Source organism: Neopelma chrysocephalum, unplaced genomic scaffold (genome assembly GCF_003984885.1).
Source record: "Neopelma chrysocephalum unplaced genomic scaffold, ASM398488v2 Primary Assembly neopelma1_24, whole genome shotgun sequence".
Classification (NCBI taxonomy): domain Eukaryota; kingdom Metazoa; phylum Chordata; class Aves; order Passeriformes; family Pipridae; genus Neopelma; species Neopelma chrysocephalum.
Genome location: NW_020897693.1, coordinates 18,456,778 through 18,586,690, shown reverse-complemented (window position 1 = coordinate 18,586,690; position 129,913 = coordinate 18,456,778). Strand labels below are relative to the sequence as shown.

General features: G+C 39.3%; 5 protein-coding genes and 1 long non-coding RNA gene across 13 annotated transcripts; 2 read left to right on the top strand and 4 right to left on the bottom strand.

The window, feature by feature from the left end:
* Positions 1-19,534: 19,534 nt before the first annotated feature.
* RTF1 (RTF1 homolog, Paf1/RNA polymerase II complex component) lies at positions 19,535-49,404 on the bottom strand. Its single transcript, XM_027706502.1, is given in 19 exon segments — positions 19,535-22,325; positions 24,042-24,153; positions 24,450-24,545; positions 25,628-25,705; positions 26,281-26,338; positions 26,725-26,846; positions 28,064-28,141; positions 28,719-28,826; positions 28,913-29,000; positions 29,338-29,420; positions 30,332-30,509; positions 31,107-31,242; positions 32,031-32,142; positions 33,825-33,939; positions 36,027-36,231; positions 37,709-37,856; positions 46,608-46,718; positions 49,209-49,382; positions 49,384-49,404. Coding segments are annotated over 19 exon segments (2,130 nt in total). The 3' UTR covers positions 19,535-22,218.
* A 207-nt stretch (positions 49,405-49,611) lies between these two features.
* Positions 49,612-58,087, top strand: NDUFAF1 (NADH:ubiquinone oxidoreductase complex assembly factor 1). Of its 2 annotated transcripts, XM_027706433.1 has the most exons (5): positions 49,612-49,701; positions 51,106-51,719; positions 53,574-53,759; positions 54,989-55,063; positions 57,648-58,087. In XM_027706433.1, the coding sequence occupies exons 2-5, from the start codon at positions 51,222-51,224 to the stop codon at positions 57,786-57,788; spliced, it is 900 nt and encodes a 299-aa protein (XP_027562234.1). In that variant the 5' UTR covers positions 49,612-49,701; positions 51,106-51,221; the 3' UTR covers positions 57,789-58,087. The 2 variants fall into 2 exon arrangements, with proteins under 2 accessions (XP_027562234.1, XP_027562244.1); XM_027706443.1 differs by lacking the exon at positions 54,989-55,063.
* NUSAP1 (nucleolar and spindle associated protein 1) lies at positions 57,693-73,125 on the bottom strand. 2 transcript variants are annotated; one of them, XM_027706409.1, is made up of 11 exons: positions 72,990-73,125; positions 71,672-71,731; positions 70,452-70,643; positions 69,258-69,432; positions 67,415-67,504; positions 66,603-66,715; positions 64,595-64,779; positions 62,387-62,574; positions 61,296-61,406; positions 60,613-60,724; positions 57,693-60,138 (listed from the first exon to the last, which is right to left on the bottom strand). In XM_027706409.1, the coding sequence occupies exons 1-11, from the start codon at positions 73,080-73,082 to the stop codon at positions 60,051-60,053; spliced, it is 1,407 nt and encodes a 468-aa protein (XP_027562210.1). In that variant the 5' UTR covers positions 73,083-73,125; the 3' UTR covers positions 57,693-60,050. The 2 variants fall into 2 exon arrangements, with proteins under 2 accessions (XP_027562210.1, XP_027562219.1); XM_027706418.1 differs by having other exon boundaries at positions 62,399-62,574.
* A 100-nt stretch (positions 73,126-73,225) lies between these two features.
* On the top strand, positions 73,226-77,261 carry OIP5 (Opa interacting protein 5). The gene is given in 6 exon segments (XM_027706456.1): positions 73,226-73,721; positions 73,877-73,943; positions 74,987-75,109; positions 75,643-75,724; positions 77,023-77,109; positions 77,111-77,261. Coding segments are annotated over 6 exon segments (762 nt in total). The 5' UTR covers positions 73,226-73,432; the 3' UTR covers positions 77,225-77,261.
* A 2,275-nt stretch (positions 77,262-79,536) lies between these two features.
* On the bottom strand, positions 79,537-95,250 carry LOC113979037. Of its 6 annotated transcripts, none has more exons than XR_003537698.1 (5): positions 95,149-95,250; positions 92,177-92,260; positions 90,130-90,165; positions 89,350-89,580; positions 79,537-88,533 (listed from the first exon to the last, which is right to left on the bottom strand). It is a non-coding gene; the product is annotated as an uncharacterized LOC113979037 (long non-coding RNA). The 6 variants fall into 6 exon arrangements; XR_003537699.1 differs by lacking the exon at positions 95,149-95,250 and adding an exon at positions 94,373-94,611; XR_003537697.1 differs by lacking the exon at positions 92,177-92,260 and having other exon boundaries at positions 95,149-95,240.
* A 1,335-nt stretch (positions 95,251-96,585) lies between these two features.
* CHP1 (calcineurin like EF-hand protein 1) lies at positions 96,586-118,017 on the bottom strand. Its single transcript, XM_027706468.1, has 7 exons — positions 117,785-118,017; positions 111,740-111,812; positions 103,685-103,765; positions 102,368-102,495; positions 101,451-101,512; positions 100,383-100,505; positions 96,586-99,076 (listed from the first exon to the last, which is right to left on the bottom strand). Exons 1-7 carry the CDS (start codon positions 117,849-117,851, stop codon positions 99,023-99,025), a joined length of 588 nt encoding a protein of 195 aa, XP_027562269.1. The 5' UTR covers positions 117,852-118,017; the 3' UTR covers positions 96,586-99,022.
* Positions 118,018-129,913: the final 11,896 nt, after the last annotated feature.

The following is a 129,913-nucleotide window of genomic DNA, read 5'->3' as shown; positions in this document are numbered from 1 at the left end:
ATATTCTTAATGCCATTGCATTAGAGGAATGTTTCTGAGTTTAAGTTATGTATCCAAAACCTCATTCCTGAAAGAAGACATACATTTTAGAGTAGTCAACAAACAGGTAGAGCAAGAAACAGTGCCACACATGTAGCAGAAAGTATCAGGTAAGCTCACTCTTACATTACAGTTTGTTTCAGAGAAAAGACAAAGAATTACGAGTTTCAAGAAGCTCTTGATTAAATCTTTATAGGCTAAGCCAACTTTGTCAAATCCATATTTTATATATTTTTCTATAAAGATAAGAACGGTAAGCCTCCACATTGGGTTATTCAGTAAAACCTTTGTTTTATATTGTAACTTTGTTTTAAGGATTACGAATTTTCCATGTCTACTTGCAATTAGGGAGAAAGAAATTTGCCCCTATACATTTTCTGTTAATTTTTAACTACATGTACATATTTATGAGTATGTATGTGTTCTCCAATTGTTTTTCATACAGTTCAGTTATACTTCGACATTTCTAAATGAAATAATGCACCTAATTTTTATTTCTTTCTCTTGCAGACATGGCACTAGGAATGTCCTACTAATTAAAGAAAGACTTTCTGCAGAGACATCTTTACTGTTTTTATTCTACTGTCTAAATTCTGAGATTTAGTAGTCAGTAATTTCAAATTGAAAAAATAAGCTAAATAAAACATGAGAAACTGGAGATACAATTATCTCAGAAAACTAGCAACACAATACAGAAATGTTTCCCTATGGGCTCTCAGTTCAAAGAGCACTCAGGGCAATTAATGAGATCCTGTATTATTTTCATAATCAAGAGTCTTCTGACTGCTGACTCCTAAGTTAAGTAGGAGCACACAGATTACTTATTAAATTCCACCAAAATCCACCAATGTATGCAGAGACCATTTAAACTTTGTCAGAGTAGTCTTGCAATAATTTAATACTTTACCTTTGTTCAAAACGTAGTATAGTTGAAATGTAGCTTAGTTGAAAAGTAAGGCATATTTCACATTAATGTATTTCACTCTGTGGATTCTTTTATCATGTTTCTCAAGACTATTCATTGAAGCAGTGAAAGAACACACAATGGTCTATGATTCCCATATGGGGTTGGTCATCTTTGGCACAAATATTTTTCTGTTTCTTTCACAGATCTTTCTGGTATACATGAAAGACATTCACATCCACATGGAGCTCTATTAGTTTCCCTTGATTACGGGTGCCATGTTGCATGCCCAGGAAAAGTCACTGTTCATATTACTCAGTAATTGCTGGACATTTCTACTAAGAGAATGATGAAGCAAGAAAGTTTGATTAAATTTCAGAGTTGGTCAATCTAAAAAGCAGTTTTTTCCTCAGGTTTTTTTTTTTTCTGGATGAGTTCAGTCTGTGGGCCTTCCTTCTGGAAATATGCTGTACACTGAGTCTAATACATAGAAATTTTATGATACTTTCTCTGGAATAGTAAGACCACTTCTTGCTCTGCAATGTTAACTTTGATATTGGGGAATGTTGGATGTTATAGTTCTGGTTTTTTCTAGACTCAATTTCCTCTGTCTAGATGGGCTGAGGGAGCCACATTCAGCTGCAGAGTAGTTTCGTTTGGCAACTGCAACACAAACCAGTCAGCACTGAGAGGAGATTGTAGTGTTACATTATTAGGATATACACTGAAGGGTTTGCATTATAATAATGAGAACCTGATATCATACTCCTGGACTGCAAGGTTTGGAGTAACAAGTTGCTTATCCTTGTTGGGGCTGAAAATTGAGAAAAGTTCTGAAAAAAGAATCTTAAGCTATTTTCCAAAGAAAAATAAAGGCAGGATTTGCTGAGATTCTCCTATGTTTAGTTCAATTTTGGACACAGTGCTTCAGGAAAGACACTATCAAACCTAATAGGGTCAAGAGAGAGGTGAAAATGATTAGACATTCAAAGACTCTGACCTTTGATAATGAAATGCAAAAGCTGAAGTTATTAGGCTTAAAGAAGAGAACACTGATATGAAACATAACAGTCTTCAAATAAGTAAAAGGCACTTTTGCAAAGAAAAGGAAATAATCTTTTGTCTTTGGAAGGAATGAGAAATAATGTGTCTGTACTACAGTGAGGAACTTCAGTTAGATATTAGAAATAAAATTATAGTGATAATGTTGGTAAACTCCAGCAATAGCCTGTCCAAGCAGACTGCAGCTTCTCTGCCATCTGGGGTTTTCATGGCTGATCCGCATGTTTCCCTTCCCTACTTTTCTGTGACTTTCACAATATGCTTTTCTTGGCTTTCAATGCTTCCCCTAACTAGGATCAGAATTAATGAGATGCAACCCTCCGCATCAGAGGGCAGCTCTGCTTTTCTCTTTCTTGAGGGAGAAAGAGGTCTCTTTTTGCTGTTCTGAGCCCCAGCCCACACAGCCACGTAGCTGCAGTATAGCAGCTGCCTCTGGAGAACCATCATTACCTCCCCTCACAAAGAAGATTTGTTCTGTTATGATAACCTAAAACAGGGACCAAAATTCTGTTCTACTGTGGAAAGTCCATGCACATGCATATACACACTAGGGCTGCTGCTTTTTCATGCTTGACGGTGAACACCACATAGTGTGCACATCAGTGGCCAGGGACAGACAAGAACAAGGACTTCCTGATGTAAACAACTGCTAGAAGAGTGCTTCCAAAAGCCTAAAACATACATATTAAGTTCTCAGAAACAAGAAATCTTCAGTTTTTTCCAGTTTTATGAGCATTTCTCAATCAAGTCCAGTGTCATGATTTTGTCAAAGATTGTCCGTTTGCACACTAAGATGACTATCTTGTTACATACTTCTACAGATGCAGATATACTGCCAGGTGTGTATTATGCAATAGGTGAAGAAAATGTGTTTATCAACTGGATAGAAGATTTGGGACATGAAAGTTATAAATGCACAGGAAAAAAAGGACAGATATTCTGTAACTGCCTTGCATCCACCTCCTCAAACTCCACAGAATGCTTAGTCTGAGTCCATTGTGATGAAGTTACAATAATGAATAACGTAGTTTCTCTAGTTCAAAGAGATCAGACCACTCTGAAACTTTCTGCCCTCCAAAGCAAAGGGAGAGTTCTTAAAGAAAGGTATGGATGCAGTTCAATTCTTAAAGTTCAATCACCTGTGGCTCAACTGCAATAATTAAAATAATGCTGGCACCAGTCAGTATAATAATTTTAGAAAGCTTCTGACAGTGCTCTACTAGCTGTGACAGAAATCAAGAATGGGGTTGTCAGAAGTTAGTGCAATCTTTTGTTCTCTCCTTTCACTTATTTAGTACTGATAAAATGTGGGTGAGCAGCCCTCGGATCCCAGCCTTCAGATCATAATTTTTTATCTACCCACAAAATTGGTTCCTTCTTTTTAAAAAGAAGTTTCCTCATTACCTCAACTGCATCCAATTTTTCTTTTTTTTTTTTTTCCCCTAAACAGAGGCCAAAGTTTCCTGATAGTCTGTATGCTTTACTTGGAATATTTACCTGCAATATTCTTTGTTTCGAAAACTTCATTCTCAGCTCAAATGCTGTCTTTGTGCTGATAGGTAATAAGCCAGACTACATAATTAAAAAAAAATTAAAAAGCATGAAGAGATGGCCAGAAGGGTCCTCTGAAAGTCACCTGGTCCAACCCACGACTCAAAGTGGAACAAATCATTACCAAATCATATCACCCAGAGACTTGTCAAGTCTTAAAAAACTGAAGCACAGTAAGTTAGAAGATACCATAGGAGGGTACTACTACAGCTTGTACAGTGTTTGTGTTCATTCACTGGGAATGTTTCATTGAGATGTAGTAATGGTAAGAAAACAAAAGCCCTTGGACACTGTTCTGAACACATGTATTTCTACTCTCTAGTCTGAAAAACAACATAAGGGTGTTTGAAGACAGCTGAGGAAAATAATCATTTGTTTATCTTTTGCAATACAGAATGAATGACCATTTCCACCAGTTGTATGTTTATGATTGCTTTGACAAAATCCCAGAGCAATGTGGATCATTTAACACAAATCTGACGTGAACAACAAGGTGTATTAAGATGAGCAGTATTAAACAATAGCTATTTTCTTCTCTGTTTCATAATAAAGTTTTCACTCAAACAATTGCTCCAAATTAAGAGCTAAAGCTTCATGAAGAGTCACAGGTGATGTTTCACTGCCAGAAGTGCTAGCTGTGGAAATAAGATAGTGGGGTTGGAAGTTAAACCAAAGAGAAGGCTGTCACTTAAAGGGTTTCGAAACTGCTAACAGGAAGTTTTTGCTGGCACTCAGAATAAGCCACCCCATTGAGAAGGGATCAGTGCATACTCACTAGACTCGGGAAAGTTCAGGAAGGAATTGTGCCCAATGAATTGTAGAATAGTTTGAGTTGGAAGGGATCTTTAAAGGTCATCAAGTCCAATCCTCCTGCCATGAGCAAGGATATCTTCAACTAAGTCAGGTTGCCTAGAACCTGACCTAATGAAGTCTTTCTGACAACCCTAATACACTAGGAAAGTAGTGCATCTGTACCATCTCTGATAACAGACATACAGGCCTTTACTCCTGACCATCTCCACCTGTCCCCATATAAGAGGACAGGTATTTCTCTAGAGATATCTTCTAAGAAAGCCCTTGTAGTTTTCTTAACATCAGTGCAGTCATAATGTCCATTTCAGAGGCAAGAGAATATTTGTATATCTGACTCTCTTGGGACCCTTTCCATAAACTCCTGCTGTACAGCTGAGAACAAACTGATGGGTTAAATAAATTTGTATTTCCACTGTGCAGTGCCAGCACTTACAGCCAGCTATGTTGATGGGTTTTCATACAGTGTGTCGTGATTCCTTTCCTCTACTTTGTAGTAAGAGTAAATTTACAGCCAGATTTCTAATGTTTTCTCAGTAAGTCATATACAGTATAGCCATTGTGCCACCTATTCTCAGATTCCACTATACATTTACAACTTGGATTTTTGATAACTTGAAAAGAGATTTGTATGAAGTTATTTGTCTTAACTACATTCTGTCAAAAGTGATATGGTTTTATAATGTTAAACAGTGCTTCAACAGCACTGAAAATGTACACTAACAGTTCAGGCCTGTCAGCACTTACCATACAAGCAAACCCTTTCTGCTGGCTTGTGCTAAGCAGCCCAGGTCATCCTTAGTGACAGCCTGATGCAACAGTGAGCCTATCCCTTAGGAGTGTTCTTGACTACTCTGCAGCTGAAGTTTGTGGTTAAGGTGGCCCTTCCTCATCAGTCCTTTGCCTGATTCTGGGAAGAATGAGCCACTGTGTCATGGCATGGCCACCTAAGTCAGCTACAGTCTAATAGAGAGACTGCTTTGGACCATACACTGCACCTCCAAGGACTGGATTACCAGGAGGCTAATTAAGACGACTTACAGGGAGTTTGGTTTTGCCATATACACTGCCACATCCCCATTGGAGATAGAGAGAGCGACTCCTGTGTGTGGGAAGAAAGTAGGTATTTCTTGAAGCACTATGCCAGCTGTCCACAGCCAGTGCTCCCCATAGAAGCTGGCAATGGTGTGAAGAGGGAGCTTTCTGAGGAGAAATGGAGAAATTCACCAGTTAGACTAATACAGTCTAATTTTAAACTCTGGTTTTCCTAATTTATTTTCTGTATAAAACATGGCACTCTTTAATCTATCACACCAAAACTTCTGAACTCTGAATCAAAAACTCTTAAGAAGGGTGTATTTTTAGCAGAGTTAAAAGACTGGGGGGGGGAAGGGGAGCTTAGCAAAGAATGAAAAATTGACAGAAATCTGGTACATTTCGCATTGCCTCACACCAATAGCTGATCTGGGTTGATCATGCCAGTTTCAAAAAGGAACAATTGTCTTTATAACCCCCTCTTCCATAAGGAAAAAGATTACACAAGGTATTTTCAAATGTCATTTCATGACTTTCCAAAACAGCTCCTAGTATTTGCTCACTCCTGTCCCTAAAAGATGTCAGATTTTTTTCCCCTTCCCCCTTTTGTGTAAGAATTCAAATATTCACTGTTGCTTTTATATAACTAATCATGTTTAATAACAATTTTGTAGGAACCTGATGAAAATTTAGAAAAGTCTCCAGTATTTTCCAACTTGTTTGCCACTGTCTCGAGTCTGCCTTTTTTCTAGAACATTTTCAGTTTTATTTTTGCTTGTGCAAATAACAGATTACAATATTCACATTTTTTATACTACTCATTACACTGTAAAGAAGTCCAGTTTTCAGCTTTTTATTGAAAACTACCTAGTTTCAAATATTTTCAGCTATGCCAATTGAGAGTTTTGGTTTAACTCTCTAGTGTTAAAATGTCTGTACTTTTTTTTTCCATGGGAATATTGGATTGTGGATAGTCTACACTCAATAGAAAATGGGTATATTAATATTCTTTTTTCAAAAATTTGAACTTAGAGTAATCAAATTGGGTACTATTTATAAGTAATTATCACATTTAGCGTGGCATCACAAACATACCAGATACTATTGATAGCTCTTTTTAAAATGTCATTATGTATTTAGTACTTGAATAGTACTGTTTCTGTTAATTGAGAAAATAATCCAAACTGCTAGAAAATTTCAAGCACATGCAAGCAAATATTTTCAACTATAGATCTAAAGTTTCAGCAGTTAGCATTGCCAAATTTTCCTGGGTATTTCTGATATTTTTTTCCCATTTCTCATTCTTCAATATATTTCTAAATCTACATTCATTTGAGACTAACAGTATCTCATTTTAGCAATTTTTATGTTGCATTAGTCCCTGAAGCTAAACCTATGCAAACATTTACACCTTCATTTTTCATCATTACTACAGAATTAAGCCATTTAATAGACTTCTTTTTTTTGCTGTTCTATTTATCAAATTCCCCTCTACATTTTTGCTGGAGTACTAAAGAAAAATTTGTAGGTTTGTTGTGGTTTTTTGGCAGTACAGTTACATCTTGTATTACAGCAATTTCCTTCTCATATCTTTTAAAATATTTCTAAATGGACCATTGTGTCTGTGAATATACATCTACATAATGTACACATTCTCCTAACAAAGCCTGTCACATCTACAAGCATGGGATAAATATTTTCTTTTCTAAAACAATTGTAGGCTATTTATTTCCAAGATTTTATTTTATCTTTATAGCTAGATTACTTATGCCTGGGAAATTATTTCTGTGCAGTATATTTTGAGTCATGTTTAACAAGAATTCATTTTTCTTAATGCATATTAACTTAATACCTCACTGCCTGATAAATATGTTTTAAGACTTCAGCCAATAAGTAGATGTTCCAGTCTCTTCACACAGCTCTCCCTTTAATGTTTTCAAAATAATTATTTTGCGTTGTATAAAATACATTTACTAAGTTTCTTGGTAAGCATTTTCAGTCCTTGTGTTTGGGCTTTGTGAAATAGTTTTACTCACGACAATTGTACTGTTTCTAGAAATGCTGGGAATCACTTCAGCCTCTGTTACTTCCTTGTGCAGCCCCACATATTGCTCCCTGTTAGTGCATGCAGACTGCCTTGTGAAGACTCCTCCTTGGATCTTTCAACCTTCATTCTCCTGTTTTCATTGTCGTTGTTTTGGGTGTTTATTTAATATCATCCAGGACAGCATAGGCTTTTTCCCTTCCAACACTTGGAGAGTTATTGGTTTTATTTTGCATCCTGGTGCTGTTTGGTTGTTGTTTACTAAGCATAAATTGGGTAATTCTAACAATATTTTTGCCAGTTGGGAATATCAACATCTTGTTATAAGATGGCCTTGGATCAGGATAGCCTCTCCCCAACATCTTTTTACACCTTTTTTATATAAGAACTTTACCTGTATTTATTTCTTTTTGGTAATTCTGTGTTCTTAGGTACCCGATTGATTTTTCTTAACTTACCTTGTATTTTTTACAGATATCCAGCCTCTGAAACTTTTTTTTAACAGTTGCTTTACTTTCCTTTCACATGGCACTAAGGGTTAAACAGAACTTGCACATAAGCACCTTCAATTTGCCTGCCACACTCCTGTAGAGTTTCAGACACTCTGGGGTTTTGGTTTCCTCTCCTTGTACACAAGCTTTTGTGCATCTTCTTGACACACTGTTTCCTACCCTGCTCCTGGCACAATTGCCTGTGTTTGGCTGCTAGTGAAGATTATGCTCCTGGTACCAGGTTCCTTTTCTGTGGTAGCTAGAATAAAGTCAGAGTTGGTGGCTTAGAATGCAGAGGAGCCCTTAATAAAGCCCCATCAGCTCCCCGCTGGGCACCCGCAGGCCTTTCTGTCTCTTTCCCTGAGGTTTCCTCCCGGCAGGGCAGGCAGGAGGGCCCGGCAGTGGGGCGATGAAGCAACCATGTGAGCACAGTTTGCTCACATAGAATAGACACTTTCCCCTGTAGAGTTGCAAGATGAGAACTGTTCACCAGCACCATGTTTGTCCAGAGCAAGCAGAGGCTAAGCTATTGCACATCATAACATTAACAAATCAAGTTGTCATAGTATCATAATGTTGAGATTTCAGCTGCTCCTGAGTGAAATTTAAATCTTTCTGTAGTACCATTTTCCTTCTTTCTGCACCAAATGCACTAGTTTAAATCTATTATCATGAGCCTGGACCACAGACTTTTTTGAATCTGAAAGGATAGATTTCTGTAGAGGACAGTCATAGTTTTCTTCTTTCCTCAGTTTTCTATGAAAGTCACATTCTGTGTGCCAGAAATATTCAGTCCTAAGCCTAATGCACTTCATGTCTTCACTTAGGCCGTGAAGTGAAGCTGAAAGTGTGTTCAGGCTTGGAGAGAGAGAGAGAGAGAGAGAGAGAGAGAGAGAGGGAAAGATATGATGAAATAGCCATTGTAGTATACCATTGTTTGACTTGAGAACTGTATGACCTTTGAGTTTACTGAGAAATACAAATAAACACGTGAACATAGTGAACCATTTCTCTTCTCTGAAAGCTTATTGTGTCATTTAGGTTTTTGGGAGAAACTTTTGTAGCATTTGTTTTTGTCAAAGATAAAAGACAATTCCTCTGAGCTACCTTTACTCAGCCCCAGTGCACACATTGTGTAGTTTTTACCATAGAGCAGGAAAAGAAACGGCAACTCCTGTGAGCATAAATATTTGAGGACAGATTAGAATTTTCTGTCCCTATCGCATATTCTTAAAATAAGGCTGGTTTGTTTTGTTTATATTTTCCCAGGAGGCACAAGCAATTCTGCAGAACTAACCTAAAATGGAGCAGAAATTTATGTGAATTACAACAGGGAAAGATGAGAGTTACCAATAGCCCTCTGAGGGCATGATGGACATGTTTACAACCAAAGGCCCCAGGATAATGTGAATGAAAGGGAACACAAAATCAGCAAAATGCAGTTAAGCAAGGTCACCTTAATTGCTTGCAAGCAATTGCATGTAAGCAAGGAGTGCCACAGGGAAAACCCACCAGCACCACAGTGTGCCCCTATGACGTGCCTGCACACACATGGATGCAGCATGGGGAATAAACATGAAGAGTTTGAGACCTGCCTACTGTCACAAGACTATGATCTTTTTGGGATCACAAAGACAGGGTGGAATGGCTATCATGGCTGATGTGCTCCAATAGAGGGATGCAAGCTCTTAGGAAGGACAGGCTCGGAAGATGAGGAGGAGTTGCCCTATTTGACTGAACAGCTTGAGTGCACAGAGCTTTGCCTGGGGATGGATGATGAGCCAACTGAGAGCCTATGGGCAAGGACTGTAGAACTGACCAGTATGGATGACATTGTAATGAGTGTCTGTGACAGGCCACCTGATCAGGAAGAACAAGTGGATGAGGACTTCTGCGAACAAATCTATGTAACTTGACATTCCCAGCCCCTTGTCCTCTTGGGGGAATTCAAACACCCTGATAAATGCTGGAGGAACATCATAGCAGGGCACAACCAATCCAGGAGATTTCTGTTCTTGGAGAACATCGATGACAAATTACTGACCAAACTGACAGTGGAACCAACAAAAACAGGTGTTCCAGTAGACTTCATACTCACAAACAATCATCAATCATTGGGAACGTAAACATCAAAGGCAGACTTGGCTATAGTGACAGTGAGATGAAGGACCTTAGGATCCTGAGTGGAAGGAATGGAGCAAAAAGCAAAAAGTCCTGAAATTCATGAAAGTAGAATTTGGCATCTTCAGGGATCTGCTTTAATGAGTCCTATGGAATAAGGCCCTGGAAGGAGAAGTCCAAGAAAGCTGATTGATATTCAAGGATCATCTTTGCTAAGCTCAAGAGAACTCCATTCCAAAGAGCAGGAAGTCTGTGCCAGGAGGCCAGCATGGATAAAGAAGCAGATCGTGGCAAAAAGTGGCAAAGGAAAGAATAAGGAAAATGTGGGCTTGCTGCTGAATGGGGTTCTGGTGACACAGGACATGAAAAAGGCTGAGGTACTGAATGCTTTTTTCACCCTTTTCTGGGAAGACTAGTGTCTGAAATCCCAAGCCCCAGAGGGCAGGGGGAAAGTCTGGAGAAACACCCTTGGTGAAAGAGGATTGGGTTAGAGAATACTTAAGGAAACTGAAACTTACAGGATGTACCCTGTGAACATCAGAAAATACTGTTTTACTGAGCACTGGAAGAGGTAGCAAAAGAGAGGTTGTGGTGTCTCCATCCCTGTAGATATTCAAAAGGCACCTGAACATTGTCTTGGGCAACAAGTGACACCACTTGAGCAGGGGGTTTGGACATCCCTTCCACCCTCAACCATTCTATGACTTTGTGATTATACAAGAACTCTAACAGTTGACTGAAGACTAGTGCTGACTGGCTAATCCAAGGGAGTCTTGGCTTTGGTGTAATAAAACAGTTTAAAAAATTAGTAAATTCCAAATTCTGTTGGTATGAGTCCTTCCAAACTGCCACCCTGTAAAGTCTGGAGATACAATGGGCAATTAACTGCTTTTCTTCATAATAGGAGCAATCTCTGAGCTCTAATCATAACAACTTAATTATTTCATAATGTTAATGGACATGTTAAAGCACTACTTTAACAAAAACTTGAAAAAAAAACACCTGGAATTTGAATGGACAGCACTGTCTTCCAAGGCCACAGAATGCCACAAGTAAGTTTCATTATTGCATTGGACAATGCCCTCTCTCCGCACAAAGATGCCTATTCAGGATGCTGGAAGTGGGCACAAACACGAAAGAGGAAATGTTTTGAGACAAAAGTTTTCATTCAAGTCCTATGATTAATGCAAGGAAGTACTGGAATTGTAAGAACAATCAAATAACTCATATTGGAGTCACATAAAATACATTCACATAAGACACTTCTTCATCATTCAGATGATAAATACCTCAATAAAAATTCTCAAGTATTGAACAGAGTAAAGGGATCAAGTCATTGTGCCCTTCCTGTGACACTGATCTGACAATTTTTACAAAAGTTGTTCTATGGACTTGTTTGTGCTGGTAGAATGTTAGATATGTTGGAAATATTTGTTTGCTCCAAACTGGATTGACACTAGCAGACAAGAGATCAGTATCTTCGAAATTAACCTGTATGTTCGTTACCTATTTGAGTGGTATTTGAAAAAGGAACTCATCTGGTCTACACTATCAGTTCCTATGGCAGTAAGATCTAGAGATTATACTTTCTTGTACCCCCTTTAAAAACATTCTGAGATTTTGGAAAAAGAACATTTTAATCAGTTCTCAAGACAGGTCTGTGCTTTATTTGCTCTGTGTTACCTTCTCTTCTGCAACTAATCTCTTCTCCTGACCTTATCTTTAGAGAGAAGACCAAAGCAAAGGACAAGAAAGCTGTACCAGGTCTTAACAAACTGAAGTGGCAGCTCAGCAGCAATGTTTGCCAACTGGCAGGATGAAAAACTAAACGGCAGCAAGTCTGTACCTCTGTCCCAGACTGGAACATGATTTCACTTTTAACAGCCTATTGGAAAATCTTGACTTGCAGCCCAAAATAAGACTGCAGGATCCAGTGCTGCACTGGCACCTACCACTAAATGTGACCTTAATAACATAATGGAAAAAAAAAATCTCTGCTGCTCTCTCCTTCTGGATGGCCATGGTGCACTGCCCAGGACTGAGCTGGGGGAGAAGGTTGAGCCTGACAGTCTGGGATGTGAACAGAATTGGAAGGATGCGTGGTCGGAGGTGGCAGAGTGGGCAACTGGGGCTCTGTAGAAGAAACAGATGAATGAAGACCCTTGAGAGTGTTTACATAAAGTACCTCCAAAACTTGAGAAGCAGCATGGTAGAAAGCATGAAGGAGCTTGTCTGAAAGATGTTTTAAGTCAGCCATAGAGATTAGAGGCAGGAGTCAGCATCTTATCAACAATTAAAGATAATTAGTAGGGTGGGGATAAACAGCAGAGAGCCATAAAAATGAAGGCATATAGTCAATATTTGCTGTAATTAGAAAAGTATATCCCAGAAAAGGGATTAGAAGCAAGAGAGAGGATCATATGTTGTCCTAAAGTCTTTTTCGGTTGACAAGTCCCAAACAGCATTATCTTGTCATTGAATTAGGAAAGATGGCAAAGTCATGGGTACAGCACCTGACAGACATTATAGCAGTTTCTCCCAACCTTTTCTCAGGACAGCACAGTTCAGCCAGCTGAATCCTGGTAGCAGAGGAGATTGAGAACATGGCTATCTGCCAAAGGAATGATGCTTTTTGCTCCACACCAGCAAAAACCCTGTATTGGTTCTGCTTGCACATCAGCAAGGAGCACATGCCAGCAGCCAGCCAGCTTAGAGGGGTGATGGTTGGGCAGGTGCCCTGCTCCCACCAACTTCTCATATTGCAGTTTGTCTTGATCCAATAAAAAGTGAAGGCTTTGAAAAGTATCTGCTCACCACAAACGTACTGTTTCCTCCAGTACCACTCTTAGCTCCTCTTCACCTATTCATTGCTTGGAAAAATAAAAAAATCAAGGTCTTTAGCAACAAGTCAGCTACTTCAAAGTGTACAATCACACCCACTGCACAATTCCTCTGCAAATTTTGGATGTGTTGAAGATCATCACAGTTTCTCCTTGACCCTTGTTCCTCCTCCAATGATCTCTTGACCAGTGAATCTCAGAGACTCCTCTCCATGTCTCTCAGCTTCTACTGGTTGTAAAAAACGCAGTGTTTTCTGCCACTTCAACCTTCTCTTGGTTCCAAAAGAGTTTGTGAACAAACAGAAAGGTGCTAGATCTGCTAGGTGGTTACTGAACATAATAATAATTTCAAAACAGCCTCTGGCTCAGGATGTCCCTGAACTGTGGATGTTAAGATACTATCAAAGGGAAAGTGTCCTATGCCTTATGCCGCTGTCCTAATCATCCCACACTTGCTGTAGTTTGAGACAGGATAATGGCCCAAAGAGATATCTGATTAGACTCAGACTGGCAGCTCCAACTGAAGCCCTCTCCCACCTACAAGAAGAATGCTGCTTTTCCCTCTAAAGAAGCAACAGAGTATTCCCTGGCAAAACTTCTGACAGCCTAACTGCTTTCTTGTGGAAGTCGTTCCCTACCCAGGATCTTTGTTTCTTCACTGGACAGGTTTACAGGATTTATAAGTCTGTCCTGTTGGGAAGCTGTTAAAAAACCCAATACATTTCTCCCTCACCACACAATTTTATTGTTAAACTTTCTGTCCCTTGACAGAAAAGAGATAAATCAATCTTTTACAGTCTGGTCAGATAAGTAATAAAGTAAAGCTTATTATAGCTTATTATGTCTGTCCCACTAGGAAATTTTTACTTTTCCAGAGAGATCCTTGCAAGTTTTCTTCTGTTTTAAATGAATCCCAAGTCAATTTCAAGACCAAAAAGAGACTATTCTACAAAACCCTTGTCTCTCCAGCCTGATTACCAGCTTCAAGAGTGTCTGTGTTTAATTCCTGGAACTAAATTCAGTGCTCCCATCTCATTTAAGTTAGCTTTGTAGCCTCATGGTTTGCTATTACCCAGAACAAGAAATTTCACCTTAAGTGTTCTACCATTACAAGTAAGTGCTCCTTCTCTTTTTCTTGATAATGCAAGTACTACCTATTTGAGCAAATCACATTTTGTCTTAGCTTTGTTCCTGTCTGAACATAAAGTCTGGGATCAATGAGACAAAAAAGAACATGTAAACATTTTATCAGGTGTAAGCTGGAGCACCATCTCAGCCCATTCAGACCGTGAGTCAGTAGCTCCTTCCACAACCAGGCAAGCAAATCAAACAGTTTCGCTTGCATCCAAAGACTGCAGACTTAGTCCTCCCACACCAAGAGAAATGCCTCAGGAAACTCAGCTTTTGCCATCCTTGTTCAATGTTAGAGCTAAAAAAGTACTCAGAATTGTAACAACAGCCTGATCGCTAATTCATTAAAAGGAGATTGATCAAATTCTGCGGCTCAGTCTACTTGCAAAAAGTAGCATGTTTTGATGTGCTTGCTCAAGTGGATGGTTACCATAGCTCCCTGTCATGGCTGAACAGCGCTTTGCCTCTCTGAACTTGACAAAACAGTTCTTTTTCATGCTGAATGACTTTCTACAACACCATGTTGTTTTTTCCACAGGATTAATTTTCAGTCAAGGTAATAAATTAAGAATAGAAATATATATGTATATTGTTTTATAAAGAAACTTCGGCACATTTTTTTCCAGAACTTAATCAAATACAGCTGTGTTATTACAAGCTTGTGTCAAAGAGCCAGTGAAGGCATTTGGAGAAGGGTGCTTATGAGACACTGCTGAGCTGTGGGAGTTATTCAGCATGCTTAGCAGCAACATTGCCTCCTTGCTCTCCTGAGCTCAGGGGATTGAAAAGGCAAGTCAAGAAGCAGAAGCACAGTTCCCAGGTTTGAATGGGCCAGCCTTTGAGGCACTGCCTTTCATTCTCTTTGCTCCCCAGGCACCACAGTCCCAGCAACATTAGAAGCCCTCACATTGTTCCAGCACCCTAGACCTTTTCTCTGAGCCCCACACTCAGGAAGGTTGTTCAAGCAACAATATTGCTATGTCTCCTTCCTGGTTTCTGTTGTTGCCACTTCCTCAGCACAGTGTGTTATGAGAAAGCCCATATTTAGACCAAGACTTAGAAATACTTTCCTGCAGCCTGGACCATTTGCTCTGTGACAGCCCACTCAGTCAGCTCCTCTTTTCAAAGCTGGGTTCAGATCACATTTGTTGTATTTCTGTCAAACTCCCACTTCAATTCAGCCCTATTTTAACATTTGAAAAAACATCTATTGTTTTGCTGTGGCCATCTGCTATCGTCCTCAAGAAGTCAGGTCAAAAATACCCAAGGACTTTGAAGAACAGTGTTAGCTGAGACATACCATATGTAAAGGCAGCCCAACAAACGGGTTATCATAAAATCTTTTAGGAATGAATGCAGCTTAGTTTCTACCTCCAAGGTAGAATCACTAGAATCACAAGTTAGCATCACTATTCCCTTTGAAAAGAGACGGCAGCAAAGGGAATTAATATGCCATATAAATATGCAAGGTGTGGTAAAATGAAGAATTTGTTCAAGGTGGAAGTTCATGAGCAGAAACAGAGGCAATAAGCAGCCTTCAGAATTTAAATGCTCTCTAATTTTATACTAATAACTAATGGTTATTACTATTAACCAGGCATCAACAAATGTGTCGTAGGTGATGACTCACCTCATGATAGATTACGGTGGATCCCATTATGCATCACTTCCCGAAGACCACAAGACCAGAGGAACTACCCAGGCTGTGTCTGCCAAGCAGTCAAAACTTTAGTGTATGGCAGTCTACAAAGACTTCCACATCAGCTTTCAGTAAGTAACACAAAACAATCCACAAAACAAACCACAGAACAGTCTTGCCCTGTGACTTTGCAATTCAGGTCATCTGGGAGTAAAAATATTCCTCATGAGGACTCTATCCAGTTTCACTGCCTCCCACAGCGTCTTCCCATCCAGTGTAACACTGGCTAAATAGGCCATAATATAATATTTGGGATTGTATGTTTTCAAGCTTCTGAGCATTCAACCCTAAAATGTTTCAAGATACAATTTATAAACATATTTTTTTTCTCTGTACTCTTATCTGCCTCTGGAAGAGTACTAGCTGCTGTGAGCAGATTGTGCAAGCTGAAACAGGCAAGGAACAGTGACAGGAAACCCAGGAGTACATTCTGTAACATTAACACTGTAAAATTAAAAACTCTTCATTGCTAAGCAGCAAAGGGATTTTAGCTTAAAGTGAAAGTTTTTGTTAAAGATCTTATAACCCCTGCTGTTACAACAGTTCATTCCCACTTCCAGACTTTGGTTGCTAAGCTAAATTGCCAAATTCTTTGTAGCAGATCCTTTACCAGGAGCAGAGCTAGAAGGGAATTTTACAAAATGCTACTCAGCTTACATTTAAATTCAGTTTTTGCCATCATACTTTGCTATCTTCAACTTCCTGTCTTTGACCATATGGGAAAATATTGTGGAAGTCTGGAAAGGAAATAAAAATCAATAATCAAGTTAATAATCAACTAATCCTGGTTCAAAATTGAAAATTACTGCTTTGCATTTGAAATTCACCTAGTTCTTTTCAGATGACAATGCCATTTATTCAAATGTTCAAGCTTACGAGTGGAAAACAAGTTTGCCTCCTTAGTCCATTATAATACTTGCAAGGGGAGAGCTTCATTATACAAAGAATCACTCCTCTCAGTTTTTTACGACTGGTAAGTCTTCAACAGCAAAGCATGAAACAAAAGTTTGTCTTTTTCTTTTAAGTGTTTATGTTGTATATGATCTGCTTTTTCCAGTCAGGTAGATCAGGTTTTTTACCCAAATCAAGGAAGCCTATAATATTAAACCATCTGTTTAGCTTGTGTTTGTGCTAACTGCAGCCAGAAAAAACACTGCATTAGTGCCATTCTTGGGAAAAGCTGTAATTTTTCATAGTAATCTTCTAAAGCATATTTGGGATATGAGAAACAATTTTTTTCTAATTGCCATACCATTAATCAGCTGAAAAAGTCAGTTGTTCCTTGAATAAGATGAGAAATACCTGGTACAGGTAAGCAGCAAAGGCTTCACTAGAACTGCCACCTCAGAAAACAGCCATGCATCATCAGCTGCCAAGTCACTGGTGTTCAGACTGCTTCCTTGCATCAGCCTCTAGTCCTCTACCACGGCTTCCAGTAAAGGGCCTAAAAACTGAATGCCACATATATAGTTTTAGAAATTGAGCTTTTGAGCAGCCATTTAACCTCGAAAAATAACAGAAGCAAGTTACCAGTTGGCAGACAAACCACCAGGAAGAATTACAGAAGGGACGAAGTAGACACCATTTACACTGTTGCACTCAAGGCAAGCACTTTTGAGCACCAGGTGGGGTATCTGGCAATTGCACATTTGTCCACAGTCATGAAGGAGAGCAAACAAATGATTGAAAATGGTGCTTTCATAAAGCTCAAAGTCATAACCATGACAAATTTCAGATAAAATTTTATCTGTTTAATTTAGTGCCATATTTTACAGCCGTTGAGATTTCTCCCTCCCCGCTCTCAAGTGGAGATATTTTGAATTTCTTTCCTGAAGCAGGTGCAGTGAAACAAGGCATAGTGATCTTGTTCATGCCATTTACAAAGGCAGATCACTCTTAGCCTCTAATCTTCTACTCTACTGCCCCTTCCTCCAACCCACTGAGACATAAATCCAAACTTCCCAAAGATTTGATGTATTTTGGTCATTGTACATATATACTCTTGCCAGAAAATAACCTGTATTCTTTGCTTCCATTCCAATGCTCATTTAGTATTAAGCTATATTTATGAATCTTGTCTAAAATAGTCTTTAACAAGTTGACAAAGTTACTCATCTGCAGCGTGATTTATTACCCTATCCAACCTTGTATTTTCCGTAGAACAAACTGACAGAGGTTTAATAACAAACAAAAACCCACCCCAGGAAGACTGAGAAAATGTAAAATTTTTACTTGAGAATTAATGTGAGATTTAGGAAATCGACATGAGACTTCCATCAAGTGTTTTTTTCCAGTGGCTTTCTTCCCTTTCTCCTTTGCTGTAACCATGGGTTTCTGCACTGACCTACTATAATTTCTCTAGAACAGTACTCAAAAAACATAGTCCTCATATAGCAAAATTATATACATTTACTAAAACCAAACAAATTTGTGCAGAATCCACAGTAATTTATGCACATGCAATTAAGTCAGGGATGTTGCCTGCAAGCATTTGTGTGAGTAACCACTAATTTCCCAATTGACCTACCCGATCTAATCACACTCAGATAAATTATTTGCTCTACAAAAAAATTTACTTTATAACCCACAGACTACTGGAATGCAGGATGCAGAATTTAGGAAGAACCAGTTGAGAAATTCCAGGTTTTTACCAAGGAGAGTCACTGTCCACATCAGCAGTGGGCTATGGTAGCAGAACTGCTCTTAACATTTTCAATTCAATTAAAAGATAAAAATTAAGAAACTTATGCATGGACTGTATAGGGAAACCAAACCATAACTAAATCAATAGCCTATAATCCTCATTTGTAAATAGCCAAGTCCTGTTTGGCAACTTGGGTAACTCCCATCATTTTTCTTAAAACAGCTCTTCACTCTACTTTGTAAAAGGCTCAGTCTTCCAGCCTGCTCAGTGGTTAATCTATAGGGACAATTTTGTTTCACAGACAACCCTCACAGGAATTCTATAGGTGTCTACAACCAGGGAGTCTCAGAAAGGATGTGTGTGTTGAGAAATGCCCATCATAAGCCACTATGTCTGTGAGACAAATTCTATGTGCTACATGTAGTCTGCATGTCAGAAAAGGGATGGGGAGAGGGCAGTACTTGCAGGGAAGACAGACAAAAACTGGAGAAAGCAATATGAAATTACTTATAGAATCATAGGATAATTCAGGTCAGAGAGGAGCTCAGGGAGGTCTGCGGTCCACCCTCCTGCTCAAAGCTGGGTAAGCTACACGGTTGGATCACGTTACTCATGGCTTAATCTAACATTCTCTTGAAAACCTCAAAATGAAGACAGAAAACTCTCTCTGGGAAACCTAGAGCACTGTCTAACTGTCCTAAGGGTGATTTTTTTCCTTATATCTTGGAAGAACTTATCCTGTTTCAAGGTATGCTTGTTGTGTCTCATCCTCCCACCAAGCAACCCCTGAGAATAAATAGTCTTGTTTCACCTCATTCAGTAGCTTAAGTTCAGCTATATGCTTTACCATCTTTGATTACAAAAGTAGTCTGGATTTCTACAAGACAAGCAAAGTCTGTGTTTTAAGTAAGATGCAGCAGAGGTGCAAGTGAACTGACCTTCCAAGAGACTCCATTTGATTCTAGTGATAAGGACCAACTCTAGGTGCTAGAGAGTGATCAGGAGTTAACAGCTCCTCTTGTAAAAGACGGGGCTTTCTTTTTTACAGTATTGGTATTAAATATAATCATCCAGACTGAGAAGTAAAGCATCAGTTTCTAAAAAAAAAATTCCAGACAGGAAACCCTTAGCACCTCAGATCAAGGGATAAACAATCAACCTTATTAAACCAACAAACCAATTTTATTTATAGAAGTCTGTACAATTGTGATGAACTATGCTAGGACACCAACAAAACAAAGTAAACAAATCTCTCCCTCTCTAACAAGTGGGAGGTGTAGTCACTCACCTTTACATGCACTTAAAGGAAAAAGGATTACAGCTTTCATACAATTCTGTAACTATTCAAGAGTACTTTCTTCATGTATTATTCTCAATATAAGAGGTTTTCATGATAATTTACTGTTACCTCTCTTAAAAAACAGCATTTCAGTAAAATCCAGAGACTTTGAGAGGGTAAGTGGCAGTTTCATAGTTGCAGATAACTAGGATGTAGTCCATCATTAAGATTGGCATCCTAAACTCACTGCATCTCCTCTGTTTCGGTTATCTCTACTAAAAGTTACTTGCAACACTGTATGGGGTCTCATCCACATTTTGACTGTAGTACAGATTATTCTTGTGTTACCAAATGTAGAAGTTAACTAAAACCAATACATGAAGGCCAAATACATTAAAATATTGTTTTCAGTTAACTTTACCTTTAGAGACTTCTCACTGCATCTCAGAACTCTGAGGCATTTCTGTGGAAAAATCAACTCCTGAATTGCTCTATTCAGCAATTATTTCTGCAAAGCATTTGAGAGTGATTATTTTGAAAACCGGCTATTGCAAAGTAAGTTTAGATTTTTTTTATTACAAATCTGTAACATCACTGAAGCTGTTGAAAAAACCAAAATCATATCAAATGCATATCTACACAGTGAATCACGTTTCCTATGAAGTTCTGACCGTAGATTCCATAAATTCAGTCTTAAAAAGTTAAAAGTACATATATGTAAGAGCCTACTACAACTCCAGAGAAGCTGTTAAAATAGGCCATCAAATAAAGCAGTCTATGATTACATATTTACAGAATAATCCACGTGTCCTAGAACTATGGATTATTCAGTAAATAAGTACTGAAATATTCCTAATTATTTGTTTACATGGTAGGCAAGAGCTGCTTTGTAGGGGTTTTTTTAATACAGTTTGTAGAATCAATCTGCACACAATTACATGATGTTTCTTTAAAGCTACTGTTAAAAAAGGAAGAGAAAGTTAAATAAGAACTAGATTAAAGTTTCATTAAGAATCCAACAAGAAAGTATCAAACACAGGTTTATACGTAACCAGTGGATGATTTCTGAAAAACTGTAATGCTCTGACACAAGAAGAGCATCAGCATTTTCCCTCTTCAGGGTCCCCCAGAAACATTCCTATCCAGTTCAGTGCTGAAGTTATTATATATGTACTGTCCTGAGCAGGAACAAACACGTGCTTGCACGCTTACCTGAACGAGGGCCTCTAACAGACTTCTAATTCTCTTTTAATTTAGTTCTTAGTTTCATATATTCAGTTGTATCTTGTCTGGAAAAGTTCTTTGTTAAATTTTGCTTATATTTACACTTGATTTTTTTAAATTTTTTTTTTTTTTTACACCTGAGTGATAATTTAGCTGTCAACTTGTGTCCAGTCAAATATTCCATAAAGCCATACAATTCTTGTGCACTCCACTTGTACCAGTTTATATATGAAGAATGTGCATCAGCTACCTCTCATACATTACCCACTGACCTTTCTATTATGTCCTTCCCCTTCCACACAATGTGATTTTTTAATTTTATTTTTTTTAATTTTTGTTTGTTTATAGAAGCCCCATTTAAATGGTTCATAAAGCAAGAAACAAAGTGAACTGGAGCCCAGTGAAGACATGATGACTTAACAAATATGTAATACTGAAGGCCTGGAGAAGAAATTAAAGCCCAACCGATGAGCACTGCAGCGTCATCCCACAAAAAGGTACCTCACCCAGTTACAGCTGGAGACTCCGGATGTGCTATGGATGACAAGTCCCACATTAAGAGCTGTGTGTACCTCTTTCTCATCAGTTAAGTGTAATTAAAAAAGGGAACATGAAGTTAAACAGCTATATCAGCCAAGCCGTTTTAGTAAGAAGAATCACATTTAATGAGTTTCTTTCTTGCAATTTCAGATGCTCAAGTACAGCTGGTAGAAATTCAAAACAGCCGTAAAGAACTGTGACAGACGGATACAAATAGTACTGCAGCTTAAAAATGATAAAAAACACCTGAAAAAAAGTCACACAACCCTCCCAAAAAATTTACACTTTGAACCTAGGCCAGTTTTTGAAGATTCCCTTCTCCAAAGCCAGGATGAAGGAGGAAGAAGAAGAGGAAGAAAGTGCAGATGACCTTCCAGCCACAAAGATCTTGCGCCAATGTTTATTCACTGTGTCTGTGGTGGTATGTAAGGGGAGATCACCAAGTGCTGATTCTGTGACTGCGAAGAGATTCCTATGGAAATCCAGACCTCAGGCTAATACTGAACACAGAGTGGACCAACGAGCTGCATCAACAAAATAAAAACAAAACTCAAACTAAAAGAAATGGGAAAACCCCAAATAGCACAGATCCACATTTGTGAGGGGAGCAGGAGGAAAGGGCAAGAAGGGAGGTCTATACAGTAAATAGTTGAATGGTTTATGTTACAGATGACTGGCAGTTTTAAAGAGTCTCTTCCCAGCTCCATTGCTGCTCCAACCCAGAAGGAAGAACTGAAAAGGGAGGAAGAAAAGGTAGACATCATCATGGAGCATGCAGGATCAGAAGCAGCAGAGTGGGCATGCTCAAATAAGCCCCCGTCTCTTTTTGTAGTCCTCCAAGTTCAATGATCGCCGCGGTGCACCATCTTTTGCTGGAGGAGCCTTGGAGGTGATGGCCAGTGCCTTAGATTCTGTTGGGGATAAGAAAAGAGTGAGGACCAAAATACACGAAAACTACAAATTTTTACTTGCTGCTTTTGTTGATAACTTCAGCACAAAATCATGTTTGACTTCTCTAGTATAAATCAGGTTAGAACTTCAGTTAATAATACAGGGAGCTTATCTTCAGAGATACAGCTCATGCAATTTTGATTCTGTTTGTTAATCCAACTTTCTGTTGATAAGGATACTTTCATTTCTTAAGAAAACTATAGCACTCTAAAGTCACAGTATCAACAGCTTTCAGGCTCAGTTCTGGAATCTTTGGTAAATCATTATCCCATAATTACAAGCACAAAGATACAGGAAGTAAGCAGGCAAAGTCAAATTTCCTATCCATGTCTACAATACACATTTTAACAAATCTCCGCATTTCTCCGTTAAGAAAGAAGATTGCACAAAGTAAGATGGTGTTTTGTCTAAGGAAAACTGTGTGTCTCATCCTCCTCTTTTCAATGTCCTTCAATGCCTAACCCTCACCTGCTTGCTAACTCTCACTATCTGCTTCAGGGAGTCTCCTATTCTTGGCATCCTACCTCAATCTGTAGTCTTATGTTCAGAGTTTCAATCTTGACCTAGTGTGGAAAGACAACTACTCCTACTCTCCCCTCTTGACAAGGTTTTAAGTCTTTATGCATTCTTACAGTAATTCGTAAATTATTTTCCTCTAAAAAACTTCAGATGTAATCTTTCAAGTAATGAAATAAATAATAAACCCTGTGTGTCAAATTGCATGGTATACTCCCATGCTTTCCCTCCACTGTAAAACAACTTCATAGGACACAAGGAAATGGCCTTAAAGTTGCACTAAGGTAGGTTTAGATTGGATTGTTAGGAAAATTACTTCACCAAGAAGGTTGTCAAGCATTGGAACAGGCTGCTCAAGGAAGTGGTTGAGTGCCTTGGAGGCATTCAAAAGACATGTAGATGTGGTACATGGGGACATGGTTTAGAGGTGGACTTGGCAGTGTTGGGCTAACAGTTGGACTCCATGATCTTAAGGGTCTTTTCTAATCAAAATGATTCTATGACACTAAACCGTTCTTGCCATACGGGCTGTCAAAGTCAAGATCACAAAGAGGAAGAGTCAGCAAGTTTCTGTCTGTATCTTCACTCCCTGGCCAGTATTTCATTTCCCTAAAATTTAGCTTCGAATACCATCTGCAATACCTAAGTTAGGGAACAGCAACTTGGTAAAGCAGCAGGTTCAAAATCAAGTAAAAATACTTTATCCCTACAGCACACACAACTATGGAACAGAACATCACAGACACCCAAAGCTTATCCATCCTCCAAAGTGATTAGACAAATCAACTAAGTATCAAGATAGCTGTCAAGACTTATTAAATACAACACCCATCTGTTCCCAGAGATTATGTAAGTCATAGATAATGTAAACTGGAAGAATATATCAGAAAACAGTCATTATCTCCTTAGGCTTTTGAAGCAAGGATATGGGGATACAGAAGTTTTTAGTCTAACACAATACAGTTGTTCTTGTTTTCTCAATGGATGTCATTATCACACATCCCTGCCTCAGTTCAAGATACTTGCCAAGATGACAAACAGAATTCTTGCTCCCATTCTCAAAAGCCCACTGATAATTTCAAAAGAATTATTCTGGAAGAAGTGAGCTCTACTGTAATGAGATGGACAATCACATCCCCGAACTCAGCTGGAACACCTACCTGAACTAGGAACCTGAAGATCAATCTTTACATCAAAGTCATGCACTTTGAAAAGATCTTCTGAGAGGTCACTGGCTGATTTAGAGTTCACATCTTTATCTTTTCCTTGACCCTGAAATAGAAAGTACAGGTAAGTCTCCAACCCTGGCCTGTCCAGATAAACAAAGATAAAAATGTTGTTTTCCCTCTTCTGTCACAAACATACTTAGTTTAGCTTTCATACTGCTAGAGGAATTTACATTTCTTTTCCCAAGAAAGAAAAAGAAAAAGTTGTTGCTTTTCTATGATAATAGTCTTCAGGATACCCATTTCTAGAACTGAAGCATGCACACTTGCTATTAGTCGTAAGCTTCACAGAGTAAAAGGATGACTGTGAGGAACATAATATAGACGGAAATGGAAACTTGCCTTATTCATGTCTTTTGGAGCATCTGGTAATACACCAGATCCATATTTTGCATTTAGCTGGGCAAGGATGGCAGCTTGGACAGCAGGATCTCTGGACTGCAAAGGTGAAATATTAGGGAAAATATAAAAATAAAAAACCACTGCATTTAAATTGGCAAAAACTAGAACTACATTTTGTTAAAACAGTGCTCATATCCATGAATCTAAAACCATACAAGACGGTATATTAGTTCACCCAGCCTTCAGGATCTCAGAGACAAATGAAATAATCTCAATACCTGTGTAATGCATCTGATAGTAGCAAACTGAAAATCATCCTTAAGAAAGTTCTTTGAAAAAATGAGAAGTACATTTCCTATTGGTATAGTTTATTTCTGTGACGACTCTTAATGCTATTGTTAGATGTATTTGCTTACAGTTCTGGCTGAAACACTCTACTAGAGAGAAGAAATCTTTAGAAGACTGTTTTCTATACATAATATTTCTCCACCATAATAAAGCTACTCAGTTATGATACTTTTCAATTTCAGAAAAAATTGTTTAATTCAAGCCCTGCAATAGAATTTCTTTTCTATTCCCTTGTTGGTTTGTGGAGACTGATAAGAGCCAAGCTCACCAGTTTTTTTTAAGTACCAAAGTACTATTCGAGAAGTACTATTCCAGAACAGGCCTCAGCAAAGACAGATTACTTAAGGGTTGATCAATTTGCTGTTCATCAGTCATATATCTAGGGACTGCAGTAACAGGTTTTGCCACAGTATCACATGGGAAGTTGGTGTTGAATTACTTTATCTATCACAGCCCAAAATGTCTACTCTCCTCTCTCCTTTCACCAGTCTTTCAGGAAAGTTTCAGCTAATCAGAAGTGAAATTCACACCTAAAGCAAACTGTCTTCCAAGTGCTAACTAAATCTGAGTAATTCTGCACAGAAGAACTCACTAAAGAAGCCTAAATCATGGTTGCTTCTGCAGTACATACCCACATCACTTACATCCTTCACACTTCGCATCAATAAAAAAATTGAGACCAGGATCTCACTCAACTATATATCACATTGGTATCCAGAGCATTAATAGCATATGGCACAGCTGGGAATTTTCCCTCTTACTCTCTGCATTATACACTGGTTTCTAGTTTTCTGCAAATGGCCTCAATTGAACTTAAGTATTACACTCACATTAGACACTATTGTGGGCTTACACTGCCGCCTAGTAAAGGGGTCCATTTGTTGATTTTTCATGCTGTGACTTTCAGCCTGAAGAAGAAAAAGCATATGGTTTTGTAGAGTTAGCTATTTGCTCCCTGGTAAATCCTCTCACAGCACCCCATCCATGCAAGCACTCACCATCTAAATACAATGCCAAGATCAGAAAAAAATTAGCAACAGCATTACAGTTTAGAAAGATTTTAACCCACTCACCATTCTATGCTTCACAGGGCAAAACTGTCCTTATCGAATTCAACACAGAAAATAGGCACACAACTCTCAGGATAGTTAATACTTAATCATTTGTTAACAAGCTTAACCTCTCCTTAATAAAAGTGTCACTGAGGAGAATTTAATATCTCCTTCCCTGTTTCATTCTATGAAGTATCTTTTCCGAGTTCTTTCCCGTACAAAATGCACCAACTCACTATGACAGTCAGTAATCTGCTGATAATTGATGTGAGCAAAAGGATAAAGCAATGTGCTTCAAAACCATGTCATTTGCCTATATGAAAAATTTTACAGAACATTAGAAAAAAAATTAGTAACTTCACCATGCAATTATCCCTGTTCGCATCATTTTACCTCTACTTGTACAAAAGTATTACTTCAGCGCTATTTACCACAAGAGCCTTCTCAGACTCAACGATATTCCACTCCCTGTTTCTCTGGTTGATGTAACTGCAGAAAGGAAAAAAAGGAGGGTGAGGGAAAGAAAAAGAAAGTGACTGTCATTTATCAATGCCTACACAACAAAGCACAACAATGCAACGAAAGCATTCTTACAGCTTCATCCTGATCACGAATTATTCTTATTGCAATACAATCGCTACTGGGGCCATGCTGAAGAGTTTAGATTTTCAACAGTTTTAACTGAATAACAGCTACAAGAAAGTGAAGATAGACAAGCACTAACAAAGCTATCACAATACACATTTCATTAATACATTGTACAGGAAAGAAGTGACAAAATCCTGCAGTTAATTTGCTTCTGCATTAGTTTCTCTTTTCTAAATATTTTGATTAATACTATTTAAGAAAGAAAATTTCCAGTATCTGCTTCTTACCTGATTGCAGAAATATTTTTTGTTCGTTGACGATCCAGGGCCTCTGCTCTCTCTTCAAGTTCATTAAGCTGATCTTGAATCTGCTTGGCCTTATCTTGGTCTCCCAAGTCCTCAGCCATAGCCTTCAACCAAACAGTGACTTGTTAAGCACTACTCTACCACAGAATTAGTCAGAGTAACAAGGGATGTACCCGTGAATCAGATACCTAACCCTATGCAGTTGCAAATGTTCTTCTCTGCATGGTACAAATACAACAAAGAGCTACACTCTCCTTACATCTCAAGGCAAAACTGGACTTCTTATTCTGAAGAACTCTGAAAACCTCTGAAATCCCTTTAACTAAGGGAGATGTAGGACCACCAGTCCCAGAATGAGGAGGGAAAGCCAGTTAGATTATTTAAGTTACAGGTTTCATTAAAATTTAACATCACTATTTACCAGCTCAAGAAAAGAATTCTTTTCAGCAACTGTCAGTTGCCACTTATTTCAGGGAGCTGGAGAGTGCCCTAACACGACACGAGCTTATTATGCCACCTGGTGACAAAAAAAAGCAATTGCACCTTCCCGCAACGGGAAACCAATTATTTTCATATTTGTGCATAGTAAAATGGTGATCAAATAATACAATTAAGCCAAGGAATGTAGATTTATACGAACTCTTTGTTTTTCCTGTATACGAAGCATGATTATCTTGAAAAAGGACTGCATGAATAAAAACAAAACGTCTATCTTTATCTTCCAAGATATTTAAGACTGCTTGGTTTCTTCACTTCTTGGTTTTGCCATTTTAGCACTGTTAGGTGTATTTGTTCCAGGAGGACTACATGCAAAACAGTTCAGTGGCAAGTACATCTTTCAGCCACTTTTTTTTTTTAATATAAATTACTGGCCATAAAGTGACAATCCAGTTACCCCTGGAAAAAAAATTAGCAACACAACCTTATTTTCCTATTTTAAAATAGCACAGGAAATCAATGTTATTATGGGGTACTCTAAAAAAAACCAACAACCAAAAGACAAAAAAAAAACAACAAACAAACCCAAAAAAAAACAACAAAGGAAAAAAGGAAAAGTTTCTGAGGAAGAAGAGCTTAAGACCTTGTTTAAAGGACACAAAAAGAGACAGCTGTAATTGTTAGCAATTACTCTTAAAAATAGAATGCAATAGCTCTAACTGGGTTCTGAGTGTTCTGAACCCAGCAATAAACCTTGAGATCCACCTTTCAGCTGCATAGTTAAAGTCAAGCTTACTGTTGACTACCACCAAAATCCAAATGAGCTCCAGTTCTTCAAAATCAAAGAGTGCATTAAGCTTGCAGGCATCATCTCATTTCTCACCTTCTCCTTTAATAGCTGAGTTTTCTTCATGGCATAATTTGGAGGTGCTTTTCTGAACCTTTCCTTCTCTTTCACAATCTGTAAGATGCAGAGGAAACAGCACAAATATGCAAATATGAAATCTTTATTTCAATACTTAGACACTAGAAGGAACAGATCGATCGATATCACCTAAGAAATGTACTTACTGCCACAGAATTTTACTTATGCTCTTTCTCTGATGCTTTATTTTTTTTTAATTTGTGTCTTTGCTAATGAGTTACAGCTCTATTCTTCTCACTTATGACCTACAAAAATCTGATGCTAATCACCTGTGGTCAGTATTAAGCAAGTACTAAACTGCAGAAGCTGTTATAAATGCAAATATCACGACGCTGTTAGCTTTTCAGAACTTGAGAACTAAATTGCCATACTAGGGCTAGGAGTTCAGAGCTTCACAACAAACGTTCAAGAGGAAGTAAAGGGGCACAAAGGATGAAAAAAAACAGGAGTGTGCACCAAACAACAGTGGGATCATCGAGCTACTCTATCCAGTTATTAAACTTCATTTTGAGCCTTTTATTTCCTTATTAGAAAGTAAATACCATGATCCTTTTGCTTTGTACCAGCTAGTGCTCTACTCCATGAGCTTCTGTCACTCCAATGCACTGTTTACCTCTTCAATGTCCTGATCATTAAACTTGTAGTTGAGGGCTTCTTTGATGGACACTTCCTTCTTGTTTATTTCATCTAGTGTGGGTAGCTGCATCCCAGCAGAGAACATCTAAACACAAGAGACCAAGTTACTTTCCACTTAAAGTATGCTTGGCACAAGGCTGTTAAAAAGAAACTAAAGTCTGGCAAACTTACTGCTTCCTTCCACTTCATAAATTCACTTTCAGTAAATTCCTGATTTGAGACAAACTCCAAACGAAACACACGTGAATCACTGCCGTGCCTGCAATAAGAAAGTGTGAAAACATCCCTTTCTGATAGTGGAAAGCGGTGATCTCAGATCTATAGATGTAAACTGATTAAAGAAGCCCAAAACCAGAAAACCAGATGTCAATACACTCATAACTCCCTGCATGAGACCTTTTTCTTTTTTATAATTTCCATTGTGCACAAGGAGAAAAAAAGCCACAAATAAACCCAACCTCAACATTCCAGCAGTAAGTAGCATGATAGGGTCCAGTCTGCTTCTTAGTTCTCATCTCCAAACCACACACAGAACATTATTTGCTATGAAAAGGACACTGATTCACGAACTAGAGAGGATTACTTTAGTATCTTACCGCAACTGTAGTCCTTTGTTTGTCCGTGTGCCACCAAGCTGGTAAACCTTTGCAGTCTCTACCACACCAGTTATTTCAGCAACCTATATCACACAGTAAAATACACAAGAGGAAGGATGCAAGAGGGGTTTTTTTTGTGTTCCTGGAATATATCTGGCATATTCAAGCCTTTTTATTAGAGATAAAAACCTTAATCTAACAATTCTAACCAGATCAAGGAAAGCAAGACTCTTCAGTGTGCGTTATCAGGTACTGAATTAGTTGCTTCATACATCATCTTTGAGTTAAAAAATTATACTATCTGAATGCCTGATGCAGTTTTTCTTCTCAGCTTTACCTTCCTGATCAAACAGTGTACACTCTCCTGCTTTTCTTATTTCCTTTTCAACTAAGATTGGTTTAGGTTAATGTGTGTCCCAAATGAAATACGTCAATGCTGCTCACATACTAAACACAGCCCTTCCGGGGGCCTTTTTAATGCAATTTTAGAGAATATTATTGCATCCTATGCTTATAGCAATGAAACAGAAAAACAAAACTGTGTTCTCAATCACCTTCTCTCCTGAAGGCAAACTGACGTACTAGAAACACTTTGTAAAAAAAAATTAATCAAGCCCACACAATAACTGGGGAACGGTCCCAGAAATGAGGAGTGAATGTTACTCATCCTTACTTGGTTGGAGCAGAGTTCGGAACTCTAGTTTGCAATACAAATGATGAGACAAGACAACATGAATGAAAGCCGGGAGAACAGGCTTGGTCAGTGCTCCCTTTTCCTCTCACCAAATGTATCTCTTCCCCTAGCTGGTCCCATCGATCTATTTATTCTTAAACCAGTCTCCTCCACTTCTTTGGCAGCAATTACATTTTCTAGTTCTAAGCAATCTTCTTATATCAGTCAATCAAACAGTCACAGGTACTTGAGAACTGATAAGCTGCAGGTATTATATTACAGCACTAAAAAAAGAACTAAATGCCTCAGAGCTAAACTCACCCGATAAACAGGTTTACTGTTGTGATTGCCAATGCCAATACGGACAAAGCAGCCAGTGACTGTCTTGGCAAAGAAGGGCATATGACACCAGCGTTCCAGCTTGTGTCGCGATAACCGTACTCGGTTCAGTTCTTCAGGCAAGGACACCGGCTGGGACTTAGGAGGAATTTCTTCTTTCCTGATTTGGGAAAGGTGAGAGGGAATAAAGAAAAAAGTAGAGACATAATCACCAAAGAAGGGGTTATGAGTAAGGTGCAGCATAAGTGCTATTTAAATTACTAGTAAAAGGAATGATTCATCATCACTAGTTGACTGTGAGGGTGTGAATTTAGCATTCACGATAAAGGCTTAATGTGAAATCCCAGACTTGTTACCTACTGCCCCTGCTACCACAAAGCAGAAAGGTACACACCAAGGCAGTTTACAGACTAATGCTTTAAGATAAGCCAGCACATATCTCTGCCCTGATACATGCCAGGGTTCCGCAGCTGCTAAACTATACAACTAAACAAATCTGTAAACAACAGGGTAATCTGGGCTAAAGGTAATAGAAGGGAACTGAAGTTGCAAACTCATCTAAGGTAAATGAGTCCCATGAAACACGATATAGTGACAAGGACTCAAATCTGCGCAATGCAATTGTGCCTAGAGGCAAAAACACTAGAGACACTGAACTGCCCCAAACAATCCTCTAACACAGCATGTGTCTACCTAAAGTGGGTCTCCGTTTTTGACCACACAACTAATCTTAGTCCAGCACTAGTTTACTACTTACTCTTCCTCTTCATCAGAAGATGACGATCTGGATGAACGATCACTTTTCTCACTAGACTTATCATCCTCCTCCTCTTCTTCATCATCAGAGTATACTTCACTAGTTTTTAATGGCTGTTTTTTTGCAAGCAATTCAGCTGGGGGAAGGACAGAGAAAAGAAAAGCAAGCTGTAAATATTTTATGAAAGCTTCCTTTAAGAGATGAAAGATGGTTAAAAAAAATCCAAGAGGCAGACAGCTATTAATCTTGTGCTGGATACAAGTGGCACAGGTTCAAATCCACTGGTAAACTAAGCATTGATTTCTTTCTTTGAATATATACAAAGTATTTAAAAGTATCTTAAATCTCAGTTATACTTATCCTCAGTCTCCCAATTTGACTGCACATTCAAAATGGGTGTAACAACTGGATATACAAGATAAAAATACTATCAGACAACTCACTGTTATTTTGTAAGGAAAAAGAAAAAAATGTTTGGAAAAGATCACAATAAAACTCAGCAGAGTAACAAAAAGAGCTGCATCAAAAGTCAGTGGCAAGATGGACAAGATGATGTTCCAGTGAAGAAACAAACAAATGTAGACAAGGTAGCACAAGCACAATAAATACAGTTTGGATGTTTCAGAGATTAAATAACTGAATCTAAGTGGTCAATTCAAATACGTTAACTGAACATTACTAAGAGCCATTCAGTGGACTGTGATGAAAGTTTGCTTTGTTTTTAGACCATTCCAGGGAGGGGCTGGGATGAGGAATACAGCATCAGTGGTGCCAAACAACACCCTACGTGGTCATGTTGGTCAAGTGACCAAGGAAAACATAGACACAGAATTCACTCACTCCAAGATGTGGGACTGTTGCATTAATTTGAAACTGTAAGTAGCACTTTCAGAAAACTGTAGCAACAGTAACATGCTTTCATACCTGTTCTGTTCTTCCTTTTCTCTCTTTCTGCTTTTAGCTCCTCCATTGCCTGAGATTTCTTGTCTAGCTTCTCATCCCGCTTTGATCGCCGCTCTTTGTTATGTGACATGACCTAAAAACATGCACAGAAAGTGCCTCAATACCATAAATCCATAAACTGAAAAGCATTAAAACAAAGATTATTTGCACACTTCGAAAATTTTTCAAATAGAAATTACTAACAACCCCTTTTTTTAAATATTTTTCAGTCAATTTTTTACAGAGGCTGGAGATAGGGAAATCAATCTGAAGCGTATTTATTTATTCTGCTTCATATCAAAAATAATGAACATATTTATACTTCAACATTTCTATCAGCAAGTTTCAGTCTCAAAACTCCGCCTTTAAAGTTAAAAAAGGACTAAAGAAATAAAATAGAAATAATTCTGCAAATAACATGTAATGAGGAAAAACTGGATGAATATTCTTCTCATTTGCTTCTCCTTCTGCAAGGCCAAATCAAAGCACTTGTTCTCATGCAGCAGCAAAGAAAAAAACCTATGTTAAAAAATACTTAGAGCAGAAACAAAGTTGTTTGTAAAGTCTGCAATATGAATTCAAATCTTAAATCTTTTAAGTCTTCTAGTATTTTCCATTTTATCCAGATGTATCTGGAATACCAGGTAGCACAGAAAGTAGCCTCTATAATAAGCATAAAAGACAGTCATTTGAGCTAAGGTGAAGTAATTTCTGCAAGGCACTGTAAAAGAAGTCTAAATAACATCCTTTTACACATGCATATATGTATATGCATCTACACTGTATTATAGATGGACTACTTAAGATTACAGATGGCCTATACAGATGGACTATTTAAGTGCACACACACATGTACATATATGGAGTTGGGGGAGTAGGGAGATGAGACTCACTCCACTCAATATGTGCCTATGGGAATATTCATCTCACCTAATTTGATTTAGATGTTAAACATCTGTTTCACTAGAAAGTAAGATGTCAGCTGAAGATGCCCTCCTCCGCTGCACAAAGTTAGCCATGATGACAAGTGCAAACAATCAACTATTTCTTCAATGGCTCAAGTTAGGGAAGACGTATCCCATCCCACTCTGGGAGCCTGTCTGCCCCGACTTTTATTAATGACAAGATCTTCACCATTTGCAACTACGGCCACTTCAGCCATTTGAAACTACAATTCAGTTACAGAGGCCTTGCTCCAAAAACTGCAGTTATCCTCTTTCTACTGGTGGTGGAAAAACTGTAGAACTACTTCTGCTCCTCCTGGCATTCAAGCTTTTCCTTAAGATCCCTACTAGTAGAAACTAAGCATTTATAACACTCTATTATTTTAACACGCTATTATTTTGCGCATGCAAAATAATTAAGAGAACAGTTGAGCAGTTTCTGGTCTGCCTCTCAAACTTTCATTTGTAAGAAAGGGCGTGTATGTAATGTTTCATCTGAATGACAGAAGTTTGGCTAAAGTAAATGTAAAAGGTTGCTTTCCTGTCCTCATGTGGGAGGACTATCACAGCGACACTAGATATAGCTGCAACTTTGCATTTTTCATTAAAAGGAGTTATCACTGCACCCCTCAGCAGGCCAAAGATGTTAATTTCTTTAAATGAACTGGAAATACTAAACATAGTTTGAGCATATAAACTCTGATATAAGTTCTGACCTGCTTACTACACTTTTTGACATTAAGAGAAAACATCAGGGCCAGAGAGAGGCAGCATCCTACCTCCTATCGCCATGGGAGAACAATTTGTCACTAAGAACAGTTTCATTTCCTACCTGGGATTCCTGGATCTGTGTGAGTTTTTTCTTCTCCTGCTCTTCCTCTTGTTTTTTCTTTTTCTCTTTCTTTTCTTTCTTTTTTGCTGTTTTTAGTTTTTTCTTGATTTCAAATCTAGTAGCAGATATTGAAACAGAAAGAATGTATGAAAGAATGCTCTCCCTGAGAGAGCAGAGGACTGCTCAGATGCTGTCACAGTTGTTAGTAGGCTGCAAGGAAAACTTCAACTGCTTGCTCCTTTAATGCTATCCTGTCCTCTATTCCCACCCCTTCCCTTTCCTTCCCTAAGAAAATAAGGTGAAGAAAAGCTGAGCATAGAAAAGCGCAGACTTACAGAGAACTAACCTAAAGGGCAGATGAGACCACATAGTAATGACTATTCCACAGAAATCTGTCCTTACTCCATCTTCCTCTTTGCTAGTGTAGTGATCATTGCATGCTGCCTCCAACTCTAAAATCAACTGGCTATTTCACATCATTTGAACTTAAACAGCTAAAAACTTTTTTGTTTAAAGCCACTATCATGCTAACTTTTTCATGCTTAAACTTCATGTTTCTACTGGCACTGGTCTGTATAAGACTGACCGCAAAGAAGTCTCAGTGAGTCCTCTTTCAGCATCAGAAGATTCTCATCAGACTCTGTCAGTTTCTGCAGAAGAATTTAGGCACTTCCATGCCTAAATGTCTACTTTCATGAAATATATCACCCTGATACCATCTTTTCAGCCACTGTAATCAAAAGAGTAGTCATTTCGATGGAACAGTCCCATGACAGATTCCACTGCACTGTGGATTGGTCATTTCTTTAGTGAAGTGTGCATATGTACAAACACAAAAAAATGACAACTTCCAATAACTGAAATTCAAAATGTGTTATCCACATGTACATTACACAGTCCACTCTTCTTCTGGATTTTGCAAACAACAAACTGAAGTGCCAGATGAGCTCATTGCCCTTTATGCTATTAACATGAAGCATAACACACAGGGCATAGGCATTGTATCCCATGCAATGCCTGCTGTAGTTCCAAAGAACTCACAGCATAATGTGCATACAAACAGCTTTTGAAAGATTGAACTTACCATGAAGTCAAATGACTACCCCGCCACTCCCTTAGTTCTACCTGCCAAACCTTTACACACAACAGCACAAATTCATTTAAGATTAAATCAGTAACTCAAGTTTAGATTGCTTAGCTTGTTTGTATCAACTATTCCACAGCATTCATTCTAAAAGACAGACAGTTACTATGGAATATTGAATAAAATTTAAAAATATGATGTCCTTCTACGTGATCTAAATGCAAACTTTCAATCATTCTGATCCCTTTGAGGAGAGCAGAAGACCACACAGGATCCTGAACACAGTATTAAACCATAGTCAGCAGGCAGTGCTCTACTAAACGGACAGTCTGGCAGTCACTTGTATCAACATGATTTACTTAACAGATGTCAGTCCTCTAAGGAAATTTCTCAGCAACTAAGAAAAGAGAAGGCACTAAAGAGGAAAGAAACAAGAGAAAACTTGCCCCGTACGTGCCAAATCTTTTCAACTAGACAAATGGGAAGAAAAATACCTTTACTACAAAGAAGCTGCCTGACTGGGTAGCGTAACAGTAACAGACAAAACCAAACCACAATACCTAAGGTAAGAAATCCACAAAAATCCCATGAAAATGACATATCCAATGCCAGTCCTCATTATTTCAATCTCTCTCTCTCTTCCATTAGGAGTCAAACCAGTTTCACATTCATACACAGGCAACCCTAACACTGCTCTGTTCTTCACCATTGTTTTCTGAAAAATTCCAGAAACTCATGTACACCTTACACTTTGTTTGCCTTTTTCCGAAGTATCAGCATATGACTGCTAATACAAAAGAAGACAGAAGAGAAATCAGGCTTTCTGACTGTCTGTCATCTAATATGTGAAGCAGTAACATAGCTACAAGGGCAGCTGACAGAACCACGTGTATTCAACAGCTGGGGAACTTTCAGAAAACTTTTACAGGAACATGCAGAATTCCTGCTGTGTGCTTCTCAACCAGCTACAAGGACAGTTTATGCAAAAAACATACAGCGAAGCTTAATTCACTTTATAGAGCTGAACCCTTGGACCTTAAACATGAGAGCACAGTGAGCATACTTTCCATATAGTCTGTAAGAATTTGTTATCAAATATCAACAAATATCAAATTCACCTTCTCTTTAGCACTTCTCTCTTCTCTATCCGGTTAAACAGTTCCTGCTCTCTCTCCTTTTCTGTCATTTGTTCCAGTCGAGCCCGGTCTTCTTCATCTCCCATCAGGTCTTCTCCATAGCCATCATGGAACTCCTCGTCTTCAGATGAAGAATCTGAATCGGAGCTAGATGACGAGCTGTTGCTTTCTGAGTCAGAGACTTCTCCTAATTCAAAAATATAAGGTAGTGAGATTCAGCTGGGCCAAAGCTCAACCACTTCATTATAGCATATTAGCAAAGGATAGCAAGATTGAATTTTACACACATCTTCCACTATACTAAAAGCATACATATAATGAAAATTAAACTCAAGTGGAAATTACCATAAAATATGCATGCTAAAAAATGACAAAATGACTGGTACTACATTTGAAGACAAATTGGATTATAAGTAAAAATTCTTAGCAGAACAAGCAAATTTTAGGAGGTCTTTTGGTTAATGTGTTAGGGTCTTAAAGCATATGCCTATATGTTTATGCTCCTGAGAAGTTGCTTACACAGCCATAACTTTGTGTGTGTGCACCTCAAACACCATTGTTAGCTACTACCAGCATAGCAAGATGATGGACCAAAATTCATCATTTGAGGACTGCAACACCATGAATTACTACATCAGGAGATAAAGTTGAAACACAATACCTCAAGGCTGGCAAGGCCCTGACTCTAGCTCCCTTACTCGTAACAAGCCCTCCCAGTTACACATGGGCTTAGGGATTAGATGACTCTCCAGTAGTATTAGGTAACACAACCTTTAAACTTGATCCAAGTCCAAGTGCTTTGATTAACTCACCTAATAAACTCAATTACACTAAATTGTGAAAGCAGACATTAGGATTTGTTCTTTCACTTTCATGCTGGTATTAGTATTTCTGGAAACTTCCAGCTTTGCAAGCTCACACCGTGAAAAACCTTGATTTGTAAGCATTGATATATACAGGCTCAGTCACTTTATGCTTTTGTCCGTCTGTGCGGTGCTTGATATACTTAAAACTGTAGGCTCCTTTATACTCTTCCTTAACTTTCTTTTTTTAGTATGAACTGAAATCGCAACTAAGCACCTGCAAACCTTCATGGGCATGATGAAAACAGAAAAGACGGGAAGTTTGCCCAGTGTTGAAATTCATTATATTCATATAAAAAATTTTTGACAAAGTTATAGAATGATTTGCCTTCTTCCATGGCAGTATAAACATGCAAGAATTCCTATTCAGAGCAAGCACATGCAAGATAAGCTCCTATTTGCATCACAAATACTATACACATCTGCCTTTGCTCTCACAAGATGTTTGGGAAGGGAAAATATGTCAAAGGGAATAAAAAATGCTACCCACACTGAAGATGGGACATGCTAGAGGGAAGCAAAGAATTTTCCAACAGAAAGTCAAGTAATGAAATATGTTATACATTCTTCAGTTGAAACAGCACTTAGTGTTGCAGTTGTAATGAAGTGCTCACAGCAATGCTATACTGAATTACATGCACTTCAAGCCATGGCAAGTTTAAGTTATCTTTACTACCAGTAACAGTGAAAAGTCTTTCAAGACAGTCTTTAACATCGCTATTTAACATTACTCTTCAGTGTGCACAAAGGGTAACTTCCCTTGGAATCACACAGTAAGTACATGCACACATGTTATCTTACCCTCTTCAGGTGCTGAGCTCTCAGCCGAGCTGTCTTTATCTGAGCTGCCTGAAGAGGCAGCTTTGTTCATCTGCTTCTTCATGGCTCCTTTCTTCTCTGCCTTACCCGCTTTTCCCTTTTTTTTGTTTTTAGAACCTCCAACAGTCCACTGCAAGGAAAGAACCAAAAAAGGGATCATGAGACACAAACATCACTCTCTTCTCCCTTCTCCAAAACACTGGAGTAAACACGGCTGAGAAACAGTCCAATACCTGTCAGCAAAAAATTATAGAAGAGGAAAGAGGGAAAAAAAAAAAGAAGCCAATAGGAAACTTATCAAAGGAAAGCCTTTTACAAGGTTTTTTGGGGGTGGGGTGTTGTGTGGTTGATTTGGGATTTTTCTATTAAAAAAAAATCAGTTATCAATGCAAATCAACAGTGAGTAGGACACTCCTTTTAAAAAAATAATGAAGACTTTAAAGTCTGCAATATATACCAAAAGAGGAGGTACTGAAAACATTTTCCTAGGAAAATAATTTTAAATGACATGTCCAACTGCATTTGTAAAGATTAGCTTCAGTTTACTATTAAACGGAAGCAACAGATGTGTTTCCAGAACTAGTTTAACCAAGAGCAGATTTTACATTTCATGTAGCACATGACAGCCTTTCCAAAATCTCAGTTTTATCAAAATTACATACTGTCTGTATTTCTATGTAAGAAGCCAAGAGTGCACTCACTCACAGATGCAGGTGGTGGCACTACTATCTATGTACACAAAGTGGAATCAAATCAGAATCAGAGAAGTCAGAGGAAAAAAAAAGTCAAGTCCTAATTTTAATTTTTTTCTTAATATCATATCTTGATTTAACTTAGACTGCAGTTTCCAAGTACAGGACTTGTATCACCACACATACACAAATAGCCATTTTAAATCCCAGAAAAACTCATATTTACCTTACAGTGTGATTTCTTAAAAGAATTTTCACATTGTTCCAACTACCTGGGCAAAGCCAGAAGGCAATAAAACCAATAAGGACTGCCTGTGTATTACTTTAAGGCTTTACAATATTTTGCATTTCAATGCCTCCCCTAGAAACTCTGCACTCATGAGACTTTCAGGGATATAACAGGTCTTTTCCTAAATATATATATATTTAGACCATAATCCTCTTCATACCTGTATATTACTCTCATCTTTCATGCACATCACCATCTGTTCAAGCATGCAGTCTATTAAAAAATATTCTTAATTCAAGTGAGCAAATACGCTTTTGCATAACTGAGATCTTGCACTCAAAACTGCTCTTAAGTGGAAAAAAAGCCACTTCAGGTTTGACTTCAGGTGCACAACAAGCTTTAGACTTCTCACCCATCCACCCTGCCCCTGGAGATGAATCAAGTCCATTTCTGCAGGCAGTAATCATTCCATCAAACTTGATGAATTGTTCTGCCTGATTAGGCACCACCTTCAGAGAACCCTGGTGTTCAATTACTCTAGATGAAACTCAACCAAGTAGTTATAAGCTACTACTTGATCTGCTAATACCTTTAGAGTTTCCCAGGTTTGGATTGCTCTCACACTGAGTCTTATACCTTCAATATTACCAACTGCGTCATCATTTTCTTTAAGCATCATCAGTATATCCAAAAGTATCTGTCAAAGACCATGCAGAATTTGGTTTTTTATTTCCCTGAGGTAAAAACACAGTGGCAAGCCTTGCAATTCATACCCTATGCAGGTACCCCAGTCTGTTATGGTCCATTGGATTGCTGAGAAACTGCAGAGAAACCATCTGATTTTATACCACCCTGAGCTTGTAGCGAAGTCTTTACTGGCTTCCACATTAAATTTTTATTTGTTCAGTGTTAACAATATTGCTGTCTAACAATATTTCTGATTAACTATGCCCACGAAAATCAATTAAGAACAAGTTGATACTCTTGCTTTAATCTGCTCAAACCTCAGCATTAAGGAATCAACTCCCAGGTGTATAGAAAAGTGCATTTTTGCTATTTGCTCAAGAGCTCACCTGCTTCAATCATATCAGTGAAAACACAACAGCGAGAAAGTGAAACTAAGCATTTAGCAGTGATGCAGAGGTGCCTCCTTCCTAGAGCTCTGCCACTTCTATTCAGTGTTCTAACACTGAATTATAACTCATGTCAGCATGCTGCACAGCAAGGAAGCAGCAGACAGAAAGCCACAGTATACAACACAGTTATATCAAGACCTTGAGAGGTTGTGCTGAGACGAAAGAAGATCAGATAAAAAACAGCAGGACTTAAGTTAATAAAATGTTTAATAGCTGTATGTACATGGGTTACAAATCACTGTTCTCAGCCTTTAACTCCCAAGTAGAATCATGGAGAGAACCTGGGACCAGGAAGATAGGACTGAAAAGAAACCTGTGTGACAACCTCTTGAACAGAACAAAACAAACAAAACCCCCCCAAACCAAAACAAAAAATAAACCAAAACAACAACAACAAAAGTAATAAAAAATCTGCCCTCATCTTGGAAGTGTGTTTTGGTTTCTATTTCACCCTGGAGATTACACTTCATCTCACTTTTGTTTATGCAAGTGACCTCTATGTCCACCTCCCAGTTTAAGTAGTGTCACTTAAAAAAGTCTTCCTCATCCAACTCAGGTGCTTCAGGGCTTATTCAGTTACCCCAATCTCTCATGAATGCCTACCAGACAAAACAAGAGTTAGAGCAAATCTTAAGGACAAATAAGTCATCACAACCAAGACATAGTAGGTGCAAGACTCTTTTAGGCTCACAAATTGCTCTGCATACTCAGGAACCACTAGCTGTCATTTGGACACTGAATGACCTCCCTGCATTGTTCAGAGAGAGGAGCCAACACGAAGTTTCTTCTTGCAGCAGAGGAAGACACAACAGATTAGCAGGTCTGGGAGGAAGTAACAATACTGGAAAGCCATGGGCTGCATCGCAACCTCGAGTCCAAATCAAAGTCTTGAGCCTCCTCCTCATGCTCCAGCACACAGGCAGAAATCAAAAAGGCAACAACATGTTCACATGCAACATCAGGTAAAAATGCACACACAGTTATAGTCAGAAACATTTCTTTGCACTGTTTCCCTTAACTCCAAACAACAAACAACCACCACTTTCAAAAATCTGTCCTCTACTGAAGCTTCTCCACATTCCCTCTTCCATGTTCCAGTCAGGCAGTACCAGTCAACATTTCTCGCATGCTTCCCATGACTATAATGCCTCCTCTAAACAGCCCCTCTATTCACCGCTGCCTCCTTGGCCACCATCTGGAACCTGCCATGGTTCCAGACACAGCAAGTTAATAAATCCATGCAGAAGTGTACTGCAGTATGGCTTTTTGGTTATTGTTTAGTACTACTGAACAGCAGAGCTTTATGGTTCATTCAAAAGAAGTAACCAGAAGAGCATTTCAAATTTTCCTCTAGCTGCCAAGGTTCACAGTGCTAATAACTTGCATATTTCTTTCAAGAAACAGTTGGACATGATGTTCTTAAAGGTCCTTGTCAATCTTAATAATTCTATCATTATAAAAAATCCAAGATAAGCCACAGTACCTAGAATGGACTTGGGAAAAAAAAAACAACCCACCACATCAGAAATTACCTAGATCTATAAGTCAGCCTCTACAAAAGCAACTACACAGAGTGATTGAAGAAAATAATTTATAGCTCAGCTATAACTCCACTAAGGAGATGAAACGAGATTGTGGAGAAAAAAAAAGTAAAAAGAAAAAAAACACACACCTGCAGTGAGCTCAGAGTGCAGAACTGTTTTATCGCCGCTGCTCAGATAGTTGCTGTTTTCTTCTATTCACACGGTACCTAAACGCATTAGCCACTGAGATTTTAAGTTGCAAATAGGTGTTCTCCCAGCTTCCCCCCCCCCAATCAAAACAGACAGAGGTGTACAAGCAAGGTTGTCAGCCTATCCTTGCCATATCCTTCCCTTCTGGATATGGCTTTTATAAGCAAAAGACAAATTACAAGCCATAGCAAAGCAAAACAGGCCAAGGAACCAAGGTGTTCCTTTCCTAGACCAAATAAACTTACACATCATGACAACACGACAGCTTAAGTGCACCAAGGTACATAGTATTAGCCTAGCTTACAAACTTTCATCCATTCATACACGAAGAACAAAAGGCAGTCCTCCAGCCAAGTCATCAAACTACAGTTTCAGTCTGTCTGAAGACGAGCAGAAAGCACAGATATGAAGACAAGGAAGTATTTACTGTCTTCAGGGTTTCTCAAAGCCAGGAACACTCTACAGACAGCACTCTAGGAGCTGCAAGGAGGACAATGCTCCTTACCTCTACTTTTAAAACCAAATAGTAAATAAAAAGCCCTTGTTACTTTCCTTGCCTTTCAGGACCGACACCTGTCAAGTGAACACCTCAAACACTTCCATGATGACAACAGCCCAATGATTAGAAAACTTTCTAGACCATTTTAGACACAGAGAAGAGACTCTAGGTGTCATCACCAAAATGGAAAGGAAATAAGCAAATAAAGAAAACATTTTCTGAAGCCACAAAAGAGGCCTTGCGCCAGGAACTGGCTGAAAGAAGGCTTCATGGGCCAAAATATCACCAGACCCCTGATCTACCCTTGTTGTCCAAGTAGTGCTCCAAGGAGCTCACTGAAAGGCAACTGCAGACAATTATGAACTAGTAGGTTCAAATTCAGTTTAAGCTTCAAGTTAACATCTGCTCTAGAAGTATTTTGAGGGGGTCCACATATTGAAAAGTGGCAAGAACTTCTGAGTGACAACATCAAGATGGTAGATACCTCATGCCAATAAAGAAGCACTCTCCATCACTAAAACACACTCTGGGATGCTACTGGATGTGAAAACCTGCAATGTTTTATTTAGGAAGCCTGGACCAACAGGTGGAGATGGCAACAGCCATAAAACACTTGGTAAACAAGTGCCTTGCACAGCTTTAGCATCACCAGCCAGTCAACATCATTCAGACTAACAAAGGCTTAATGACTTCTCTAGATATTAGACAGTGTCTTATGACCTAGATTGTTCTCAGCAAAAACTGCTCCATGAGTACAAAGAAAAAGTTCATTCAGCAAAAAAAAAATAATAAAAAAATCACATATTCAATTCCAATATGTCCACGAGTCCAATACCTCCTCCTGCTGTTCTTCAGAGGTCCTACTGGCTCTCCACATAAATCAAGTCCCAAGAAGTTATCCCCATGCTAGTTTGCAATTTAAAGGAGCTACCTGAAGACTAAATTTTATACCCACTTTTGTCCACAGCTTGTTCACATTACTTCTTTGGACATGCTAACCTTCATACAATTAGCCTCTGCTATTTAGATTTGCACTTGCACTTTATTTGGGGTAGGGGAAGTAACAGCACCTCTCTTCCTTGAAAAAAGATTTACCATTGCACCCATTAACAGCTCAAGGAAACTGACTCCAAGAAAAGACAAACTTACAAAGCACACAGCCTATAAGCTGTGTATAAGAAGATTAAAGCACAGCCTGTTTCAAATTTTCTAAGCTTGAAAAAAGTATGGCAAAGGCCTCACAGGACTGGAGAACCTACTCATTCTTGAAGGTTTAACTAAGCAATATTATGAAACAAAAGCACACAGGAAAAGACAACATTAATCACTGTAATTTCTACAAACCCACAAAGGACCCCCCCAAAACAGAAGGGACACATGCAGTTTTCTGCTAATCTGTGCTTTGCTGGAGTGCTAGAACTTGAAATGCAGTAAGTAAACCCAAACTTTCAAGTCCTTTCCTCAAAATAGGTGCATAAATCCCTCTAGGCCAACTGGTACTTGAGATCGACTTCCTCACTAGCTGCACCACTACTGCTCACCTCCTCTCCTCTGTCCCATAGCTCTTGACAAGATCTTCAGCTACAATCTGCACATTTGTAAACAAAGGCATAAACAGATATTTCTCACTTAACTCCAGACTAGTAACAAGCATTCATGAAATAACTTTTCTGATCCTGGAAGTATCTTCTGCCATCACCCTGGAGGTGTTAAAAGACAACCAAACCTTTCATGACATTAGAGTGAGTGTAGAAAGGTGTAAGGTCTTACACCACCACTGGTAACAACAAACCTTTCTAAAGAAACAAAGAGGAGCTCCTACAACATTGTGGCTTTCTGTCTAATCAAAACTAATGTCAGTGAAGTTGTTGCAGAAGTCATCTAGGCTTCACCACACAACAGAAATAATTAACTTACTGCAAGCAACAATGCCAAGATAAAAGAAAGTGCAAGAGCCCAGAATTAAGCTACTGCAACTGAGGAACATCATCCACACAATGCCTTTAATTGGTAACAACAATACACTTGGACACACACACACCTCTAGCACAGTAACCCCAGTAGTAACTTGCCTAACACCAAACTGGTTACATGCAGAAAGCTACCAGTTTGAGATGGTGAGCTCCTGAGTAGACATGGCCACACATTAATCCACAGATAAAGGAACTATCTGCTTCCACATCTGTGTCCAGCTTAGTATATCTCTCTGCAAAGGTAGCACTTCTTATTGCAAAGCCCTGCAGTCATTGCTATTTATCAGTTCTCTGAACAACAGTTTATTGTCAGTCATGCATTTTCCACAGAACCAACAGAAGACAGTTCAGAGCATTTTTCCTATTTTATTGCCTGCAACTCACCTTCCGTCCCTTGGCTAGGAAATCTGATTCAGAGGTCTTTTAAGTGTTACAGAAACCAGCATCTGGGTGAGAAGTGCATTCTCACTGAGACACATAAACATAACATTAAAGTTCTAATGAAATCCCTTGGGTACTATTGTATAGATGTGGTATGATTTGTACATGCTGTTATTCAGTAATTCCAAAATGCTTTTCTCTCCTCTATGCCCCACAAACTTTCCCCCCTTTTAAAAAATGCAGCATGCTGCATTATCCTCTGAAGTAGGGATTTAGGCTCCTTTCCTGTACATGCAACATATTGTTGGAACATTTAGCACTTTTTAGGAACCATAAAGGACATGCACACTGCAAAACCTATGTAGAAGCACATGGGTATGATTTAGCACATTTGCCCAGGGCAACAATTTTCATGCTTTTGCCTCAAGGTCCTTATCTTGCAGGAAGTCCAGTAATACAATTTCAACTTTTAGATCCTCTCTCCCAACCCTCAAGGTTGAACAAACTTCAAACCAACACCAAGAACACTTATTAAAACCAAAGTCGTTTAGCAGTACTAGTGTAGTCAAGCCTAGGGACGCGCACAACTGAACGACTGGCAGAAGCAGAAGTGTTATAACCCAGCCTCTCACCCTGCTGTGACAAGCAGTAGTTCAGAATGCATATTTCAGGCACAGGAATAGAAGCAAGTGTCCTAATTACCTCTTCTCTAAATCTTTTCCTCTTGCTGCATGGAGGTCAGAAAGAACAGAGTATCAATTAGAAATGATACAGAGATTAGAAAGAGTATCAAATGCACCCGGTGCAACAGCGACACTACTGCATCTACAAGGTATTTGCAAATTCCTGAAGAGATACATTATCATATTCTACATATAGTGGAAAGGTAGACCTTATTACACAAGCTAAAATCCTATCAGTTTTCAGAGGTAAACACAGAATGGAAAACTTTATCATTCATATGCTCTTCACACTCAAGTCCACCTTCCCAAGCAAGCTGATCTCCACACAGCTTAGAACAAATACACTGTGCCAGCAGAGCTGAACACAGAGACACACTGTTACCCAATAACAAATCTAATATATCTGGCCCACTCAGAGTTTTCTCTCTCTTTATGCCTTAAACATAGATACAAGAATCTCTTTTTTTTAAGAAAAGGATCGATTGAAATAGACTTCCAAACATATTTATTTCAAAAATGCTTCAGAAGGAAAATTAATTCACACATACTTCACACTTATTGGAAGAACTCTGCTATACTGCCAAATGCTTAATAGTTTATCATTGGCCTATCCAATTGGTCTTCAAGTTGCCACAATAGATAACCCTTCCTGTACTTTCAGAAAACAAAAAAAAAAAACAAAAACCCACACCAAACTCCTCCCTGTTAAATTTTTAAGAATAGATGGAATAAATGACCTCACTATGCATTGCCGAAAGCTTGCAAAAGACATCTGTATGCCTTCAAGAAAGTGTTTTTATTCAAATACCCATATGACATGTTTGTCAGTTTCTGTTTTAATAAGTCTATTTCAATTTTCCTTTCTAGATGAAAGCAGAGACTTTTAACCAGCTTTTAACCGGAATGTAGTACCAAGAACAAATACTGAAACCAGATCCAGCAGGTAAGCACTGCCATACAAGAAATTGACAACACCTAGAACAAAGTAATGCTAAACTTTTTCCCGTCCCTTTCTTCAAAAATGTCAGTCAAAACATACCCTCTTGCATGTCCAAATGGCCAGACAGCTAATTCACACAGTTCTTGGAGAATCTAGGTAGTTAAATAAGACAGTTTTACTACCTGCAAAATAGTACCACCTGCCCTGACTGTTCTAAAGCTGAGAACCTCTCTCCCTGAATTCAGAGTCCAGCTTTAGCATCTTCACTGCTACTTCAACTGCAAGCATGACACAGGAAAAACACTAGTTTTAAGCAGGCAGCTCATCAGATCACTCAGACCATATGAATGTGGGATTAAACCAGCAGTCATCTTTACTGTAGACAAACTATTTTGTATACAGTTAGAATTCAAAGCATATTAATTTAAAAAAAAAAAAAGAAAAAAGAAAAAAACCCCATCCTCTGGCCTTAATGGGTCTCCATCTGACTGATGGCCAGTCCCACTTCCTGAAGTCAGCAGGCTAAATATACTGTATGATAAATGCATTTTCACTGCTTAGGTACAATCAGAAAAATAATCCACAGTAATATCACTGATAATGTGAAAAACTCACCTCATCATCACTGTCTGATGTCTCAGAGTCTGAAGATGCTGTAGGTTTGCTCGCAGGTGGTTCCTTTTCTTCAGAGTCACTGCGTTTCCGTTTGGCCAACGATAAGAGTTCCTGTGGTGAAAACATACACATTTATTTCAAAGCGTCATAATTAGTTTTACCAATCCAGGTCGGTGCATATGCACCTTCTCTGCGATATCTGGGCACACCCAAGTAACATGATTATTCCCACTAACTAGGGAACAACGTAGTACCATTACTTTTTTGGTATAAACAATGTAAGACAAATTACTTTCAGAATCATGTCCAGATTTGTTTTATTTGGATTGAGTAATAATTCAAAACAACCCTAAATATACTGTGCAGCATTAACCCCAAAAAGCTCCCTCTTCTAAACTAAAGAGATGTTTGCAATTATACACTTTAAAGAGGAAATACTTTAGGCATCACCACAATGTCATGGCTGATAATATTTAGCCAGCCTGTTCAATTTCTTTTCACTGTCCCTACACATCACTGAGTGCACTTAAAAGTTTGGACAGACACAGAGCAGGCATCAAGCTCAAAGTTTGCAAAACTAAGTAGAGCTGTTCCCCACTAATGGAAGCACTTTCAAAGGCAGCACGCACTAGCACAAAGAACTAAATGCCTCAAATAATCGCATCATCTGCTGTTCACAACCTGCTCAGGTGTCAGAAGCAGTAGTACAAAAAAAAAGATTTTTGAAACTGCATTACTGTCTTTGTAACCCATGACACATAATTTATTCTTAAAGACATTGCTCTGGGGCTGATGAACCTTAGCTATGTGTAGAAATGCAATCACACCAACTTCTGCAGTCTTGGAAAGTCAATACCAGATTGGTTTGCATTAACTTCTCAACTGGAAAATTATCTCCACAACAAATGGATTATAATTTAGTATCTCAAATGAGAACATAAACACTGCAGAATCTGATGGCCTAGGCGACTTACCAACAAAGAAACTTTCAAACAGTAATGGCATTTTATCAACTTTTCTCAGAAGAAGCCATGCAACATCAACACAGCACATTTGTACAATTAACAGCTCTCGCCAGGAAGCTCCTGAAGGAGCTTCAGTAGTGCTTCTCTTTGGGAAGTTCCTGGAGTACCACTTTTATTCCAAGAAGTTTTCCTTCTTTCTTTCTACCCTTGTTTTTTGTTTTCCAAGATACTATATTAAAAAGGCTCCTACTCCTCTGATTCAACAAGCCTAGATCATCAGGAGAAGCTAAGGGAAGTCAAACATTTAACCTACAGGGGTTAACTCAGTATTTGACATTTAACTCAGTATCCCCATACCCTTAAATCACACCACAAAAACATTGCTTCCCTGCTACCAAATCTTAATCTTTGCACATATCCCCGCCATTACAGTTGCTACAAACAGCTGAATGTAAGGGAAGCACCTACTACTCAGGTACAGCTGCATATGGATGCTTCCAGTGAGTGATGGAACAGATGCAGAGCCATGTGGTTATTCCTACCACCATCACTCCGATTGCCTGATTGATGCTAGAGCTAGTCCAACTCCTTTAGTCTTCAAGTTCTAAAGAAATTATCAAACTGATATGCTAGTAGCGAAATACTGGCGGCTCTAAAGGCTCTAGAGGTATGGAAGATCAACCACACCAGGGCATGCTCTGCTCCAGTGTATTTGTCTAACAGAGCATTCACCAAGCTGCAAAACTATTTTTGAGTGTTTGGGAAGGCTTTTTATTGCCACATTGCAACATCTTCTATATTAAAAACCCTGAAGGTCCAACAATTAAATTACATCAGACAATGTAGGCTTCAGCATATTTAATCAGCTAAACTCCCCGGAACAAGCACTGCCATACAAGCTGTAATACACTTCACCTATAATGTCTTTATTTACAATTTGAATCACACCATCAGCGCCTGCTACACCAAGAAATGAGTCTTTAAAAGTAGCTCCCTCCAAAGAGGAAGGGGACCCCCTTTGCAGCCCTGACACGGTTCAGATATCGCACCTACAACCCAGGGAGATGCCCTGATGACAAATAAATAAATACTTCCTCTTGTTACACCTATAGTCTCCTAACTCAATGCGGTTTCTCATCAAAAGGGTTCCCTCAGAGCATCCACCAGGACTGAGGGGGGGATATTAAACAAGCATTAACACTGTGGGAGCCCGCCTGCCCGGGGGGGAGCAGGGACCTGACACGCTGCTCTCCCGCTGCCAAAGCAGCACCGAAAAGTTGCCCAGCCCTTTGGGCCTCTACTACCCGAGGGGTTCAGACCGCCAGCAGCCGGGCCTCTCTAACCCCTCCTCAGGGCCAGACCGCTCTTGGGCATCCATCGCCCCTCCGTCCCGCCGGCGCCGAGCACCGGGCCCGCGGCAAGGAGCCACCTCCGGGGGGGGCCGCCTGCCAGGGGCGGGCCGGGGACCCGCCGGAGGGGCGCAGGCTCTCCCTCGGCGGCTGCGGGGCTCCATCGGGCTGAGGAAGGCGAGAGCGGCGCGGAACCTCCGGGCGGGAGCGGGGGGGGATGGCGGCGCCGAGCCCCGCGCGGGCCGGCGAGCCCAGGCCCAGCGTTCGGGTCGGGCCTGCCCGCGCACCTGGTCCAGGTTCTCCTCGCTGCCGCTGTCCTCAGTGTCGGAGTCGATAAGGACGCGGCCTTTCCGCTTCTTCACCATGGCGGAGCCGCGGTGCCCCCTCCCCGCCCCGGCGGCGGCGGCGGCGGCGCTCGCACGGCCCGGCCCGGCCTGACCCGCGCCGCCCGCCCGCCCGCCCGACACAAAGGGCACCGCGCATGCGCGGCCGGCGGGGCGGGGCCAGGGCGGGGCTGTCGCCGCTCTCCCCTCGCGGAGCTGCGAGCTGTCCCCGCGCCTCGGTCCGCGGCCGCTCCTGTGGCACCCGAAGACCCGCGGAGGGAAGGCATCGCGGGAGGAGATCGCGCCAAGGGTCGCGCCAAGGATCGAGCCAAGGATCGCGTCAAGGATCGCGCGAAGGATCGCGCGAAGGATCGCACCGCGGCCGCCGCTGGCGGCGGAACAGAAGCGGCGCGGTGCGCGGGCCCGGGAGCAGCGGACCCGCCGCGGTGGCGGGAAGGTGAGGCGGCAGCGGTGCGGGGTCTGTCGGTCATGAAGCGGGAGGGGCCGAGGTGGCCGCTCTACGGGGACAGGCCGCGACCGCCGGTGTCCCTGTGCCGGCCTCGCCCCTGCCCGCCGGGGTCGGGAGAGCGGGCGGGATCCCTCCCGGTGCTCGGGCCGCGGCTGAAGCCGAGGCGTCGCACTGCCGGGCGGTGGGTCGTGGTGGCGCTTCACCGGCGAGCTGCTGAAGACTAGCCGTAGGCGGGCAACTCTTAAGCAAAAGTAAAGGCAAAATGTAAAATGTATTAAAATTCGCCGTTTATCTCCTCTTTGATACTCGGGGGAAACCAGGAGAGGAGCCAGGGTTTCCTGTTCGGGAACTTTCCTGCAGTCTTCCTGAATGCATGATAGAGTGAAATGTGAATTCCTTCACTGTAGCTTTAGCCCACAGTGCACAACATAACTGGAGTGTGAGAACAGCAATAGTGGATTTTACCGTGGGTAAAGGGAGGCATGTAGCATGTAGCGAATATATGTGGAATGCCAGTATATGTGGGGTACTCCATTCTTAAAAGCTCAGAGAAATTGAACACATTTGATGTAATTTTTGGATTTATTCTGTGGCATTAAAAAAATAAAAAAACCCAACTGTCTAATTTTATGAGTCAGAGGTAACAGCCTCTGTACAGAGCATTGAAGTTAAGGCTCTTCTTTATGAATTAGAGAATAGCAGTGTGGCATAGCTGCTCCTACCAACAGTGATACAGGGAGAAGCAAAGAGAAGATTTTCAGATTTTTTCCAAAGCTTTGTTTAAAAAAACACCTTATTGATTTGCAGTCTTTCATGCTCGTTTTTTCAGTCCTGGCAATCGTCTCTGTAATCCTAAACTAGATACATTGGTGGGGGCAAGGAACTGGATGAGGCATGTAGTATGGCTGCTACAGGACTTCTTATCTGAAAAGTCTTGTCATCTGACTGTCAAATGAGACTGTCGTTCTGGTCCTGGTGGCAGCAGGGTCTGCCTGTTGTGAATTTGTGGGTTTCTTACAGGGGATAATACTTTGTTTATCAGCTTTTAGAAACCTTCTTGGATTGTTTTTGCTGGTGTTGCTCATAACACCTAAACTTATTTACAGTGGAAGAGAAGAACAGGAATTATTTTTTTCTTAATTTCAGTTTTATTTGAAGTGTTTTACCTAGGTTTTCTTATTTACCTGAGGATTTCACATTATGGGGGGGGAATGCATAGGGCGGAAGTCAAGAAATAAACAAGAACTCTGAGGAAGTGTAATTATTGATGGTTTTTTTCATTCCTTTTTCCAATGACTTAGATTTCTAGTTAACACCAATTTTAAAAATTAAACCATTTCGCAAAGCATCCTATATGCAATTTTTTTTAACCTTTTCTTTTTTGTATTAAAGGTGAAGCTCAGCTACAGTAACTACAGTAAGACAGCTCTGGATACTAGTTTTGTTCTTAAATTAATTTCCAACCCAATAATTGCCTTGCTGGAAGTGAATTCTCCAGGTTTACCAATATGACTATGATGTTGCTGAACAGTGCTTCCTTACGTGATGGATGCTGCAGGCACAAAACTTTGCTCCAGTTGCTTGGACCTCTCCTCAGCCATTCAAAATTGTACAGCAGCTACAGGAGGCCAGGGGCAGAGCCTGAGAAAAAAGCATTGTTGCAGAATGCTGATTTCAGCTTTAAGAAGGGCTTTGATGTCTTAAAGACTCAACTAAGCTTACTGAAGGAGGAAACCCAAAATCACTTAATAGGACCTGAAGGCCGTCCATTAAGTCAGTACCTGTTGGAACAGACGAGGGTGTTGTGGCAGTTTCGGAGCCAAGAAGATTTAAATAAATGGGTTATTTCCTCTGATGTAGAGATTGGAGGGAAAAGTGAAGTTTACCTCAAAATGAGTAGGAATAACCAGGGTGCTCTGCTGTACGGAACCCTCAATACGGAAGCACCTCGTGATGGGGAGACAAAATACAGTGGATATTGTAGTATGAGAGCTAAACCGCGACTGGTAAGTACAGCTCCATGTTTGCACAGCTTTGTTACTGAATGAGGGCATGTTTGTGTAATCCCCCTGATAGCAAGTGGCCTGCTGTTTACTACAGTTGAGACTGATCACTTTCAGGAGTATTAGATATTCTTTCAGGGATGTCATTGCTGCTGCATTCTTTGACCTGGAAGGAACTTAAAATTTTTCTTGGATTTCGTTTTCCTTTCTTAGAAAAGGAATAATATGTTTTTGATAATTTACTTATGTGCCATAGAAAGACCCGTTTGCAGCATACTTGCAAATAGAGGATCTGTAATTGTAAAATCATTAAGGTTGGAAAGGACCTCCGAGTCCAAATGAATCTTTATATCCAGAATTGGGATGATTAAATCAGATGTCTCTCTAAATTTGAAGTTAATTGAATGTGTCATAAGGAAAAAATTTCTGGGCTTTGACTTGGTCTGTTCATCAAACTTGGTTAGGGTGAACAAGCTCATCTTTTTTTCCTCACAGGAACAAAAAAGAATGCTTTGAACGGAACTTTTTAAAGGTCTACCTCCTGCTGTAGATCAGAAAAAGGGAGACACAGATCTTTGATAGCTCAGAATTGAGCAAAATAGAACCAGAAATGGATGTGCTTGTTATTGACACTGCTTGTTTCATTCCTTATTTCTAAGTACCTTTAAAAGCAAAGGAACATTTTGACTCAGTGTCTAAAATCCTTGACTGTTTAGTTTGTTCTGTTTGTGTTTTGGCACAACTACACAGGTAAGATAATTTATGGGCCAAAATCTTGATGAGAGGAACATATGAGCAAAAAACATATCAGTGGCAAAATCAATGGGTAAATGAGAAACAGAAGAAAACCAATTAAAGTGGTGACAGTGGGTCAGATGAGTGGAACAGCAAGTGGAATCTTGTCTGAATTAAATTCTCATTACTGCTACTGATTTGTGCAAATGTGACCTCCTAATTCTGAAGTAGTGAAGTGTATCAGTTCATCTTTATAAGGCAGTTTGAAATTGGAGGGTGAAAACATAAATACAAAGACTCTTCTTTATTTAAGTAGAAAGGCTAAAAACTGTCAAAACCATAAAATCAAATAGCTACAGGCCTTGTATTAATATATTGATGTAGTCATCCTGTTACCTACAAGATGACTTAGTAGAAGGATAGTCAATATGTAACCCATAGTAATGCTGTAAAATAAGGGGGAAACATCTGAATTTTTGGTGCTAATTTTGACTTCATTTAAGCAATTCTGGTCAAGAATAACCCTGACCTTTGCTCTAAGTGACCTCAGTGTAACTCTCTGAAGACTCTTGGATCTGCCTGTATGCAAATAGCAACAAAGATGGAGATCTTTGTAAAAATGCAGTTGAGAATTAGACATGCTTGCAGTTGGTATCATTTTGCACGATTAATGAAAAAAAAGTGTTGGAAAACATTAAATGCTCCCAGTGCTTATGTTAGTCTTCAATTGTGAGGTTATTACAGGGTTATTACATCTCTGAATAATCTAGAACTGACCACAGAATATTAAACTTAATGAACTATTTAAATACTGATCCATCACTATAGCATTTGTATACTTGCCTGGTGGGGAATTCAGTCCTAGGAAGGTCTGAGATCCAATACTTAAAAGATTGTGGCTTATAACTGAAAGCGTTAGTCCTCAGGGTGGTAATATTGCAATTTGTGGGCTCTAATATAATGCTGAAGGAAATCAAGTGAGCTCAGCATCCAGTGTGATGAAAGAATAATCCAAAGTTTTCATAATAATGAGGGCAGTGATCAAAGCAACAGTGCTCTATTCTTCATAATAAAAGTTTCCCTTATTAAGGAGAAATAATTCTATTTATTAATAATTTGTAGGGATCTTTTAGAAGGAAGAAGTATTATGACTGGTCAAACTTCAACAGTTTGTATTTACGTGTCCGTGGTGATGGCAGACCTTGGATGGTAAACATTTATACAGACCCTTACTTCTCTCATCAGAAGGATGACCTCTACAACTACTTCATGTTCACCCGAGGAGGCCCATACTGGGAGGAAATAAAGGTAAACTGATGAGTCTTTCAAACTAATGAGACTGTCTTGGGGTCCTGGCCAAAATACTGTGGAAGGGGAATTCTTTCAACAGTCACAGTTTATTTCTGTTGCTGTCCATTCAATGTATTTGTTATACAACAAGCCTTTGGCTTGGAAGTTCCCAAAATTGGATTGTGGGAGGGCCTACTGTGTCAATTGTATTAAAGATTTCATCCACTATATGTTTGCTTAAATGCCTGCTGTTGGCTATTACTGAAGTATTAGGATAGATATAGCAATTGAAGCTTAGCAGGTGTTGCCATGAATATTCTCTGTGATAACCCTTTTATCTATAATACAAATGGGCATAGGCTGGTGTAGGATTTGTTCCCTGTGACAGGATTTGCTTAATCCACAGCCTTGCTGGAGTCAATCAGAGACTCAGAGGTGTGGTTTGTCATTTGTGACCCTTGAACCTGTGACCCTTGAATCTGTGACACAAAATAATATTTTTAAAAAGTGTGAGTTGCAGCTCTTTTCTGATGCAACTTGGAGACCTTTCTTAATTGGCTGATGACAATGATAAGGAGGTTTGCACATCCTTATGAATTGGCATTGAGTGCTTCATAATACCATTGTCCAAACATATGGGAACAGCCTGCTGTTTCACAGATGAGGAGTCAGGAGGATGAAAGTCAGTGTGTCATTGCTGGCTTGGTTGTTTTCCTCTCACCCTCACTAGCCAGCCCTCTGTTCTTGCTCCCACTGCATTCAAAGTAATTTTTACATTATTCTGAATTGTTTTGCTGGAGTACTGATGTCTCAGTATGAAGTTTGCACTATGAAATCCACAGCCTGGGTACACATGAGCTGCCAATGTGCACACGTGCCAGACTTTTCAATAATTTCTGGTTTATGTTGACATGTTATTGGAAGGAGATATTCTCCTTTACATCTCCAAGGAGATGTAAACAGCCACCTTCTGTGCTGTAGCCCCTCGTTGTGTCCTGACAGGGTAACACCCTGCATGATGGCTACAGCCACTGCAGAACAGGATGACCTGGCGCTGGCTGCAACTAGCCATTTGAAAGAGTTAATGTTGGCACGTTTCTTTTTGCCAGTTTTATCTACCCAACTAATGCTGGTATCAGCTGTAGCAGTGTTTGTTTTTTTTTACTAAGACAGGCTTTTTTATTTCCTTGAGTTTCTGTTTTATATACTGGTGACACTAAAGTCTTGTTTTGTTGTGTGTATGTCAGATTCCATTCTCCAAATTCTTTCTCTCCAGTCGGGGAAGAGTCCAGGATAGCCAGCATCCTATCTGGCTAGACAAGGCAAGTTTTCTATGGGTGTTTTCTGTCTGAAATTTCATTTGAAAAGGCAATATGAGGAACACAAAACTGCTCTGTAAGAAACTCAGAACTTCCTTTAAGATCATATTGGCATGATATAGATAATTTAAAAATCCTTTAATATTTCTGAATTTAAAATTGAAGGGCCTCTTCTTATAAGGTATTTTCTTGTGTGCTTGCCTTTGCACTTAAATTATCCTACTTTGTGATAGCAGTGTCAGTTTGCTTTAAAGGTGCTCCAAAGATATTTTAAGAAGATTTATATAACCAAGAAACAACTCACAATGCACTTACCTTTTCAACAACATTTTGTGTGTGTGTGTGTGTGTGTATGTAATGATCAAAGTGACTAAGCAATCTCAAATACTGGTTGGCACAGTACTGCCAAAAATAGAAGAAGTATCGTAAACTTTCTTTATGATACGGAAGACTGTCAAGGATATCATATTGTGAGACTTTATCTGAGGATGTACTATATCAGTGACTTTGACATGAACAGTAAACTGATGTGTTTATAGGCTACTTTGGGGTTTTTTTCAGGCTTTCTAATCTAAGTAAATGCATTGAGCATTTTTATTTATTTCTCAAAATGGGTAGACTGATTCAGAGGAAACATGATGAAAAAATTGTTTCTGTATCTTTTTTTCTTTTAAAATTCAGTGACTCTCCTGTATGTAATTGAGGGCAGCTTAATACCCAGTGACTACCAAAAGGGAAACAAACAATGTTAGAAATATATATGGGAAGAAAATAAAAGGGCCATTACTTGAATCAGTGTTAGTTACCTGAAATAGTGCACTCAGTTCCTAATTGCCTTAATGAAAAAAAAAAACAACCAAAAAATTTGAGGGCAATTCAGTGATTGACAGCATGAAAACAATCTGCTTTAAAACAGAAGTTGAGGCTGTAGAAAGCAAGTATGAATGATCTGAAGAAGGTAGATCAGCTACAAGAAAAAAATATGCATTATGGAAGAAAGTTGTTATAAAAGGCCTGTGTTTAAATATGGCCACTGAAGAATTTGTCAGTCTTTGAAATATACAGTCATTCAAAGTGGTAAATGAAAATATAGGGTTGTATATGGGGTGTTTAAAAATATTTACTAGGAGTTAAAGGGACAAAACAATACTTGATCTAAGCATCCTACACTTTATTTTTGTTCGTGGTTCTTATGTGTAGTATTTCACAGTAAAAATTATGCACTTACAGTGTAATTTTACAAACATATTTTAAAGAAACTCAAAAAGCAAGGAAGCAGGGTGACAGCAGTTTATGAAATCGTGATGTCTTGGTCACACACAGAATCCCACAGAATATTTGGAGTTGGAAGGGATTCATAAGGATCATGGAGTCCAACTCTTAAGTGAATGGCCCTCAGGGTACTACTGTATGTTTTCCTAGGAACCAGGGAAGGCAGGAAATAATTATTAAAAAGGAATAAGAAATCAGGAAACAGCCAAGGTATCTAGGGCTAGCAGAGGAATAGATTCTTCAGATCAAAGAGTTTAGGTGCCTCCAGTAGTCATCTGTAATGTGAATTGGAAAGATGGAGCTTTCAAAACTCTCCAGGCTCCAGAAGCCAAGAGGCTGTTTGTAGAGCTGGCTTCTAGGGAAGGGACAGCATTTAAAGCATTAGAATGGTCCAAGAGGAATGTCAATGCATTTAATTTATTTAGCTTTGTTCTATTGTTTGACATACATTTGCAATATATGTTTAGACTTGGACAGTTATTCATTTGACACAACATTATTTTCCTGAATGTACAGCAGTTCTTAAAATCATGGCACTGCTCAGACCTGCACTTCTAGCAGGGCTTCAGGGCAGCTGGAGTTCAGGTGACCTGCACTGGTGACTCAACTTACCATAGAACTGTTAAACATTGGAGTCTCTGAAAAGTGTTTTGTAACATAAAAGACCTGAGGGAGCTTTTGGGCAAGCCACAGGCTAATAGAAATCATGCCTGAGCCACACAGATTTTTATGGAAGTTACTGCAGTTAGAATAATTCTATTTTTTTAAATGAGAGTAGTGGTGGAGAACATTAGGGAAAGGAATAAACAATGTTCTTATTAAGAACATTTTTCTAATTGGGAAACAGTGAGTAAGAACCTTGTGTTACTATTGAACTCAGTATTTAAGTTTCATGCTTTTTAAAACATCTGGTTTAGTATGATTCTTTCTGTCCTTAATTAGATCTTTATCTTTCCAACTCACAAAAGAATCGGTACCTGACTTTATAAGAAAATGTGTTTATAAACCCAATCATGATGAAACTGGCCATACACAAACCCTGAAGGATAAAAATTGCAGTGTCGCTTTACGCTCAGGCTATTTTAAATCAAGGGTTCACCACAGCAGTAGAAAGGCAGATGTGAACCCATTTCCTACAGGGGTCTGTATTAAAAATGGGGAAGTAAAATGTTCAAGCCTTAAGAAATGCTGTTGCATTTTGAACAAATACCAGTTTAAAGTAAATGGCCATGAATTGCTTGTAAAGTATGGAGCGATTGATTTTAATTTGTTGATTGTAACATTATAAATACTGTTCTATGTATCTTTTAATTAGATTAGTACCCTTGGATTCACAATCGGAGATAAATTAGATGGTCCGTTCCAGCTGGAGATAGATTTTATTGGCCTGTTAAATGACAGAGCTCATACAGAAGAATTTGCCTATGAAACATATGACAAGAATACTCCAGTCTAATGTGGGCTGGTCTCCTTTGGGACACTCTTCAGATATTTGGTTCATTTTTATAAAATACTTCTTAACATGTGGCTTATAACAACTTGAAGATCCTCTGTAAACTTGAGAGATAAGTGCCTGAAGTGTGACACCTCTGGCATCTTGAAGCTTCCCAATATGGAATCCTGGAGAGACTGTACAGACATTTACTGCACATAGCCTGAGGGGAGTTGTGATGTGTTCTTACAAAGTAGTAACTCTTTCCTGGGTAAGTTTTAGCTTCTGTCCTGACCCTTACTAAAATAAAAAGTATTTCATGAGCTTGTTGTAGTTATTTTTTTGTACACTACTTTCATTTTATACATTACATGGTTTGTTGACAGTTATAAAACACTTGAGCCTGCTAGTTTTAAACCAAAAAAAAGTCCGATGAGAATTAATCCCCTGAGGACTGGTGCTTAAGTTTGACTCAGCTGCTGAAATTTACAAACGGAACACCAAGAAGTGGAAAAGGCTGAAGTATTGCAACCTTTAGCTTTGGCTCCTCTGGATAGCTAAAAAAAGAAAAATCTGCTGCTGCCAAGATTGAAACAGTAGCTATGCAGCAGGCTTGGGTTTTCCTTTAGAGCTCTTGAGGATAATCCTACAGCGTTACAGAGCTAAGGTTGTTGGAGAGAAGTAATGCTCTAAGGGAGGGCTGGGAGGAAATCCCCAGCACTGTCTGCTCCCTGAGGAGTCACAGCTTGGCTTGAGTAGCACCATTACAGGGCAGAGCAGATCACATTTCTGATATGTGCAATTAGTCTAACTCACCTGTGGTGCAAGAAGTCACAGCCTCAGCTGGTGGCACAGAAACTCAATACCTCCCTTTTTCCGAGCAGTCTAGTTTTCAGTAATTCAAGAAACACTTTACAAAATAAGTGCTGAATGGTCTTGTTTCAGCTGTCACAAATTTAGTCTAACCAAGCACCAACCTTCTCCACTGGGACCTTTTTGAAATATACTTTACAAATATTAAATGTACCTGTGTTTTATGTGGGAGTGACCACAATAAAGCAAGCTGAAACAATATCTTATACTATCATTTTCCTGTTGCACAGAATTCAACAGCTTAAGTGGAAAAGAGGAGTGAGGGTTATTGTTTCTAAAGATACCAGACCAAACATGCTTTCATGAAGTGGTAGGCAGGCTGGTTGGTAAGGAAAACATGGCACAGAAAAAAAGACATGGAGTAGTAAATACAAGTGTGAACAAAACTACTGCTACACTAAGGAAGCAGTTACAGATAGTACACTAGATGATATAACCATTGAAAACACAATATATACAAAATATTATTTTCCTCCCCATTAAGTTCATTAAAAAAATTGTTTGTTTTTGACATTTCAACATATATTTGATAGGACACTAAATTCAGCGAAACATTTATTTGCTCAATATCTGAGATTACAACTGGTAAATTACTCTTCCAATTCTATCCATAACAAATCCAGACAGCTTTTCTATGTATTTTTTAAAAGTAAAAATAACAACTGCTTTTAAATCTAAGGTATTGAATGTGCTTCAACAGTACTACAATCTCTTTTAAGCATCATAGGGATGAAAAGCAAAAGAATTTTGTTAGCATTGCTATTTACCATAGAAAGGAACAAAACAACCTTAACTGTTCAAAGCATTCAGTTGGTAATTTGTAAATTCTCAGTTGTGACTTTTTTTAAAATAAGATAGCTTATAATTATGTTATGCTGCAAGCTTTTAGTTTCCAGAGAGCTCGCATATTTTTTCTTCTCTTTGAAATTCTCTACTATGCCATAAGCATGCAATGAGAAATGCCAAATAATAGCTGTAACTTTTAGAGAATTTAAGGATTGATCTGGAGAATAGGTATCTCCAATTCCTGTAATTTACAAGTGGAAAATTTTGATGCTTGCTATCCAAAGGCTGCATTCTAGCAGGTAACAAATGCATGCTGGTGCAGAAGTCTGTTCTGCAAGGAAGCTTCTTGAGCATCTTTTTTTCACTTACATTTTCTTCTTTAACATGTTTATTTAAATTAGTTGAAACATTATGAAGCAACAAGAGAGTTCTAAGCTCCTGAAAGTCTAGAACTCTCATCTCATTGGAGAAGTTGATCACAGAAATATTATGCTCAGATACAAGGTCTCATTAATTGCTCTCTGGATTCCACTAGCTGATAGCAACCTGAACCATACACAGACAGCACAAATATTTACATGACAGGACCAGTATTTACAGTGATTTCTTAGATACTTCTTATTCATCCTAACACACAGATACTCCTCTACGGTTTCCAAGAGCCTGAGCCTTTTTCTTTTTTCTCTCTTGCTCATGTTTCTCACGCCTTTCTTCCCTAAAGGGGAAAAAGAAGAGAGATGGACCATATCAAGTTATATTAAAGGTAGAAACACAAGCAACCAAAGCAATCTGAAACTGACCAGGGCTTAACACCACTTTAATCAGTGTGCTGCATTTGCCATAGCTAGAGAGAACAGTACCATTTTGGACTGAACACACATTCAGGCAAATACTTCTTAGACACAAAGGTCTAACAGTCAAGGTAGCAACTTGGTAGTCTATTGCCAGCTTCTTCCAAGATGAAGGTAAATCTCCAAACTCTAGAACTGATAACTTTCATGGAAAATAAAGTCTAACAAATTCAGAGCAGCCATCCTTGCTGGCCTTCCTGATATTGAACAGTCATTGGAAACAAAAGTAGCTTTAATATGAAAGGATTGTTTCCTGCACTGTATATTTAAATCTCAAGAAGAATGAGTCATATTATTTTAAGTAACACTACTCATACAAAGACTAGTGGTGTACTAACCTTGTCTGGAGATGCGGCTGTTTGTAATCTTTCTTACGTGAAGAGATATTGCTACCACCAGACTTATTGAGGACAGTGTTTTCTTTAAATTCTCCCCACGGTTTTAGTCGTCCTACAGTTTAGGGGCAAAAAGAGAAACTACTTTACTAGTTTAGTAACTGTGTGTTTAACTTCTTATCATGAATTTTATCCTAGCTAGCCTGTTTTTTGCTGGTTGACTTGAAGATGAAATGCATTTTCAAGCTGTATTATCAGTTTCACCAGCACATTCCCTACAAGTAGTCCTTCTAAAAGTAGTAACAGGTGACTGCACTTAGAAGAACTCACCACACAAAGTTCAGCTTCTCAAACAATAGTGCACTTCAAAAAAAAGTCTAATTATGTAAGGAATGTTTCCTATTTCTTGTACATAACATCATTCAGTGGAATACAAGGATGCTTATTGATGAGCTTTTAGTCATAAAGTCTTAATCTTCAGTAGCAAAGCTCTTGAAGCACATATTATGTAGAAATCTAACATCAGTCCACAGACTGTGTGGGAATCCAGAGAGAAAGGAAAAGGGACAGGAAAAGAGACTATAAACTTTGCTATCACAATTTGTATCAATGCCTCCCTGAGTACTCCCTGCCAGCAGCTGAGTATAAGGGGTGTGACCAACACAAGCTGCAAAGGATCACAGTACCTTTATGTGGCTGATACCGAAGCGGCCTCGAGAGACTTGCTTTGAGATCAAATGTCTTTTTTGTGCTTGTGGGTTCTGCAGATTGAGCTCCAAACTTGAAGGGAGTGATAACTACAAAAGGCATCACAATATCGTTATTATAGTAGCAAGAGAAATGCTGTACACGCAAAGTTGGGAAGTGCCTGTGAAGACCACCTTACAATTATCAAGACCAAAGAGCCATTAAATGCTACTGTCTGCTACCTCTAACAATAGAATTGCACAAATACAGCTTGCTTGAAATAAGGAGTTTCCAGGTTTGGAGACGGCAAGAGTTGCCAAGTACTAGCCCTTTTGGTATGATTATACTATTCAAGAGCATATACAGCTTCATGTGTTTTGCTAATACTTCTGAGCAAATTGTGTTTCCTAGTCTCTATATGGAACTGGGTGGCTTTTCACATTAAACAAAGAAGCATTCCTTTGGAACAGATCAGCTTCAGCATGGAGCTTTGTTTTCCCCTTAAAAACATTAATATTGTTACAGAGCAAACCAAGAAGCTCTGGGTTCTTGGCCTATGCCTATAAGCCGGTGGTGCTAAGGATATCAATGGCCAGATAGCGGAGCTATGCTGGTGCAAAGATTCTTAGCAATCAGAAGACTTCTGATTTTTCTAAGTTTTAGTTTGGGAGTTAATCAGAGTTGCTGAGGCTGGTAATAACAGGTTGTCCTAAAACACAGCTAAAAGCCTAATGCATGCTACCCCACAAGGAGAATGAGATCTCTGAGAAGGCATTGGGAACTCCTGTCACCACAGACAGGGTCTCCCTGTATCTGCAATATCAATCTTTTGCTATGTAGTCCCTAAAGGTCCAGAAGATTTTCTATCCTCTTTTCTATAGGTAGCTAGGTACCGTATGTTTACATCTTGGCACCCAACCATTTTACTCAAGCCGCTGGAAAACAAATGAAACAAAATACTGCAGTTTCTAAAGAATTAGAGAAAAAATAGAGAAATTAAGACATGGGACTACATGATAGTGTGTTATTAAAAATTTATATAATAATTCACTATGACAACAGTCTTGATCTGAAAGAGCCAAATATTCACCATCCACTTTACCCTTTGGTGCAGTCAGATCATTATTTCTTGCATTTCCCTTGCTGTTTTTCTGACTTATTGGTTTGCAGTTCTTTTGAGTGTCAGGTGTGCAAATCTCCTGCATGTATGGAGACATTCGAGATGGAGTCTTGGTAAGAGAGCGTTTGTGCTCATTGTCTTTTGTGGCTTCTGAGAACCTGAAAATAGTTAGAAATATGAAGACAAATTTAGTCACCTACAAGGAATGTAAGCAATGTGCCAGAATACAGGAAGTTCTGCATTCTGCTTTTCTTACATATATAAGATATTCTTGCATATATAAGATATTCACAGCTCATGTATCAACCGCGCTAAAACGCCTTCCTGGTATAACAGTTTTCAAGTTATGAGCCATCATCAATTGCAGTAAAGGATATTAGGAATTACAAAGAACTCGCTTGTTATTTTGGAGAGCAAATGTATTCGGATGCAATAAGATAGTAGATTTCTTCACCAATAGATATGATTTACTTTATATTTGGATTCTGTAGTAAAGCATTACATGTCACTATTGTTAGTTTTAAAATTCAAATTAAGAAAAACTGAAAGAATATTAATTAACAGAATGCTGCAACTCAAAGATCTACAAGATAAAGCTCAAAATTTTAGTCATAACACACAAGTTACTTGCATACCAAGATGCACATACATGCTGTATGTATATGTGTATATACACATTTTTAATGTGTATGTGTGAATACATATGTATGTGTACATATATATATATAAACACATGAAAGAAAATTCAAAATCTTGCATGAAGTAACACCCTTATCAAAAAGGTACTGAGAATAAACTAAAAGCCTGCAAGATTTGGAAAGACAGTGAGTATATGTTGAAGAAAGCTATGTTTTGTGGGCTAGCAAGTTTATGATGAAGTACAGCTTGCAAGATCCACCTCAGTGCATCTTTGGATCAGTGGATTACATATTGCTAAGCATCAATGAGGGCTGCAGTGGAGACAAAGATCATTCAACAAGACACTAATTTGTTATTATTTACTGAAATCAAAAAGAGGACTTTTAAAGTAGAAACAAAGCTAGTAAGTTTATAAACTTGATTTTGACCTTTGAACAGCAAAAGACCTGCATTCCAAAGTCACATGACTTCACAATAACAACACCACATACACTTTATTCAGGGACAAAAAGCCCCAGCAACTATAACCTTGGCATGCAAAAGTTGAAAAGTGAAGGTCATCAGAGAAATGGACAGTAACACAACCAAGACCTGAGAACAACCATGTATTGTTGGCAAGGGAGAATGTCTAATCAGAACTTCAGTCACTTTGGAAAGTTTAGTAAAATGATTAAAGTCAGAATTAGTATAATAGTTAAAAACCAACTAAGGAATAGTACAGACAAGGAGTCACTAAAAAGAAAACCAAGCAAAAGGACATTTGTCAATGGAATACCATAAAGTCTGTCCTTTTGATTCCTTCTTTTAAAAGGTTTCTTGATTAAGACTTCAGTAAATTTTATTAGCTTATTAATAATTTTTCTGATAACAAGTTCATGAAACAAACATTAATAGAGAATTAGATTACTGTGGAGGAATAATGACATACACATGAAGTTTTAAAAGGAAACGAGATAGTAGCATTGAGTATGAGTTCATTCATTTAGCAATTCCTCATGACTTACTAGTATCAACTTAGTTCCCATCTGCTAGAAACAATCTGCTTATAGTAGTCAATCACAAAACAATCCCTGCTGTGACACTGAGGGGGAGGGGAAATAGAGGACAAAAGGAAGAGAGAGTAGCTAAAAACCCCAAATGATGAGTCCACTGCAAGACTCACCTGGAATACTGAATACAGTTCTGGTTAAGAAATCTCAAAGATAAATTAATTTAGATATAACAGACACTAATAGGTTGTCTGACAAAATGGAAAACCTAACACAGTAAGAAAAATAATTTGCTTGCCTGGTTTAGCAAAATGGAAGCTGAGATGTGAGATTCTGCTATCAACAGACATAAAAACGAAGAAGGAAGATAGTAACAGCACAGTAAGGCTTAAACCAGCCATAATGCTAGGCTGAAAGTTAGTAATCAGAATTAGTCTTGCACAGTTCATGTTTAGAATAGAAATAATAGAGTAAAATCACAGTCAGTGTTGATTATTTCATGTGTATTGTATCAAATGGCTTGCTGTTGGTTTTGTTTTGTTCTTTTTACCTGACATTCATTTTAGATGTTGAAAGAACAGGATTAAATGAAGATTTCTGGGATAAAATACTCCGATTTGCAGCATTCAGAGAATTGCGTGGTGAGCGCCGGAGGCTACCAGGAGTGCAGGTGGTAGAGAATCTACCTCTTGCAGGATTTGGGCTGAATAAAAGTCCTTTGCCACTGGTTCGTTTCTAGGGAAAAATCAAATAATGGGTTGCCAGACTCTGCTAAAAATTTTTCTGAAAAGCAGCCAAGAGGAAGAGAAAATACACAGCGAATCATAAGCATAGCCTCTTCAGTTTTTTTCCCTTTTATTTCTTCAAAAGCATATTTTAAACATAAGTAGTTTTATTGTTTTTAAACTGATCCTGATCCGAAAACACATACCTTAGAACTGTTATATGGAGTTCCTTTTTCTGATGCTTTTAAGGGATTTGATTTTTTGGTCAGCACCTGCCAATAGTAATCTGTCTCAAGTATGCATTGATACGTGTATGCCATAAAGAAATTTAGTGCTCAGGAGTTTCAGTGTTACTCTTTTGATATGGACTTGGCAGTGCTAGGATAATGTAGTTGACAATCTTAAAGGTCTTTTCCAACCTGAACAATTCTATATCCATTGACATATTTATATATTCATTGATGCATTACTGTCACTTCTCTAGGGTCTGCCACACTTGCAAGAGGTCCTGTTAGCAGCTTTGACCCATGCGAGGGTTAAATGTAAGAAGTGAGTGTCAGGGACCCTAAGAACAGTATATATTGCATATATTTTAAAGGAGAGTTATATGCAGCCATTGGACAATAGTTCTTTAAGGCACAAAAGAGGAAATGAATATTTAATTCCTGCTCTTTGAAAGACAGCCTATCCCCTTGAGTTAAGTTCCACAGCAATTCAAACAGTTGTAAACAAAAGCTGCAGGAGATCTTCCACAGAAGTAGTTGTGACATAATTATTTTAACTCAAAACAAACAACTTATTTGTTGGTTCCTATAGCTATACACTGTTAATATATAAAAAGTTATATAAACATATATATTTGAAGTGCTGAGGCCTGAACAACAGGCCCTGAGCCAGAGCTGACCTCTAGATGAACCTTCCAACCTGATGTTATATTTAGTTATGTATCTGCTTGTTAGCCAAAATTTTGTATAATCATTAGTAAAATACATAGTATGATAAGACTACATCTGTGTAGACATGTATGCTTGTTAGTAAGACATTTAGGTGTCTGATTATTAGTGAAGATTTCTATCTATTCATTAATGAAATATGAATGTATCTATCTTTCTGAATTTAGAGACTCGTCAAGGCCATGGAAGTAGATGGCTGGCCTTGTTCAGCATTAGACAGTCCAAATTGACTCCCTTGATTTTTCTCTGAGCCCTGGCCAGGCTTTGGATGAAACCCCAGGAGAGAAGAAATTCAGATGTTTTTCCACACTAAGCAGTGATGTAAGCATGTTTGTTTACCAGTATAAAAGCTTTTTTCACAAGCCCTTTTCACAGCGAAGATGGAAGCCTCACCTACGAGTAGACACACTGCGTAGGATTTCCCAGTTACCGGGAGTGGTTCTCCGACCCTCTGCTGCAAGTGGGGCTCCCCAGATGACATGCAGATCTGGATGATGTTGCATTAAAGGGTAACTAGTGATGAATCTTTCTTAATCACTATAGACACTCTTTGTAGTAATGATCAGGTGCATTGCCAAGCTTATCCTTTTGTAATTCTTTGCTGTTTTGAACTATAGTAAATTTATACACTTGTTCTTTAAAGTTCGTGTCTGTGTCTCTTGTGCTGCCTCTCGTCTCTTGGCAAAACAATGTTATATACAAATAACTATATATAATATATAGGACTAAGTTAAATTTCATTCATCAGACCATTCCGCTGCTTGTTCATGTGACCAGCTAATTACTGCTCTAAAGAGACTCTAAGACAGGAGTCTTACAGAGAGGCCCTGGAAATAAATGAATATGGGAACAACAGATATCTTCCTCTGTTATAAGTTACCTTGACTGTGCTGAGAGAACTGGTACAGTTTTCATTCCTCTTTTTTTTCCTCTCCATGTACTCAGCAATAGATTCCAAGCTCTTGAAGTGAGCCTCGTGCAACTTTTTAAAGTCTAAGAAAGAAGATTCACAGTTCTAATAAGCTCTAAGGAAGTTTAATACTTCATAGGAGAATTTTGCAACACCTATTGTTAAGGCCTCAAAAAAAAAAGTATCCCTCTGCATACACACCTGGCCAAACAGGAAAAAAAAAAGAACCTATTTCACCAGCTATGTGACCAGTTACCTGGTGCATGCTCTGGAGAATGATAGAATCACAGAACGGTTTTGGTTAGAAGGGACCTTTAAATATCATCTAACCTAACCCCCAAATTCTGCAGTTAAAGAGAACAGTAAGTACTTCTAAATTTAAACTAATGAATGCATTTTAAAAAGTGGTGAAAATGAGCTAATACATAGTAATACAGCAGAACAGTAGTATTTATAAAGTGAAACCTAAACAAGCAGGAGTAATAGCATGTCTTCCTGTTCTTTGAAAATCATTAACGCAAGTATTATATCCAAAAGACATCAAAATATTCAATAATAGTTTTATAATATACATGCCAGTCATTTACTACTTTGAATTTACAAGTTGGAATAAGTACCTTAAAATGTAACCTTTGGGAAATTTTTTTGTTTGTTTGATTTTTAAAGAGAGGATGTTCTCTTCTTTGAGCAAAAATAGAAATCTGAGTTATAAAAAACTAAGTCAAGTCTCCTTTTTCATGCATTAAAACACATCTATTTCTAAAGATGGTAGGTTATCTTACTTGGTGTAGTAGCTTTCATCCCTGTTTTTGCAGACCTAGATGCATGGCCTACAGGTAAAGGAGTCTTCCCTCCTGCATGACGAGCATCACCTGGTACAGTAAGATTGAACAAAATCATTAGAACTCCTGGAAAACATTTAAAAGTCATCACAATGGTTTTAAAAGAATTTGTTCCAAAACACACCTTATCTCCTCAAAGTGGGTTCAGATTTTGAGAAATAAAAAGAGCTGGAATATGTCAAGTCTCTCCAAAGTGTTTTAATTGGTTTGTCAGTAATAGCATGTCTTGACAAACTACAAGCCCAGCATGAATCTTACAGTCCTGTGAGGTTAGTATCTTATGACAGTAAAGTATTTTACAGTGAAAGTTAAAAAGAGAACTGTGCTTGTGGTAAAGCAAAAGCAACTTTAAATTCACAGACCTTCATCTGTGTTTTTAAAATGTTGATCATAAAGAAGAAATACCTTTTGCCTAGCTTTTCTGCCACTGCCTTATATACATACAGAGAGTCTGAGTTCTTTTTTTTTTCCTCTCTGCTCTCAATTATATTATTAAGCTCATGTTCACATTTTACTGATTAATTTTCTTTAAAAAAAAAAATCAGGTAAAGACTTCACATCAAGTTCAGCATTTGCATATAAAAAGCAAACATTTGCTTTTCTGTTCACTCACATTCCCTTAAAAGTAAACATGGATGACCCTAATATATTGAAAGAAATCCTCATTAGAAGAAAATAATGGGGTGTTGTTGAAAATAATTGTTGAAAAATCACGTTATTAACATTAAATGCAGACATAGTATTCGCCTGTAACAACACTCGCTCTGAAATTACTGGGAAAAAAACCCAAACCAACCAAAGAAAACCACAAAAAACCCCCCAAAACACAAAACCACAACATAGAAAGTAGTACAGACACTTGTAACTACGGTTACAGGAAGATATGAGTACTGTACCAGCTGTCAGGAAGAATGCTGCCTCAACCCAAGCATCCTCCACAATACTCTATTGCTTCTGTTTTTAAAAATAACCTTTATTGAAAATCCTACTAAGCTAGTTTCAAAATTATAGGTGGTCTCCCATAAGATTGTCCTTATGAATTCTACTGAACAGCAATATCCATAATCCAGCTTACAGACTATGTACATGTAGCCTAACCAGAGCAAATAAAGGTATATATATCTTACTTGACAGATCCACAATACCAATAAATTATCAGATTGATTAGACGAACTCATTTCTTCCTGTCAGCTGCATACCAAAGGAGCGTGGGATAATTTAATTAATATTTGCAGCGGTATCACGTTTGAAGGACTAAAAAAAACCCACCAGACAGAAAAATTATGCACTGGAATGTAGATACGGTTAGGTAGTTCAAACAAATTATAAAGGCTTCTGTCTGTATGTCCTTTTCTACTAATTTTACTCCTGGGAAAAACAAGATAAAACTGTTCATCTGTAGGAAAAGATAAATGAAGCCTTAGGAAGCAAGCTCTCCTTTCCTTGCCAGCTGTTAAAGAAGCCAAGTAACAAATTCAGGGATATTCTAAAAGGCACTGATCCTTTCGGAAGTGCAAGACTCAAATGCACTCAGACCTTTCAGAACTCCTTCACCAAAAACATCAGGTCCAGAGTTCTGAAGTCAAAGCCAGCAGAATTGCTACAGTGCAGAATTTGTGGGTTTATGTAACAATATGTTAGAAAAAACAGACATATTTCCTTCTGGTATCCCCAAATAAAGTACTAATCACCAGACATGCCACAAAAATCTTCATAACAAAATAAAATGTACTTTTTAAGTAGTACAAATTATTAAAGTTGCTTTTTTCAATTTTTTACTTACATTCATCTCCCCTGATTTTAGTAGAAGTCTTCTCTGCTTGTTTCTTCTGACCAGTATCCATCCCTACATTCTTAAAAGCCCTCTTTTTGGTTACTTGTTTCTTGCTTTGGAATACCTTCTGTCCCTTTTTATGCTCATTCTGAGGCACTTCATTTTCTTTCATTTCAGAATGCACCTGCAATTTAAACATACTTCACTCAAAGAGTTTCTTCCAATTGTTTGTTCCTTACTGTTCCAAAGAAAGCCTGCTTTTCTGAGAACAGTGAATCAGTGGAACAGGTTGCCCAGAGAGTTGCATAGCCTCCATGTCATGGGTTTTCAATATGAGATTAGATAAAGCCTTAAGCACTGTGGTCTAACCTTACAATTGAGTCTCCTTTGGTTGGGAGATTGAGATTTTCTGAAGTCCAGCCTGAATTAACCTGTGAAATATTTACCTTGTTACTTCACAAACAGATATATTAGAAAGCTTTCACCTGCACAGCTCCAACATTTTAGTATAAAATTGCCTTTATTGACAAAAAATAATTATTTGCAAGTAAAAATAAATTCACTGGGTATGTTACTTTTCACTGTTGGAGCTTTGGTTACTGTACAATTTTCTAACACTCTTCATCTCCTTATTTCCCTCCTTAGGTCAGTAAAAGTCTTTCAGACAGTTCTTAGTTTACCCACTCCTTGTAACTCTAGAGAAAAAGAATTCTACCTCCATCTGACCTTGAAACTTCCTCTCCCTCAGTCATACAACACTCAAAATTAAAAAAATTGTGAAGTTTAGTGGGACTTCTGATTATTTTTTCTGTATTAAAAAAGTGAGAACAGCCTTATTTTAGATAAATTCTGAAACCATCTTAATATTCAGAATACTATGATGAACTAGGTAAAAGCACTCTTACACTCAGATAAAGTGCTTGGTGTTGTATATTTCTTAGAGGAATTTATTTCCTTGAAGCAATGGCTAGCAAGTAATGTCTGTTTATTATGGAATAGCATATAGTTAAGACAGAGAAAAGTCAGTGCTAGAAAGTACATAAGTCCAATACCAGAACATTGCATATGAAATTCTTATATGTATATATACACATGCACATACATATAAATGTATACCATCTCTAAATGGTGGTAAAAAAGAAATCAAGTGTGTTTAAATTATGCTCAGAGGAAGGAGAGACAAAACCAAGCAATGCATGTCACCTCTTTCTCCTCAGAAAGCACTGGGTTTTCTTCACTGGTATTAGTTTCCTCATGGAAGTTCCTCTTTTTTCTGGTTATTTTCTTTTCTTCGCAACATCTTTTTGTAATAAAACACACTGAATCAGGCACAATTTCCTCCTGATTGCTCAGTTCATCCAATTTAATGGAAGCAGATGCACTCTTTTCAGGATCCTGTAGCAGAAAAATACCGTAGATATCTGACACAAACATGAATTAGATACTCCAGGGACAGTTTCACTTTTATTATTGGAAAAAGTATTTCACACAGAGGAAAAACAGTAGCAAGCATGCCATTTAGCAGCATAGTAATCACAAAACTGGCAATATCTAGATCTCCCTAAACATCAAAGCTCATTGTTTGAGGACTCTCAAAATAAATTCTATGATTGTTTTATTATATTGTATTTTAATAAGATTATAAAAGCCTAATATTTCATACTTGGAATCTAACCTGCATAATGCCGCAACCCTCCCAGACTTGTACGTTTGTGGAATACTCTTCACCAAAAAAAATTTTTAATAAGCTGACAAGGATTACGGCACTCCCTCAAACCTTTAAAGATTTTTAAAGGAGGCACTTAAAGGGAGATATGTTTTAGAAAAAGCAGATGCTGAACTGTTTTTATCAAAAACGAAAAACATCACCACACCCAACAAAATAATTCAGCTTACAAAAATATTTTTAAAAAAAGTTAAGAAAATAATAGCTTAAGAAATTAATAAAGGGAATAGCACAACTCTATCACTTTCATTACAGTGTTAGTGTAAGTAAATTGTAATAAATGCAAAATGTTTTCCAATTACTATCTAGACGTGCAAAATAAATAAAATATTTTTATATTTGATACTGACTATTGTCTGGAGTTTAACAGGCAAGAATTGAGATTTGTTCAATGGAAATTAGGTGCTAGTGTTTACAGAAAGCAATTTTGTACCGATGCTGAAAAATACATTATTAATTTTTGCAGCTGAAAGGAAAACAGCTTTGGGTCATATGGGAGGCCACTTCAAAACTAACATTAGCATACCTATTTCTATCAGTATATGAGCACATTAAGGTAAGGGCAATAAGAAGAAAAAGGTATTTCTATTCAGTTCACATCACGGTCAGAACCACCCTCCAGCACACACCCCATCCTACTGGTTACAAACTTAAGTTTATATCTCTTAAAAACAATAGCTGATTTATCATCTATTACCATATTTTCTTGTTCTGTTTCTTGGAAGTGTTGCTTCAATGATTCCAGCAGTTTGTCTGCCTGGAGAGAAATCAAAGCAACTGATGACCCTAATAGGCCATTAAGTCATCAAACAAAAACCTGCATAAACATAACCAGTGACCTATAAATTGATCAAACAAACAAGCACAACGTTTCCTGAAACCAATGGAATAAGGCGCCTAGGGCTCCATTCAAGGCAAATTAGGGAAAGTGCTTAAGGCTGCAGATAAGTATGTAGCATATTCTTCAGCGAGGCACAAAGGCAAATTTCCCTGGCTAGGTTTCTTTCGGTCTGTCTGTTTTTCAGACAAGGTTAATTGTTCAAGGATGAATGAGACAGGCTGTTTTAACCAACATGGCACAGCTGAACGTGAATTAAAATCATATTAAATTTCTGCAGTAAATTCTGTCTTACCCATACTACATGCAAAGCACCTTTTGTCCCTTGCATACATTCAGCAGCAACAGCAATAATATAACAACAAAACCACGCCATTGATAATTCAGGCTACAAAAGGCTCTTAAACACCTAGCTGCAAAGATCAGCATAAAATCAAACCCGAACTAGGAGTTTAAGAGCAAAATATCCCAAAACTAAAACTCCGGGAAAAATTCTTAGTCAAGTCAGGACAACGAACTGCCTTGTCCACCGAAGACGTGGATTTTCTTCAAGGTTTTGCGACTTCTCCCGTTGCTGGCAGTGCCTGCCAGGAGAGGCCAGGCCGTGCCACGCGTACCCCAGGCAGAATATCAGGGAGAGCCTCAACTTCTCTTCCTTAACCGTGGCTGGTAAACGCCCACACACGCTCCCCTCCCTGAAGGCACCCTTCTGTCACTACTCCTCCACGTCCGAGTCGTAAATAAAACAACCAACCGACCGCACCTACGCGCACCGAAGCGGGGGGGCGGGAAAAGCGGGGGGACAGCGGCGAGAGAGGAGCAGCTAGGCCATCGTCGGCCGGGGGCAGGAGAGGCGAGGCAGCCTCCCCTCCTCGGTGACTGTGGACAGCCAGAGCCCCGCGTCACCCCCTCCCGGAGCGCCTGCCCGAGCCCCGCACGGGAACGCACGGCCGGGCCGCTTCTCTCGGGACGCACCGCGCGGGCCGGACCGCCGCTAGAGCCGGGAGGGGACGGCGGCTGCGGCCCCATACCGAGAGCACCGCCCGCGAGGACGGGCGAGACACCCGCTGCCCTGGGCTCAGGGCCGGGCGGAGAGGGAACCTCATAACCCGGACCTTCCACCGCCCACCCCTCGCTCTGCTCCCTGCCATCGCTGCCTCCCCGCTGCCCCACTCACGCGGAGGTTGGCCCTCAGCCCGACGGCCTTGGCAAGGCGCTGGAGCTCGACGTATTTAAGCGCCTCCAGGGTGCGGGGCGAGGCGAGCGGCATGGCGGCGGCACTCCCGGCCCGCGCCGCGCGCCCAACTGACACTGCACCTGCCACCCCCGCCGTTCGAACTGCCCGCCGCGCCAGCCCATTGGCTGGGACAGGAAACGGGCCCCGGGGGCGGGGCGCGGAAACCGCCAATGACGACGCGCTCTGCTGCGCGTGCTTGTTTTCAAGTGCGCTTGGGCGTTCCCGGTTAGGGGGAGTTTCGCTCGGTGCGGCTCACTGCCCAATAACCTCGGGCGGCCAGGATTGACGCGCCCACTGTCCAGTGGCAGCGCAGACCCGTGAGCTGCACTCCAATCGCGAGGCTCGGAGGGCGGGCGCCGCGCTCGAGCGCGCGGCGGGAGGAGATGGCGGTGAGGCGGCAACTGCGGGAGCTGTTCCAGGACCCGCAGCTCGTCGGGACCATCGTGCTGGAGCGGGCGTCCTCCCCGGCCGCTGTCGCCTGGATGCCGCCGCCGCCGTCGCCGCCTTCTTCCTTGCCGCCGGCCGCGGAGCCGGCGTTGCCTCCGCGGCGGCAGGGTCCGCTGCCGGAGCTGTGCGCCGTGTTCCACTGCCGCGGCTGCTGGACGGTGCTGGGGGACTCGCTGCAGTTGTGCGCGCCGGAGGCGCCGCGGCTCGACTTCCTCGCCTGCTTCAGTCAGTGCCTCCTCGGGGAGGGGGGTGCCGAGCCCGCGCTGATACTGCCCCCGGGGCCGCGGGGCGGGATGACGCGCCGCTGCCCCGGGCGGGTCTCAGGCCGGGCTGAGGTTGGTCCGGGGGCTCTCGCCTGCAGCGCGTCTCTCTCTCCGCAGAAGTCACCAGTGATGTGGTCTGGGAGGATTCGCTCTTGATCGGCCTCGAGGAACCGCTCCTGGGATGGTGCGTAGCTCCCCTAGTCCTTGCTCTTGGCGTAGGGCCGCCGCGGTAAATCGGGCGGGCAAAGCCAGGTCTGTCAAGGCCGGGAGCCGGGGGCTCCTCCGGCTCGTGCACAGAGGGTTGTGAGGGGCTTAGCAAACTCCCAAGTGCTTTTTGTACTTTTGCTTCACCGCTTCGGATGGAGAAACCTTTTGTAGGGATGTAGCTTTTGCTTCTGTCAAAATCAAAAGTTTTACTGCTTTTACCTTTGTAGTGGAGAGGAGCGTTTGAGCAATGCAGTAAGAGACGGCCTACCATTTAGGTCTCTTTCTTTCCTTTCCTAAAAGGTCTTTTATCTGAATTAAAGCATCTCTGAGTTGTGTTCGGTTTGGTGGTGTTTGTTTGGGGTTTTTTTTTTTTTGTTTGGAGTTCTTTTTGTGGGTTTTGTTTGGTTGGTTTTTCTTAGTACTGAAAACGGGTAACTTCTGCTGCTCTATTCATTAGGCTACCGATAGCAACAGGTTTGGTAACTCAGGGAGTGGTCTAATGGGAGGGATGTAAAATGTCATCTGAGGGCTTACAGAAGCAGTAGCTCATTTAAAAGATGTTTAAAAGCTGTTTTACAAACAATAAGGACGGGAACTTTTTAAATATAAGATTTGCTATTTTTTTTGTCTATTATTCCCACCCCCTCTCTCTGCATGAAGCAATAATCTGCTTTATCAAGAGGAAATTTCACGTTTGTGACCTGGCATATGCATTGTTTTATCAGTTAAATCCTGTTTGAGTAGTGTAGCCTAAACCACTCTGTGATAATAAGACGTGTATTTTCTTCCATAATTGCGAGTTCACTTATTGAAGAGAATACTTCATTACTTGGGCACAACATGCCCAGCTTCTTATTTTCACCTTCTTTGTGTATCTGTTATTTTTTTAATGAGAAAGCATTATTATGTCTTGGGTTTTTGTCCTAGTAGAACTGAAGATTTGATGTTGTCTGACAGACATGTAGTATCTATGGTTTCAAAAGCTTTTGTTTAAAAATATTTTTCCCTTTCTCCTTTTAGTGCTTACAATGCATTATCCTGTCGGTCATGTGGCTTGTCTGTGGGCTTCATCCTTCATTCTGCCGCCAGTGACCTGGCATATCTCCGAGGCTTGTTCTGTTTCTTCAAGGACAGAATCCTCTGGTGAGTACACTGTATTCCTACAGTCAGGGATTTCACAGGTATTTGTAAGTTACTGTACAACTGGCCAACAGCTAACAAAAATGACTTTACTCTTGTCTGAGAACATTGGTGTGGGATTTTAACATCCTGGATGTTTAAGTTGTTTGTGTTGATGTGAATCCATTTGATTTGCCTTGCACTTCTTGAGTGTCCTCATGTAATGTAAGGGTTTAAATTTAATTGAGTGAAATGCTGAAATCTCCTTCCATTCCCGATTTGCTTAGCTAATGTAAGGTATCAAAGTAGTTCCATGATGGGTTAAGGACTTGACTATAGAAACTTAATTACTTATAGCTGGTGATGAGAGGATCTTAAGATCTCAAAGTAAAACCATTGTTACATTTTTCATATTTTCATAATTATTGAATAATTTTGGCAACAACTTTCTATCTGCTTTAAAATTGTCTTAAATAATCTGTCTAAACAATGAATGCAACTGTGGTTTTTAACTGTTTTTCTTGTGGCTTTTTTCCCTATCCCCTTTTGTTTTCTAGTTATCTCTTAGAAAACCAAATGGTTATAGAAGCTTCTAAGGTGGATTTTCCTGCTGTGACCTTAAAGAAACAAGTGCAGGAAGTAAGGGGTTCTACATTAATCTCTACATTAATGGGAAATAGTTTTAAACTGCTGATAATTTGGGACATTAGTTCCAAGATATGGATACAATTACTGTTTTTTTAAGTGCAAAAGATTGAGAAAATGCTGACTTATATTACAGTGACTGCTTCAATGTGTGAGACACAGGGAACGTTTTCTAAGACCCCTAATCTGCAAAACATATCCAGTTATAGCTATATTTCTGGCAAAAGTTTTTTATCCTTTTACCTCTATACCATGAAAAGAAAAAACCCAAGGATCTTTATACAGACTTCACCTAAGTATTACTACTTGTGTTGTCACTGTTGAAGAATTAAAAAATAGTAATTTGTTAATTTGAAAGGGATTCTTGCACAGTTATATTTATGTTTGTGTAAGCTCAAAACAGCATGGCAGTATTTGTAGCTTCAGAGACAGCACTAGGACCTTCCTCCTTCTTTGGTGTTTAAATTGGATGTTCTTGTCTATCACCTGGTTAGTTGTTATCTTAGTAAATTGTCTGTCCCGTATGGGGTGTAGGAGAGAGCCAGCATACCCAGTTCATGGGTTTACTTATTCCTTCCTTTTTTTTTTTTCATTTTTTTTGAGTTTAGTTCTCTAGTTTAGTTTCTCTTCTAATGCACCTGTGACATTTCTTTTGTCCTCTTTAAAGTCATCTTCCAGTGTCCATAAGATCATAGTGTTTTTACAGGTCAAGTGAGACTAAAATGCAAAAATCTTATCCAGGCAAGACTTGTAAAGTTGAGATGCAATTTTCTGAAGTAAAAAAATGATAGTACTTCATTGCAAACACAAATTATGCGACTGTAGAGAGTTTGCTTGTTGACTAGAATAAGCTCAAGAATCTGGCCTTTGCTTTTTGAGAAATAATGTGTCCATATGTATTCCTAAGCTAATAATGAAACAGTTTGTCCAGATATTGTCAAAGAAGGTCTCCGGTTGTGTGAAAACTTGTTATGACTTAACTAGGAAAGATCAGATTCATCATAGTAAAACTCCAGTAACTCCATCACCTTAAATAGAGTATTTCCCTACGTCTCTGGAAGGGCTGATGCTGGCACACGTTCATCCATCTCCAGTTTGTAGTGCAGACCTATGATTTGGGTGCTGGTTTTGTCTGTACTAGACATGCAGTATAAAGATTCAAGCCCCACTATTTTTCCATCTTAAAAGTGAGCTGCTCTTAAGCCACTGAAAGTGCGATGCAGATCATTCAAAGATCCAGCGTTAGGACATTTTTTGCTAGTTTTAGTACTCTTATTTCTCTTTTTTTCTAGCTGAAAGAAAAGCTTGTGGAATTCCACATTCGCATAGAATTGCTGACGAAGAAGCTGAAGGAACTGGAACAAAGTAATTATGCAACACAATGGCAGAGCTCTGCATCAGATACAGATGGTCTACCACCAGGATATGCAGGAGTTATGTTCAACTAGTAGCTGTTTTCAAGAACTGCTGGAGCTGTTTCTGCATCTCTGCTGAGTTTGTTCATTATGGTGAAATAATGCACCAGATCAGATTTGAGTGTTGATCTGTTACTTTATCTGTGTATGGAAAGAACTGATGATTGATTGCATCCCTTCAGGGGAACACCTGAAAACCTGACACACTGAAGTTATGCTTGGAAGACTGAATAACTCACCCATGCAGCACATCGCTCTCTGAGGCAGTATAACTGTGACTTTGTTTTTTTTCTCTTGGGGGAAAAACAGCCTTTGAAATACTAAAGTCAGGCTTCTGGAGCTATACAAACACACTGACAAGGTGATATTCAAGAGGAGCTGTTATAAATTGACCATTCTTAGAGATGTAAAGTTCTTGTCCTACCTTTTCATATAGATACAGTGTTAATGGCAGCCTGGGTGTTAACGGCAGCTGGTTGTTGGTTAAGTGGCTCATTAGCTACATCTCATATGCAGGCACTGCTAAATGGAGTCCTGAATAGTTCTTTCAGATTTGCTTGGGTCTGTGGCCTGCAAAATGAGCAGGCTAGCATGTCACAGATGCTGCACACTGTTCTTATTGCATGAATCAGGATGGCACAATGCAGGCTCTAGCACAAGGTTTTGGATTTCAATTAAAGGGCAACCCATGCACTTGCCACGTCCTCTGGAATGCAGCCCCATGACTACAAAGGACCAAGTCAAATATGTCCATTTAGGCTGTGAGCAACTGCCTTTAACAAATTTGAGCACTTCTTTCTGGGGCTGAAACTGTGAAACCAAGGAACAGTCTTCTTCACTTCTGCTCAGTCATGGGAGCTGCTCTGCTGGAGTTGTAATGATCTGCCTGCCGCCTTCAATTGGCCAGTCAAGGTATTTCATAAAAAACACCTAATTGGCATTTCTCTCTATTTTGAATGGGTTCTGCTTATTTCCAAACATTGGAAAATAATTTGATGAAAAAGAAGGAGCACTGCTTACCCTTTGTTACTGGGACACAGAGTATCTTTATGCCTCATTCTTGTTTGCTGGAAGCTGACATTCAGAAATTCATATTGTGCAAATCATTGCCAATATCATGAGTCATAGGCCTACTTCTTTTTCTTTGATTGTGTTTGCATGAAAAAACATCAGTTTATCTTGCTTGAGTCCTGGGTTGTTATGAAGCATTTAATGAATGGTTCCTCGAATTATATTACTTAGCATGAATTTAAACAAATAATGAATATGTGCTAAATAATAACTGTTAATTTTTTAAACTACATTTCTGTAATCTTTTGAACTGGGAGGACCTCTAGGTAAATTCTGTTTTAAGATACAAGCTGTGTAAAATAAATACATTATCTTCAGTAATTTGAGATGAACATTTACTGAGATACCAAGTTAAACCTATGGATGCATTTTGATTTAAGTGATGCTTATAAAGTTATTCGTGAAAGAGTCAGTATTTGATCCCACAGCCTGTCCCAGATTCAAATTCCTTTTAATCTGAAATTGATTAGTGAATAAATGTTTTTGTTATTCTAGAGTCGAGTCTTATCTCCTGTGCCTAGGCATCTTGAGATGTGTTCTAGCCTTCAGTGCAGCCAGGGCCAGTCTGGCTTGCAAGGGATGGATTCTCTGTTTAAATAAATAACAACCACTTAGAAAGCAAGTCTCAAGCTCAGGCCTTCTTATGTTAGCTACTCAGCAGCTGTCTTCTCTGGCATCCACAGATAAAACCCAATAGAAAATGAAACACTGGTTGAACAGGCAATTGAAGTAACAATCATACTGTGAATCTTCCATAAGGTAGCAGAAGGGTCAGCAATCCACAACAGATTTTGGAAAGCTGCTGGCAGCATTGAAAGACTTCTCTGGTAGTCCTGATGAGGTGGTGTCCTACTGCTGCATTAGAGCAGTTCCCAAAACTGCTTGCAGCAGCAACTGCAAGGAAAGTAGTGCTTCCCTGCAGGTTGTGACAAGCCAACCACAGAAGAAATTTTTCAGAAATGTAGTTATCAAAACAATAAACAATCCGTGTATATAAAACAGTTACCTGAGCGGCTTATTACTTCTAGGCCATCTATACAAGCAACATAGGGTTCTGCTACCCTCTAAAACAACCCTTGAAGCTTTTAACTGGTAATTTACTCATCTTATGCAATTTTTGTTTAGTTGCCTTCCAAGTCAGAGGCTCTCGTGCTTGAAATCTGCTGGAACAGCTGGCCCTAAAGCAGATATCCAGCATATATCAGTTCAGCTCAAATTGTTAAGTTTTGACAAAGATACAGCAAGTGCAAACACCTCAGAAGTGGAGTGCAGTGTGTAGTAAGTTGGTTAATTTGTCTTCTGAACAGATGACACATCCAGTTTTAGTGCATTCTCAGCCTGTGCTGCTTTATTGCTAAAAAAATTTGTATACAGGTGCAGAGTTTCCAAGTTCATTTTTAAACAGTTCCTCTTTACAGTGTCAAAAGAATAAATTCTTATCTTGAAATCCTCAAAGATGCATAGATATAAAAGCAAGCTGCCTTTTGGAAAAACATCAGAATTTGCAGGGAGACATTCTTTCACTGTTACCTTGTAACACGTGCAATGGGAGTACACAGTTCCTAGTTACACCAATAATTTCCTCCACTAATCCATGTAAGAATGCCATCAGAAGTTCAGTCTAAGTATTTTCTAGCTTGTTTTAAGTATTAAGGTAATTTTAAATGAATTTATATTCAAAACTTCTCCTTTGCTGTTATGCTTTCCAAAAGGAGGATAACTTCACTGACATCCTAAAGTAGCTTATTCCCCAGGTTATACTGAAGGGAAATACAAAGGATACAATGGCTTACTCATCACAAAAAAAATTGACAGTATTTAAAACCATGCATAGTGTTCTAAAGACTTAAGAATGACCATGGTTAACCACTGGGCTAAATTTGTCTTACAAATTTAGTTGTTGCTTGAAGAAGTTGGCTCAAAGGATTTCATTTTGTCTAACTTCTGATACCATAAAATAGTTATCTTCTCTTATAATAGTCCTATCTTCGTTTGGCAATTCTTATACATCTAGAAAGAGTATTCATGAGAAAATAGCAACCCCTGTTTTAAACCCAAATTACGGTGCTACATGAATGGTTGGCTATGAAGTATGAATAGGAGTTAACTTGACATATAATTTCTTCTGCCAAGACACTTCTTTCTATTTAAGAAAGAGGACTGAGCCTCTGTACATGGAGAAGTGTTCTGCACAAGTTAAGCCCACTTACAAAATTAAGCTAAGCTAGAAGTATGGAATTCTGCAATAACAAGCTAGTATTCTACATGTTTCATTACAAGTTTAAACTTGGAAAAGTATTAGTGATGTAGGTTATGCCACACATTCTCTTATTTTCAAACTGCCAGCAGAATTGACTGCGTTATCCACTAAGATTTGCGAAATATTACAGAGAACGCACTAAGAGTTTACAGAAAGATGGCAACCAAATTCCCTTTTATTTAATAAGCGAAATAAAGAAAAAAGACAATTGCAACCTGTGTTGCAGAAGATAAAGACCTTCAGTGATTAAACCTCATTTTCTGTTTTTAAAAATCTCTTTAAAGAACTTAAAAAATATACAAGATTACCAGTATTTTCAGGTTCATTCCTGCAGGTGCCATTATTGCTGGCTGGTACCAGTATGCTTCAGTACAGCTGCCTATGTGGCTAGAGTTACCTGAAAATACTGTCTATTAAAAAGCTATTCAACACCTGAAAAATATGTACTGTGCTTATTAATTTCAGTCTTCTCCAAATAATTTCTCTCACCACATCCAAGCTTATTACCTACTGTCTGGCAAATACTACACTCAATTTGAGTCTGTGGTTTCCGTTGCTTGTTTGTTGGTTTGGAGGTTTGTTGGAGTTTTTCTGTTGGTGGGTTTTTCTGTGTTGTTTTGTAGCTTTGTTTTTTTTCTTTCCCACCAGTTGCTCCTCCCTGCACCTTGTAAGAAACTCTGCACCCTTTTCCTTGCTACAGCTGCAGCAGGTGAGAAACCTCATCTCGCCCCTAAACATGCTTAGTTCATGCCCTGCTTTTTACATGCTCAGGACACTAATATGAACCAGACAAGAGGTTATAAAGGCGAGTTCTGCTGATCCTAGTTCCTGATTTACAGTTTTGGTGCCATGCTTCTGTCCCTATCTATACATTCTGCCTCTTTCTCTACAGAGGCAGCACATTCTCTAAAAAAACCCAAAATTTGAGAATCAAAGCAGGAAGTTCAAGCTATTGGTATATTAATTCCTATTGCTTCATTATGTATAAATGCATATCTCAATTTACTGGTAATAACTACGTTACACTAGACATTTTGATTCATGCATAATTAGAATACTAGCTCTAAGGTTTGGTTTGTGGGCCTGTGCCGCTTTCCTTCAGTTTCTCCATGCAGTTCTTCATGCCTGAGGCGTTACAAACTAGCCTCCTTATATTTGACCTGCAAACACACTCATTTGGAGGGGAAATGGAGAGAAACAGACAGGATTTACATAGGACACACTGAACAGTAAGTTACCTTTTATCTTTAACTTTAGATGGTGTAAAGTCTTGGCAATCTGTCTATATTATAACCTGGTACATAGGCTCAGAGACAGAAACACACTCTGCTGACATCATGAACACTGACACCTTCTCTAAATCTCAGGAGAAAGTGTGGAGCAGACTGAAAGGGAACAGACATCAGAATCCATGGTTAGTGTTCTGCACTGTTAAACTAGACACCCTGGTTCAACTGTTGGCTTTTGTGTGCCAGTCAAAGTGCTACAGGGGCAAAATGCTGGATCATTCTGTAAAAGAAATTCAGTGGAATCTAACTTGGACTGCAGCTTTGTACCTGAACAACAAGCAGGATTATTAGTTTTGGAGGAAGACCAGACAGTTTCCTAAGGATGCAGGAAGCAGTAATTTCTCAGATTGGTTATCCATCAAAAACTGTTCTTATCTTCAATATTTTTCCCTTTTCTGCCCAAAAAAGCAGGCTGCCAACTCTTGATAATGTAACCCAAGTGTCAGTGACCTCAAGCTCAGTACAATTTCTTCTCACTCACTATCAAGAAGTCTTTGCAAGACTTTCTTTTTGTCCTAAATTTGACAATTACCCTCAGTTGCAAAAGGTGCAATCCTTGAAGGTGCAGTTCCCTGCACACGTACTGGCTGGACCTTCTTCAGCAGAACTACTGGATATGCAAACAGCATATACTTGAGTCATCTGGGTTTAATACTGCTAAAGGAGGCATGTCCGTACCAGTCACTACACCTTTGATATCCCACACCAAAGCGTAGTAGCATCTAACACTTCCACTCAGGTTTAGAAGCCGTTAAATCAAGGAGGTTGAAGGAAAAGTCATGCCATTGTACAAAAGTTGAAAGGCAAAGGGATTCCTTTCCTTGCTGTGAATAGTAATTTCTAGTCTAGTAGCCCATAGAATACAGATCATTATAAAAAGTCTGAACTGGGAAGAATATGCAGATAGCTTGTCTGGCTACATCAGTCTTGATTTCCTCCCCCCTTCTCTGAACAGATATACCCTTAAAGAATTCTGTTGAACCACAAAGTTTATAATTCTGAAGTACCAACATGACTGTGTTTTCATTATTTCACTTTATGTAAATGTACTTGCTGACCACAGACCAGAATAATTTCTCTAATGTAATCAGATAACAATCAAATTAAGGTCCCCTATGGCCGGCTTCCAATTTTATCAATAATTCAATAGCTGGAATTTATACTGATTACAGCCTTCCAGATCAATTAGCTTTTCATATGCATATTACATACTAGCCCACACTTAATTTAGACATTCTCATGCTTGTTACTTTATAAGCTAAAAATGCTCACAGTTGTCACAGTTCCATTATCAATTTCTGAAGAGCCAAACTGGTTCACCTCCATGCTTTCAAAACCACAAGCTTCCATTCAGCTTTAAGTCACAGCCTAAATTACTTTAGCTTTCCAGAAGAAATCCAGACAGATAGATCTAAACCTCTGATGAAATAATTCTGTTCAGAATACATTATTATCTGCTGGGCCATATTGTCTCTATAGACTGAAAACTAGGAACACTTTAGAACTCCTGTGGCTCTTTTATGTAACCCTTTGACAGCAAATACTTTGCTGGGTGCAGAGGCTACAGCTGTAGATCAATAACCCTTTGTGTTACCAGAGGCTTCACAGTACTTGCCCCTGCAAAAGTTCAGGCATCGACAGAAATCAACTATGGTCTGAAACAGCAAGGTTTAGCAAGGTTAGAATTATTTCTTGCTGTAAAGTAACATTTTTAGAATTCTACAGTTGTGCCTGGGATGTACAAACGTTTTGAGTGTCAAGTGCTTTTTAATTTTTTTAGTTTGTTTTTTATTTATTTAAAGACCATCTCAGATTGGTCTTTTTAAACAAGAAAAAAACCCAACAGAACAGACTTCCCACAAAAAAGCTTCTAGAATGAGGTTCTCTTTACAGTCCAGTACCTGGAAAGGTTTAGTTTCTTCTCAGAGAAAAAAAAATACAGGGAAACTTCAGCTATCCTTTCAAAAAGAACTGTCTGCTCTTCCCCTAGCACTCATTGACAGTGCTTCAGACGTGACAAAGCTAATTTTTCTTTTTTTATATATATATCAAATTCATTAACTTTGTATTCAAGTGCCAAATTCCCTCCAATGAGAGGAACATAAGAAGAATTCACCCTTCTTCTCAGGAAGACTCTTCACACAAGTCCCTGCAGCACAGAGCGCCACAAACTTATTTGGTTATTACCCACTTACTCTACTGTACAGTCTTGCTAATGCAAGTTATTTACTATCACATGCAAAACAGTTATTGCTACTAAAGTCCTATTTTCTTATTAAATCATCTTATGGCTTTGTTTGCATCAGGGATTCTTCCCCCTACATACTGTGCTATTTTGCATTCCAGTTTCAGAGGTATTTTTCAATTGATTCTCCCAAGCACTAAACTAACTACTTTATTCAATGGTACAGCTACTTCCATTTAGAATTGAACCTGACTCTCAGCACAGGTCCCCCAGAGCTCTGCTGTAAATGGCCCATCTGTCCAATTTTCTTGGAAATGTATTAGATGCAGAGGGTTGTCTGTTTGGTTTTGTTGGGGGCTTTTTCCCTGTTACATACATCAACTCTGTATGGATTACTGCCATTGCACAGAAGTTACATGCTTCTTGATTAATTACTGTAGAGATATCATACCAAAATTACAAAACCAAGTACCCATTCCCTCCCTCCCCCAATGGCCATTTACAGGCAGGTCTCAGGAAAAAAAGATGCAGTATCCTCTCTAAGTTGAACAAGAATTTTGTCCTTGTAAAAGAGAGAAAATGGGTGAAAAGCAACACTTATTCCTAGGAAATCAGAGGATGCCATCCAAAGAGCATTGCACATCTCAAGAATAATACCAGTCCCCTATTTGACCAGTCCAAGCTGCCCATTGATTGCTAAGTCATTTTGACTTCCCCAGTCTAAATTTTCCTTCTGAAAAAAGCAGAGGGAGAAACAGAAGGTATTAAAATTGAGCTCAAGAGCTGGAAAGCAAAACTGGAAGTTACCTAAAATACAGGATAGTGAATTCTCAATAATACAGGGGTGGGGAATCTCTGATCCACTGGCTAGAGATAGCCTGCTGCACAGATACAGTCTGCAACATCATTTTTCAACAGCCTTTGACCTTATTATATTCTTTCTTATTATTATTAACATTAAGATGTATGTAAATGCAGGATCCACCAAAGTTATTGTAAAATTCAATAGGACTTCAGCCAAAAAAGGTTCCCCATTCCTGCAATAATGGATAAAAGTCTTCTACATATAATTAGTACATTGCATTTTGCAACCATTAACTTATCACATAATGAGGATAATGTTTAACTAGCTATAATAATCATATAGTCAGTCTGAAAAAAAAAATTAATCCACAGACTTTGTAAATGATCTGAAGGTAACAGAGATGTGTACAGAATGCACACAAACTCCTTAGCATATTCATACTTTTCTGAGTATATAATGGGATGGCTAATAATAACATTGAAAATGCTGCACATGGAAGAAAATACCAACAAAGACTAAAAAGAAAAGAATCCCACTGATAGAGATGGAGGCTTGCGTACTCTAGCTTACTATTGCAATTAGACAGACAGACAAATAACAAAAAGTCAACTATGATTCTATGCAGCCCATTAAGTTAATGCATTCCGGTTTTAAGGATAGCATTGCCATTGTCAAAGGGAGGATACTGCATGTTTAGACCATGTTTGTGACATTTCTATTGTATCCTTTCTAGTGTTAATTACATTATCATCACTGTTTACTAATAAATTTGTCACTCTGAAATTGTAAAAATACTACTAGGCTCATGCACTGATCCTAACATGGCACTACAGTTTGCTACAAAGCACTAATGCTTATGGAACTATACACATCTCAAAATGGAAGACATTGGTGATTTTGTTGTTTTCAAACAACTTGTAACATCATTTTGTCCACAAGTATTAAAATATATATATGTGTATATATATATATATGATCTATTGCACGTGCCCCTTGTTTTTGTAATCTTTCACATGGGAAGATTTCCAACAAACACAAAGAAAAAGTGGAGCAAGAAAAAGTACGTAGGCTGAAACAGCATTTCCTAAAACAGCAGTTTTATAAAAGTGCTGGCCAGGAAGGTACAGCAATTAGGGTCTTCTGGGCATGCACTATTGGAGTATTACTTCTGTGAAAGCCACAGATTATTAGCCTAATAAAATCCTGATGTTCTAAAATTAAACTTGAAAACTAATGCTGCTACATTGTTATCAATAGGAGTCAGGAAAAATCAGCAAATCTTTTTTTTTTGTTACAATGTGATTACAAAATATTGAGGGTTATTCCTAAAGAAAAAGAAATTAAAGAGCTTGAAGTGTCTACTCTGTAGGCAGACAAATTCACAATTTCTGTACATGTCCACAGAAAACAGAAATACCTTCCTGTTCCCCAAGTATTTTGTCATCAAGCTATGCAAGAAACAACTGCTAGCTCTGACATCAGAAGGGTAAGTAGGGGCAGAAGGAAGAAAATTCCCAGATCTAAACCGAGACATTTCTTATACCAGATACTTCCCAACCACTTATAATCCTATGATAGTGACAGTATTTTCCATCACTTAGAGATGGATCCTGCTTCTACAGACATCTACATTAAATCCTATTGGCTTCAACATAAGGATGCCCTAAAAGGAAGTGTGCTTTTCTAGTTTCCTCCAATGCCAGAAAATTCAGACCATATTCAGCAAAGAAATCCTATGCTCTTAAAAGAAGTCAGGCCAAGCTGATGGTTGCCTCATCAAGATCAATGTTAACTCTTATCACAGAGCTCACCACAATGTTACACGCAATTTTAGTGCACCTCTCTGCTCATTACAGTTGGCATTATTTTGAGACGCAGTGTCTTGCCCCCCACCCTTTAGCTAACATAACATGTCTGCTCTTTTCTTCACGGAAACAAAAAATGGGTAAAGCTGTCACTAAATCTTATTGTTACAAAGCAAGTCTAAACACAGACATTACTCTGAAGATTAGGATCAACATCAACACTTGTCCTCACTCTGCTATGGAACTTGGTCCCATAAAATATCACCACATTTTAAATATTAGAATGCTGCCCTTGCAAGCTATTATTAAGATTTAAGAAGGATTTCAATTGTTTGCTTTTTTGGCCATTTTCAGGCTGTTTGGCTCTCTCCAGCAGTTTTCTAAAAGGCAAAACAGAACAAAACAAGAAATCTAAAACATCTCCCCAACCATTTTAGTATCTCCCAACATATCAACAGAAGCTATATAACCCTTATTTGATCCAGATTTGAAAACATTATTTTAAGCAAGTAAGTCACATTTTCTAAATCACAAGCTTGGAATAAGGTGCACTAAGAAAAGCTTCAGATTTGAAGTGGAATACAATACACATCCCAGGTCTGGTGTTTTTTTGCCAAGAAATCTTACTTGCCATAAACAATACCATAGCAGGGAGCACGTAAACAATATATGCTCCCATCTCAGAATGACAGAAAACATCCTATATAAGCACAAATGAAGTAGACAAAGAATCTCGTGTAAACATAAGAACAACAGATTGTGCCTTAGTTGGGGAAGGAACGAGAAGAGCCAGAAAAAGGCCCATCCTAAGTATTTCTGCTGTACCTCAACTTACCCCTCTTACATGGCTAACATTCCATTCTCTTCAGCCTATTTCTGCCTAGATAATGAAAACATACAGGTCCTCTCAGTTCTCAGTCACGAAAGAATCAGAAAGCTGACTCCATCAGCAGTATGAGAAGCTGAAACTGTGTCAAGGAAGCCAGGTGGATAAACCACAACTTTACACTTATGGTCTCCTTCATCCCACCTGAAGTTAATTTCTATAATAAAGAAACATGTTCTGCCCCATCTCTTCTACTGTAGAATGGTTTTGTTCCTTTTGCTGCTAAGGATTCATAAAAAGCCAGAGGGAGGGAATGATTTAACGTAAAGCTAATCATTATCCTGTTACGCTCAAGGCTTTAAAGCTTCATTTTTCTTTGCTAAAAATTAAATAGTGCAGAGTGATTTTTCCTTCTGGTGAAACCTCTTCATATCCAGCACTTACATAGATTTACACATGCAAATATACATTTTGATCACAGACTGGGATAATGCATTTACACACTATAGACAAGGTGATTCTGCATTTGTTCTTGTGCATTAGCTGCTTTATGTGATTTGACATCTATCTACAAAGTCAAGCCTGGGTCCTGGACTAGAAAATACCTGTATGGGATGTCCCCATTTGTTTGGTAAGTTTACCCCTCATGTCAGAGCAATTTTTCCTGATGCAACTTCTCATATATGTCAAGTCAGTCTGGCGCAGTAATGCATGCAGACACTTTATCTGCTAGGAAATCCAATATGACACAGCAAAGTACATAACCTTCCTAAAATGAAGAAGGAAATATCAGTGAAGAACACCAGCTTCCAGTTGCATCTGATTACAAAGTATTTCTCATTTTAAAACAGAATGCAGAAAGCTGGATGAAGAGCTGGTACAGAAGACATTTCTTCAGGAAACCAAATGCTGATTTCTGTTACTCTGCTTTTGAGTTTTGATAAAACAGTGGGGGTACTTCTGTAGGAGAAGTCACCTGGTGAACCATATGTTTGGTGAGATGACTGAAACAGGAAGTGGACAGATCTTTGTTCATTCAGCTCCATGGAAGTGAAGGACAGATTTTTGCTTGCTAGAAGAGAAAAATCCACATCTTGCAGCCTACGAGCAGGTAACAGGACCACCTCCTTGAATGTCAGGATAGGATCTGGAATCCCAAATTAAAAAAACAGGAAAGGTAGTTTAGGAATCAGAATAAAATATATTCAACATTAAAATGCCCACCACTTCATTACTTTAAAAGTCTGACTCTAATGGACAAAATTAGTTGGCTTCACAAACTGCAATAATCCTTTGCTCTCTAAGACTTTATATCTGACTGTGGATGTCCACAAGCTGGCTAAGGAAATACTTCAGAAGTGCTGAACTATATGCTTACTGAGAAGCAATGCATCCAAAAATATACCCCTGCTAATTAGCTATGGGGCTTCTTAACTGTGTCTCCAACATAGAGCATGACAACCTTGAGGAAGCACCAGAATGCACACTGCAGAGAGAGAGAGTATATTCTGCTCTAGCAGGTCATAGTTCAAAGAGACATCCTGAACTATCACCTATTTATGAAACTGCCAGTGCTGTAGAGGACAAAAAACATTTATGACAATTTTAAGATCACATACATTAAGTACTTACTTTTACTTATTTCTCCCCACTTATCCACAGCACAGACAAACTTTAGTAGCTTGTCACTGATGTCCTGGCCTTTCATCAGTGACACTCACCTAGTATTCCCTGGCCACAGCAACTCTTGAGACACGATATTTTTGGCTTTAAGTTGGAAGGTAACATGGGTGCACTCCTGCATAGATAGTGCCAGAAATGTTTATTACCATTCTCATGTACTGAAAGGAGAGATGCAAAACAGAATTTTTTTCTTTGGTTTCTTTTTCTTACGTACAAGAACATGAGGATAACTAACCTCTTCCTCTCTTTTCCCTATCTGTACTTATCTTATTCTGATTACCTTAAACATTTGGTTGATCAAGTTCAGAAATAGTCTTCCACTGACAATTTTCAGCTCCTATGTTAGAAGCAGTAAGAAGATCATGAAAATGGAAATACAGTACATGGCACCATCTCTTTCTCTCTGAGGCACTCAAATACTTCTGCTGATCATTTTGTTGACCATCCATGCTCAGACTGTTGGGAAAGTCTTATTCTTGTTATGAAGATGAGGAAAAACAGATCTGGAGAGCTGCAACAAAACACGCCAAAGGTTCATGGCAGAGCTGAGAATAGAATATAGCACTCTGTTACATACCGTAAATACCAGAATATCTTAATTTGATTCACTGGGGGGGGGAATCAAAGCTCCAGAGGTTTATTGTCATCCTTCGAAATTTTGAATGTACTTTTTTCTGTTTGATAATTTACATTTGATTATGTTATCATTCTTCCAGTCCTACTGTTCAACAAATAAAAGTTTTAAGATAACTACTCCAAGTTAATACAATGACACAATTAGTGTTTCTCAGCAAATAACATCACAGGACAGGAATTTTATAATTCTAAAAGCATTTATTCTTATTAGAATATATAATAGTTAGATCAATGCTTCTTGCACGCAAAGCACAAGCTGAAAGCTGACACTGTGGCAACATTTCAGTTCTCTGAAAATATGCTACAAAAAACTAAAATCTCAGTGACATATTTCTTTGGTCAGGGAAAAGGAAACTAAACCAACAAACCTGACAAGTTTAGTACGTTATATTCACTACCTAAATGACCTTACAATTGTACTCACCATTATTTTCAATCAATCCACATTCACTTCTGGGAGCTTAGAGAGAAAGAGATGAATAAATAAAATTAAACTTGCATTTAGGAAGCTCTTGAGATCATAGATGATTATCTGCATAAGACACAAAACATTAGCTGTACCTTCCGCAAACCAGTTAACAATTTTAGACTTCCTACATAAGACATGGTGATGTTAATTTTCAAATTATCATATCCAGCCCCCTCCTTTAGTTAAAGTCTAGAGAATTGGGCCCAAGTATGGAAGACCCAGGACAGGCAAACTTTAACTAAAAACAGACTGGGGAGGAGAAGCTTATATCCAAAACATGTCTGAAAGGGTTTTGTTCAGAAACCATTCTGCTTCCTGGAGTAAAATCATGTGTACCATTCATTCCACAGAATGTAGTTTTCTCAGCACAGAATTCCCTTTTTCCCTGGAATTTGTTCGTTTCTACTTTACTGAGAACAGCCTACAGCCCATGCTTGACAAGCTACACCCGGAGCATTAAGTATACACCACGACCGGAACAACTTTTTAATTGTGCATATTTTGAAGATGAATCTTGTTATGGTAAGGTATCATCAACAGACACACATTTCAGTTTCAAAGGAACTGAGATGGACACAATTTAGTCTCCAGTAAGGCAAGAAGCTTTTTCATGTTAATAACAAATCACTGTAGCAAGGAAGCATAATGACTGCTCTCAAGGAGACTGAGCCGACAACCTAACTGAAGGACTAATGGATTGCCACAAGCAGAACTATCTCATCACACAGACATATATTATTAAAAATGCCCAGTATCCTCAGCAAAATATTACTAGCTTTCACACTCCTGCACAACACAGCATTTCTGCAAGTACTAGGCACCTGCACCTTCAAAAAAACCACAGTCATCAGAAAATCCCCCTTTTAGTGTAGTTACTCTATTCTCATGTTGTCAGTGCTGACCCTTCCAACTTAAATCCACCCTCAAGCACTATGTGAGTTTGAGAGACTGAGGAACCAACAGCAAATGATGCACAAAAGAATTAATTTGAAAAGAAACAGTTACCAAGAGCTCTCCCAAATTTTCTTGTCATGATAGAAACCAATGCAATCCTTGAAAAGTTGGATTTTCTTTCACTTATTCTAAAACTATGAATCAACTAAACTAAAGTAAATCTTATTTTAAAAAAAGCAGCAGGTGACACTTCTCATGCAAAGGAATGGTCCATCCAACACTGAAATTCATTGGCTTCACCCTATTTTTTTAACTTTATTTTTACAAGTTCACTGTGTTTGAATGCCCCAGTTTTTACCTACTCAGCTTGCTATACTTTCTAGCTGACTTTCATAGATTACCACGTGGGAGCTGATTTCACAGTAGTACCAAGAGAACTTGTAGATGGAACTGGATATAAATCAAGGTTATTGACCATTAGCAGGCACTGAAACTGATGGCGACAATATCAAATCTTCAAATAAAAGCTAGTGGACATTACAAATTAAAAAAATACTATTTTTCTTGTTTCATACCTTACTGAACACACAATCAATCGATATGGAACAAGAAATAACTCTAAAACTCAACATTACCTACATTAATCCGTTTCTGTTAAAATTTCAGAAAATATTATTGTTATTAAGTTTTTACTTATTGCCCATTCATATTTTTTTGCTCTACCATAACTAAAGGTTAGTCTCCATGAATTTTATATCTCACATTCAGATAGAGAACTTCCTGGATGCAGGCACCTAACTTCAGGAATTTCAAAGCCAAAAAGAGATGAACAAATATCTCACATATAAATTTACCAGCAAAATTGTAATATTTGTCTTTTAATATACATCAAAATACTCTATTACCAATGCAACAGTGGAGGGAGAAAAAAGTCAGTGTTCTGACATAATCAGCACATTGGAATTGGAAACTATACTAAAATATAGTGTACAGCTATACAACCAACTTTCACTCCACCCCTCACACTCTGTTTTAAGGTACCCTTAGGTTTAATTACACTGTTCAGCAAAAACTCCGATCCATCAGAGCTGGCTTTCCAAAATATTACCTTTGTCTCTTACACATACACAAATGCTCCAGGAGATAAGCAAAATTAACAGGGACACAGAAGATGATTTCTCTTCCCTACAGCCTGAAAAGTGTGTAAGGAAGAAAAGATCTAGAAACCAGTTTATATAAAGACCAAAACACAAAAACTTGAAAGTTCAGTATGATGGAGACCTATAGAGACACAGAAAGCAAAATTAGCACTACAGATCACAAGTTCACTGAGGTCTTTCCCATGGCTTAAAAATGTCAAATTTAACCTGGAAAGTTGACAATGACAAAAACTTAAATCATAAACACAAAATACAAGTATCTCACAGTCCTGCAAAAAAAATTACATGCCTTCATGCTCTTTCTACTTTCTAGGTAACTTTGAAACAGCTTCTAAATCTAATCTGTGAGGTAAGGGCAACGACTGTGATAGAAAGCCTAAGACTGGTGTGACTGGAGAAAGAACGGGAGTGCCTTCCTGTGGAGGAACCAAAAGGAACAGAGCAGGGACTGGGCTCTCAAAAGGGGCTTGTGTTAACAGCACGCAGGTTAGCAGGCCATCAAGACCCCAGCACATCCTGCGGCAATTTCAGAAGACACACAGATTTGGAGACAAAGAAAACTGATAATCCAGAGTCAGAGACCAAAGTCATCTCCAAAAGGGTAAACAAAGGTATATCTGACTGCCAGCCTAGGAAGAGGCCAGAAGACAGTAAGGAGCTGCCAGCTGCTGCCCCTTATCAACACAGACTGCCAGACTGTTGAATGCACAGCTTACACACCCCTGCTACGGCACTTGGCAGCTGCAGAGATGTCTCAGGCACTGCAAACATTCTGCCAGAGATTTGTTTCACTCTATATTTTTAAATAAAACCACTTTCCTCTTTAACAAGGTTTCCAATGGATATCTGCCACATTGTTGGTACAACGTTGTAACAGCACTTCTTACCGCAGCAAAGAAGATACCAAAGACTGTTTAAAAATGAGCTTTCAATTCCGTGATACACTGTAGGAATGTGCTCCTGGAATACTGCTCAGGCAAAGAAACAACTCTTCCTTCACATTCTATTTTAGAGAAATCCTCTTCTTTCTTTTAATCCTCCATAGACTGCACAGGCCTTAGCACCTCACACTCATGTAACCTCCAGCATGTCAGGTCTGGCTTCAAACACTGTTCCCTTTCTAGTTTTTAAGAATGAACGTGGGAGGCGTTCAAAAGATACTCCAGACTCTTCACAGACTCGGGTCAGGTTTTTTTAGCCTTAGCTGGCCCACGATTTTTGACACCCCTGAATGACAGGTGACCGTCGTGAGGTGCAGAGCCTGTTTATGCAGATTTTCACACTGCAGACTCTCAGCACTGTGGGCAAGATCGTAAAGCAGTGCATATTGCTGATTAACATATATCAGGGTAACAGAAAACCTTTTTTTTAAGATACTACTTCTCAAAGCTCTTGTGCATTGAAAGCAATTAAAAATAAACATTAATCCAAATCTATTTCTCACTGCTGAAATCGCATACAACTTCACACAAAAGCAAGCTGATTGGTTATTATTCTTTTAACGATAATATAAAGCAGAATTATCTTTATATGTAGTATGCCAAAGGCAAATCCCCTGGCATATTTTAATAATTCATACACAGACATATATAAGTAGGAATATTCATCAATAACAGCATACTGTGCCTTAATGTTATGTTGCTCCTAAGCTGCTATTACTGTTGCTACATGAGTAATGCAGCACATGAAAATTGGTAAAATGTTCCTTTGGAAATTTTTCTCATAAGCAGCTACTGCTTTCAGAACTAATTGTAACAAACATGCTTATATTTCTTTTGAGTTATTTCACCACTTACAAACAACTACTTCATTTTTAGGTCATACAAGCTAACACACCGTGTCTTCACAAGACCTAAAGCTATTGTTCTCATGTAACCACTTCAATTCTTTACTTTACTTGACATGCACATTGAAAATGCAGTCACAATTCTATGACAAACTTGAGATTTAAAGAGCTGCTTTAACTAAAGCACATAGGAAATCTCATGCTAGTGACACTAATTCTTATGCTTTCAGTAAGAAGTTTTGTCCCCACCTCTCTCTTTTTTTTTTTTTTTTAATTTAAACAAAGTACATCCTATAGCACAAAATACCACGGACAATTTTGAACAATTCAGGGCACCGCTGACCTGAATGACACTAACCTGGAAGGAAGAGATAGTGGCTTTAGTAATAGTTTCACAGGTTTCATCATGTTTTAAGTCTTTTTCACCTTATTATCACATGGATTCATAACGCTAAACAAATTCCACTGTAATCTCTCCACTTTCCATAAAACTTGTTTTGCACTGTGGATTATTTGTACGTTCTGGTTTTGTCAAACGACTCGGACACCATCCCCTTTGTGCGCTCCTGTGTCAGTACTAGAGACATCAGAAAAGGATATAACCGTTCAGATCAGCAGAATCCACCCAGCACACAGACCTCACGACTAACAGCGAGTAGCTCTATTCAGCGCTGTGTTTGTAGCCGGAGATGCAAAGGCTCATTTCGGATAATACATTTCGTTTTCCCTTCCCCGCACTGCTGCCAGCTGCAGCTGTTCCCAACCGGGCTGCGGGGCACGGCTGTGCAGGGCACAGGCTCTCTCGCCCGGCCATCTGCTGCCAGACCTGCAGGACGCCCTCGCCCCCAGCTCCAAAGTTGCCCAGACTTTTCAGGGCGGCGGGTGGGTCGGCCCGGCCCGGCCCGGTTCCGCGTCCGCGCCCACCCAGACACCGTCCCGCTCCTCGCCCGGGGCCGGTGCAGCGAGGGCGGGCAGCCGCTCCCACCGCTCGGCCCGGCCCGCGGAACGAGCCCGGGCCCAGCCCTATCACGGGGTGGGACGGGGAGGCGGGTGCGCGGGCGCCCGGCCCCAGCCCAATCAGGAAGCCGGCGCCAGGGGTCGGGCTGGGCAGGCCGCTGCTCCCGCCGCACTCACCTGAGCGCGGCCGAAGCCGCGGGGCCGCGGGCGGCCCGGCCCCTCCGCCTCCTCCGCCCCTCACTCCGCCATCTTTCCCTCCTTCCCCCGGCGGCCCGGCGGGGGCTCGCGGCGCCCGGGCCCACCCCCTCGGCCGCGAACCTATTGGGTGCGGCGCCCATGCATCCGCCGTCCGGCTTTGGCGGTGATTGGTCAGCGGCACCGTCCATCACGGAGACCGGCCTCCCGCCTCCAAAGTTTCCCTCTCTGATTGGCCCCGGGAAGGGCACGGGCCTGGGATTGGCTGGAGCGGCGCGAGCGGGGCTGGCCCGGGGCGAGTCCCGCGGTGACCTCCGCGGGCACTTAAAGCGGCCGCCAGAGGGCGGGGACGCGGCGGCAACAGCGGTGCCACGCCAACCCCCGGGTCCCGGCCCGGCTGCCCTGCGGCAGAGGGCGGCCTCTGGTCTTTCTACCGGGTTTTTTGTCACCTGCAAAAAAACGTGTATGTTTTTTAGCAGCGGTAGCTTTGCACTTCAAGCTGACAGGTAAATGAAGAGTGTGGAGTACGTACCCATTCAGAAAACCCTCGAGAAACACCCCCGTCTCACTGTGATTCATCACAGATTACTACAAGCCATTTTGCTTGAAATCTTAACACGTGCGTTAAACATTTAACACACCCTGTTCTGCTGTGTCACATTTTAGTGCAGACCATCAGCCTAAATGAAATGCTTCTGCCAACTTAAGTATTATACCCACATGCTACTTACAACCAAAGCTGTAGTTTCAAAGAATCAAAAGCAGACTTTTATTTTCCATTGTAAAGTTATGGAAACTAACATCATTTTCAGTCCTGCTCTTCATGACTCAAATCCTGGTTTTAGATTCTTTTGCTTTGCCCAGACTTGATGCCAAGCTAAAGGGCCTACAGATATTTAAGCAAATTCATTTGCCACCTTTCAGTATTGATGAGACATCAAACCTTTTCTGCCTTTCCAGAGTCTCCATAATACCCTGCTAACTGTTCTCAACCACAGACTTCTGCATCAACCATCCAGAGATTCTCACCATGGCAAACTCATGTCTGCAGATTTGAAAATAGACTTTCTATCTGCCAGCAGACAGAAGAATCGTTCATCTGTACTTAAACTCTTACCCTCTATACTGCTTTTCCAAAAGACTAAGATGGAATACTAAGTACTCTGCCTCTGAGCTGCTAATCTTATCCCTCTTCCAGACTTTCACCTTCACAAACGACCTTTGTTCTCAAGATGACTTAATATATTTCTACAAGCAACCAACTATGCTAAAAATACTACTTTTGTGGAAATCTGCTTATATCTGTATAGCTTAGTTTTGAACAAATTTAAGAACTCAGCTCTGTAAAACTCCTCTTACTGTCAACAACCTTTTAAGTTACATATTAAATATACAGATTTCAGAACGTTAAGTCAGATAGTGGCTTACATGTGATTTATTCTGCTCATGGCAAAGTTAGATTCTGATAGTTGGGGCTCTTTTTGTTTATTGCATGAAGGTTAGTTGGTCTTTGCTTTAACTGTGGGGGTTTTTTTCAGTGAATCTGTTAGAGCATTTGTGTTCACCTCAAGCACATTAGCAAAAATAGTTGACATCTGAAGCAGGGGATTGTAAAGACAGATGTCAGAAATCAGCATTGGTATTATATACCCTTTAATTAGAACAACACTACAACAATTATGGGGAGGGAAAAAATAACCCAAACAAAAAGCCTAATTTGGAACCACGGAGAGGTGTAAAGCTTATATTGTTGTGGGATCCATAGCACAGGTTATGAGTGCGTGTCCTCTTCTGGAGGTCGTGTTTTGCATTGGTTTCCTCCACTTCGCCAGCAGAATAAAGAACTATTAATACTCTGAAAACAAGCTCAGTTACAAGAAACTGATCTGTAAGGCCTGCTAGCACCATTCTAGTGGTATTTAATTTTTCCAGTCATTAAAGGATAATCAGTTACAGGAATAGTTGGGGTCTGATTTTTTTGTTTGTTTTTTTTAATACAGTGGAAGGTTTATTTATGGACTGATAAATACAATATCCAGTCTCACTGGGACAATAAGGCACAACTGTAGGTTACCACTGTAGAGCCTGAAAAGAGCAACACCTACGTTTCAGCAAATCACAAAGCCTACAAGCACTTTTCACTTTTCAATTCATTAACATTGTTACATTCCTATTTTACAAGACATGGTTATAAAACTATAGTGTTTCTTTCTCATACAAGGCAGAGGTTTTTAATTTACATTTCTTTCTGGAATTGTGCTGCACTCCGCAAAACAATGAAGTGCAACATTTTACTTTTGAATTCCTTAATTTAAAACAAATCAAAAATCCTTCAGAGACTTGCATGTTATTCTTTAACAAAAGTGATGATTAAAGGAACTGAGAAAAAAGGAAATGCACATTTGAGAGTAGTTTGAGACTGGTAAGTATTTATAGAGATGTTAGCACATGACAGAGAAGCAGTTATAACACAGATTCTTCAATAAAGAAGCTCCCAGGGGTTTTTTTGTTTTATTGGAAGGACCTCCCAGACTGTGGAATGTTCCAGATGAACTAGATGAGATCATTTGTCAGTCTAGCCACAGAAAATTGTTAGTATTAAACCTTCAAGAATTTAGATCTCTTGAATTTATCAGCATTCTATTAATAGTATTAGTCATCTTACACTTGCAAAGGGATTTGCATAGAAATACATTCTGAAGTATTTGGGATAATATGTACTACCCCAAATTGTATTCTGATGCTAGAGTTTTCCTAAATACAGCTACCATTCTCAACACAAATCTAAGAGACCAGGACTTTCATACTGGAAAATAAAAATACTGATTATCCAGGCCTCTCTAACTGGGAAAAAACCCCATGAAATCAGTTTCATGACCTCATGTTTCATGACACTGTTACCACGGGGCAGTGACAGAACTACAAATCCAGATTTTGGCATGACTAGTTTTCTTGTATTATGTACACTGGTCAACAAATTTACACTTTCAGAAGCAAAACCACCCTTATGAGAGATCCTAGACGAAAGAAATCTGGAGAGGACACTTCATGGTCCACTGGCTGTCAAGCCTGAAAGCTCCTCAAAAGAAAAAAACAAGTTTCTGCAACTGCTACTGGAACAGTTTAAGTGACTTAGTGCAGAATTCCTATTCCTTTTGAGAACATCACAGCCTGTCTCCACCACAGATTCTCCCACTGTCCCTATGAATTAATTCCACAAAGAATAAAGTCTATTCACAGTACTTTAAAGTACTCTAGACTATCATCATGCATTCAGTGCTAGTTATACAATAAAGCCATATAAATTGACAAGTCCTTAAGTAAAAGGCAGATTTAGAAGCAGTGAAGAAACAAATCTGTATGTAAAGAGCCAAATAGGAAAGGGGTAAAAAAAAAAAAAAAAAGGCAGCTGTCATGTGGCAAAAGGGGATCATTATCAATGCACCTAGTATTTGAGTAGATGCTTGTCTCCGAAATATTTCAGAGGGCACTTCTGTGGCATGTTTCCATTTTTCCGTTCTCAGATTCAGAGCTCAGAAGAATCAGTTTGTAGATTAAACAGCAGTGCATAAGGAGAGACATTTTTACTGAAACAGTACTGCAGAAAGAGACAAGAGAAAGGGTAAAAAAACCACGAAGGAAAACATTAAAAAAGCTCCTTTTCCAAGTTGCACGGCAGCCATTTCCCTTTGTTCCTGATGCACAGGGAATGTTCACATTGGCAGAACAACTCAGGGAGGGGTTGGAGATGTATTGTATATGCACCAGTAGCAATGCTCTGGGGGATGGTGCTAAGGATAAAATGAAGTTCTATTCATTACATAGTCGGAGTAGAAAGGAATAGGTTCTCCATCCATCAGTGAAGAAATCGAATGCTCATTTTCTGCTCTACATCCACCTTCTCCAAAACCTGCAATAAAATTGAGAAACAGCTACTGAAGTTACTGTACATCTCTCCTACAAGGTTTCTTACTCTAGTATAGAGGAAATGGGCAGGAACATGGGATGTCTTCAGTTTGGCATGCCAGTCTTTCACCTAGAGACTGCTATTTTTCATTATGGACTGAGGTCCTCCCAAAGGAAGGAACTTCAGCCATCAAAGCTGCAAAGAAGGCTGTCAATCAAAATGTAACTAATGCAGCTTCAGTCAGCCAACAGCAACAGAAAGGCCTAGATTTCCAAAACTAGATTGTGTGGGAATGCCTAGCCAGGAAACACAAGGGAGAATGGACTAGAGGAAGGGGCATGAGCAGCCACTGAAGAGCAAAAATCAAGACCACAGCATCACTAATGCAGATCTTTGTAAAACTGGGGTGGCAAGTTCATTCACTAAATCGCTATGAACACTGAGGCATGAAGACATTATTCTGCTCCAGGCCATTTCAGGCAATAGACTTCAGTGAATTCAAGATTAGAGTAATTTACATTTGAAGAGACCTCTGGAGGTTTTTTAGTCCAACCATCTAAACTCCTACTTAAAGCGGGGCCAAGTAAATCAGGTTGCTTAGGGTCTTGTCTGATTAAGCTTCAAATTTCTCCAAGGAAGGAATTTATACATCTTCAGCCGCTATGATCATCCTCTTGGTAAAAAGTTTTCCTTAAAGCTAATAACAATTTCCCATGTTGCAACTTGTTTCTGTTGTTTTTTGTCCATCTCCAAGGTAAGTCTGGTTCCTCTTGTCAATACCAATCCCATTAGGTAGCTGAAATTGTTCTGCTACAGGACAACTTTCTCCACTGACTATCTGATGGCTCCCAACTATTACGTATTTCTGACTATCGAAAGGACTAGAGCTAGGAACTTGAATACTGGTATTAGTTGTGTTGCTAATAAATGAAATCTACAAGTGAAAACCATCAGTATTATTACAGCAGAAGAATTACTCTGTTGTAACAGTCTAGTTAGGCTACTTGTATAGAAAGAAGCAGTTGCAAAAGAAAAAGTAAAAATTCTTCAGTATATTTAGTGCTGTAGCTTTATGTAAGAGTATGAAGAAACATGTGGACTAATTATTAGTATCCTGATAGTACTAAAAAAAAAAAAAACCAAAACCCCACAACTAGTAAGGGGAAGAAAAAGATAGCAGAAGGCTTTGCCCAAATGCAGGTACGACTATTTGAATTACTTGCTCTCTGTTCCTATTTGCATTTATGTCTGAATGACTTGCTCATTACTGAGCAGTTTCATTTAGTAATTAAAAATGTTGTTTACGAACCTTTACAAACTCTGCAAAGGAGATGGCACTATCTCCATCTTGATCAGCTTCCTGGATTGTCCTGTCAGCAATGCTGCCCAGCTGCTCATCTGAAATATTTACACCAACCATCATCCGTAACACCTGTAACACAGAGATAATTATTGACATAGGAACAAAAGTATTCTTAGTGCTTTTTTCTTGTGTGTACTGTCAACACTACATAAGATTTTCATGGAAGTAATTTCTAGACAGACTTCTATTGATCTTTGTACATTAAGGCTTTCAAGAAAGACAACTTCCTTTTGCAGCCACCACTGACAAAGAATCCTGCTTTTTCAGTAGGCAGCAGGAAGAGGCAGAAGCAAGCAACAGCTTTAGGACCTAGGAATGAGTCATTCTGTCCATTGCTTCTATTTTTTTCCCCACAAAACATACCAACATTTGATTGAATATCTGCTGTTTGAGATAGTTGCCTACAAGGATCTTGAAAGTACACAGTAAAATGGTAACTGCCGTTACTCTCCACAGTAAGTATAGCATTCTCTGTGCAGACAGAAGAGGGCAGTTCCAGTCAAAAGCAAATCGTTGTCCCACATCAGAAACCACAGATTGCCATGTGTACTTCCCAGGATTAGTAGTATGTAATTACACCTAGGTCAAGCCTAGTTTCATATATATGCAGCACCAGTGAACTTTGATTACCATTGCTGCAATTTCAAGAAGTTTTGTTCTGTTGAGAGGATGTGCAGAGGAATAGGCAAACCACCTAAACCACCTCAGTGATTGTCCCTTTGAAGTACTGTTAGAAGCACCTTTCAAAGTTATAGAAGGTAGTTCTTAAGTGGCTTAGTGTACCTGTTGAATATTTAGGTATCACTTCCAACAGGATCTGCCTAGCCTACCAAATGAGATTAAAGTCTCCTACCATAACTAAAGCTTTAAGCCAGAGGTAAGCAATTAGCCACCAAATTCCTCCTGGATTTTCTTCTGAGAAAACTGGTGTAACTCCCCTCTTCTTTCTAAGAGGGTGTGAAGTCACAGAGGAGGTCATGATTGAGTCATTCAAAGCAGTCCTGTGCTATTTACCTGAAGAAGCTCATCCCTGGAAATCTTGTCATCTTTATCTAGATCATATAATCGAAAAGCAACTACAGGGAAGAAAGAAAGAGCAGTTAAATTTGAGAGCCATTATTTTTCTTCATAACAACAGATTTATCTAAAAGAAAAACAACAAAACTAAGTATTTGTAAAATATTTTAAGAGAATTAGCTCTGAATTTTAATTCACCATAAAACTCATGCTCAGTTCCATAAAGTGTTATTACCACACACATGAATAGCATTACTGACAATAATGGAAAAATTTTACTTTCAGAAGCACTCTGCTTGCAGGGTATTTCCTCAAAACCCCAAGTCACAGAAGTATAATTATCACCAAGATACATTAAACCCTTTAATTTCAGAGCCAACCATTTTTACATTACCATTCATTCTCTTTGACTATTCTGGATGAGATATGACAGAAATTTTAAGTGCCCTGAGGACTGTTGCCAAATTTGATTAGCAAGAAAGAGCATTCTGCTCATATACTGTAAGCAGACATCCAAATACTTAAGAAAGTACTCAGCTGAAGGTGAGGAAAAAACACTATATTATATGGAAGACTGGAAGAAGAAGCAGAAAAGCTCATTCGTGTATGGGATGTGGCTTCTAAATCTGAAATAACTTTGAATGCAAAGTATTTTGAAACACTTTGGTGTTTTTGCAAAGAATATACATATTTCAAGATTCAAACAAGTCCAAATTACAATGTACAATGGCTCAGTTGTTGACATTCTGAACAGGTAAGCTTCCAAGTTAATTTAAAAAGAAAATTCAGATATTAGAGGATATCATTCCACAGGAAACAACTATACAGAAGATCCTAAGCCCCTTTCCTCTCTTCCTAAGGAAAAATAGAAAATAAAAAAAAATTGATTCTATAGAAAGGTTCACATTTCTTACAGTGGAGCTTGTTACTTCGGCTGTTGAGTGGTTCTGGTCCATTCTGGTCTTTGCTCTTTTCATTATCTTCTATGGGTCGGAAGTGGGCTAGTGTCCTCATGAATCCACGGAAATTCACCTGGTCCTCTCTGCATAAGCATTTCAGGAGGTCAGTTTTAGCATAACTTATATAGGTTCTTCATTTCAGTAAAGAAGACTATGAATGCCTGAAACATCAAGACCATATGAACTCTTCCACTCCCACCTCCACAGGGTTTGGCTGCCTATGCTGTTGCAAGCTGGGATCATGCTGTTATGAAGTATGGTGTGTAAAAAAAGAAGCTGTGAGAAGTCTTGTTGAGGGGTCCCCTCCCCTTGCCTGCAAGTTCTATTGAAGCTCAAGCCCTCACCTTTAGCCCCACCTGAGCTATGCTGCAGCTATGCCTGAATGCAGCAACGTATCTTGCTGACCCGGACCCCAATTCCCTGGATTGACTTAAAACTAGTTTCGCTGCTGTCAGCCACTGGACTGTTGGCTGACCTGTCAACAGTCACTGGACCTGCTCTGCTATTCTTGTTCAGGTGCATGCCCTTTGTCAGCAAGTACATGACCCCTTCCAGCTTTGCTGTCACCCTTGGCTCCTGCCTGTGGGGCTGCCATTGCTCACTGCTCTCTGACAAAGAATTCTCTTGTCTAGTTTCTGTGGGAACTGGCCATGTAAGTACTTTCCAGGACTCCTGCTTTCTACTCAGTAAACCCTGCCTGGTATTAGCTGATATATTATAACTTGATTAGACAATCCAATCTCCATCAATCAGTAATAACAACTGTGTTCAAGAAAAGAAGCAGATTCCATAGAACAAGTCAGAGAGCCATAATGAAAGAGAGACAATACTGCAAATCTGTCATCTCCTTGGATTTGTGTTAAAAGTGTCATAAGCTAGGTCTTAAATGTAATAAAAAACTAAAAGCAATCAACCAAAAAAGCCAATCTAATAACAATGGTACACTTAGATATAGTAACACCTAATTAGTTAACTGCAATGCTACTTACCATTAAATAGTCTTGACACAAATTAGCTTTAAGAGAAACCTGAGTTTGTCAATAAAAAAAAGCACCAAAAAAGTCTTGTCATGTCAGGAAGCATTTTTCATTAGAAAATGAAAATATGCTGAGGAAACAATGTATCCACATACACTGCATGACAAGTTTGAAGTGTTCAATTATTAGTAAATTCAAATTCTGAGCTTTAACGATCAGCATTTCGCTCCTATCAAAACTTCTGATGAACTATAAATTTTGTGCCTGCTCACAAATGCAGTTTGTTAGAACTCACCCTTCTGGAAAGAAGGCATTGATAATTCTGTCTCCGAGTGGATTGATGGCAAGCTCTGGAATCCGCTGGAAGTCTTCACGGCTAAGTGAAGCAAGAACACAAGAAGTCTGCATAAAGTTGAAGTCAGAGGAGAAGTTGCTTAAAAAGAATTCACAGAAAAACATCCATGGAGTTCTATTTCTGCAGTAAGACACTTGGTGGTTTTGAAAGTGTAACTCTTTAAATCATGTTTTCTCTATGACTGATGGCACAAAACAAAGCAAAAGACAATGCCAAGCCTGTATTCCATTACAAACTAGCAGTGTTCATTTATCACGTTAACAGCACTTCTCAGACACTAACATAGTTTGTGCTCAAAACCTTACTGTAATGATGCCAACTAGTTTGCAATGTAGGAAAAAGAAAGCTTCTGAAAAGGCTTTGAAGGAAATTATGGCTTCAAAATGAAAATAACGATTGGGTTTTTTTAATAATTATTTTGGTACTAAATCATTTGAGTTGTCATGACTTTTCCAGACTGCCTCATTTCAGATTCTGGGACAATACCATACTCCTCCAACCATACTATAGGTGATCTGCAGGTTCCAATAGATTTTTTTGTTTGTTTATGCAACAAATTTATAAATTATTAAAAGCACCAAAATTCAGATTATTTCAGCTTCAACCAAGCTGCATTCATATTTTAAAGTAGTAAATTTACACTTTTACAGGTGCTTGTACACTAGGTACACCAGGACATGCAAATACTCACTGCTCTTGCTAGCCATTCTCTTTTCTGCTCATGATTACATATACACACAACAATATAAACACAGCTAAGCTTACATTGTTATAACTTTCTCTGATCTGAAGGACATCATTAGTCGTACTGTATACACATTTTAGATCAGTTTGACATGAACATAGGGTTCATTCTATTAGTAGAACTGCAGTAATAATTTATCTTTTCTTTCAACCTAATAGACTGTCAGTGACAGGGAAGTGGGATAATCTTGGCGTGACCAAGGCAGATGCACCAAATGTATCTTAGAGAACAGGTTTGGTTTGTTGGTTTTTTCACTACCATAGAACACAGCAACTTATCAGTTAGTACAAGATGTACTCTATAATCATTTAGATTTTAAATTGCCAACAGCAAGGGGGTAAAGCTGTAAAAACCCCACCTTATTCTGTCTGAATGCAGAACTCGATATTTCCTGCCCAATCTCCAGAAACACTGGCAACTCCCTTCAAGTCAATTGCAGTCCTGCTGATTTTGAAGTTCGGGTCAAAGTCTCAAACTTGGTTACTGAATATTTGCTACTTTTGAAAACTATGCTCACTAAATGAATTGGCAACAAGGTTTGATTCATGTTGTTATTATACCAAAAAATTGGCAAAGTAAGCACAAACAAATTTTGAGATTATGTAAGTATACTGGCCTTTTATAATGCAGCGATATTAAAGAAGAGAAAAAAGGAATTGGCTGACCTTATCACTAGTCTAGCTTGGGACAGACAAGAAGCAAGATGATCTAGTTTTAAATGTATGCTAAAGCACTCCTTGCACCCAGTCACATCACAGTACTGTTGTTAAGAGTGTCAGTTACAATATATCTGTTACAACCTGGTTAAACTGTTTGACCTTCTAAATAGAGTGACCTGACCATATTTTTAAGTTATCCCAGTAAACTTCTGCTCTGATCAGGTCCAAATTACATTTAATAGGCAAAGTTAACATCCGTATAGCGTGATCAACTTGTTACCAGACCCTTCAGGTCTCCTGCATTTTAAGCTATAGCTGAAGGGCAAAGTATGCATTAGTTATTTAAGCAGGAGATGCAGTGATGTGGAAAACCCATGTCCCAGTAACAATATTTTAATAACAGAACTTCAGTGTCAATGCTAACATTTATAACCTAAAAGTAGCAGCTGCCCTCTCTTCCATTTAGAGCAAAATCCTAATGGTTCACAATTTTTTACTTGCATATCACTACTTTTTAGTATTCAGCCTCAGTTCACACTCAGCATTTCAGTCTCTAGTTATTCTGCTTTCTAACAGGAGATTAACAATTAACCACAAATAACTTCCCAGGTTTCAAATCCATTTATCCTGTCATTATCAGAATTGCAGTAGACCACTTTTGCTTATTAAGAGCACATTACTGAGCGAGTGTTATAACTAAAATAGCTGTAACAGCCATAAAAGCAAATGAATGCACGAGGTAAATTATTCTCCCCTTTCTAAAACTAAGGCTTACTGCAGTCATTAGGGACCAACTTCACCCGGCTGAAGCCAGAGCTTACAGGAAATTTAACGCCCTCTACTTAGTGGGCAACAAGGCTCTTCTAAGGTATCTTTCCAGGAAAGATTTGGCTCTTACCAAATCCTTCCTTAAATGCAACATGCAAAGTACCTTTAACTGCATGTGAACACTATGTAGGCCAACGACTTAATATATATGCCAGTGTATTCACAGTTAGACATACTTTGCAGCAAAGAATTCGTAGATTCTAAGCACGACAAGTATTCCTAAGCATGGGTATACCCTCCAAAGCACAAAGCACATCCCTGCCGTAAAGGGATCCTTACCCCAAAGACTGCAAGAAACCTACTAGACCCTTTTTTTCTTTCATTTCTTTTTGTTCATCCTTCTGTTACTTCTAGATGGTAGCAAAACACTGTTACTTCACCAGGGATGAGGAGGGTAGGACTCTCTAGAGCTGAGAGAAAGTAAAATAATGGAGAGGAAAAAAACCCCAAACATATGCAAATCAGAAGTGGTAGATGAAAGGAAAGATGCCTAGAAGATATAGGTAACAAGAAATTACTTGAAGAAGGGAAATAATTAAAAGCAGTAAGGTGTATCGTGCAAGCTGGTCAAACAGTTGGTCAAACTGAAGAGGTTCCACTGCTCCCCTCCCTTGCTAACATCAGCCTTCTCATTCAGCTAACCTTTTGGTGGTTTAATGCATCCCTCCTAAAAAACTCCCTACCTTCCTCCTCTCCATCCTCCCAATTATCTTTCTGTTGAATTCAAAAATTGAGGCAGTTCAAAAAACCTCAGAAAATCTAAGAGCACCACAGCTGTCAAAGAGGTGCTGGGAGCCTGGAGAAGTTATGGGGAAAGAGTATGGGCTTCCCCTTCTTTCACGATTGTGTCAGCCATCTCATTTAACTTCATCCTTATCCATGCTCTACGCAAATATTAAAAGTTGCTTAATTATCAGAGCAGTAATTGGTTCATAGACATTAGGCCCAGAAGTATGTGAAAAGGTGATAATTAGATGAGCAATAGGGAAGGAAACAAAAAAGACAGGGTGCATAAACTGTGGTTGAGGATGGAAGAATAGACTATTATTGTACCCTATCTTTTCCAATCCAAACCCATATCCTTCCTGCCTTGTCTATTTTTGATAAAGCTAAAAATGCTTTGCATTTTCTTAAGCAAAAGACTTCCACATTCAGAAAGCTAGCTTTTATGTTTTACTTTGCAATCTTGCAATATCAGTTTGAACTAATAAGAACAAGCCTGACACCCTTCCAGGCCGAGATGGTTTAACTAACTGACAAAGATGGCCTAGGTAACAGATGGCCTAGGTAGCTCTCAGGATCAGAGGCTTTTTGAAGTTCTCCAGGAGATACAGTCTTCTGAACAGCTTTCATAAGCATGAGACACGCACAAACAGCTCAGTGTATCTACTCAGTGTAGGTACCAGCTTTCAGAATACTTGCCCTTCCCTCCTTCTTCCACACTTACCAGGCTATACCAATTACTGTATGGTAAAAAATAATTCTGAAACGCTTAACCTGTCATTTTCCCAGTGCACAAGAAACTACTGTTAAGTGGGAGGTTCCATGCAAAAGTTATGTGCAAAAATAGCAGTTAGACAAGTATCTCCTTTTTATAGCTCTGTACATGTCTGTCTAGAGCTACTTACTAGTAGATAAACTTTGGAACAGATGTATTCTTGTGTGGTGTACACTTCACTACCAGCCCAACAAGGAGACTCACTGAAGCAAACACATACTTTTCCTGGTCATACACTTCTACTTCCTCATACTGGAAATCAGCATGTAAGTAAAGAGAACATACACACTGATTTCCTCCTAAGCTATAGTTAGGATGTAGAGAGAACAAGTATGTTCCAGATTTCACAACTTGGATGTAGCTATGGACATCCAAGGGTATGGATCCAACCTTTTGTTTTGGCAATTCAGCATGTCACAATATTGAAATCAAAGGTGACAAGAATATTCAAAAGAACACTTTTGTTCTGTCTTACAACATGATTTTGTTTCAGTCCCTCAGCAAGTCTGATGGGACTTACTCATTTTGTTTAGGAAAAGTGAAGCTAAGGAAAAATATAAGATTTTTCTACACTTTTAAAGAGTTGGCAGGTACAAATGGAGCATAGTCATTTAGAGAATAAGGATGAGAGAGAAAAAAAAAGCAAAGCCAAGGCACATGAAGTTTTGTATCCATCAATAACCATCTCTAATATTTCATTTATGTAACTCTTTAAAAACAAAGTGCCTTGAAACTCACGTATGTACACTGGATAGAAACATCTGGCTAGGAAAGATTTCTTTTGATTATATAGTTCCAGAACTACTTGGATTAATCATCATCTACCAGATCTTCTGTACAAAGTGCTCTTTACCCCGCCCTGCTTCAGAAGGGTGGTACACATCTAAAGATTTATTTCATGCCATAAGGAACTGCATAACACTTCTTTTCCTAATCATAGTCACATGAGTGATTTTGTCATGTTTGATTTGTAAGTCAAAGGCATAAGTCATCCTTACGGAAACAGTAGTTCTTGCTCACAGGAAACAAACAGAAGACATACCTTCTGAACAGTTCGATGGTAGTAAGCAAGTGACAACTTCTACTTACTTGTCCTAAAGCAGCAAGTTCTCTTTGATTTGTATTTCAGAAACCAACATCTATGACCTTCCAAGCTGTAGTTCTTACTTTCCTCTCAATCTTTTTATTTTTTGGGGGAAGCAGTTTTCCATTACTTAAATGTAATAGTTTCCACATATTGTGGGTACCAGAACAAGTTTAAAAATTTGAATGCCACTCTTAAGTCAGACATATTTCAGAGTGGGCTATGTTTAGGGGCCAAGACCGCAAGTTAAGAGATCATAATTAGCACAGTTGCTGGGATTTTCCAAACAATCTTCACTTCCTTTCCAAAGTACCACATGATTATCAACAATGGAAGTCAAACTCCTCCTGACGCACAATACCGTGAAACTAAGCATTGTGCAGCAGACATTCATAGCATATTTAATCAACTATTCCTCTTATGTAAACTGATTACAATCTTTATACAAATCTTTATTTCTATCTTACAGTATTTTATACAAATTTTATGGATTCAGTAAGTAAATTCAGTGTTGGAGGGAAGAGTTGAAGAGGAACATGTGCTAAGTTCAAACTGTGCTAGACTAGTCTGGTAGCCATCACCTTTATTCATCAGTGAGTATTAAACCCACATGTAAAGTCTGAAAAGGCTGTTAATGTTTTGGTGGGTTTTTTTCAAATAATTCAATTTTAAGACTTGTGAAGTATTAACCTTAACTTCAATATCAGCTGATCTCTATGTCAGAATTGCCAATGCTACAATATATGTGATACATTGGCTATAGTGTCAGCGGGCTTAAAAAGTTCCGGTATATCCCATCCCAAGCCAATTTTTTCCACACATACAATCCACTTTATCATCCCTTCAGCTATACACATCCAGAAATTTACAATACAGCCACAGTCCAAATCACTGGAGTCAATCATCTTCAAAATCTATACATTCCAAAAGGGAAGGGAGAGTATTTTTAACCCAAAATAATCACTCAGTAGTCCTGTTTACAGCACAATTCCACATCGAATTACTTAAATGCTGAGAAGTCAGCAATTTGTGGGACTAGCAGGAACTTCGCATTTCCTTCAGGAGAGGAAACTGCAGTAAGCCAACAGTACTGCCAAAGACCACGTGTCTTAGAACTTGCCACTTTCATCTTTCAAGAGGCAATTCTAGCATTACAGTTAGGTTGGCTTATAGGTAGGCTGAGCTTTTCTGGGTTTATAGTGCATCCTAGAGTCATATTTTACAAGATCACATAGAAAACCTCAGGTGACCCTCAAGTCTATGTTTACTGGATTTGACTGGGATAGAGTTGCTATGAAAAAATTAACTCTGTAAGAGCCAGATCACATATACTATGCTACAGCAAGGTTCCTTTCCCCTTCCTACTCTCTCCTGAATTGTCTCCAGCTTTCCTGTGCACTGTGGCTAAATGGTGAATGGGAAACAAAATCCACAAGAGTAGGGAAGGCTAGAGAACAATGACAGCAGGCAGAAATATATTTTAACAGGCAATCAACTCACTAGAGTTTACCTTTTCGTTGAGAATATTCTTTCCAGCAGACTGAGTCCATCAAAATGGAAAATGTTTCACAGATAAAGACTCATCTTTATTTAATTGATTAAGCTGTAGGAAACCAGTTCACTTCTGTAGTTTTCAAATTGTTGACACGAGACAAACATTTTAAAGGTCTTAGAATATCCTGCACTACCACTTTTAAGAACAGAATGTTTGTTTAGTCACAGTGATTTGGTTCCAGCTCTTTTTTTTTATTTTTAAGCATATTAACAGATATGGGTGTTCACCAAGAGGTGCAAAGTTAAGTATAGTAAATGGACTGCAGATCCAAGTAGTGTTAAAAGACACTGAAACAAGTAAAAACATGTCTTTTTGTCATGAAAGCCAAGATAAAGAAGACAGAGTAGAACCATTCTTGTAATACTTATTAGAAACAAGATATAAAGAAAGGTAAGAAATAACAATCTAAAAATGTTGTTTAACAATTCTGAATATTTTTATAAGACTTTGAATACAAGAAAAGTTAGATTTGATATTAACTGCTACAAACCTTCAACACTGTATAAAGACAATTGGTATTTAGAGCACTTCAGTTCAACAGTGAAACCTTTCATAAAAGAGAAGAAACTTCAATGTCCATGTAGACAGTAGGTATGAAAGAGCTGCTGAGCTTTTTGGGCTGGAAGTCAGCTTAAAGAAGACAGAAGTTCTCTATCAATCTGCACCTCAGGAAGTCTTCCATCATCCCCATATCACCATTGGCGAATCAGAGCTCAAATCACTCCAGCACTTTAATTACCTAGGTAGCCTCATCTCCTCGGATGGTAAGATTGATGGAGAGAGAGACAACAGGTTAGCAAAGGCATATAGTGCCTTCGGAAAACTCCATAAAAGAGTTTGGCGAAATAAACACTTGAAAAAAAGTACCAAGATCAGTGTTTACAGAGCCATACTGCTGTCTATTCTTTTATATGGTTCCGAATCATGGGTCATCTACCGCCACCACCTGCGACTCCTAGAACGCTTCCACCAACGCTGCCTCCGTACAATCCTAAACATCCACTGGTCAGATTATGTGACCAATACATCTGTTCTAGAACAAGCAGCAGTCACAAGTATTGAGGCCACGTTGCTGAGAACACAGCTGCATTGGGCAGGACGCATCTCAAGGATGAAGGACCACCGCCTCCCTAACATCTTGCTTTATGGTGAACTTGCCACTGGCTGCTGCAAGAGAGGAGCCCCAAAGAGAAGATACAAGGACTCCCTGAAACAACATCTCAGCCTCGGGCATATCGATCAACAGAACTGGTCTACTCTGGCCTCCAATCGGGAGGTCTGGAAACATGCTATCTATAACGCTGCTGATGCCTTTGAGAAAGCATGCAGGATCACTCTTGTGGAGAAAAGACAATGCAGAAAGAATTGTGTCTTGCAGAATATACCACCTAGGGAGTCCTTTTGCTGTGCCTTTTGCAACCGGATGTGTCTATCTCGTATTGGCCTTTTTAGCCACCAACGTGCTTGTAACAAATGTGGGTAGAGCCCTTCCCAAATCTTCGTTCGCGAAGCCTAGCCATGAGATGAGATTTACTACATGCAGAAAACATGCAGGCATCCTGCAACAGCAAGTCACCACTACAGATGTGCCAATGCAAGGACAGTTGAATTAGTGACAATACCCACCTAAGAGTGCCATTTTCTCCTTTGTCCAGGCTAGTGAAGCGACTGTACAAGCGGGTGATTTGACTGTGGGAGACTGAAGAAAAAAAAGAAAGACAGACAAATCAGCATGTCAATGGTTCCTCACAGGAGCAGACTTCATTACACTGAACTACTCTGTTGCCAGAAGCTGTGTTCAAAAAAGAGATCACACAGAAAAAGGTACATTGGAAGCACATGGCAATCAGCATTTAGGGACTTCCTGAGCTATAAATCACAGCTTAATATTCAAAAATCCACAAATAAGCTCATTCTTTAAAAATCTAACTGCCTTCTATTTCCATTTTCAGTCTTTAAGATTTTTCAGTTATCTGACTCAGTAAATGTCAATTAAAAAGAAAAAAATATTTGATTCACAGTTCCACCTTATTTCCTTTAATTCCTTTATGGCTAGAAATAATCTGGACACAGCCCACATTGATGACCTCTACATCATTCATGACACTGCAGACCTCTGCTATAGTATCTTTTCTTCTCTTTTGCTTATCTCTACTCCTGTTGTCTTTTTTCCACGTAAGACGGAAAGTGTACTCATTTTCTCTGCATCTGGAAAGTGGTCAGAGAGGCTTTATGCCTTCACTTTTCTTCCCTTACAGAACTGCCTGAATCTAAAGTTTGGTCATTTTGGGGTTTATAGAATAATAGAATATCCTGAGTGGGAAGGAACCCACAAGGATCATCATAGTCCAATTCCTAGCCCTGCACAGGACCACCCGAAGAATCATACCATGTGCCTGAGAGCATTGTTCTTGAACTCTGTCAGGCTTGGTGCTGTGACTACTTCTCTGGGGAGCCTGTTCCAGTGCCCAACCACCCACTGGGTAAAGAACCTTTTTCTATCCACATAAACCCTCCCTATCACAACTTCATGCTGTTCCCTCAGGTCCTATCACTAGTCCCCAGAGAGAAGAAATCAGAAAGGCTTTGTTTCAGAACTCAGAGCCAACAATAGATTTATTATTAAATTTAGTAGTATTTTTTAGATCCTAAATACTTTGGCACCCAGCACTCTGACACATCAAGATATCTGCCTTTGAGGGAGTCAACAGCTCCTCCCAATTTAGTGTCATCAGCAAATTTTCTCAGTATGCCTTCAAGTCCTATGTAAAAGTTGTTTTATGATGCTGATGAGAACTGGCCATAAAATGGAGTCCTGTAGAACCCCACTAGTGACCAGGCACCAGCCTGATGTAACCCCATTTGCTATAACCCTTTGCACCCAACCTGTGAGCCAGTTGCTCACAAAAGTAATTTCCAGGCTTTAGGACAATGGATTAAAAAATGAAAAGCCTATTTCTAGAGAAATTTCAGAATGAGTTGGGACACAAAGCAAGTAGAAAGTTATTGCAGACTTTTTAAATCTGCATCTGAAACAGAAATTACAAAGCCAGTGTTAAATTCAGCATAATTCTGTCAACATTACCAAGATACTAGACAACCCAAGATATTAGACAACTAGATCTTTAGAATAGTCCATGATAAATCTATGAGTGGGATAAACCTATATAGAATAGCAATTCCTTTAACACCGAAAGAATGCCTGTCCTGGTTTCATCTGGGACAGAGTTCATTTTCTTCTTAGTAGTTGGTACAGTGCTATGGTTTTGGGATTTTATATGAGAATAATGTTGACAACACACCACTATTTTGGTTATTGCTGAGTAGTGCTTACCCTAAGCCAAGGACTTCTCCATTTCCCATGTTTTGCCAGTGAGAAGGTGCACAAAAAGCTGGGAGGGAGCACAGCCAGAACAGCTGACCCGAACTGGCCAAAGGGAGATTCCATATCATAGAATGTCATGTTCAGTGTATAAACTGCAGGAGTTGGCCAGGAGGGGCCAATTGTTCTTCAGGGACTGGCTGGGCAACGGTCAGCAGGTGGTGAGCAGTTATATTGTGCTTCACTTGTATTTCTTGTGTTTTATTTACATCTCTCCTATTTTCATTACATTTAGTATTATTATTGTTATTATTAACATTATTATTATTATTATTATATCTTACTTTATTTCAATTATTAAACTGTTCTGATCTCAACCTATGAGGTTCACCTTCTTGCAACACCCTCCACACAATTTTCCTCCCCATTCAACCTGGGCAGGGAGTAAGCAAGCAACTGTGATACTTCATTGTCAGCTGGGATTAAACCAGAAGGCCCTACAGGAGACCTTGGGTTTTCAGTCTCTTCTGATCAAGTTAATAAATACATGAAATAAGACTTAATTGAATGTTAATGTTTACTCAGTAAAGGCGTGATCTTCTACAATGTTAAACTAGGACTTAATGTCTTTTCAGATCTACTTGTTTAAAAAGCCTTCATCAGCACATGCACAATGCTTTTGTTACTTGCTAAAACTTATTTGGGAACAGGTTGCACAGCAGTTGTTTCATCTGTGACAAGTGAGGCAAATTCCTTTTTTCAGGTTTCTTCTTTCTCAAGGCTATTTGTTTAGGTGCAATCGTTCCCTCCTTTACGAAGACCTGCCAGCAACTTGGTTGTTTTTTTGGTTGTCTTTTTACCCCCCATCTTCTTCAGCTTTCATTCTTCATATAGGATTGGTCAATTTGCTCAGTTCCACCTAAGGCAACCTCTCTACAACCAGACTGGGCAGCTTGCTCAATTTCAAGTTAAGCAACATGTGCACAGAAAACAAGTACCAGTATTCTAAAGAGTTCAAACTTCTGCATTTCTGATTTAGTGTTTTAGATAACATATGCAATGACAATATCTGATGATGAAAAAAAAACAGGCTGGAAGTTAGATGTCCAGTAAGAAGCCTCATGCTCACATCTGTACACAAAGAAAGTGATGAGAATTCTACTCAGCACCATTTCCAAACTAATGTCAGCAACTCCATTTTTGGAACACCTCCGTAACAGCTAGTATATGAGAAATAGTAATAGCTGTTGACAGGAGAAGTCATATTTCTGTTAACATCATACTAGACAAAAAGCACACCAAAGCTATAGAAGAAAGGAAAATGATTCAGGTCCACCACTGTATCCTTTCATAATTTCCTTTTGGCTCTCACCCCTCATGAAAGTTGCATCACTAAACATTTTTCAGCACATTCTCATGCAAAAATACAGATTTTGACATTTCTTCCTCTTAAAGCTAGCTGAAACACCATTTTATCTATATTGCTACCCCACTAAGGTCCTTCTAAAAATTTAAGTCAAGACCCCTAAATTAGCAACTGTACCCTCTATTTTACTTCTGTTAACTCATTGCGATGTTTTTAGCAATTAGTGACTGAAACTCTTGTCTAAAACAGCAGCATAAACTCAAATATATTTATATACTTAGAAAATATATTAATATCCATCAGAAAAATCCATCACCTGTTACCACGCAAATATTTTTCCCCCTAAACTCAGATATGAGCATTAGTTTATTATTAATCCTTAAGTAGACGGCTTCAAAGCATGGAAACAAAGGGCGTGGACAAAATAGTTTGAATACTGTTACATTCCAGTGGCTTTCCAAAAGCTTTCAACAGAATGCAGAAAAGTAATATCTTGGATGTCTTACCTGTTTCTTATAGCTGTTACTGAAATACAAAAGCAATTAGGATGACCTCAAGGTTTTTTCAAACCCAAATTTCAAAATGTTTATATGCAAAGCAAACAGTTTCCATACAACCTCATAAAACATTTAGGACTGTCAACTTCAGGCTTAGCACCTCTGTTTTCAACCACAACATAAAAAAAATTAATATGGAACTTTAATCCAAATGAATTTCATTCAACAGATTAAGTGTCATTGTATGGCTTCTGAAAGACTATGCTTCAAGTCCCCTAAAAGACATCTTTTAAATCTGTTCTGCTAAAGAACATTACATACAGTTTCTCACGCATGTTAGTATCATAGCCATCATAGTTTTGTGCTACATAAAATTTAACAAGAGAAAAGTTGTATAATTCCATAGTTGAACTCAATCGAACTGGTTAAGTATTCTATTCAGTGCTTCACACCTATCCCAGATGAACTGAAGAAGGCACATTTCACCATAAGGAGGCCAAAAAAAGAATCCTTAGGAGGACTTACCGGACCATCAGTTCAATATGGATATGTAATACTGCCAGATTGTTTCATGTCTACAAAGTCCCTTTCTCAAGCTCCTTAGTGAGTAAACTACCAGCAGCATCAAGTTTCTAACAAACCACAGGACAGTCTGCTAAGGTAGTGTTACTGAATATTCTCCCTGTGAACTTTGATCCACATAATCAGTGCCTGTCATTTTTCCCACCTTGTATAACTATTTTCACCTCTATGAAGTGTGTAACAGTGCTAAAAGCTTCTTGGAATTTTCCATCTACCTAGAGAAGTATAAAAGGCAGAGAAAAATCACATTCCTAGACTGCAGTTACAGGCGGGGGAAAGAAAAAAAAAGATAAGTCAGCGAGACATGCTGTGATGACTTGCAAGCAAGCATGACTCAGAGATTAGCAACCATTGATTACCAGTGGTATTACTTATAAAATTGAACAGATAAAAATACATGGAAATGAACCAAACTCACACCACAAAGCTGAACTCCTGATCGTAACTTTGAGCTCCCATGTTGATGGTACAAAAAAGCATTTAGAGGCTGACTAGAGTCAAGTGGTTTTATTGCTTAGAATGTCTACATAGCCATCTTAATGGTATTTATTTAAATGTCATGTGCCTAAAATTTTAGGAATAAAACATCACAGACAATAAATCAAATACCAGCATGCAAAAAAATTAAAAACCTTTTGGAAAAACACTGCAGATTTGGGGTTTGGCTTTTGAAGTGTCTTTATGAGGAGGCTATCTTTATATTGTTTGTGATTAAAATAAAAAAAACACACTAAATTATTGATAGATAAGCAGACTTTAACATTCCTACTTGTTTATCACAGCCTTCCTGTAGAATATTCCTTTGACAGATGGAAAAAGGATCATGGAAAACTATGTTAAACTCACTCAGCCTTCCACTACACTAGTGCCAGTGCTCTCAATTTTCTTCTACTTCTTTTCTGTAGTCACTCATTTTCCTGACACAAACAAACTAACATCTAAGAAGAATATATGATACCATTTATATTAAAAAGAAAACTGAGGAAAGTATTTCCCAGTAGCTAGAACAGACCAGTAAGCATATGCAGAAGAAAAATGTCACCTGGGAAGACCATGTTTACCTGAAACGGTTCCTGGGGGAACAAACAGCAAAGCAATACCTATGATGTTATGATCTCACCTCTCCAACTAGTTAGGAGGGCACCCTCCATTTCCTATCATTCAGTATTTGCTAGAATTCTCAGGCTTTCATTTTATCAGGCAAATCAAGAACAATGGAGTTTCATCTTTTCTAAAGTATTTTATGCTTACGAAGAACAACTCGATCAAATAAATAGTATATGGTAAAGTAGCTAAATACTATAGACTAAGAGAATAATGCTCTTCCAGTTGCTGGCAAGTACAGGGATTTTCACTTTTTTTTAGTTAACCACACCTATCTGTCACAAGTTACATTACCATCCTCTATGGTTTAAATGCCACTCAGCATTCATTCTGAATAACCTTAAGACAACTTTAGCACTAGCCTATGAAACAAATAACACTTGGGAAAAACATTTACTATACAATGAGACCTTTTTCGGGCTAAAAACAGCTGTTGGAGAGAAATTCCAGCACCAGACATTGAGACAGATGACTCTTCAAAACCCAACGAATTATCTCTGCCCAAATGCAATACTGCGGATACAAAAAGCACTGCTTCCCTTCCACCCCACTGGGATCTCGTTGCTCCTGCCAGCTACCGGCAGCGGGGAGCGAGCCGAGAGGCGTCTCCCAGGTTTCCGCAGGCCTGCCAGACTTGTCCGGCCCCGGCGGCTGTGGGCGGCGGGGTCCCGGCCCAGGGACGGCCCGACCCGCACGGGCAGGGCCCCCCGGCCCGAGGCCCTGCGAGCGGCCCCGCTCCGGGCGCCGACCCCCGCGGCACTGCCCGCTTCGCCCCTCCGCGCTCACAGCCCCGCACTCACAGCCCGTCTCCTTCTTGATCTCCTCGATCTCCTCGTCCCGCAGCAGTGTGGACGCCCGGGAACCCATCGCGCCGCTGGGCCCGAGGGGGAGGGGAGGGAAGGGAAGGGAAGGAGAGAGTTACGCAGCCAAACAGCAGCGACGGCGGAGTCACAGCCGCCCCCGGCACAGGCCCGACCGCGACCTCCCCGCTGCTCTGAGGCGGAAGGCAAGCGCGCTCCGCCCGCCGCTGCCCCGCTGTCACCGCTCCGCCCGCAGCCCCCGCCCGGCCCGGCCGCCTCGTTCCGCCTCCGACCGCCCTCAGCGCCCGCCCACGGCCCGCGCGCGCACGCGTGTGGAAACCCTCTGGTGGGGAAGGAGAGAGCGGTCCCTTAAAGTAACGCCTTTGTTGGTTCTTGTTCCTGTTTAATAGTAGTGCCGGGCCCTACGTTCTGGCTTTGTTTTGCAAATCACAGAAGCGGTCAGGTTGCAAGGGGCCGCAGCGGGTTATCTGGTCCAACCGCCCTGCCCAAGCAGGGTCATCCCAGAGCACATTGCACAGGATTGTGTTCAGACGGTTCTTGAATATCTCCAGTGAGGGAGATTCCACAACTTCTCGTCGTGCTTCCTGCTGACTTGTCTTCTTTCTCCCTGTTAAGTAACTCTACGTTAACACATATTTGAATAGTGGCAGGTCGGTAGCAGATTCGTGTGTTAATCTTTAAAATATACAGTTTTAGGTACAAGACTCTGCAACTACATTTAAAGGCTGGTCGCAAAGTGTTTTTATGTTTTATTCTATTGACATAGGGATGGACGTTATTTGAGCTCTATAATCATAATTGAACATTTTTATATCAGCATAAGGAAATTTATACTAAGAAGTCATATTTCCCAAGTATTCTTGACCTCAGGCTGCCCTGTTGTAGAAATTAAGCACTCTTATGTGTGACATCTTTCAGTCAGGTGAATGCTTGCATACTTTTTTTTTTTGGTCCCGAGATGCTACCATTTTTTATGATTTTATAACTTGTGTTTGATTACAGTAAAGTTTCAGTGGATGCAACTATTTTACATATTGGTGAACTTGTATAATTGCCCTCCAATTACAGTAACTTAATTAATAATTACAGTAATGGATCAAATACTATTGAATCAATATAAATACTTACAGATATTTAAACTGTATGGTTCTTGGGCTCAGGTCAGGTACTTCGTTCTTTGTACTTTGAACTCTAGCTTACCTTAAGATTGTTGCTGACCTTTGCAGTGAACACCACTTTAGGTTCTGCTTTCACCCTTTATTTTCAGAATAAATGTGAAATTTTATCTGAAATAAAGGCACTTTTGTGCAAAATAAGCTTTTTTGTGCAGCTTCGGGAACTTCTTTAAGAGCCATGCACATAGCACTAAGAGGTTGCTTCATATGCAGCAGTTCATTTTCTGAACACAGGTAGGGGGTATTGAATGAAGTATTTTCCTTTGCACATTTTATCAGCATGGAAGTCTTAATAATGTTATGACGTCTGTGTTATGTATGGTTGCCTTGCTCGTTCAGGTGCACTTCAGCTGTTGAAGGGAACAAACGAGCAGACACAGGCAGCAGATTGTGGCCCATGGAGTTCTCCTTGCGTCTCCTTAGAGAGCCAGCTCAGAGCCTCAGACAGCTCAAAATACTGCCTCTCAGGTAATGTGGATATTAGTCAAGCAATGTAGTTAGTCTTTGTCAGATAATGTCTTTCCCAGAGGCTGTTATCTCTTGGTTTGTCTGTATCAGAACAGGATGTATACTGAAAAAACAATGGTCGCAGAAAGGTAGGTACAGAGCTCCCTATCTGCAGACATCAGAAGGAAACTCACCTGCTTACGAGAACGTTTATCCTGTAGCTCTTGTCCACTATAAAAGTGGCTGAGCAGCATAGCTTATCTTTTGGAGAAATCAAAGTGCTTCAGCCAGTGAGAATTTCTCTCTGGTGACTGTTTTAATCTTATACTTGTTCCTGAAATGTATGTGGCATGACAGATAACACAAAGCTCAATAAGACTATTGCTCTTTGGATCTGTGCTGGCTCTCAGGTGCTTGCATTGGTTTGGACATGTGGTTCCTGCTGTAACGTATACAGGTGTGTACATATACAGGTGGAGATCCAAAACCAGCTTGTTTTGTTCTCATAGAGCTGTGACAAGAGTACAAGACCTGTATAGGCTAAAGAAAGGTTAGTTGCATTTAACTGAGTAGTGGGGGAGAAAATAAAATCATAGAATATTTTGGGTTGGAAGGGACCTCAAAGGTCATCTAGTTCCAGGGACACCTTCCACTAGACCACATTGCTCAGAGCCCTGTCCAGCCTAATTTTGAACACTTCCAGGGATAGGGCATCTGCAAGTACTTTTGTATAAAATACATCCAGCACTTTGGTAATTTTACGGTAATCTGCTGTTTGTACGTTCTCCACAACTGAGATGCTAAATTACTCAGCTATTTCACTGTGCATTCACTTTTATATTTAACAATTCAAATACCAAAATTACAGAAGTAACAAAAAATGAGCAAGAGTTGATGTGATCTGTCTGTTAGTTTTGTCTTTGCAACAGTCTTTCTCGTTCCCTAGACCAGGCTGGAAATTAGAGTGTTTTTTTTTTTAAATGGATGTAATTTTTTTAACTGACACATTTATTTTTTTTCATTTGGGTATCATAATGACAAAAGGTAATGCTGCAACTCACTTTTAAACAGCCAATTTTTTGTTAAAAAACAGGATTGGGGTCATGCTATAGACTGTATGCATTTGAATCAAACAGATCAGGAATCTGTGCGTGTTTAGGAAGAAAAGAGGGAAGAATGACTAGCCCAACCAGAGAAGTAGAGTGATTCTACATCTAAAATACATACCTGGTGCAAAGTGCATTCAAGTTAGAGAAAGTGTCTAATGATTTTCTTCCCTTCATTTTAGAGAAGAAGGAAGAAAAGAATGCGGAGTTCACGATTGTTGATTGTTTCCAGAAGAAATTTGGCCCTGCAGTAAGTACTAGTGAAAGCTCTTATGCCATGTATATGACTTCTAGGCCAGTTCTGTTTTAATTGTCAGTACACTTTGTCAGACTGTGGTGAGATTTGAGTAATAGGTAGTAAATGGCTTCTTTAAGTCATGTAGAAATGATATCTCTGGTGGCATCAAAGAATAATTAAAGTGAGCATAACAGTGCACTGCATGCGAGATTGCAGTGGGTGTGTACAAATCTGCATCAGTGTGTGTTGGCTGCTGGTTTCAGACCCTATATCACCAGTAACTGAGTGAAGAATCAGTATTACTATTTAGTGAACACTTATTTTGTTTAGGAAAGGAGCAACATGAGGACTTGTTATTTGGAGAGGAAATTGTGTTGGTTTTGCAGGTGTTTGGAGCTCCAGAGATGACTGGAGATGACTGGACCTTTTTCTCTTAAATCATGTACAATAAAAAAGAAGACTTGGTAGAATCATAGCATACCCTGAATTGAAAGGGACCCACAAGAATCATTGAATCTGGCTCCTGGCCCAGCACAGGACAACCCTGAGAATCACATCATGTGTCCAAATGCTTCTTGAACTCTGTCAAGTTTGGTGCTGTGACCAGTTCCCTGGAGAGCCTGTTCCAATGCACAACTACCCCCTGGGTGAAGAACCTTTTCCAAATATCCCACCTAAACCTCCCCTTACACAGATTCATGCCATTCCCTCAGGTCCTATCACTGATCCCCAGAAACAAGAGATCAGAAGGCTTTGTTTAAGAACTTGGAATCAATGATAGATTTATTATTAAATTTAATAGTATTTTTTAGATCCTAAATTAGACCAGCAATACTATAGGGTCCTCTATGCCATTTTGTCTTGCAGTAACATTGGTTAGGATTTGGGCTCTTATTTTGGTAAACCTATTGTAACTACAGAGGAAGAAGCTCTTTCCCACAGGAAGAGATGTCCCTGCTTACAGAGGAATCTAACTGTTGCTTGAAAATGAAGCTGTTTTTTCATTTCCATTTATGCCTTCTACTCATGTTATGTGTACTACAGGTTGCTTTTCTTAATTATCTGAAATTTTTTTGTGTCTGTGAGAGTAACAGTTTTTTTCTTTTATACCTTGGAAAATGTGTTTTCCTTTTTTTCTAAAAGGAACACCTGCTTTATGTGATATGAATGTATCCTGAGGAAATTCTCTCTACTTAGGAGAATTTCTTGGGAGGAGTTCAGGGGAGTCTGTGTTCTTTAGTTATCCATATCCCTCCTAGACCTATCACTGATGCTTCTAGTTGTGGAATTTCCAGCTGTCTGTCTGTAAATGAAACGATGCTGTGTCTTTTTCTCGTGGTTTACTATGCATCTGAGATTCATTGTGGTTTTGATCTTTTCAAATATGGATAATAACCAGAAAAATCACAGTTTACTATTTGTCCCTCTGGCTATCATTCTCTGGTGCTATTTATTTTATCCCTGTTTTCCTCATTAGGTGCTGCCCCTAAAACAGCAATGTTGTCAGAATAGCAGAAGAAGGTGTTAATTTGTGTCTTCATGGAAAACTCTCACGGCCTGAAGTAAGAGACAGATACTTGCCAAAATGTGTTACTAAACAGGGGCATAATTGAGAAACATTTGAGGATTGCCCTGTGTTTAAGACTTACATAACTGTTCTGGTAATGGATATGATGTCCTTTAAGAGAGATTAAGTATTTCATAAAAGACCCGTTACGGAAAGAATTATATAAGGTAATAGAATAATGAGTAAACTTGTGTGTAATATATACATTGGTTTATAACAATGCAACAAATTTGGTTTGCACTCTGGTATACAGGTAGAGCTATTGCAGTAGTACAGCTGTTGCCTATTAAAAAACTGCAAGACCTAATCACAATGCCAATATACTTGAAGATGTAAAATCCATCTAAAGATGATACTGTGTCTTAGTTAGCTGTGATGTTATAACTGTCTGAAGAGGAAGAGCCAGAAAGGAGAATAGCTTTATGAGATAGCTCAAAATCATCTTAGCTCATTTTTAAATAGGTTTAAAAGTAAGTGTGTTTATCCAAAGCAAAAAATTGTGTGGGAGTTCATACTTCAGATTTAACTCTTTTATGCAGAAGTTAGTGTCCACAAAATGTTTGCTTTGGTATGGCTAAATTGCTTTCAGCTTTTGTTAAAAAGCTTTATGCTTCTGTTAAACTATTATGAATTTGAACATATGCAAAACTTAAATTTTATTGCCCATTTGAAAGGCTAGGATGGAAGATGATGTCCTTTATTTCTTTGGTAGTGGTCTTTGACAATGAAACAAATGTCATGGGCACAAGAATTTTGTTGGAAGTAATTCTGTAAAAATGTCACCATAATAGGTGTAAGAATTTGTTTTAAGTAGTGTGGTCTTGATATGTCTCAAAATGCGTTATTTAACCATGTACAGTAGACAACTGTGTTGTTCTTTTCAATTATTGGGAAAGTCTCTGAGCACCTCTGAAAAAAAACAAGACTTGTTTATGAATTACCACTAAATAGACTAAACCCACTCTTCCCCACATAAGCCTGTACACAGGAGTTTATGGCTTATGGGCAACAGTGCAGTTTCTCCTACTTGCAAATCCTCTGTTCTTCTGTCCCTCACTCATTTTCTCTGCAACTGAATTTGTTCTAGATAGTAACAAAGAAGCATGTTTTTCTATTTGATACCTTCCTTCTGGGACCCCAGGCTTTCAAAATTTGATTAAAAATGGTGCTTGAAGATAAAAACATCTTGAAGGTAAGGGTACAGGGTGTGTAAGGACATCTGTGGTGGCAGAGGTCATATACATATATAATAATCTAGCTGCACCAAAAAAGTTGCAGTTGGATACAGGTTTCCTTGATAGCTCTATTGCTTCAGATCATACATGACTGCTGGCGTGTCTCAGACTGTCTCTTTCACCAGTACCAGTGTCCTTCAGTGTCTTGGATACACAAGTACCCTTCGAATATTCTGGTTTGGAACAAAAGCTTCAACAAGAGAAACTTCAGGGCATTTTCTCAAAGAAGGTTTAACATTACTGCAATGTGACAGTTGTTGAACCATGTAAACGTTTGGTTTTGTTCTAGCTGAAAAGAAACAGCAGGCAAGGCTGATAGTGTTATTTAGAACCTTGTGGAGACTCATTTTAAAAGGTAGGTAAGATCTAATACTAGCAGCAAGTTTAATGTGGTAAGATGTTTTAGCCGGTCTTGTTCAAACTTGGACCAACCTGAGGCTACAGTGGCTTCACAGGAGCCGGGTTGGGCTTTATGTTCTTTCTTATTCTTTCTGCCCCTTTCACAAGTGTAGAAACAGATTCAGACTACAGGTATCCAGCACTGGGAATCATCTGCAGGTAAAAGCAGAGGTGAAAGTGAGAGAACAGGCCGGGTTATCACAAAAATCTCTTTCTGCTGGTGCTGGCCCTAGTAGTTGTGGTAATTAATATGTGACTAATGGGAGAATCAGATCCTTCTGAGAGAGAATAAAGTAACATAATGGCTATGATCTTTCATAGTGGGCACGGATATGTTATACATAGTTATGTATGACTTGTCCTTGCATGTATACTGACTTTTCATTTCATAGATATGACTGCCTATAGTAACTCCTCAAAGCTCTAATCTGGCCTATTTAGTAAGCTTTATAAGGCTGATTAAATATCAGCCCTTGTAAAGTCTTGACTGTGTGAAAAAGGTAGGGCTGAAAATTCCCACCAGTGCTCCCAACTGTACTGTCTAGAACATGTAACTGATACAGTGGAAATAATTAACCAGAACTATCCACCCTAGGGTCCAAGGTACACAGAATTGCACTCATTGTTTTGTTGTCTTGGTATGAGCTGACACACATGCTTTTCTTGCACTGATAGATCTCTAGGCTTAGAGATGCAATTACTCTGGTCTGTTGGCCTGAATCCTTCTTCTAATGTAAGTAAGCTACTGATGTGGTCTGATTTTGGCCACCCTGTAGTGTACATGATATTGTGGAATTAAGCTGTCTCATCTTCTACTCTGTACTTCTGGAACAAATAGCTGGACGATACTTCTGAGCAAATTCTCACAGATGCTTTTTGTGAAGCACTTCTTAGAGACAGCTTCCCAGTATTGTTAAAATGGGAACAGGCTGTGTGCACAAGTGAGATTCTGCTTAAAAAAGACAGCAATGGAGTTTAGAACTCTGGTTTACATGGGATCCTGCCTACATAATTTGAAAAATGTTATCCCTGGGTTTGGCCAGTTGTTTATTCCTTACCATAAGTAAACTAATGTAATTAACACACGATATAGAGAATGGCAGTGTTCTGAGGTTCACTGTCTTTCCCACTGATGTTCTTATAGTACTTAAACATCACCTGTTGAAGTAACTTTTAATGATAAAGTTTGTGGAAGTTTGATACTATTTCACATTTGACTTCCTTGGGGACAGGGGATGTGTCCCTGTTGGGCTATAGCAGCCTAAAAAGCTGCAATAGTGAGCAGGCAACTGGCTGCTGTCAGTGCTTATAGACCTAATATTGCCTTCTGTGGCACTTCTATGCGGCATCAGGAGGCTGGAGCATCCTCAAACTCTGAAATCCTTTTAAAATGTTGTTGGTTGCATATCTGTTTACTCCCAAAAGAAATACCACAGTTTCTTCTAGAGGTGTGTGCTGAAAAAAATAAAGGAAATTTGACAGCTTGAGACTTTCCATAAGATAGAAGTCCATGCAAGGTTTAACCATAAAATGTACAAGTGAAGAAGTCACTGTTGCTGTCTGATTCCACAGATCGATGAACATGCACTACTTTTTAGCATGCTGTGGGTTTTCTGCCCTTAAATCCATTAGCATGCATTAGACTTTGGACAACGGATTTCACAGTGAAAGCTAAAACATTGCTTTCACTGAGGGAAAGTTTATTCTATAACCTTGTTCATTCAGGTTAGAGTTTTTATTAATACTGATCACAAAGATGCTTTCATTTCTGTTTAAATATTTAAGTATTTTCTCTTCTTATCTGGAAAGCATAGATTTTTTTTTTTTTACTAGAAACTCTCTAACTGTCTAGGATGTATTTCTACAGATTTGAACATCATCTTTGTTGTGATTTTGAGTATAAGTAACTGACTGCTTGAGAAGGTCTGTCCTGAGGTTCCTCTTCATCTGCATTTGGCCACTGAGAATGAAAAGCTAGAGAAGGTTTTAGTGGTCAGAAGTAGAATACCAAGGGCAGTTCAGTAGCAAGTGATGGAAACTTCCACTTTACCTAGTGATTTATGCTTATAATCCAGTGAAGGTCCCGGATCTTCTCAAAATTTTTTTTTCTTTTCAATGAACTCATAATTTTGAATTGTTGCAGTTCCTTTCTCCACGTATGTTTCCTGCCATTTTTCAGCTGGTGGTTGTAGTCTTCTTCCTTAGAAAATCAGTAAATGGACTGGCTTAACACTTTCTTCTAGTAGGCTTAGCAAATACATGACTCTTCTCCTAAAGAAAGCAGCAGTTATCTATTTAACTGGTGCCTCAGGGGCAGCTTTAGCATTATTAAGTCATATCAGGTTCTTTGCTATTGGACAAGAATAGATTTTTTTTTCCACCGAAGATGTTACAGATAAGTTAGGAATGGAGGGGGAGGGAAGTTAATCTTGGAATTTACCCTCACTATAAGAGGCCAGTAGAGGCCAATTACAATTCCGTGCTCGCTACTGCAGGGGCTGAGTTGGTGCTGCCAAGCACTGCATGGACAGGTTTAGGTAGCACATGGGCAGCATGTGCCAGAAAGCTCAAACAGCGGCTCTTGCAGTAAAACCAGGCTGACCTGTAAACTCATGGTGGTGTTGGTGGGATTGAGATGTCTGCACAGAATGTTTGGCTTAAGGTTTCTCAGGAGATAGTAGTAAGGAGAAAACGGAGAAGTCAGTGAGGATTTCAGGGGACCTGAATGGGAATCTGGGCTTTTGAGTAGTGGAGGAAGTCAGAAGGGTAGGTTGTTCTAATGACAGATAGCTCAGTCTCTGGTTTTGACTGTGAATGCAGGGTTTTTATTTTTTCCTCTCCATTCCCCTGGTGAGTGGATTCTCTTCCAAGCATTCCTTTTCCATTGGGCTGTCAGGGCTGTTCCTGCTTTTACTGTAAACCGGTAAAAAGGATGAAACCAGGATTAGAAACAAGCAAACACCATGACATGCAGTTGCTGCTGGAAGCTGTTGCCTGCTCTCTTTTTGGCTCTATGTGCTGTCAAATACTAGTCTTACTGGCAAAATGAGGTTTTAGGCAAAAGGTTTATGACAACTTACATATTCTTTCATCATGTTTTCTTTATATTTCATAACTATTTTAGGGTTTGGATAAAAGGCAAAACCATAAGTATCCTGGGAAAGCATCAGTGTATGTTTACTCTCTCCTGTTACTGAGAGTACTGAGCTAGAAGGAGCTGTAGACATATTGTTGTATTCAACATAAAATTAAGTAATTCTTAAAACTTAATTTACCCTTTTATGTAACTTAACAGCTTTAAGGAGTCAGATTACTATCTCCGCAACTGTATGCAGTCAAAATGTTGAATTGTTTGTTTTGTAGCATACTTCTTTTCTTCTAATATGCATCTCCACTGTCAAACCTCCACATTCTTTGCCTTGGGTTAATGGATGTTGGTCATGGCATATTGATCCTTTCCATCACAGGCTGCTGATGCTCTGCAGTTTTCAATGACTACAGGTGCTTTCCTTCCACACTGTGTCTGCACATTACAGGAGTGTTTGATACAGCCCTTGAAGATACCTTCCAAATGGAATGCCATCCTGAAGTGCAGGCAGCAGTTGACTTTAATGAGTGATTCAGTGAAGCACCTTCGGAAGACTCAGTTGTGAGCTGTGCTTTGCCCATTTTGAGATGCTTCTGTCAATTTGCTTTTTTTAAGAGCATAGCACTAAAAAGTGGTTGAATTGCTGCAGATAAGGACATTTTGTAACAATGACCTGGGAGACAGGTGTAAGCCTTAGTTGGCATCAGAGCTGATATTTCCTAATAGCTCATTTGAAACTGAGGTTTTGAAGAACCACAAAGCTTGTACAATAGAGGATATATACAACTTGGGTGAAAAAATGTTCTGGATATCATAGAATATTTAACTAATTCTGAAACCTAGTTTCAACAGAGCAAGTTGGTTACAATGAATCCTGAGTCAAGCAGGGAAAAAGAGAACTTTTATTGCCAGCACTATTAGAATGAAAAAATACTTGTGTAGTTCAGCAGCATTTGCCAAATCATTATTCTCTATTGTCCTTATTTTTGTTAATCTTTCAGATAGGGACAAGCAAGGGAAAACTTGATGGGCCAAGAGCTCCTAAGATTTGGGGAACATAATACTGATAAATAGACTGTTTCATATGAAAGGGACCTACTCTGAGTATCTAGTCCAACTGCCTGACCAGTTCAGGGCTGACAAGTTAAAGCCTGGTATTAAGGTCATTGCCCAAATGCCTCTTAAGCACTGACAGCTTAGGGCATTGACCACCTCTTTAGGAAGCCTGTTCCAATGTTTGACCACCCTCTCAGTAAAGAAATGCTTCCTAATGTCCAGGCTAAACCTCTCCTGGTACAGCTTTGAACCATTTCTATGTATCCTGTCACTGGATAGCAGGGAGAAGAGCTCAGCACCTCACTCTCCCCTGACTGGCTGGTGATGCCATGTTTGATGCATCCCAAGGTGCCAGGGTGCACTGCCGACTCACACTGAGCCTGCTGCCAACCAGGTCCCTGTTTGCAGAGCTGCTCTCCAGCCACTCTCCCAATTTATACTTGTGTCCAATGTTATGCCATCCTAGATACATAATCTGGCATTTCAACTTGTAAAATTTCATCCCATTAATTGTAGTCCAATGCTCCAATCTGTGTAGATTCCTCTGCAAGGCCTCTTGTCCCTCAAGAGTCAACAGCACCTCGCAGTTTGGTACCATCAGCAAACTTGCTAATGGTGCATTTAACTCCTGTATCTAGATTGGTGATAAATATACTGAACAGAACTGGCTCTGAAATGGAACCATGAGGAATACCACTGGTATTCCTCAACTGGTGCATGTTGACAGCCACATGTATCCTCTATTCATTAGAACCCTTTTAGCTCTGTCTGTCAACCAGTTCTTCACCCAGAGCACCGTGAATCTGCTTATCCCACCGCTGGGCAACTTGTCCAGAAGTATGCTCAGAGGGACAGTATCAAAAGCCTTACTAAAATCCAGAACCAGTGTGACCAGCAAGACCAGGGCAGTGTTTGTCTCCCTGTACTCAGTACTGGTGAGGCTGCACCTCCTGTACTGTGTCCAGTTTTGGGCCCCCCACAAGAAGGACATTGAGGTGCTGGAGGGTATCTAGAGAAGGGCAACAGAGCTGGTGAAGGGACTGGAGAAAAAGTCTCTTAGGAGTGGCTGAGGAAGCTGGGGTTGTTTAGCCTGGAGAAAAGGAGGCACATTCCCTACAACTACCTGAAAGGAGATCGTAACCAGGTGGGGTCAGCTTCTTTTCTCTAGTAACAAGCAACAGGACAAGAGGAAATAGCCTCAAGTTGTGCCAGGGGAGTTTTAGATTGGATATTAGTAAAAGTTTCATCACTGAAAGGGTGGTCAGGCATTAGAACAAGCTCCCCAGGGAAGTGGTGGTGTCACCACCCCTTAAAGTATTTAAAAGATGTGTGGATGTGGCACTAAGGGACACAGTTTAGTGGTGGACTTGGCAGTGCTGGGTTAACAGTTGGACTCAATGATCTTTGAGGTTTTTTCTAACTGAAATGATTTTCTGATTCTATCCTTTTGCTGGGATTTTTAATTGCATGACTTTGATTTTTTTGGGCCAGGGTGTTTTGGGTAGGGTGGGGTCAGAAGACTTCCAAAGAAGCTATTAAATAAGGGAACTAGATGCTTAAGGACACCTCAGTAGAGAGGCAGAATTTATTTACTGAAGAGGAACAATCTCTTTCCTACAAGAGTACTTTTTCTCCCTTCATACTGGTCTTGTAACTTCCACAGTAAATAGGAGTGTTTTTACACTGCCTTTTCATGGACTTAAAATCTTTCTCAAAAGCCTGGATTAAATGCTACTTAATATTGCTATAAAAGCTACTCAGTGAAACATGTAATTTGAACACAGCATTATCTTTATG

Excerpts from the sequence above, each read along its gene's own strand:
- NDUFAF1 (XM_027706433.1), top strand. The coding sequence starts at position 51,222 with ATGACTATGATGTTGCTGAACAGTGCTTCCTTACGTGATGGATGCTGC. Across the intron at positions 51,720-53,573 it reads TGAGAGCTAAACCGCGACTG|GGATCTTTTAGAAGGAAGAA; the intron begins GTAAGTACAGCT and ends AATAATTTGTAG. Across the intron at positions 55,064-57,647 it reads ATCCTATCTGGCTAGACAAG|ATTAGTACCCTTGGATTCAC; the intron begins GCAAGTTTTCTA and ends TCTTTTAATTAG.
- NUSAP1 (XM_027706409.1), bottom strand. The coding sequence starts at position 73,082 with ATGCCGCTCGCCTCGCCCCGCACCCTGGAGGCGCTTAAATACGTCGAG. Across the intron at positions 69,433-70,451 it reads TGCTTTCTGAGGAGAAAGAG|GTGCATTCTGAAATGAAAGA; the intron begins GTGACATGCATT and ends TTTAAATTGCAG. Across the intron at positions 60,725-61,295 it reads TCGGTATCAGCCACATAAAG|GACGACTAAAACCGTGGGGA; the intron begins GTACTGTGATCC and ends CCTAAACTGTAG.
- CHP1 (XM_027706468.1), bottom strand. The coding sequence starts at position 117,851 with ATGGGTTCCCGGGCGTCCACACTGCTGCGGGACGAGGAGATCGAGGAG. Across the intron at positions 102,496-103,684 it reads AATGCCTTCTTTCCAGAAGG|AGAGGACCAGGTGAATTTCC; the intron begins GTGAGTTCTAAC and ends ATGCTTATGCAG. Across the intron at positions 100,506-101,450 it reads CCAGGGATGAGCTTCTTCAG|GTGTTACGGATGATGGTTGG; the intron begins GTAAATAGCACA and ends TCTGTGTTACAG.